The 144,179-nt window shown below is 42.0% G+C and overlaps 2 protein-coding genes across 3 annotated transcripts; one reads left to right on the forward strand and one right to left on the reverse strand.

Moving 5' to 3' along the window:
* The first annotated feature begins 20,104 nt into the window (after window positions 1–20,104).
* LOC124619441 (caseinolytic peptidase B protein homolog) lies at window positions 20,105–108,411 on the forward strand. Its single transcript, XM_047145828.1, has 10 exons — window positions 20,105–20,624; window positions 26,649–26,700; window positions 26,787–26,977; window positions 63,745–63,971; window positions 69,177–69,291; window positions 78,369–78,547; window positions 99,876–100,037; window positions 100,643–100,799; window positions 100,961–101,154; window positions 107,924–108,411. Exons 1-10 carry the CDS (start codon window positions 20,294–20,296, stop codon window positions 108,230–108,232), a joined length of 1,917 nt encoding a protein of 638 aa, XP_047001784.1. The 5' UTR covers window positions 20,105–20,293; the 3' UTR covers window positions 108,233–108,411.
* Window positions 108,412–115,098: 6,687 nt separating this feature from the next.
* LOC124619746 lies at window positions 115,099–139,138 on the reverse strand. 2 transcript variants are annotated; one of them, XR_006980119.1, is made up of 3 exons: window positions 138,665–139,138; window positions 124,519–124,946; window positions 115,099–115,135 (listed from the first exon to the last, which is right to left on the reverse strand). XR_006980119.1 is itself a non-coding variant. In XM_047146325.1 (2 exons), exons 1-2 carry the CDS (start codon window positions 139,034–139,036, stop codon window positions 124,578–124,580), a joined length of 741 nt encoding a protein of 246 aa, XP_047002281.1. In that variant the 5' UTR covers window positions 139,037–139,138; the 3' UTR covers window positions 123,679–124,577. The 2 variants fall into 2 exon arrangements, 1 of the variants encoding a protein (XP_047002281.1); XM_047146325.1 differs by lacking the exon at window positions 115,099–115,135 and having other exon boundaries at window positions 123,679–124,946.
* Window positions 139,139–144,179: the final 5,041 nt, after the last annotated feature.

The raw sequence follows: 144,179 nt of genomic DNA on the forward strand, positions 1-144,179 counted from the left end.
ATTTAGTTACAATCAAGAACTAATCTGAAATTAGGTATTTTCAGATGCTATAAAACTAGCGTTTTCGACTGTAAATTGGCGTAATTCGTGTATGCACAACTTTTATTGCCTTTATTTAATGAGGAACAAAATAGGTTTCTACCTAAAATCCGAGGTCTGTTCATCAGTCACTAACTCATACTTTCACAAAACATAGGGTAGTACAGAATTAATAGCCAGCGAAGATTCAATAAGATTACATTACTTCACATCAGACTGTACATTCACTAAAACATCGCTCATTCGGTTTTCGATTTTTTCCACGAATCTTTTTGCTACAACCGCTCTTTTAGGATGTCACACCTATATTTTCTTTTTTTGGCACCCGACGAACCATTCTACACTCTAGCATAAAACATATCACAGGCTCCAATAGCACAAGACCAAGATCACAGACTGACTTCGTACTTCATACCTGACTGAGTTGCTGAACCAAGATACCGCAAACATTAGGGCTCCCTACTCGAACGCACCCGCCCGTGGATTAGCAATGGAAATCCCAAAGCGCTTCCTCTTCTACACAGCGCACTTTGTCTAGCAGGAAAGGCGTAGCGCACCTGTCGGCGTCGTCAAACGTTTCTGGCATTTCCGGAAAGGCCGACGACTGACTGGGACAAAAATGGAAATCCCTATTTTCGTTGGTTCACTGGCAGAATGACTGCCTCAGTATTCATAGAAGCTCTCTGTTTCGGCAAAACATAGACTCAATAATGGACGTGTTCTCGACAGTAGAACTAGCGTGAATGGAGCCTGTTAGTATTCTATATTTGAAGAGTTTTGTTTTCTTTTGAAAGGAAACCAGATTTTCTCAAGTAAGAGCAAGTATTTACAGGGCTCATGGTGGGCTCGGTGCGTCCAGCGACTGCAGTTATTACTGGATATAGCTTGAGTGCTACTAAACGAGCTAGTATCTGGGTGCAGTTCACAGTGTAATTCGTTTGCGGTCTTTGCTCTCTGCTGTGTGAATTTGTTACACTTGTGTTTTAAAAAGTACTTCAGTACTTTTGCTAGTACAACGGTCCATCTCATTAAATCTTTGAACTAGATCATCTCTGCTACTTTTTTTGCAGCGCTATACCTTACCTTTTGGATCTGCATTAACACATTCATAATGATATATTGTTTTACATATCGTTTACATTACAACTTTAACTGTATGTTTCTTGCAATCGCAGTAATCCCAGCATAATATTATACTCCATTCGTCACAGAATGGTGTGGATGCTCAGCATGTGTAGTTCTCATCATGTCTTCTTTTTGATTCTTTGCTTATTTCTCTTACCTTTTTGAAACTGTAGCACAAAGAGCACAAATTGCCACAATATACATCGTTTACATTCCAACACTTTCCATCGCTCTTTTTACCTTTTATCCAGACGCATCACACTCACGATCCACATTCAGCGCCATCTTCTCATGTTCTGTGCAAATAAATTGTAATAGAAGGTTTGTCCCCGATGCAGCTTTTATCAGTGAGCCACTGCACAAGTTGTTTCATAATAGCACCAAATGGGAATAGTATTATGACTGCCACCATACATTTCATAAGTTAAAATAATGTTTGTGTGATACCAAATGTCTCATGACATGATTTGAGCAAAACGTTCCAGCTGCTGCGGATGCTTCAGACTATGACATAGGCGCCATTCAGCCATAAAGACAATATGGTTTTGAACTACGAACTGCGTTCACTTCTAAGGGTTTGACAGTGCCACAAAGAAATTACAGTCAGCTGATGATCATAACTGTGGTTGTGGTGACCGGTACAGATCTTGTATGCAACTGGCGTGATCAGCTGATCACTCGTGTCAGTAAGAGAGGTTCACGCATTTCCTGCACAGAGCGCTGTCCGAGCGCTTATTCCATGTTGCCAAAAGCGTTGCAGTGAAACTCTGTGATTTATATTGTAGTCAATTACTCCTTTTCGTCATTGGGCTTGATGATAAGTCGTTAAAGTATCAGTTCTCCACAGTAAATCAATAAATGTTTCTGTTCCCTGTATGCCATTATTTCTTGAGTAGATGGGAATAAGATTTGCCACAACGAAATAAGTTGCCAGCGCTCTCTTCTGTTATCTCACACACGCGTGACATGCATTTAATTTGTGGCTGACATGCAGCACTGAAGACTTGCCTCGGTGGTGACCCTGTTGTAATAGTGTTCAAAGGATTACGGTAATAACGAAGAATATTTCCTGCACATGTGAGAATGATGGATGACGATGCCCTTAATATTTCGAGACTCGATGTGCGACATCCGTCCTTCTAGCCGGACGAACCCCACATTATGGTTCGCGCAAATGGAGGCAAACTTCCAATGCTCTGGGGCAAACGGGGGTTCCACGAAATCTGGACTCGTAGTAAGCCAATTGGAGCACCGATTTGTAGCGAAAGTCCAAGACATTATTACATCCGCACTGGAGGTCAAATTGAAAAAGAGCTCAAGTTGAAACAGAGCTCATACGCCGTGTGTCTGCTTCACAAGAGGAAAGAGTATCCCAAGTTCAAAAATGGCTCTGAGCACTATTGGACTTAACTGCCGAGGTCATCAGTCCCCTAGAACTTAGATCTACTTAAACCTAACTAACCTAGATTAGATTAGATTAGATAAGATAAGATTAATACTAGTTCCATGGATCATGAATATGATATTTCGTAATGATGTGGAACAAGTCGAATTTTCCAATACATGACATGATTAGGTTAATTTAACAACATACTTAAGTTAATATAACAACTTTATTTTTTTGTGTTCTTTTATTTTTATTTTTTATTTTTTTTATTTTTAAAAAAAATTTTTTCTTAATTTATATCTAAAAATTCCTCTATGGAGTAGAAGGAGTTGTCATTCAGAAATTCTTTTAATTTCTTCTTAAATACTTGTTGGCTATCTGTCAGACTTTTGATACTATTTGGTAAGTGACCAAAGACTTAAGTGCCAGTATAATTCACCCCTTTCTGTGCCAAAGTTAGATTTAATCTTGAATAGTGAAGATCGTCCTTTCTCCTAGTATTGTAGTTATGCACACTGCTATTACTCTTGAATTGGGTTTGGTTGTTAATAACAAATTTCATAAGAGAGTATATATACTGAGAAGCTACTGTGAATATCCCTAGATCCTTAAATAAATGTCTGCAGGATGATCTTGGGTGGACTCCAGCTATTATTCTGATTACACGCTTCTGTGCAATAAATACTTTATTCCTCAGTGATGAATTACCCCAAAATATGATGCCATATGAAAGCAATGAGTGAAAATAGGCGTAGTAAGCTAATTTACTAAGATGTTTATCACCAAAATTTGCAATGACCCTTATTGCATAAGTAGCTGAACTCAAACGTTTCAGCAGATCATCAATGTGTTTCTTCCAATTTAATCTCTCATCAATGGACATACCTAAAAATTTGGAATATTCTACCTTAGCTATATACTTCTGATTAAGGTCTATATTTATTATTGGCGTCATACCATTCACTGTACGGAACTGTATGTACTGTGTCTTATCAAAATTCAGTGAGAGTCCGTTTACAAGGAACCACTTAGTAATTTTCTGAAAGACAGTATTGACAATTTCATCAGTTAATTCTTGTTTCTCAGGTGTGATTACTATACTTGTATCATCAGCAAAGAGAACTAACTTTGCCTCTTCATGAATATAGAATGGCAAGTCATTAATATATAATAAGAACAACAAAGGACCCAAGACTGACCCTTGTGGAACCCCATTCTTGATAGTTCCCCAGTTTGAGGAATGTGCTGATCTTTGCATGTTACGAGAACTACTTATTTCAACTTTCTGCACTCTTCCAGTTAGGTACGAATTAAACCATTTGTGCACTGTCCCACTCATGCCACAATACTTGAGCTTGTCTAGCAGAATTTCATGATTTACACAATCAAAAGCTTTTGAGAGATCACAAAAAATCCCAATGGGAGGTGTTCGGTTATTCAGATCATTCAAAATTTGACTGGTGAAAGCATATATGGCATTTTCTGTTGAAAAACCTTTCTGGAAACCAAACTGACATTTTATTAGTACTTCATTTTTACAGATATGTGAAGCTACTCTTGAATACATTACTTTCTCAAAATTTTGGATAAAGCTGTTAGAAGGGAGATTGGATGGTAATTGTTGACATCAGATCTATCCCCCTTTTTATGCAAAGGTATAACAATAGCATGTTTCAGTCTATCAGGGAAAATGCCCTGTTCCAGAGAGCTATTACACAGGTGGCTGAGAATCTTATTTATCTGTTGAGAACAAGCTTTTAGTATTTTGCTGGAAATGCCATCAATTCCATGTGAGTTTTTGCTTTTAAGCAAGTTTATTGTTTTCCTAATTTCAGAGGGAGAAGTGGGTGAGATTTCAATTGTATCAAATTGCATAGGTATGGCCTCTTCCATTAACAGCCTAGCATCTTCTAATGAACACCTGGATCCTACTATATCCACAACATTTAGAAAATGATTATTAAAAATATTTTCAACTTCTGACTTTTTGTTCGTAAAGTTTTCATTCAATTTGATGGTAATACTGTCTTCCTCTGCTCTTGGTTGACCTGTTTCTCTTTTAATAATATTCCAAATTGTTTTAATTTTATTATCAGAGTTGCTGATTTCAGACATGATACACATACTCCTGGATTTTTTAATAACTTTTCTTAATATAACACAGTAGTTTTTATAATTTTTGATAGTTTCTGGGTCACTACTCTTTCTTGCTGTCAGATACATTTCCCTTTTCCGGTTACAAGATATTTTTATACCCTTAGTAAGCCATGGTTTGTTATAAGGTTTCTTACGAGTATATTTAACTATTTTCTTGGGGAAGCAGTTTTCAAATGCATTTACAAAAATGTCATGAAATAAATTATATTTTAAATTGGCATCAGGTTCACGGTACACCTCATCCCAGTCTAACTGCTGTAGGCTTTCCCTGAAATTTGCAATTGTTAAATCATTGACTGAACGTACTACTTTGGAGGACTGTTTAGTATTGCTGAATGGAGCTATGTCATATATTGTAACTAGCTGCGTCATCATCCATGCCCAAGACAGGATTCGAACCTGCGACCACAGCAGTCGCGCGGTTCCAGAGTGTAGCGCCTAGAACCGCTCGGCCACTCCGGCCAGCAGTACCCCAAGTACTCTCGCGTGAAGGCATCGATTATAGAAAGCCTTTGCAGTACTTACGCAACCTGCGAAGTAAAGTGAATGCAGTACAGCTCCTGACACGTTGTTGCGTACATTGTGGAGCAGCAGACTGCCGGCGCAAGTCAAAACCATAATAGCAACGCAGACGGATATGTACTTGGATGACATAGCTGCCTTAGCCGACCGTATCCAAGATGCTATCGTGCCTGCCTCTGACTCCGATTCGGCCGTAATCCGATTCGGCCGTGCCTCAGTAGATGTGCGACCTGACTACGACAGACTATCCCAGAAGGTAACGGCACTGGAGCAACAACTGAATGATGGCTTATGTAACAGATATGGAGCCTTGACCAATCAACTGAGTGAGCTGCTCGCCGAACACGGTGCTGAGGACAATTACTGGCGGTGATCGCAGAGTCGCTGTGCATGCAATACTCCAAGTCAGGATGACGTGCCAATGGATAACATAAGTAGGTACCATCAGCGTTTCAGACACCAAGCCCATAAATGTAATTTACCCTGCGAGTACAGAAATATCAAACAGCAAGCAGAAGCCGGTGCTCCTACCTCTGCCTCTACCTGCCATTCCTTAACAGATCACACAAGTCGGTCCGTAAATTTTTGATAGACACTGGCTCTAATTTGAGTATTCTGACGAGTGATAGGACACACAGATATCGCCTGGCCACCGCCTTCAAGCTGCCAGCGACCAACAATTCAGACATTCTGACTTACAGTATCAGTACAGGGATTTTGATCTGGGGCTACATCGTGCAATAGTTTGAAAATTCATCTTACCAGGCATCGCGGAACCAATTATCAGTGCAGACCTGGTCGCCCTCTATCACCTGCTGCCCGACATCACTGACACATGTCTCCGAGATGCAGTCTCCGAGTTGTCAGCGACCAGTCACTGATGCCACGTCGCCAGCTCGGATGTCAAACTCATCCAGATGACGGCAGAATGCTCGACTACTTTTCTGCACTCACAAGGCCTCTGGCGGTCCCTGATCATGTACATCATGACACCATTCATCGTATTAATACCACAGCAGGTCCCCTGATCTCGTGTAGACATAGATACTTAGCTCCAGACAGATACTCTATCGCCAATGCCGAGTTTGATGCTATGCTCTCAGTAGGCCTTGTATGTCCAATTTAGCGGTCCCTGGTCATCCCCGCGCATCTCATGCCTAAGAATAACGGTGCATAGAAGCCATGTGGCGTCAGCCACCCCCTGAGTGCTGAATCATTTCCGACTGATAACCGGTTTCACACCTCAAAGATTATAATCATGCTCTAAGCGAAAAGCGAGTCTTTAGCGTCCTTGACTGCAACAGAGCATACCCACAGATTCCGGTAGTGGAAGGAAAACGTGCCAAAGTCAGTGGTAATCAGGCCCTTCGGTCTGTTTGGAAGCCTATTTATGATCTTTGGCCTCCGTAATGCAGTCCAAACCTCGCAAAGATTTATTGACTCCATCCTATGGGGCGTGCCTCACTGATTTGCATACTTGATGACATTTCCATCTACTCTGACACTCCAGATTTGCACCAGCAACACCTGACTGTGGTCCCTGAGCGCCTCAGTGTGTATGATATCGTCCTGAACGTGTCAAAATGTGTGTTCAGAAGACCGGAAGTGACATTTTTGGGCCATCGCATTTCAGCAGAAGGGTCGCCTCTGTTACCTGATAGAGGCTGTGTTAAATATTCCTCGTCTGGCGACAGCAAAAGAGCTGCACAGATTCCGTGGCATGTTGAATTTCTGCAGATGTCACCTGTCACACTCCGCCGCATTGCAGGAACCACTCACAGCTCTTCTGGCCAGTCGTAACGCGAGAGGTGAAGCTCTATGACATTGGGCCCCAACAATGACAGACGCATTTGAAACGGTCAAAAAGAGCCTCTCTGATGCTGCGCTACTCGGGCACCCGAAATCAGATGCCCCCTGGCACTTGTAGTCGACGCCAGTCAGAAAGCGAGCGGAGCGGCACTGCAGCAATATGTCAACGGGAATTGGCAACTTCTCACTTTATTTTCCCGTAAGTTAACGCCGGCGCCGGCCGGTAAGGCCGAGCGGTTCTAGGCGCTTCAGTCTGGAACTGCGCGACCGCTACGATCACAGGTTCGAGTCCTGCCACGGGCGTGAATGTGTGTGATGTCCTTAGGTTAGTTCGGTTTAAGTAGTTCTAAGTTCTAGGAGACTGACGACCTCAGATGTTAAGTCCCATAGTGCTCAGAGCCATTTGAACCATTTGAACTCTGGCGCAACAGCGATGGAGTTCATATGATCGCGAACTGTTGATCATCTATGCAGCAGTCAAATACTTCCGCGCCCAGCTAGAAGCAAGAACGTTCGCTATATTCACCCACCATAAGCCACTAACATTCGCTTATCGGCAAAACAACGATAACTCTTCTCCCAGACAATTGGTCAGCTGAATTACATTGCACAATTTACTACCGATTTACAAGACTTCTCCAGCCTCAACAGTGTAGTAGCAGACTGCTTCTTTCGCATTAGCACAGTCACTGAGACAGTTGATTTCGCTGACTTGTGCGATGCATAGCAAACATATGACGAACTGCGCAACATGCTGCACAGTACCCAGACTGGACTGCAACATGAGCTTGTTAATGTACCAAGCGCCAATTTTCAGCTATGCTGCGACACGCCAGTACGCAAAAGCAGCCCATACAAAACAATCCTGCACGCTCTTCACACCGTCTGCCACCCCGGCATTCAGAGCGTCTGTGAAACTTGTCGCCTCGCACTACGTTTTGCGAAGACTTCAAAAGAATTATCGACAGTGGGCGCGTATGTACATATCTTGCCAACGTAATAAAGTCAGTCGAAATGTTCACGCACCAATTGGCGATTTTCCAGACACTACCGAAAGGTTCGCCCACGTCCATGTTGGCGACGTGGAACTTTGCCACCATTAGATGGACTATGTTGCTTGCTGACAACTGTGGAGCGATTCAGACGCTGGACCAGGACCAATTCCGATAGAAGATACTTCCACCGAGACTCTGATGATAGCATTCTTGTCTCAGTGGGTTGCACGATTTTGGTGCCCACTTCACATCATAACAGACAAGGGACGACAATTTAAGTACGAACTCTTTGCACAGATTCGCAAAATTCTGTAGCGCCTACCACCATCCAACCACAAGCCATCACTCCGCAGGCAAAGGTACAAGTCAAACATCATAGATGTAACGAACACTGGCATTCATAACCAGTTCCAGGCGCCATGTGCTCTCCTGAGAAAAGCCATGAAGGATAATATTACTGTAATCAATAATTGGAAGTATAAATGTTTATACAAGATTTTTTCAGCTCAGGTGCGAAGAGTATTTATATTTTATAGGTGTTACAAGTAACATGCTTTAAATACAATTTTTCTGTTGTCATTTAATATATGGTCATGCCTGAGTATCATTTTTCAAGCTTGACTTATTCTGTTCCGCTTCTACCTGAAAGTAAAACAAATTTCAGGCATGTGGTGCAGTTTGTATGCCCAATGTGGAGGGTCTCTGAGATTCATGAGATGTTTTAGTTCTTCAGTTAGCCAAAGCGCAAATTTCTTTCTTATGTTATCGGTTCTTGGGGGAACATATTGGTCATACAGCTGAGTAAGTCTGTTAGTAGTCAATAAACTTTTTTGTTCATGTCCAAGATGTGAATAGAAGACGTCACCCAAACTACGTCTTGCACCTCAGTTATAAGTTCAGATAAAGTAATGTGTTTGACGTCTTGGTATGCAGGCAGTTGTGGTTTCTTTCTGGAACAATGTAGCGAGTATGTCACGAAAATTATGCTTTTGAAGGCAATATGAACCTGGAAAACTCAAACAAATTGACAGACAGGATCAAGGACATTGACATACCGGATATATCAGGCCTCATGTCATGTTGTGTCACATAAATGTACACTTGCATTCCGAGAAATGAAACAATCAACGCCACTGCGTAAGGACTAAAACAACAAGGCAACACACACACACACACACACACACACACACACACACACACACAGACAGATGAAACAGCAACCACACTCAGGATCATAATGGCACAAAATTATTTAATATTCAACAACGAGTTTTATTCCCAGGCTGAAGGACTGCCAGTGGGATCACCGATCAGAGACCTCTCAGTCAACATATTCATGAACAACGTAGAGAAGAGCTTCAGACGCACAATAAACCAAAAAATACGAAGTTATAAAACGGTGTCATTATGTCAATGACGTAATTTGCCTGATCGACAAATCATATACACGCACAAAACAGCTACACAATGAAATAAACAATTTACACCCAAAAATTCACTTCAGAATAGAAGCAGGAAAGACATTAAATTTTGTGGATCTCACCACACGAAGAATAAAACCACTCCTGACTTCACAACATTCAGGAAACCGATAACCACTAGCACAACCATTCACACAAACATTGACACACAAACAAGCAAGATTCATATTCAGGCTTCACAGATTAAACAGAACACCTATAAGCAAACTGAGCTATATACAATAAGACAATTCGCAGTGGAAAATGAATATGATACCCATATGACAGAGAAACTAACCCAACAAATATACAAACAGAAAAGAAATGAACAGGCCACATGCACACAAGACTTGTACAACAACACAGAACACAACATATAGAGAATGACCACATGCAAGACACAACAGAGCAGAAACCTACAAACGAAAAAATATGGTACATACTCGCATGCAATAATAAAATTGTTCACAGAATAGGCAACGTTTTAAAGAAACAGGGATTTTATATGTGTTACAGGACAGACAATACAACACAGAAAGAGCTGAGCATGCAGGAAACACCCAAAGATAAATTTCAACAGATCAGGCACGTATGCACTTACATGCCACACTTGACAGCCAGTATGCATAAGGCAGGACATGTAGGAACATTAAAACAAGAATTCACAACACCCTAGAGCACTAAAAAAAGTAATAGGTACGATAGCACATTTTCCAACCAACTAATAGCCCACAACCATCACCCAACTTAAATAGAAACAGATCCAAAAATGCTAATAACCCAGCCACAGCCTATACCAAACGCTTAAAGTAGAACAAAACTTCCACATACAGAATGCATTAGCACAACGGAAATAGATTATAAACGATCACTCTACACTATGTAATGGCACACCATTTAACACATTAAAGGAACTAAAAAATGACGAAACAAGCAGCTAAACCTCCTCTTCCCCCCCACCCACCCACACACACACACACACACACACACACACACACACACAGAAAGAAGAAAGTAAACGAAATTCAAATTTGGCACGAAACTCACTTGAGAACAAGTGAACGCCAACGTGGACCGGACACACAACAGTAAAATGTACACTGTATTCCATCATTTTTCGAGAGTGTATCCGGGATATTATTAAGTCTTGTACCTATGTCTTGGCTGAAAAGCTTTCAGTTACTCTCATGGAGCCTCCCTTGCAAGGTTCGTAAAGCACTTTGCACTGTGGAGTAAATGGGCATGCGTCAGAGATACTTTAACAATATTGCAAGCGATATGCCACAGGCATGTCTGTAAGGTTGTCAGCGAAATATCGATACAACAGTTACAACATCGAGTGAACAGATGTTCATTTCCTAGTGCTGTGAGCATGGAGGTAGAACAAGGGGAGATGGCGCTGCAGACTTACGCTGTACGTTGTTTTGAAGCCAGTGGGCGGGGCCTGCCGCCATCTTGGATCCCCTAAAACATTAGCATACGAGTGTTTACAATTGCTTCTTGTTCGTTATTTCTGTCGTATGCACGCGATATTTATTTTATATGGTTAATGTTACACTATTTTAGTGAACAATACAGCATAAGGAACGCAAGTTCAAATGTTTTTCTGGTCTTAAATGCGTATTCGATACAGTAATACGACACGAAAATATGACGCTTCTGGCCTCAGTACCGTAATTCCTTTTTGTTTATACACTTTGAATAACCGAGAAGAGAAGCATGTGCTATGAAAAGCGTGCTTTCGTAATCCATTTCTATGCACTTTCATTGACTTATGTTTGTGTCGATAATTGATAAAGCCAGAACTCCAAAAGCAATAATTGGTAGTTTAGAGGCACCGATTTGTATTCGTCCCAGCTAGCGCTCAAGCTTATTTCAAGATTGATATTGAGTTTAGGTTCAGTTGAAAATTCAAGATTGAAAATCAACCTGTTACACAGCTTATTTCAAGGTGGATATTGAGTTTAGGTTCAGTTGAGAATTCAAGATTGAAAAATCAACCTGTTACACAGTTTACATCAAGCTGTAAAAATTTAGCTTGAATTAAAATAATTTTCCCAAGCTTGAAATAAACTGTAATTTCTCTGGAAGGCTGTACAGCAGATGCGCGCGCAGCATAGCTTCCATAGACGTCCACGGGAAGCGCCACAAGCGTTTGTAAGCCTTGCACTGACTGTGCTATGTTTACGGCCATTTTATCTTTGTGATGCGCGTTAATGATTGTTGACTGTTGTGAAGTTTGTTTTATACTGGAAAATTGTTCGGTAAGTGTGTGGTGTCTCCTGCCTCACTGCTAAACTGGGTCTGAAGAAGAAATATAGTGTATTACAGGTACGTTGGTGCATTTTTCTCTAGTGGTACGTTAATATTACAAATGTTAAATATTATTATGTAACGTAAACAAATATCATATTCTTTTACATAGAAAAATTGAGCCTGGATGAAAGTGAAATGGATTACCAGCTAAGAATGCATATTACAAGTTGTTCAGCAAAAAGAGGTCATTTTAAACTAGTACTCTAGTAGCTGAGCACGAGATCAGTTTCAACTTTTAACATTTTTTATGTGTAGGTATGGCTAACATTTTCTTTTACCTGTTCCAGTATCATTATACCGGCAGAAGTCAGCGATATTTGATCCTGCTCTGGTCTGTGTGCTGGGGCCGGAGGGGCTTCAGAATAATTAAATTTTAAAATAAAACAATTTTAAACACTTTGAAAATAAAAAATTTTAAACCTACATGTCTTGATAATTTTTTCACACCATTTCCATTCTGATATTTATTTAATTAATTCGCTTCAATAAATTCAGATTAATAATTATATAGCATAAAACAAGCTGTAAATACCAGGCTGTATTCCATGTGTGTAGATACGGCTGGAGCCAAACTTGATAAGTCAAGCTTGAAATATAGCTTGAACTCTGCCAACTTTGATGTTTGTTTCACGCTTGAATCCAACTAACAGGTCTGAATATTCCAGCTTTGATTAAGCTAATATACTTGAACTTTACATCTGGAAACAAGTTTGAAACCGGCTTACTGTGCTATCTGGGGTTGTATTTTCAAGTCAAATTTTAAATGTTCAAGTTTGCAAGAAACTTGTTGTGTCCCATAGATGTATGCAGGGATGATATAAACAAGCCAGCTGTCATGTCAACAAAGTGAAAGATTCGTTAAATTACGAAGGAAAAAAAAGGAATTTAAGATTGTCAGGCCCATTGTAGTTTACACATCTGCTTTGTTTTTAAATTGTACCTATCAAGTGGTATTTAGTGTGGCAAACAACAGCAATTTACAGGGTACGACGACAACATAGTGGTTAAAGTAATGATCTAAATAGCCTGGACTTAGATAGGGAACTTTGCTTTAACAAAATATATGTAACCCTTTAAGTACTTATAATTTAACCACTGTAACAGGTGTTCCAGTAATTTTACTGAAGATTTAACTAACTACATGTAGTTACATTACTTTTATATTAAATTATCGCATTTTAAAACATTAGTCCCCGTTTCCAGGATATTTCTTACCAGGACTTTTCAGTTACTTGGGAATAACCAAACAATGAAAACCAAGTGTATTGCTAACCTCCAGAGAGCTCTTCACGTTGGATTGATTGGAAATCTAAAGTCAAACCACAGAAATAAAACCATACTTTAAAACTTTACAGCACATCAGAATTTCAAGTATATATAGGAAAATAGCGCTTAAATAAGTCCACTTACGAATGAAATATGATTTGTTTAAACTTTAGACTACAATCAGAACGATTAGTACACCCGTAAGTGACACAAACTGGCATTTTTTTATCAAAACAATTCACAACTACAGAGAATCAAACCACCAGAAGCGAATGTTTTGGGGTAGCTAACATGGTGGATCTTCACTTGGGTCAGCTTCAAGTTTGTGACGTCATGACAACTCCTCTTATTTTTACCTCCATGGCTGTGAGAATGAAATTGCATATGGCAGAGAGGAGAAGAAAATCAGCTGTAAAACTGGAAGAAGAACAAATGTAGATCTATATCAAAGAAAATTGCCATGGAAGATGTCTTCAAACAATAAAGACGAAATGCATTTGGAAACAAAAATTTGTTTCATTCAGTTGCAATATACTAGAGATGGGTAGATCGCGACCGAATGGGTGCAAAGGAACAGTTCACTAAGATGAACAAAAGGGCCAAGGGACGAATTCCAAGGAACAATCGGTTCATAGTTCACTTCGGTCGCTGTGGCCTACTTATAGTTCCCGGGAACGAGGAACGATCGGTTCATTGTTCACTTCGGTCGCGACGGTCTACTTACAGTTCCCGGGAACGAAGAAGATCGGTTCATAGTTCACTTCGGTCACAGTGGTCTACTTATAGTTCCTGGGAATGAGGAAAGATCAGTTCATAGTTCACTTGTTCACTTCGGTCCCGGCGGTCACTTCGGCAGTTCTCGTTCCAGCCTTGGTTGCGTGCTCGTCTCAGTCTCAGTCTCCCTCGGCCACACTCATCGTTCTTCTCAGTTCCACTGCCGACTGCTCCTAGTCAATTCAGTATCCAGTTGTTCATTTCGTTCACTGCGCTCGCCTATTTTACATGCGTTGCAAACTGTTCTTGCACTTGGTTCTGGCTATTCACTGTCCACGACCGGTAATCAAAAAGTATTTTATGGTTACATAAATGACATAAAAATTACGTTGTATGTAATAGATACGTCTTTGCAGGTAACAAAAGGGCATATCAACTCACTTCATTATATCGATGAATGGCAGAAGACATACTTATAACAAGGCACGTTTTTTTGTTATTCATATATTTTTTTGATTTCATCGACTTGATTTAGCAGCTAACTTTCAATAATATGCTCAATTTTTAGTGTAAGAAAATTCATATAAAACGATTTTCGTGTATCTTTCATATACAAAACATCACACTTAGGAAGGCTCTAATTATTTTTAAGTTTGGTTGTTTCCAATTTGCATTACCTGCTAGTTTGGTTTCTTTGAAAAAAAAAAAAGTGGGTTGTGGGTCATTTTGGCTCAGTAGGAAAAGCGGTGCCTCTCCATTTGAAAAGACATAGATTGCCATAAAATCGTATTTACTTATTATCTCAAAAACATTTGTTCAGAAGGAGCTTTCAAACCAAAAACTTTATTACTGCAAACTTAATTATTATTATTATTGCTGCTTTAACGTTAATAATGCAACATAAAAACCTAATTTTTACTAAGCGTGTGACGCAAGTATGATAAAACCACATTTTATTTTATGCTTCCATAAAGTCTCTACTTCGCATACAAACTCAAGAGACAATGTGAAGTATATATAGTGTATAAACGATTATTGTTTACAACATAGTATAGCTATGTAGTGGAAGTCGAAACGAAGAATTTTACACAAGACACTTGTGGTCTATTAATTTGGGATACAGCCATCAACAGGTTTACACGACTACATGAGCTGTAGCCCATGCGTGTCGCGTGAGATTTTCATGTTCTCTTCTCCAGGTCTCTACACATTGTCATCGATTGTTTCGAAATTGTTGCTTGCATAGCTTGTTATTTCTTCACTGCCTAATTATTACATGTTTGTCTGTTTGTTGTATCTGCTCATAGCAGGCAACACATCGCCCGTAATTGGCGAGCAGTCTGTACTCAGGGCCGGTTTTCCGAGCGCCACCCTATATTACTTCCATGCGATCAGCCACACAAGGATACGGTTGGCTAAACGAGAGGTTCTGCAGAATCACGAAAATTACTTCTACAAGTGTGTGAGAATTCTGCAATGAATAAAAACTCTGTACTCCAGGGGGGAGGCAAGAGCCCCATCTTGGTGCCCTCCAGTCACCTACACTACTAGTTTTCAGTTTTTCATAAGAACCATATACCAAACACAAATGAACGGTGAACGAGTAAAAATGAACGGTTCCCAAAAAAGAACGATCAGCAGTGAACTAGTTCCCAAGGATGAACGAGTTTGCCCATCTCTATGATATACAGATCTAAAGTAGTTATTATGAACATAATATTACAGACAACTGAGCGCAAGAGGACAACAAATATCGATGTTCTAGTATGTAAGTCATTACAATGGCACATGGATCTGTTTACATTAAATCAAACCTTTTTAATTTCTAACATGTTCTTTTAGTGTGTTCAGCGATGAAGAGCTGAACTACGTTTTATTTTACGAGTTAGCTGAAACAAATCAATGAACATTATACACTGAGCGCCAAAGAAACTGGTACAGGCATGCTTATTCAAATAATGAGATATGTAAATAGGCAGAAATGGCGCTGCGGTCGGCAAGGCCTACATAAGACAAGTGTCTGGCGCAGTTGTTAGATCGGTTACTGCTGCTACAATAGCAGGTTATCAAGATTTAAGTGAGTTTGAATGTGGTGTAATAGTCGGCACACTAGCTATGGGACCCATCATCTCTGAGGTAGCGGTGAAGTGGGAATTTTCCTGTACGATAATTTCACGAGTGTACTGTGAAAATCAGAAATCCGGTAAAACATCAAACCTCTTACATCGCTGCGGCCGGAAAAACATCCTGCAAGAACCAACAATGACGGAAGAGAATCGTTCAATATGACAGAAGAGCAACCCGTTCGCAAATTTCTGCAGATTTCAATGCTAGGCAATCAACAAGTGTCAGTGTGTGAACCATTGAACAAAACATCATCAATATGAGCTTTTGGAGCTGAAGCCCCACTTGGGTACCCATGATGACTGAATGACACAAAGATTTACACCTCGCCTGTGCCTGTCAACACAGACGTTGAACTGTTGATGACTGGAAACATGTTGGGTGGTCAGACAAGTCCTGTTTCAAATTGAACGATGGACCTTGCATGTCAGCAGGGGATGGCTCAAGCTGGTGAAGGCTCTGTAATAGTGTGGGGCATGTGCAGTTGGAGTGATAAGGGACACCTGATACTCTAGATACGACGCTGACAGGTGACACATATGTAAGCATCCTGTCTGATCACCTGCATCCATTATGTCCCTTATGCATTCCGATGGACTTGGGCAATTCCAGCAGGACAAAGCGACACCCCACACGTCCTGAATTGCTACAGAGTGGCTCCAGGAGCACTCTCCTGAGTTTAAACATTTCTGCTGGCTACCAGACTCCTCAGACATGAACATTATTGAGCCTATTTTGGGTGCCTTGCGATGTGCTGTCCAGAAGAGATCTGCACCCCTCCCCCCCCCTATGCTCTTATGGATTTATGATTTATGGACAGCTGTGCAGGATTCGTGGTGCCAATTCCCTCCAGCACTACTTCATACATTAATCAAGTCCATGCCACGTCCTGTTGCGACACTTCTGCATGCTAGCAGGGGTCCTGTATGATATTAGGCACGTGTACCAGTTTCTTTGGTTCTTTAGTGTACGATAGGGACCAACCAAATGGGGCAGTGCAGCTGTTCCGACACTGGCCTCATACTCGGGAGAATGGAGTTGCTCTGTCCACCCATCCTGATTTCGATTTTCTGTGATTTTCACTAAGGCAAATGCCAGGATGATTCCTTGATCAAGGCTATGGTCAACCACCTGTCCTAACCTGCAAGATCAGTTGTCCTATCTTCATAAAGCATCTTATATAGTCTGTGTGTTGTATATTTCGAGCTATCTATTTGTGCTGTGGGGCATGGATGTGTGTGATTGATATCCTTAGGTTAGTTTGACAGTTAAAATCAAATCAAATGCATAGTTCAAGTAACATAAAACAACTACTGAAAAAGAAAATATAGTACATTGTCCAACTTAAACAGTTGAGATGAGTTATAACAAAACACATTAAAACAAAGTTTTAAGAATGTAAATACCAATCATTTCTTTATCTGCAGGTACTCATCAAGAGTGTAGAAGGAATTGTCCATTATGTATTCTCTTAATTTACGTTTAAAAGTAGATAAGATATTAATGTGAACATTAATAATGAACACCTTTTTGCAAAACACTCAAATGTTATAGATCCCTGTGTAAATCATTTTTTGATCTAGCATCATGATCATGACATTCACTATTAGATTTACAAAGAGACTGGTTATTAGAAACAAAAATCGTCAAATAAAATATGTATTGAGAGGTGACTGTTAATATTTGTAACTTACGGAACAGATTTCTACAAGACCATCTTGGATGAACACCACTTATGATTCTCATAGCTCTCTTCTATGCAGTAAATATTGTTTTGGCTAAAGGCTGGTTACCCCAAAATATTATGCCATATGACATGATAGAATGAAAATAATCAAAGTAGGCAGCTTTGATAGCGTCCATGTCGCAGCGGGGCTGATTACACTCAGAGTAGAGTGCTGCAACGCTCAGTGTTTGACCGGTCACGGCTCGCCTGTTGACGGGGGGACCGATCCGCTCATGTCCGGCCCCACACGACTCGGCTCGGTCACGTACTCGCCCCATGTCTGTTGTCCGGATTCCGGATACGCGGATAACCGAGCATGACCGGTCACCGCTGATGTCTCACCTCGCCTCGCCCCGGCTCGCTGCACTGCACTGTACTGTACTGTACAAATCCAATGTCTCTCTCTCTCTCTTTCTCTCTCTCTCTCTCTCTCTCTCTCACACAGTGTATTTATCTCTCTCTCTCTCTCTCTGTCTCTCTCTCTCTCTCTCTCTCTCTCTCTCTTTTAATACAAAAGTAACGTTTCCAAGAACGGGTACGTGACACAACTAAATTCATAAAGCATCTGGAAAGTAAAATGATATTTCTATACAATCGCGGATAGAAGATGAGTCTCATTTCCAAACAAATGATATATTTTTCCTTTCATTTATAGGAAACATTAAATAAGTACTTTCCCTGTAATCTAGAAGACAACCATCTTCATAAAGAAAGCATACAAAGAACATTTATCATTTACAGACGTAGCTTGTAGTACTTTTCAATTGTTTGCAACATAAACAGAATTATAGTTATTGTTGATCAGCAGTAAATCACTAACGCGTTCCGGATTTAATTGGCTGCGGCAATTTGTTAGTAACATTCCGGCTTTACTAAAGCAGCTTTCACTAGATGCGCTTGTTGCTGGGATGCATAAAATAGGTCTTGCAACTGCAGCCAAATCTGGCAGATCTGTTTCATGTCTGCTCCACCACTTTAAGATGCCATCATCATCTCCGGGGTGTATTAAAATGTACAGATCTACTTCATCTGCTGTGGATGATCTGTTGTTCCCCCATTCCTTGAAACGATCTCTCTTTGTGGGTGGTGATGACACAGTACTTGAAGGATCTATGATAATAAACAAAAGAGACAAGTAATACAGAACTGATATCGAGATCATCGAAACGTTCCCGTAAGAGACCAATGACCTCGCTGTTTGGTTTCTCCCCCCAAACAACCCGACCCCCGTTCCCAAAAACACGAAGTGTTTTACGTTAATGAAATATTATACGAGTCACAACATTCCTGTTTCTCTATAATACACTTTCCACTAACTATGCAAAAACGATTATGTTAGTGATTGCATGTTGTAGCTAGGTACGTAGCACACATTTGTCGCACATTGCTAAGAATTTCCTGCTTTTCACTTATTTCAAGCATATTAAGATCACGGAAGGACGGCCAATGAAACGATCTTTGTGAGGTTTCTTGCAACTGTGTTTCTTTAAATGAGTGGTTCCCGACTGGGAAAACAATAAAGTGGAGTAGTTTATGCGCGATACGTACCCAGTAGACGCACTGTTTTCATCTACAACCAACAGAAATGTACTCCATACTTGGCGTTTTAGACCTTCCCGTTTCTTTAATGTGTAAACATTGGTTTCAATCTTATGTCTTACTACATTGGCTTCCTCGCGCTGCATGATTACAGAGAGAGACACACCACAAATGAGAAGCCCGTACTGGCTGCAGTGTCACACGGATAATAACACGTGTAAATGTGTTTGAAGTTATGTGCTACGTATTCGGTCACGGCTTCTATGCTCGGTCACAAGAACTAGTGCGGGTAGCCTATCCAGTTAGGGTGTGCTCGCCCCACCTCGTATATTGTGCTCGCTTACTCGGTCATGCAGGACTCTAACTCAGAGCATAAGTTGGCACGGTGTGCCCTATATGTAGGTCTAGAATATGCACAGACCAGTTTCCACAGCACAGCATATATCTTGACTGACTTATTTACGAGTGACTAAAATGAGTACGTTACAACTTGCATTCGACTGAAACTGGCAGTTTAAATATGGCGCGAACATAAATATTAGGCTACGCTACACATCAATTTGTTACTACAACTTTTATTTAGCATTCACATTCGTTGGCTTCACGACCATTTTATTGCCTTCCCCCAAAACTGCACCGCGGGCTACGCTAAGATCAGCTTGTCATCACAACCAAATCGACTGATTTCAGCTGATGCTTAGTTTTGGCTATAGACGTCATACACAATGGTATTTCGCCTCTGAAACTTTTCTTTGTTTCTTCGGTCGTGCAATCAAGACGTAGAGATAAAAAGTTCAAGAACTTCTGTTAAGTTTAGATACCAAACGATGAGTATTCACGGGAACTATGCGCAATTAACAAAGAAGAGAAATTTGTCTCGCCTGATGTAATATTTCTGTATCTCTCGTAACCATCGTGGTTCTTGAAATATCTTTGGCATATGATGTATCTTGCAATGAAGACGTTTGGTTAATGAACAGGCGGGAGACCAGCAAGGTGCAGACGATATTTGAAAATTGTGGAAATGACATTTGGGGTGACGTGTGTGATGTCATAAAATTTAGTCGTTATGTAAATCGTCATTTCCAATTGTTATGTGTAAATAGTGCTGTTCATGGCACTGTCGCGTGTCATAAAAGTCGATATGCTGTATTTACAGCATGTCGCGAAAAATTTGCAAGATATATTTTCTAGACACGGATTGCGTAAAGATTTTATGACCAAGAGGTGTCAATTTCAAGTCTGTAATCAACAGAGATGTGTGTGTTGTTGGTCTTTGTGTGTTCCGCAAACCCGTACGGGAATGTCAGATGTGGTGAAGAATACATCGAAGCTGAAGTTCAGTGACTTTTCAGAAAAAACTTTTCGTGGGCCATTGATTTTTCTATCTGGTAGCCTAAGCGCGATTGTTGCGCTCTGTGCTGAGCGGCATGATAACTTGCAAGGTAAACCGATTGTGTTTTAACTTACTATACGGTCTTGACAAGTCTCTCCTGTATGCTATGTTAATACTTAAACCTTTATACAATAGGATAGTTATATTCTGGGTAACAAGATTTGAAGCACGTTGTAGCTGCGAGCGCAGTAATTAAGCTTCTTGTTAAGCGTCATAAGATCCCAGGATTCCGTAAGATTATGTTGCTGTACACTGGGCTTTAATACTGTTTACGACACATAAACAAAGCAAATTTCAAACGATCCCTCAACTACACGAGCACAAAAGAAAATATAAAAATAATTTCTACGTCAACTATGCATCCTTCTTTTATAATGAGAAGTTTGTAGCTTATAGTCAACAGTTTGAAGTCTTTGTTTGTAGTCAGTTGTGGTTTCTTTCTGATACATTGCAGCGAGTACGTCACGAAAATTATGCTTTTGAAGGCAATATGAACCTGGAAAACTCAAAGGAATTGGACAGGATCAAGAACATGACATACCGGACATAGCAAGCCTTATATCATGTTGTGTCGCATAAAGGTCACTATGTAAGGACTAAAACAACAAGGCAAAATATATATATATATATATATATATATATATATATATATATATATATATATATATATATATATACACACACACACACACACACACACACACACACACACACACACACACACACTGATCAGGATCATAACAGCACAAAATTATTTTATATTCAACAATGAGTTTTATTCCCAGCCTGAAGGAATAAATGTTCACACACAGACATTAATCAGGATATTGATATTTTCATGTATATTAAGCAAAATATTGTATTAGTGACCTGCGTGAAATATTTACCGGAGTGACTACTTGATTTTTGGTTCTAAGTTCCTCAATAGCAAGGTATGAAACTATGTTCATTATAAATGTGCCAACAACTAGACAGTATATGTTAAATATTATGGTATCAATCACTGGCAGTAGTATGCTTCAGTAAGGGATAATTTATTTGTAATGAAAAAAAACAGCAGTTGTATAGAATGACCACATGAGCTGGATTTCGAAGGCAGTTGGCAAAGAAGTTGACACAGTGCGTACTCTACTGAAAAGTGAAGAGGTAATGTTACACACATTGAAGGTAATAATGTTTGTAGTAGACATCCTCAACATTCAGAAACAGAAGTAAGCCTAAAGTAGCCAATTGTAAAACAGAGAACATACTTTGACACCTTTATTCTGTGGCATTTTTTGTGCCATATTTTCATTGTAAACTTTTTATTCTATCACATTTATGATTAGGCCACTCTTTCATTCATATGTAGCTATATACAACTACACAGACAAAATGTTTTTAAAATACTTGCTTTAACCTAGATAGTAAGTATATTTGCACAAAGAGCCTGCCTATAATTAATTGTACTTATTAAAATATTTTCTGGAAGTAATACAAATGTTGAAATTTTGGCAATAGGAAGTTACATTCATTCTTGATTATCTTTTTAGATGACAATGATTGTAGTGTAGTTTGAATCATAGTAGATTTCACTAGAATAGAATATTCTGCTGCAGTCATTATATTGCTGTCCTAAATCTGACCAACAGATGAAAACACTGGCTCCTTTGTTGTTTTTAAAATTTTTATAATGACATACAAGTTTGTATAAAGAACTGATAAGGTTGTATTTTTTCTACTACAGTAAAATAAGGATCTGAGTCGTTGCTTCAGTCAACAGGTGAGCCTGCCATCCTCCAACTCTAGATCCTTAATTGTGCCATTTTGTTCCATCTGTGCAAGTACTATGTCCAGAGATTCCTTAGTTCCTCATGAATAATGGTAGAAGTGCTGTCTCTCTGTTATCAAGTGATGCTGCTGTGTATAGGATCAGTCGACATCATATGAAATGGAGATTTGGTCATCAGTGTCTGAGATTGATGTGGGCCTGGCAAATGCACAGTGGGCATGACATTTATACGAGAGTTGGAACTTAAATAGTGGCAACTATTTATTCACAACCAATACAAAAGAGTTACATGTTTGAACCTGTTACTGTCCTTCAAAGTAGTCACCAGCATTGTATAGAACCTGTTGCCTGGTTATAGTTTGCTATTCTGCTCCTTTCTGTATCTATTTTCATGTGATTGGACTGCTCTGAAGATAAAATTAGTACACTAACATAAAAAAGAATAATAACAAAGAATTGATGCCAAAGATGCTGGAATCGCTAGATTCCAATACTAGTTGATTCCTGGAGAACTGGAGATTCTGGGAATCATGCGGTTGGAATCAGTACATGACACATCCCTAATTAAAATCAACATGGATATTTTTTTTACTATAATTCCAGTTATTCTAAGTAAATATTAGTGCTATTGCTACTATTGCAAATAGTAAGCCTGGATGGAATTTTGAACGAGCGGGTGGTGATTTCAGATAATTCAAGCAATTCTGTTGGTTATTTAGTTAACTGGAATTGGCAACACTAGTCTGACAGCCCTTCAAGTCTGCCTGGTTGAATGAGAAGCAACTTAATCTCATCTTTGTGTTCGGGGGGGGGGGGGGGGGGGTGGGGGGGGGGGGGGTGAAGACAACAGTTCATAGTTTGTGGAGATATCAGTGTAGATTTCTAAAAAGATACAGACAGGAAAGATGAACAAGAATTATAATTTGGGTTTCCATCAATAGCTGCAGTTTCCCAAGAATAATTTATCCACCAATTTGGTTTCACCATGATTTGAGAGTTTTTTGTTCCTGGGAAGCGTCTTTCACTTCAATTCTCTGCACTGTTACCTGAGTTGGCCCAGAGCATAATGAAGGCACTGCAGACATTTCTTAGCTCCAGAAATGAATCTGTAGTTGGGCTACAAACCTTGCCCATTTTTTGTTTCAGTCAGTTTTCCAACTTGGGTGCAGCAAGATAGTAAGACACTGATCAATAATACTATTATAGAAAATGCTCAGACTGAAACAATTAACATGTACCCAGTTGCTAATGGACTATCTGATGGTGATGCACAGTTAATGGCAGCTTACATTCCAGAGGCTGGTTCATACAAAGCAGTTAGACTTACTGACATCAAAGCAACTAAGATTTGTTACTGGTAGGTTTGAACATCACAGGGGTGCTTTGGGATTCAATCAAACGGGAAACCCTGGAGGGAAGGTGACATTTTTTTCGAGAAGCACTACTGAGAAAATTTAGAGAAGCTGACTTCCAAACAGTTCTACTGCCACCAACATATATTGTGCGTAAGGACCATGAAGATAAGGCACAGGAAATAAGGGCTCATATGGAGGCAACAGAAAGTCTTTTTTTCCATCACTCTACTTGTGAGTGGAACAGGAAAGGAAATGTCAAGTAGTGGTACAGGGTGCCCACCGCCATGCACTATACGGTGGCTTGCGGAGTATCTATGTAGATGTATATTAATGAGAACAGGATACAGTGCTTTATGAGTAAGTTAAAAGCATTGTCATGGATCTAAATGGATTAAATTTCATGTAGGAGGAACAAGAAAATTTCTTTAAAGGGCAGAATAATTAAAGATCTGATGTTGCTGTAATATTTTAAGGAAAGTCATTAAATGTCCAGAAATATGCATATGCTGACAGAAATTAATAATGCAGATCATAAGATTAAAATTGTTTTGGATAATGTCAAATGGGAGCCAGGACAACTGGTCAGAGTACAAGGTGCTGTAACAATGAAATTAAATGACAAGGTTGTGGCTCATAATTCACAAGTCGTGAGTACTTTTAACAATCACTTTCTATATGTAGCAGCAAAAATAGGTTTAAATGGTTCAGTTTTAAAAAAAGAGAGAGAGAATATATTAAATACGTCATTCCACAAAACTTTAAGCAACTGGAAGTAGCACCAACAGCCTTCACTGAAATTGACAGAATTATAAAAATTCTAAAAAACAAAAGCTCATATGCTGCTGACAGAATTTCAGACAAAACTCAAAAAAGAATTGTAACTTAATAAGTAATGTCCTTAGTAATACATGTAAACCTTCACTGGCACAGGGAATTTTTCCAGAAAAATTAAAAAATCCCATTGTTAACCACTTTACAAGAAATGTGACCAAGAAGACTAAATAATTATCATCCAGTGTCCTTAAGACATCTTTTTCGAAAGTATTCAAAAAAGTAATGTACCCAAGAGTAGTCTCACGCATAAGTGGAAACAATATACTTAGAATGTCATAGCCTGGATTTCAGAAGGGTTGCTCATTTGCCCAATAACATAAAATGTCTGACAGGTAGCAAAGCAAGTTTCAGATATAAGCTAAAATCATTTGTCTTGGACACCTTCTTGTAATCCACTGATGAGTTTCTCTTTGAAAACTGATAGCCTGAGCGTAACGGAAAAATAGTGTTTTCATTACTGTTAACACTAAACGTTTGTACATATCCTGTAAACTAACTCATTTGACTTCATTTTGATAAAAGAAGTGTTCAAATCATAGTACAGTCATTAACATACAACATGAACTACTATGGTCCCAACACACTTTGTTGGGGCACATCGGAACTTACTTCTACGTTTGCCAATGACCCCCTCAGCCAAGGTAACAAACTGCATCCACCCTGCCGTAATCCATTAACAGATTTCACGTGATATTCCACATGGTCATGGTTTTTGTAATAAGCATTGGTGTGTTACTGAGTCAAGAAACACTACATCTACTTGACTGCCTCGATCCCTGGCATTCAGGATGTTATGCGAGAGAAAAGTGCAAGTTGGGTTTCATGAGATTAATATTTTTGGAATCCGTGCTAGTTAGCATGGGGAAGATCATTACATTTGAGCTCATAATATGTTCTAAGATTTTACAACAGAGAGATATCATACATATTTAATGATAGTTTTGTGGTTCACTTCTGATACCCTTTTTGTGGGTGGATGTGACATGAATACTTTCCTGAGATTAATGACTTCAGTTTTTTATTTGAGGGACCGACAGTAGTATATTATGGTGAGAAGAGGAGTCTGACTTGGCCACATTATCTGTATAGAATGTAATAGGGATTCCATACGGCCCTGGAGCTTTGTTCAATTTTAGAAATTTCAGCTATTTCTCAACACCAATGACACTAATATCCATTTCACTCGCCTTTTCAGTCGTGCTTGAGTTTGAGTCTTTACTTCTGTACTTTCCTTTGTAAAGGAACATTTACTCTCAATTTCAGTTCCAGTGTCATCAGTGAGTGTCTGGACATTAACTTCAGTGCCACTGACAGAATTTACATACGAAAAAAGTATACTTGGATATTGTGAGAGATCTTTTGATAAGATTCTGCTGTGGTAGTCATTGAGGGCCTTACGTGTGCCCTCATTACAACCAATTGGGCTTCATTTAGCTTCTCCTTGTCTATAACTTTATGCTTTGTTTTACACTTTTTATGCAGTAATCACCGCTTCTTTAGAAGTTTCTTTGCAGTTATTGTGTTCTGTGAAGGATACCTCACATAATGAACTGTTCTGCTTGGTTCTATCTGTTCCATTCTCAGCTATTCTTTTACATTAGAGAAACAGTTCATCTGTATGCTTTCACTGTGTTCCTCCTTGAGATATGGCCTGACTGCTTCTTTATGGAGCATACTCAACATGGAAATCTTCCTAATTTTTATACCTGCCCTTAGTACTTTTAATAATTGTTGTTGCTACAGCTGCCTCTTGGGCACTGATACCAATTTCAATATGTCTATCCTCAGAGAGGTCAGGGCTATTTGTTACAACTAAATCTAATATATTTTCGTTACAATTGTGCTTCAAATTATCTGTCCTTGGTAGTTTTCATAGAAGATATTTAGTAATGTTTGACAAGGTTTTTTTGTCATACTCATGACCTGCAAAACTGTAATTCTATAAAAGGTCAGCTGTCATGTAATTCAGACATTAGTTGTGGTGCCTTTTTGAGTGTATGCATAAATCAAAGTGTGTGTGCGGAAGGGGGGGGGGGGTTATATGTAGGGGTACTTGTTTTTATTATTTTGTTTTGTTTTATTTTCTCTTATACAAACTGATTATTTGTTTCAGAGAAGTATGCATTCAGAGCTGTTAAGTATGGTAACTTGCAGGAAGTTAAAAGGTATCACATCATGAAATATTTGTAGAATACCTATTAATTCTTTATAATTTCCAAATCTTTTATCACAGTTGAGTGTGTGTGTGCAGGCTGATATCTGAAGGCCTGGATGTGAATCGCCGACATACACTTGGATGGACATTGTTGCATACTGCTGCCATCAATGGTTGGGTAGATGTGGCACGGCTTCTCTTGCAGTCTGGTGCAGATCCCAATGCCGGAGATGAATTTTTTAGTGCCTATCGCACTGCTCTTGAGAAAGGACTTCACACAGTGGACGGTAATCAGTCTTTTTTCTTCTGTAACAGCATACTTTTATTTAACTAAACAATCGAAAATCCAGGATGGAATGTAACAATATTGTGAAAAGGAAATTTGCGACTTACCATATAATGGAGATGCTGAGTCACAGATAGGCACAACTAAAGGACTGTCACAAATAAATAAAGCTTTCAACGATTAAGGCCTTCATCAACAACACACACACTGTCCGCCGCTCGTGGTCTCGCGGTAGCGTTCTCGCTTCCCGAGCACGGGGTCCCGGGTTCGATTCCCGGCGGGGTCAGGGATTTTCACCTGCCTCGAGATGACTGGGTGTTTGTGTTGTCCTCATCATTTCATCATCATCCTGGAAAGTGGCGAAATTGGACTGAGCAAAGATTGGGTAATTGTACGGGCGCTGATAACCACGCAGTTGAGCGCCCCACAAACCAAACATCATCATCATCAACAACACACACGCGCACACACACACACACACACACACACACACACACACACACACACACACACACACACATTGTTGACAAGGCCTTAATTGCCGAAAGCTTTATTTATTTCTGACAGTCTTTTTGTTGTGCCTATCTGTGACTCAGCATCTCTGCTGTATGGCGAGTAGAAACTTTACTTTTCATAATATTGTTAATTTTATTTAAATTATTTTTCAGGCATTTAGTAACTTGTGAACCTTGTGTAACCTGTATTTGAGTAGTTTTCACAGTTTTGTAGCATATATTTGTAATTAGAACTAATTGCTATTAGTACATTGTGGCCGCATGTGCCTTGTGATATCCAGTATGGAATGTAATATGTATATGAAGGTAGATCACTTCTGGCCAAATAGGTAGATAGCACAAAAACTGTTGATATGGGGCATGTGAGTGTGTAGCACTGAAATAGGTGCCACAGCAGTTGAAATGCCAGATTTGCATTTGAGGAGAGGGCTGCAGATTCTCTTCTGCTCTCCGGATTTAGATTTTCTGTAGTTTCCAAAACTAGGAGCCCTGGGATGTGCATATTATTTGTCATATACAGAAAGAACTTGAGGACAACTAGGTCGGCACAGGAGCTCTCATACTAGTGTCTGAAGAGAACATGCTTCATGAGTAGATAAAAGTTATGGTATACAGATGCATCATCTGACCATACATTTCACCACCTGTGGGATGCATTTGTCATTACCAATGTGCCAGGACTGGTGTACATTCGAAACTATCTACCGATACAGTATTTGATAGTGATGCGCCAATTAACAGTGCCAACAATCGCTCCAGTGCTTAAATTGCCCAGATCGACATCCTCTGCATCCAACTTTTTGTAAAGAAAAGAAAATTCAGGAATTCAAAACACTTGAACACTTATCATACTCTAAAGCCCATTTGAAATAAAAATGACTTTATCTATTACCAATGTCATAGGTTTTCACAACCATTACAATAGGTATGCCCCATGCCTTGAACCAAGAACTGATTCTCAAACCCAAGTTTGTCCAAGGAAAAGGCGGTTACCTTCCTCAGACACTAATTACAGGATACCACTGGGCATTCATCTGCTGGTGCAGCTGGAGACTTAGGCTCATTAGAGGCCTAGTCATTTTCTGTCTTAGAAACATGACCTGAAAACCCCTAACGAGACTTCAAACTTTATAAATAGAAGGGGAGCAGATAGAGATAAAAAGATGTCTATATTAAAAAGTAATTATATGGTACCAATTGATGTGGTTCCCCCCCCTCTCCTCCTCCTTTTTCCTCGCAGTGGCAGACACATCCATTAATATGCCATGCCGTGTTATAGTAACATAACTTCAAGTATATGGGAACACCACAGAAGCAACACACATTGAACTATTGTCACTGGAATGTAATCAGTTGACTTTGATGATAACAACAACACACTGACAATAATGAAGATTCTAGAAGTCAGCAGATGTGCCAAAGGTTGCCTCGACTTAGAGAGAAGTGTTACAGAAATTCAGTGTAGTTCTTTGGCTTTTCTTACGTGACTTCACAACCACTCATTTCTGAAACAGAATCTCAGGTTAATTTTTAACTAACACCTCTGAACATTTCTTTCCGTCAGTGAATAGTTGAGCTCCTCCCCCCATCCCCCGACTTATTGTTATTAAGAATTCCCTGAATGTTTCAGTAATTCCTTGACCCCCTGAAGGCCCGGGGGTTAGAAAGGGCCCAAGGTATACCTGCCTGTCGTAAGAGGCAACTAAAAGGAGTCTCACATGTTTCAGCCTTAATGTGATGGTCCCCTGTAGGGTTTAACCTCAATTTTTCAAAATTTTCCTGAACAGCGAGCCAATTGGGGAAGTGTGCCATACATGGTGCATCGTGTCCATCATGCATTGAGATCTTCAGCCCACTGTCTCATCGTGACATTGCAGTCCCACTCATCCTCCACCTTTTAAGCGAGGACACCTTCCTGGGTGCATTTTCCTCCTCCCACTATGCAGTGTCGCTTTCTGCACCAACGTTGACCGTGGAATTCTTTGCACCTGATATCCAGCATGGTAGCCAGTCCATTGTGGTGGGGCTGCCATGTACTTTGTTGGTTGTAGCCCCCTGACTACACAGGGATTGATCTGCTAATGACTGCACTGGTAACTCCCCATGTATGCCAAGGGGTAGATGCCCATCACCCTGGACCATCAGGACTCCCGGCAATGGCCATCCTGTGGCTGGGTTGCGCCTGTGGGGAGGCCCCATGGTCGGAATGGGTGGCATCATGCCGGATGACACACCATGAAGCGTACTACATCTCTTGCTGGTGGTCCGCCACCAGCAGTCTCTAAGCGGGCAAAGTCTAACTTTAATGCTAAGAAATATGACCCCAAGTTGTTCCCCTCCCTGGCCACACCATGGGAGGAATGCCAGGCTAAGGATGGCAGCGAACATTATTCACCCCGGCACCTCGTATGTACGAGAACTGATGGGGACTACTTTGTTTCAATGAAGCTACAGTTTTTAGTAGATCACTTAGAGGACCAGTTCGGGGAAGTGGAGGGCTTTTCCAAAATGCGGTCAGGGTTAGACTTGATGAAAACGGCATCCTCTGCCCAGTCACAGGAGTTACTCGCTTGTGACAGGCTGGGGGATGTTTCCATTACCACCACGCCTCATAAGAGCTTAAATATGGTCCAGGGTATTATATTCCACAGGGACCTTCTTTTGCAGTCTGACGACAAGCTGCACGTCAACTTAGAGCGACGAGGGGTTCATTTTATGCAAAGCGTCCATCTGGTTCTGAGGGATAACCAGGTATAATCTTGGCCGTCGAGGGTGAAACATTACCCAAGAAGGTCAATGTGATGTTCTACCGCTGTGATGTCAAGCCATGTATCCCTCCCCCATTGCAGTGCTTTAAGTGCTGGAAGCTCAGCCATATGTCTTCCCGCTGTACTTCCAGCATCACATGTCATGATTGTGGATGTCCATCCCAATACTCCATGTGCCCCACCTCCCATCTGTGTCAACTGCAGAGACCATCATTCCCCTTGCTCACCAGACTGCAGGATTTTATAACGAGAAAGAAAAATCATTGAATACAAGACCCTGGACCGACTGACCTACACTGAAGCCAAGAGGAAGTTTGAGCACCTACATCCTGTGACTATGACCACCTCTTATGCTGCTGCTACAAGAACAATTGTAGCCCCATCAGTTCCGCGAGTTCCAGTCAGCTCTCAGAGCTGGAAGAATAAACCTGCCCTCTTGATGGTAGGGGGAACTTCCCTCCCTGTTGCTCCTGTGCCACCTACCTTGGGAGCACTGTCCCCCCAACTATTGGGGACACCAGCCCCACTTCTCAGCCGGGGAAGCGTAAGTCTTCTTCAGCTCCTCTCACTAGAAAGTGGTTCCTTAGGTCCCTGCCTTCCCAGGTTTCTGCTAGTAGGTAAGATGACACCTGCCAGTAGCTGAACCACCCAAAAGCAGCTGGTCGTAGGGCTTCACGATCATCCTCAGTCCTGGAGACTGAATCAGTGAAGCCCTCCCAGCCAGAGAAACCCAAGGCTCAGTGAGAAAAATCCAGATAGAAGACCCCCAAGACCAAAGGAATTGTGGTGGCACCCACACCACTGCTGCTTACAAGCTCTGCATCTGAGGATGAGGTGAAAAATCTGGCGCCCGCTGAGAACATAGATCCCGCCAGACCCTCAGACACAATGGATACAGCCTGTTCAGGAAATAAGTCAGTGGCAGCAGGTGACCGTGAGGCGTAGACTGCCTCATTGTTTCATGCCTTCCCAGGCTCACAATCATGTCATCCTCCAGTGGAATTGCAGTGGTTTTTTCCACCACCTGGATGAGCTATGGCAATTGTTAAGCTTTACACTTGTTTTCTGCATTGGCCTCCAGGAAACTTGGTTCATGGCAATGCGGACCTTTGCCCTTCGAGGCTACAAAGGATACTACAAGAACTGTAATGAATATAATCGAGTGTCAGGTGGAGTTTGCATTTATGTCCTGAACTCGATATGTAGTGAACCTGTGCTCCTTCAAACTCCTCTTGAAGCTGAGGCTGTCAGGATACAGACGACGCAGGAAATAACTGTCTCCCTCCAGACAGTGCAGGACCCCTGAATGCATTGGCTGCTTGATTGATCAACTCCCTAAACCTTTCTTAATTTGGGGAGATTTTAACACCCATAACCCCTTGTGGGGTAGCACCACGGTTACTGGCTGTGGCAGAGGTGTCGAAAATTTACTGTCCCATCTTGACCTCTGTCTCTTGGATACTGGGGCCACCACACATTTCAGTGTGGGCCTAGGTAGTTACTCGGCCATTGATTTATCAATTTGCAGCCCAGGACTTCTCCCATCTATCCACTGGAGAGCACATGACAACCTGTGTGGTAGTGACCACTTCCCCATCTTCCTGTCACTGCCCCGGTGTCATGCCCATGGATGCCTACCCAGATGGGCTTTAAACAAGGCAGACTGGGTAGCCTTCACCTCTTCTGTTACCATTTAATCTACCCCACATGGTGCCATCGATGTTGTGATTGAGCAGGTCACTACAACAATAATTTCTGCGGCAGAAAACACGATCCCTCGTTCTCTATGGTGCCCCTGGTGGAAGACAGTCCATTAGTGGTCGCCAGAAGTCACTGAGGAAATTAAAGAGTGTTGACCAGCTTTACAGCAAAATAAGCGGCACCCTTCCCTAGAGCACCTAATACCCTTTAAGCGGCTCCGTGCCCGCGTTCACCTCCTTATAAAACGACAGAAACAGGAGTGTTGGGAGAGGCACTTGTCAACCATTGGGTGCCATACATCACCTTCCCAAGTCTGAATGAAGATCAGAGGTCTTTTTGGGTACCAGACCCGAAAAGGTGTGCCTGGTGTTAACATAAATGGCATGCTCTCTACTGACACAAACACAGTTGCCAAGCACTTTGCTGAACATTATGCTTGAGCCTCTGCATCAGAGAACTACCCCCAAGCCTTTCACACCCCCCAGGGGGTCCACAACTCTTTTGGGGACACGTGCGTAGCGAGCACGGGACCCCGAGCTAATGTGCCCCTCCTTCCTTTCCGGGCTGCATACCTTCCTTTTCCGCATCCTTCCCTATCCCCCATCTTGCCCCACCCCCCCTCCCCTCACCTCTGGCTCTTTCCTTCCCTTTCTCTCCCTCTGGGAGTATGGTTTGTGTCTACGTCCGGAGATGGACGCTTGTAAATTTAACGCATTCTTCGCCTTCTCTGCTTGTATGTCTTCGTCCTTCCTTTGTCCTTCTCTTTTCCTTACCTCTTCTCTTTACTCTTTTCTCCGCTGCGGCATTTGAGACCTCTCTTCTTTCCTTTCCCTTTCTTTGTTTTTCCCTTTCTCTTTCTTCCTCCCTGTGTGTGTCTGAAGGCCGACCCACGCATTTTCGTGCATAGCCGGTGACAGGGTAACGCGCAATTTCCCGCCCCGGGTAGACAGGTAGGACACGTACGTACCCCCTGGTAACGGCCAGGTGCAGGGAGGGGTGATTACCCGAGCTGATACCTTCCGAAAGTGCCGATTGGTCCCTCCGTCCGTTTGTCGGGAGGTGTGACCTGAGGTGTGAACAATCATCTAAGGCGGGAGTGCCCTCAGAGAGGGCCCCCACAAGGGAGGAGCGAGCCATCGGAGACGCTGGTAATCGTGGGGGATTCTTCCGCAATGGTTTCCTCACCTTCCACTATGTCTGCTCACAAGCGTAAGTTCACTGAGTCTCAGCCACAGACAGTTCTTCCATCATTGCCACAGTTCCTTGTTGTTTCTCGGTCTGATGAAGGTCACGACTTCTCCATGGTCAACCCTTTCATTATTCAGAAAGGTGTTGACACAATTGCAGGTCCTGTAAAGTCTTGTTCCAGATTACGGAATGGCACCTTGTTGTTAGAAACAGTCAGTGCCCTCCAGGCACAAAAATTGCTGCGTACTTCACTTCTCCACACCTTCCCTGTCCGGGTGGAACCGCACCGTACTTTAAATTCCTCACATGGAGTCGTTTATACATGCTCCCTCAATGCATTGTCTGATGACGAAATTCAGCACTACCTGTCTGACCAGGGCGTAACGGCTGTTAATAGAGTTATGAAAAGGGTTGACGCGAACATCATTCCAACTTGCACTGTCTTCTTGACATTTGACAAAGTTCAACTCCCATCCAAAATCAAAGCAGGCTATGAGATAATTTCCGTTCGCCCTTATGTCCCAAACCCTACGCGTTGCTATCGGTGTCAGCAGTTCAATCACACCAGCCAGTCCTGTTCCAATCCGACCAAATGTGTTACGTGTGGCAAGGATGCCCATGAGGGTGCTTGTCCACCTCCATCCCCTCGCTGCATCAACTGTATGGGTGACCACGCTGCTTCCTCTCGAGATTGTCCCATTTTTAAAGACGAAAAGCTCATCCAGGAAATCAGAGTGAAGGAAAAGGTGTCGACCTTTGCTGCTCGAAAATTATTCGCCAGTCGACAGCCCACCATGCCTCAGACAGAAAAATACAGCACTGTCCTTGCTTCTCCTCAGCCAACAAAGAAGGCGGCCACGCAGACTTGCGACCTCACCTTTAGTGCCATGGTCGTCAGTTCGGCCAGCGCAAAGATCGCCCGTTCAACCTCACCACTTTCGCCTGCCCACTCTACGGCTCACCCTTCATCGAGTTCTGCTAAATCTCGAGCTCAAAAGTCAGACACCAAGACTTCGAAAAAAGAGCATACTCGTGAAGATTTTTAACGTACCCCAACTTCACAACCATTGGTTCCTCCTTCATCTAAACATCATATTTCCAAGAAGGCTAATAAGAAACCCAGTTCATCTCCTTTTCCACCAAGGCGTGTCTCATCTACAACACCACCTGGCGGAAATCGCCCTCGGCCGTCTTCTGTGTCGCCGAGGCGCACTGCTGGCGGCTGATCAACCGGCCGATCGCTGGTGGCAGGAGCTGCTCCTGAACAACCTATGGATCAGGATCTTCTGCCTTCGGCTGAATGCCATTCCATGCTGTCGGTCGCAAGCTCTGAGCAGTCGTTGAGTTGACGGCAACCTTGGTCACATTCCTCCATTTTCTGTTCACCCTATGTCCATTATCCACTGGAATATCCGCGGCATTCGAGCCAATCGGGATGAATTGTCGATCCTCTCACGATCCTACTCGCCGGTCATCTTCTGTCTTCAGGAAACAAAGCTGCGTCCCCATGACCGCTTTGTTCTCCCCCATTTTCAGTCCGTCCGATTTGATCTCCCCTCTGTTGAAGGCACTCCAGCCCATGGAGGACTCACGATTCTTTTCCATGATACTCTCCATTATCACCCAATCCACTTAAACACTTCCTTCCAAGCTGTCGCTGTCCGTCTTTCCCTTTCTGGATATACCTTTGCTCTTTGTACTGTATACATTCCATCGTCCACACCAATGGCATGAGCTGATCTCCTTCATCTTCTTGGTCAGCTTCCACCCCCCTATTTGCTGGTTGGGGACTTCAATGCCCACCACCCGCTTTGGGGATCTCCACATCCTTGTCCACGTGGCTCACTATTGCTAGACGTCTTCCACCAAGCGAATCTAGTTTGCCTCAACACTGGAGTCCCTACATTTTTGTCTGCCTCCATGACAAATTTCTCTCGTTTCGACCTTTCGGTCGGTACTGTGCCGCTAGCTTGGCGCTTCGAATGGTTCGCCCTTGATGATACACACTCGAGTGATCACTTTCCATGTGTCCTTAGACTGCAGCCTCAACTGCCCTATATGCGCCCGCAACGCTGAAAGTTTGCCCAAGCCGATTGGACACTTTTTTCGTCTCTAGCGACATTCGATGACCGTCACTTTCCTAGCATCGACGATGAGGTCACACATATTACCGACGTTATTTTTACAGCTGCGGAACGTTCAATACCACGCACCTCCGAATTGCCCCAGAGCCCCCCAGTTCCTTGGTGGAACGAGGCATGCCGTGACGCAATATGTGAGCGGCGATGTGGTCTTCGCGTTTTCCGCCACCATCCTACTTTGACCAACTGTATCCGCTATAAGCAGTTTCGTGCGCGGTGCCGTCGCATCATCCGCGATAGCAAGAAGGCAAGCTGGAAATTCTTTATTAGCTCATTTAACACCTTCACTCCCTCCTCGGAAGTTTGGAGTTGGATTCGGCGGTTATCAGGCGCGCCTAGTTTCTCCCCGGTCTCTGGGCTCACTGTCGCGCATGATACGTTAGTGGATCCCATCGCAATTTCTAACTCCTTGGGTGAACACTTTGCTGAGATTTCGAGCTCTTTTAATTACCCGCCAGCGTTTCTCCCGAAGAAACGTGCAGCGGAAGTGCAACCTCTTGCTTTCTTCTCTCAAAATCGCGAAAGCTATAATACTGTTTTCTCCATGCGGGAACTCCAACATGCACTCTATTCTTCTCACTCCTCCGCCCCAGAACCGGATGGTATCCACATCCAAATGTTGCTGCATTTATCAACCCATAGTCTGCGTTACCTCCTTCGCATTTATAATCGAATTTGGACCGATAGTACTTTTCCCAGACGATGGCAGGAAGCTATCGTCGTTCCTGTTCCGAAACCTGGAAAGGACAAACATCTCCCCTCTAGCTATCGCCCCATTTCTCTCACGAGTAGTGTATGTAAGGTTTTGGAGCGTATGGTGAATTGCTGTTTAGCTTGGTGGCTGGAGTCCCGCAGTCTTTTAACACCTGCCCATTGCGGTTTCCGAAAGCATCGTTCTGCAGTTGACCATCTTGTTTCTCTCTCCACTTATATCATGAATAATTTTGTCCGGAAACGCCAAACAGTAGCAATATTTTTTGATCTGGAGAGAGCATACGATACCTGTTGGAGGACAGGCATCCTCCGCACGCTGTTCTCTTGGGGCTTTCGAGGTCGGCTGCGGCTTTTTCTTCGCGAATTTATGGCAGAGCGCACATTTAGAGTGCGGGTGAACACTACTTTCTCCCGTACTTTCTCCCAAGAAAACGGGGTACCCCAGGGCTCCGTGCTAAGTGTTGTACTGTTTGCTATTGCCATAAATCCAATTATGGATTGTCTCCTTCCTGATGTCTTGGGCTCCCTCTTTGTGGACGATTTTGCGATCTACTACAGCTCTCAACGGACCAGCCTTCTTGAACGACGTCTTCAAGGATGTCTCAATCGCCTCTACTCTTGGAGCACCGAAACCGGCTTCCGTTTTTCTCCCAGTAAGACCGTTTGTGTTAATTTTTGGCAACGTAAGGAGTTTCTTCCACCCTCCTTACATCTAGGACCTGTCAACCTTCTGTTTTCGGACGTCGCTAAATTTTTGGGTCTTATGTTTGACAGAAAACTGTGCTGGTCCTCCCATGTTTCCTATCTTTCGGCTCACTGTCTGCTATCGCTCAACACCCTCCGTGTCCTGAATGGTACCTCCTGGGGAGCGGACAGAGTGGTCCTTCTCCGCCTCTATCGCCCCTTAGTGCGCTCGAAATTGGACTATGGAAGCATAGTTTACTCTTCTCTATCGCGCCTTAGTGCGCTCGAAATTGGACTATGGAAGCATAGTTTACTCCTCTGCTCGGCCGTCTATCCTTCGTCGCCTCGACTCTATCCACCACTGTGGATTACGTTTAGTGTCTGGAGCTTTTTACACCAGCCCTGTGGAAAGCCTTTATGCTGAGACTGCTGAACCTCTGCTGTCCAATCGGCGTGCAGTCCTTCTGAGTCATTATGCTAGCCATCTGTCTTCCATGCCTGCTAATCCAGCCCATGACATTTTTTTCGACGCCTCCTTTGATGTAGGGTATGCAGGCCGCCCCTCCTCCCTACTACCACCGGGACTCCATTTCCATCAACTGCTCCATTCTCTTTCCTTCCACTTTCCTAAAACCTTCTTGACAACTTGGGGTACAGCACCGCCTTGGCTCCGTCCCCGGATCTGCCTGCTCCGTGACCTTTGTCAATTTCCCAAGGATGGTACCCCTTCACTTGTTTATCGTCGGGCATTTGCTGCTCTATGTGCACAAGTGAAGGAAGCCACATTTATTTACACTGATGGCTCTAAAACATCGTTAGGTGTAGGGAGTGCCTATATTGTTGGCGACACCCCAAATCAATTTCGGCTTCCCGACCAGTGTTCGGTTTATACTGCGGAGCTTTACGCTGTTCTCCAGGCTGTCCACTACATCCGCCGCCATCAGCGGATACAGTATGTTATCTGCTCAGATTCTCTCAGCTCTCTCCTCAGTCTCCAAGCTCTTTACCCTGTGCACCCTCTGGTCCACCGGATTCAGGACTGTCTGTGCTTGCTCCACCTCGGGGGCGTCTCGGTGGCGTTCCTCTGGCTCCCGGGACACGGTATCTGTGGAAATGAGGCGGCCGATATTGCGGCCAAGGCTGCAGTCTCTCTTCTTCGGCCAGCTATTCAATCGATTCCCTTCGCCGATTCACAGAGCGTTTTATGTCGTCGTGTTGTTCTTCTATGGCACGCACATTGGTCGACACTTCCCCATAATAAATTGCGGGACGTGAAAGCTCTTCCTTGTGCTTGGACCTCTTCCTCCCGAACGCGTCGTCGGGAGGAGGTAATTTTAACTCGACTCCGGATAGGGCACTGTCTTTTTAGCCATCGACATCTTTTAAGCGGCGATCCTCCCCCACTCAGTCCCCACTGCTCTCAGCTGTGGACGGTAAGACACCTTTTAATTGAGTGCCCCTATTTTACTCCGTTACGCGCCCGTCTACAGCTGTCGCCTGATATATCATCAATTTTAGCAGATGACACGCGCTCGGCCGATCGCGTTCTCGAGTTTATTAGTGCCAGCGAAATGACGTCAGTCATTTTAAGCCTTTTTTTTGGGGAGAACCAACCCCTTTCTGTAGTGGATTTTTAAGCCTTCCTTCTGCTTTTAGTTTCTCCAATTTTTTGAGTTTCGTTCCCATTGCTGCTGGTTTCCATTTTCGGTTTTTACTGTTTCCTAACAAATTATTATTAATTTCAGTTTTCTGATTTTATTTTCTTTCCAAGTTAGTAGCAGGCAAGCATTGATCATCTTGCAGAAGAATGAAGTTATTTTTGCAAGTTTGCTAAAGAAATTCCGCTGAGGCAATCATTTTATTTGAAACGAAGTGTGTTTCATTCTACAGTATTGGCTAGTTCCAACTGTTCGATAAATTTCAAGTGCACTTTATCATCTTCTGCCATGTATGGCATTATGCCATGATAAAGAATCAAACATGAGATCGTAGAGTACTGGTACTCCAAGAAAATTTACATCCCAAAAACCACACTGGAAAGCTTAATATCAGATGGAACCTACTTCAGTGTGAATCTGGAAAAAGCCAATTAGCACTTCAAGCCGAATTATGCATTTAGTATGGTTTACGAAATTTCGATGCTCTTAGGAGTATCCTCTGATGCCCTGTTTCTTTTATGGTGTAATTTAAGCTCTCTTAGTGCTTTATACACACGAACATGCGTGCTTCCTACACCACTGCAGTTGCACACACACAATAATGCATTTTCTGGCGCTCTCTGGCAACTGGTAAATCGAACCTATTTCTAACAGTATTGCGAACGGTGGTTAGAAAAGTGTTACTTTCAAAGTAAATTTCTTTTTACGCAAGATGAATTATGTTTCGTGTGAGAAAGTGGGATGGATACCTAAATCACAGAGCGTTCGAAACTGAACAGTTTGAGGACCAGCCACTTACAAGAATTTCGAGCCGAGGCATTTATGTCATAATTTTAAATTTACTGGCACATTTGTGTGATGTATCTTAAAGTATAACACACGCAAAAGAGATCAATATTACATGTGAAAGCTTAGCTTCTATTGTAGCGTGTTAATCTTAGAGACCAGTATTATATGTGAAAGCTTAGCTTTTCTTGTAGATATACGGTACTGTGTACATTAATGTAAACTGTTAACTTTTCCTCTTGTGTGTTCGCGCTATGTAACCAGTAATCTTGCTATTGGCTGACTATAACACGTGTCCTATGCTCTGAATAGCTGCTGTCATCGGCTGGCGACATCTCGTGTCTTGAGATATGACTCGCTTACAAAAGGACATCGCAACCTCGGTTGCAACACTCCGGAAACTAACGCGCTGTGTTTGGTGCAATTTGAATTTATACTTTCGTAATACGAAATTATGCAGCGTATATGTTGCTGCAAATCAAAGGTCTTTCCAAAACTTCTCTCCTTTTTTTTATTAGAAGTCTCTCCAAAACTTCTCTGCTCCTTCAAAGGATTGATAAGTTTACAGTTCCGGGGGACAACCTACTGTCACTTAGCACAGAAGAAGTGTATTTTCGCCCGGGAAAAAACCATATTTTTTAAACGGGATATCCGGGAATAATCTGGGAATTTTTTTTTCTTGTCCCCGTATACACCCTGATCTTTTTGTTCTCCAGAGGTATGTCCCTGGGTGTGGCCAACCACACTATTGGCTGCCTTAAATTGTTCTTCTGGCCAATCAGATTATTGTTCACCATCTATGTTAAATATTTTTGTAATGCCCACAGTTTCCATGGCTATACAAGCACACACAACAACATTTTCAACTGTATAAGGTCTTTGTAAAAGTGAAAAATTTTTAAATTCCTTTATTGCACACACAGCATGTCATCAGTTAAGAATAGATATCCTGTTCGCTGTCCATTTGTCACAGTGTCGTCCTCCTCCTCCCCCTCCTGCTCCAGTGTCTCCCTGCACTTCAGCATCATTCCCACATTTCTCTTGGCAAGAGACCACATGCATGCACTAAAAAGGCTTTTATAACAGTATCCCTTGCCTGGCACAGTGCTAGCAGCTTTATCTCCAATTACACACAGTGTCTGAAACCCTACCCACTCCATTCTTTGCAACAGCACAGGAAAACATTCTGTCATATTCTCCGTCACAAGGACTTGGGCTTTACACTACTTGTAAACATTCTTTGCTCCCCTTTTTTATGCAGCAGTCTTTGACTTATGGATCTCATTCATCTGCCACTCTCATGCAGTAAACACACAACAGTCATATTAACTTATATGATACCATTAACTACAAATGTTGTGTGTTCATACACGAAATTAACCTCCCTTTCATAAATATGCTCTCATGCCACAAAATACTCCCTCATGTTTCGTACATTGAAGATGCCAGCATTTCTCATTCCCTCTCCTAACATGTAGGTGTTTGGCACAACAACATTTTCTATTGTATAAGGCCGAATCTACGAGTGATGATTGTGAAAGTGTTCTACTAACTGCTTGTTCCACTCTTCTGTAGCTTATGTTATGGGTGGACTGGGGGCGAGGTTGCTGCCTCTTCTGTCTACAACTGCCTCTACCTCCCACATGGACAGTTGTAGCCAGGTCCATATTCTCAGGTCCATTTTGGAATGCATTACAACCTATAGTGAACAGATATCACTGAATACTGATCGTGAAGCAGTAGCTGTTGGAGTCCACTGAACTACCGTGTTAAGAGTGTCGTATGTATCTTCCACCTAGTAGAAATACACAGTTCCAAAATATTAAACAGTTGATGCAACAATTACTCATGCATTTCATTATCTCAGGCTATTTTAAAGCCCACATCTTTTGTGGGCTAGTGCAAATACACACATCAGAGACAGATTATTGAAACTTCTCAAATGAACTATACATTCCGCTATTGAAAAATGGGGTGCTAACGCACTTTAGTGTTGCAGACGGTACTTTCTGTGCTTTTTATCATGCATTATGTAGCTCAAACCTAGCACAAATGATGTAACAGCATGCTTATTATGATGTGTGTGATAGTACCCATCATCTTGTTGTCCCATGTTTGTAACTTGATTGGTAGCTGCCACATAGTGCTTTGAAATGAGCCAAATGCCAAACATATGCTTCCACTGCTAAAATCATGCTGAACCAAATCAAACTGCGCAAGATGCTATGAATATCAGTCTACAAGCAGTTAAAAACTACTACACCTTAAAATGTAGAGAAGTCGAGCATGTCCACTAGCTCTGATACCACTTGTAACATAAACAATATTTTTGCTAGCAAACTTTTAGTATTTTTATATAGATGAACTTTTCTTTATTAAGCAACTATTTTCAGTCAGTTTAGGACCATCTTGAGACCACATTTTTCTTTCTTTCTTTTCTTTTTTTTTCTTTTTTGTCCAATAGTGGTTGGAAATGACAAATTTCTTTTACAAAATTGAATTTCCCTGACCCTTATTGTTTAAAGTAAAATTTAAATTTGTTTAATGACCACAGGATAAATATTCTGTATAGGAACATTTTACTTAAAGAAATATTTGACACTTAAGACTGTAAGAATATGTACACTCAAAATTCTGACCCTGCCAATAAGTATCTTAATAAGACTTTATATTTCTCATTTTAAAGACATAGTTTTTTTCCATTTGATAATGTATCCTTCACAAATGTGTCTGTAAGTTACATGTGAGTGCAAAATTTTTGTAATGTAAGCCATGCAAAAACTAAAGTATTATCATTTTGTAGTGATATTTTTTTTTCTGTCTTTAAAAGTGTATATGATTACTTGGAAAGATGTTAGTTAATACAATATTTCAGAAATAAAATTTATTTTCTAAAATATTTTGAATGGCTGTGTTACAAAATGTGGGAAAATTTATGCATCTAATAATCTCCCAATAAACATAGAACCCAGTATTAAAGCCATTTGAAAAACCCATACCTTTAATAAACAAATTTCTAAGTGTGTATAAGTTTTCGTATAGTTGCTGTCTTTTGTATCATTGTTAGAAGTTCTGTTACTCAATATCTTAAAATTTTGCAAATAATTTGTTGAAAATTTGTCAAATGAGTCTAGGCCCCATGAAAAATACAAGTCATTCGTTAGCAGCTGGTCTGTCAGTCTTCGCTACTCAGTCACTATCACACCATTTGTGTTCAGACAGCCAAAGTCAGACTCTCCCCAGTTGTAGTCATGCACTCTAAGTTGTCGCCAGGTCACCAGCAGTCATGTATTCAAAATCAAAGAGTGTCACTGGTAGTTTCCATTCATAACATGGTTAAACATTATTGATATGTATTTTTGAAGATTAATTAACCATGTGAACTGCAATCTGAGTAGATTGTGATACAAATTTATATTGACTGTAATTTAAATATTGGAAATATTGGAACAGTAACTTACAACCTCCCTCTTCTAGAACCTCTAAGTCCCAGTTTATTCCCAGGTGGTCCAAAGAAATAGCTTAGGTAATTAAATAGAGAAAATGGCCCCTTGAACACTGTAGAAGACTCCCCTTGACTATCAGCTTATGATTCAAATGGAAAAATAGTGAAAGCATAGTATCTTAAACAATAGAAAAAGTTACAAGTCTTCAATGACTGCATGTACCACAAACTACTCAATTGTGCACAGATTAAGGCACATAAATAGATAAATACTCCTCGCCAGCTAAGATCAATTAAATGACAATGATAGTCAATGAAGTCCTCTTGAGTGATCGCCATGAAGTCACTGAACTCCTAAAAATTCATTATGCAGAAATTTGTCAGATTTCATATGTCACTGAACTTTAGTAGGATGTAATAACTCTTTCTTCTGCACCTTGAATTTAGAAACATACAACACTCTTTATATTAATTCAGGATTTAACAGCACAATAGCAAAACACAGAGGGACGTTACTAGGGGCAGAATGATACAATACAAGATGCTCCCACACCTCTCTAACAATAGGAAATCAGGAATACTATCAATATTGAACAAGATATGGCAAGAATGAATTTTTCCTACTTAATGGAAGGAAAGTAAAATTATACCAGTTTTAAATCCTAGCAGAAACACTCACAGTATCGACAGCTACAATTATTGAGTGGTTAAGTTAGTGGCAGCACTGTGCAAATTATTGGACTGGGTGGTTAATAAAACCATTCCAACAACTCTAATATAGACATTTACCATCACTTCTTCGTGGCTAATTCCAGCGGGCCTGATCCACTGTTGATCACCTTCTGTAATGGGGATTTGCAGTCGAAGAGCTTTTTGTGCATCATTTACACAATACTGCATTATTTATGGGCTTACAAAAGGCTTGTGACCCTACATGGAGGCAACACATCCTTATCACTGCCCAAATCTGTCTTCCATTGGCATTGGATCAGTCCTTAACAATCTATGTGAACAAGAAAATAGAATAACCCAGTAGTCTGTTTCAAGTACTGCCCTTTTCACCATTGCAATTAACAAAATTGTGAATGGTACAGATCCTAATGTTTTATTGGTGCTGCATGTCAATGATCTGTGCATCTATTACAGCTCCACATCACTCTGTTCCTTTGAATGTCATATCCAAATGGCTTAATGTAGAACACTGCAATGGGTTAAAAATCTGAGGCACTGTATGTCATTGGTAAAGTCCCTGTTTTTGGATTTTTGTTAATCCAGGTATTTTCACCCAGAGTCAGGCTATGCTCTAACATCTGGATTTGTTTCCTGGTCTTACTGCTAGATAGAAAGCTAACTGCAGTGCCACAAATCAAGCAGCTAAAGACTACTTGTACACAGAAACTTAACTCATTATGCTCCCTATAAATACCTCCTGGGGAGCAGATAGAACTGTTCTCATTAAATTCTATAAATCACTCACCTTAACCCAACTAGATAATGGGAGCATCACACGATTTATTTGCACAATATATTTATTTGTGATTAGATTCTGCATATCACGTCAGAGCTTTCTGTGTGAGCCCGACGGACAACCCTCCTAATGTAGGTGGGTGTTCATATCTTGAAGATGTGGTGTAAACAATTCATAATTAATTATATGATTAAAATAAATAGAATGTCAGAACGACCTAGTTATTCAGTGTTCTTCTATAACCTCAACATCTGTTAATATTATAATCATCTGATATGGTATGTTTCAGTGAGGTTTGCCAACAGCTCTCTTTTACCCTGGTCTAGTGATGAACAAAAATGAGAGCTTGAAGGAATCAAACATTTTTGAGAACTAAAAGAAACCTAGTACACATTAGAATACTTCATAAAGTACAGCAGACTGACTCTTTCTCCTTTTTCTTCTTCTTTTTTATTCCATTGTCAGCTTGGACATTTGCACCTCTTTATATACGAGGGTCACTCCAAAAGAAATGCACACTATTTTTTTTTTTTTTAAACCCATCTTTTATTCTACATGTTTGATAGTTTTACAGTGTGTAGATACATCCTTTAGGAACAATATTTTCATTTCTCCACGTAATTTCCATCCCTCTCAACTGCCTTACACCATCTTGGAACGAGCGCCTGTATACCCGCACAGTAAAATTCTGGACCAACCTGTTGGAGCCAGTGTTTGGCAGCGTTCACAAGGGAGTCGTCATCTTCAAACCTTGTTCCACGAAGAGAGTCTTTCAGTTTCCCAAAGAGATGATAGTCACATGGAGTCAGGTCAGGACTGTAAAACGGGTGTTTCAGTGTTGTCCATCCGAATTTTGTGATCGCTTCCATGGTTTTTTGACTGACATGTGGCCGTACATTGTCGTGCAATAGTAAAACATACTGCTTTTGCTGATGTGGTTGAACACTACTCAGTCGAGCTTGAAGTTTCTTCAGTGTTGTCACATATGCATCAGAATTTATGGTGGTTCCACTTGGCATGATGTCCACAAGCAAGAGTCCTTTGGAATCGAAAAACACCATAGCCATAACTTTTCCAGCAGAAGGTGTGCTTTTGAATTTTTTTTTCTTGGGTGAATTTGCATGATGCCACCCCATTGATTGCCTCTTCGTCTCTGGTGAAAAATGATGGAGCCATGTTTCATCACCTGTCACACTTCTTCTAAGAAATTCATCTCCACCATTCTCGTACTGTTCCAAAAGTTTGCTGCATACCGTTTCTCTTGTTTCTTTGTGAGCCACTGTCAACATCCTGGGAATCCACCTGGCGCAAACCTTTTTTAACGCCAACACTTTCAGTATTCTGCAAACACTTCCTTCCCCAATCCCAACATAGCGTGACAATTCGTTCACTGTGATGCATCTGTCAGCAGACACCAATTCGTTAACTCTCTGCACATTGTCTGGAGTGTGTACAGTACGAGGCCTGCCACTGCGAGGACAATCCTCAATATTGGCGTGCCCGCTTTCATCACATAACCTGCTTGCCCACCGACTAAATGTACTGCAATCGACAGCAGCATCTCAATACACCTTTTCCAACCTCTTGTGGATATTTCCCATTGTCTCGTTTTCACAGCACAGGAATTCTATGACAGCATGTTGCTTCTGAAGAACGTCAAGTGTAGCAGCCATCTTGAAGACATGCTGTGATGGCAACACTCACGGTAACAGGTTGAACTAAGTTTGAAAACAAGTGGGAAGGATGTATCTACACACTAAAACTTTCACACATGCAGAATGAAAACTGTATTTTTGGAAAAATAGTGTGCATTTCTTTTGGAGTGACCTTCATAGTTAAAAGGAGGGTCCAGATGTTACAGTGCTATAAATAAGGTTGAAATTATACTAAATTAGTATTAGTGTTCAGTGAAAGAAAAATCTTAATTCTTTTGTGTGAGTGCTGTTATAATCGGTCTCCATTCTTTTCAATATGTGGTGCAATGTTATAATTTAACTCCATTGTTTTCAAGATGTTCTACAAAGCTATAATTAATAAACACATCTTCCACATTCAAAATTATGTTTTTACATTGTGATTATGTCAGCTTCACCTTGAAAATTGTGAAGTGCATTTCAGTAAATTGCAGATACTTTTCTGTAATTGATCTTACTAAACAAGTTGTATGTAATAGCTGAGGTATTTGTAGACAAGTTTAAGATACTGTGCCAAGAACTTGTATGGACTTGGTTCTAATTAATAGATTTATCTCTCTGTGTGTAAGAAGATTAATGATTTCTCAGAACATAATGAGGTGAAAAAAATGTCTTGCATTTCAGTTCCGTATAACAGATTCTAAATATTTATAGAATGTTCTATTCCACTAAAATTTGAGATAAATTTCATCAGCCATATTATCACTAGCAACCCTGAAAATTGTGTATTTGACACTAATATCAGCCATTTTCAATACATGCAAGCCTTTTCATGTTGCTACCCCTTCCCCACCACTCCCACATAAGTGTTTGAGTGCAGTCTTGTCCTCTTAGTGTTCTTGTTCAAATTGGTAAATAGTGTGCCAACTATTATTCTAAACCTAAGCAGAGTATACAGGCTGATATTTTCCACTGTGTACAAATCCTACGGACTGATCAATGAGAGGATATGGAACAAAAAAGGTCAGATTAACTTATGTCCAGAAATGCATGGTTTTCATGCTAGAGACCATTTATTCAATCATAAATTGTTACAGAGATTGCGTTGTACCGTGCGGCCACAGTTACAGTATGTATTGAAAATGGTTTCCCTGTTCCTCAGTGCATGCGTGTACTCACCGTAACATGTTCTGTCTCACATGATCACATTGGTCAGGCTGCATCTGAACAGCTTGAAAGGCAGCATGAATATGCTGCTCCAGTGTCTCCACATCTGGAATGGGCTCTGCAGACACGATACTTTCAAGATAGCCCCATAACCAGAAATTGCATGGATTGATATCCGGTGAATAAGCAGGCCATGCAACTGGACACCCTCATCCAATCCATCGACCAGGGAAGACATGATTGAGATGCGTCTAGATGTTAACGGCGAAGTGGGCTGGAGCACCATCGTGTAGCAACCACATAACCCTTGGAATCATGAATGGCACTTCTTCCAGCATGTGATGCAAAGTCATCTGCTAAAAACACCAATAGTTCCGGCATGTTAGGTGACATGGAAGGAAGACTGGTCCTAAAATATGGTTGTCAATTATCCCTACTCACACATTCTGGCTGCACCATGCTGACGATTCACTGTCGCCATACCATGGTGGCCCTGCATGATATCCCACAGGTGATCATTATAAAAGTTGAAGATACCGCTTCGCGTGAAGGTGACCTCAAAATCCCAGAATCATGATTGCCTGATGGAGAAATGAGTGATAAAAGTGCTCTGATGTGGAAAATGTGTCACTAGTAAGTCCTGCACACACTGTAAATGATAAGGGTGGTAACAGTTTTCATGGAAAATGTTCCACATGGTCATCTGGCCTACCCTGTACTGGTGGGTCAACTGCCTGGTACCGACAGGGCGGTCTCCATCAACAGTGTTAATCACATTTTCCTCCAAGGGTGGTGTCTGAACATTTTGGGTACATCCTTCATGATTTGCTGCTTCCCAAAAGAGTCCTGTCTCAGACAAACAGTGAAACAGTGTTGCAAACATTGAATGCTGTAGTAGTTTTTGGTGGGGATAATTCTCCTTATATAACCTTGCTGCCCGCCATGTGCTGCCGTTTGCTTTTCTATGAGTAAACACCATGTCAGCAATCTCTGAATTCCAATGTGGAACCATTGTGTACAATGCTTATCACATCCACTGCAAGGTGAGGCAGCAAGAGAAGTGAATTGGACATACTGCCAATTGCTATGGCAGGAGAGGCCACTAGGACGACATCTGAGGAACAGTACCACTCTCTAAGAGGAAACCATGGATATGTAACTGTGGCTGCATGGTACCGTGCATACTACCCTGCAGTCTCTGTCACAATGTCTGATTGAACAAATGGTCTGTAAGCATAGAAACCGTGCATCTGGACATAAGTTCATTAGACCTTCTTTGTTCCATATCATCTCATTGGTCAGTCCCTGCAGTTTGCACACAGTGGAAAAAATCACTCTGTATATGCATACATTCATTTGAATCTGCACTTTATTCCGAAATCCCCCATCAAATGTTATGTGTTATTTTGAGCAGAATTTATCTTGAATTGTAAATAGTGCATCAAATTGAAATCTGAGTTGATTGATACTATCATTCCAATATGTGTAAAGGAGATGTTGAGTTGCATATAGGCACAACAAAAAGACTGCTATATATGTAATCTTTTGACCAGAAGGTCTTCTTCCAAAATAGACAATGTATACACATGCATTCACATAAATGCAACTCTCACACTCATGACCACTGTCACTAGCTGCCAGGGACAGTCTGGCCTTGGCCACATCATGTTTCATAGCCATGTGTGCTACACCACTGCTTGTAGTTATGTTGAACAGTCCACCATGAAACTCCCCCTGCGGGTTCGGGGGTAAGAATAGGCCCGCGGTATTCCTGCCTGTCGTAAGAGGCGACTAAAAGGAGTCTCAAACGTTTCGGCCTGCTGTGCTGGTGCCCTCTTGGGTTTGACCTCCTTTTTTTTCCCCAAATTTCCGTTGTTAGTGCGTGCCATTTGGGGAAGGACGCCTTACATGGTGTTTTTCTATTGGTCTATCATGCACCGCCATCTTGCATGTTCCTTATTGTCGTGTGGCGGATTTACACCCAACGTCTTCTGGGTTACCTCCTTCTCGTCTTGTGCGCAATCCCCTTCTTAGCACCCACGACAACTGTGGACCCTTTCAACACCTAAAATCCAGCACGGTAGCCAGTCTGTTGTGGTGGCGTCATGTACCCTCTTGGTGGTAGCCCCCTGACCACACAGGGATCGCACTGCAGATGCCAGAGCTGTTTCCTCCCCATGCATGCCAAGGAGTATGTGCCCATCTTGTCTGGAGCACGGGGACTCTGGGCAATGGGATATCGGCCAGGTACCCGTTGTTTTGGCTGGGTGGCGCCCTTGGGGAGAGCCCTCGTTCGGAGTAAGTGGCATCTGAGCGGATGTGGCGCAATGAAGCGCAATAAATCACACCAAGCTGGTGGTCGCACGGCCACCAGCGTCTCTAAGCGAGGCAGAGTAGACTTTGATGCTGCGCAATATGACCCTCAGTCGTTCCCCTCGTTGGCTGCGCCATGGGAGGGACGTAGATCTAGTGCCAAGCGGGAGCCTTATGTACCGCAATACCTTGTCTGCAGCAGGACTGATGGTGACTCCTTTCTTAAGACGAAGCCTCTGTTTTTTGTGGAACACCTGGAGGATAAGTTTGGGGAAGTGGCGGGGTTGTCTAAAATGAGGAATGGGTCCATCCTCCTCAAGACGTCTTCCCCAGCCCAGTCACGAGCGTTGCTCTTTTGTGATAAGCTGGGTGACGTCCCTGTTACCGTCACTCCCCACAGTAGCTTAAATATGGTCCAGGGGATTATTTACCATCGTGACCTCTTGTTACAATCCGATGACGAGCTGAGAGCCGACTTAGAACGACGTGGAGTGCATTTTGTCCGTCGTGTACATCGAGGACCCAAGAATAACAGGATGGCCACCGGTGCCTTTATCTTGGCCTTCGAGGGTGATGTCTTGCCCGAGAAGGTCAAGGTAATGGTTTACCGTTGTGACGTCAAGCCCTACGTCCCTCCCCCGATGCAGTGCTTCCAGTGCTGGAAGTTTGGGCACATGTCCTCCCGTTGCCCATCCAGCGCCACATGTCGAGATTGCGGATGCCCCTCTCATCCCGATTCTCCATGTGCGCCTCCGCCTGTCTGTGTCAACTGTGGGGAACACCACTCTCCATGCTCGCCAGATTGCCCCGTTCTTCATAAGGAGCGGAAGATAATGGAATTTAAGACCCTGGACCGGCTTACTTATCGAGAGGCAAAACTGAAATTTGAAAGGTTGTATCCTGCTTCCCTTCGAACATCTTATAATGCAGCCACGTCATCGTCGCCCTCGCGAGTGGCGGTTGTCGCCTCCTCTGTGCCGCCTTCAGTGGGCCCTCGGGGCCATGCCTCTCTGTCTGCCCCCCTCATGTCTGGGGGCACGCCTTCCTCTGTTGCCCCTTAGCCATTGGGGGCAAACCCTCTTCTGTTGCTCCCCCCACGCTTACTTTGGGAGTGACGTCTGCTCAAAAACTGAGGGGCTCGATCCCTCCCCCTCCTTCTCCACCGGCGTTGCCTCTGCCGGTTCCTCTCTCGCAGAAGGGGTCCCTCGGGGCTCTCCCTTCCTCCGTTTCTTCTCCTACCCAGCCGGATGTTAGCCAGTGGCTGAAGGTTCCGCCACCTGCTGGTCGTAGGGCTTCTGCGTTGTCGTCAGCCTCCGACGCTCCTTCAGAGAAGCTCTCCCAGCCCTCTCACCCTAAGGGCAGACGCGAGAAGAAGGAACGAAATGTGTCCAAAAAGAAGGACGTTCCGGTGGTTTCAGCGCCGCCTGCTGTACATAGTCCTGGCTCCGGGGATGAGGTGGAGATCCTCGCCTCTGCCGCGGATCTCGCCCTCACAGAACCCTCGGGGGCCTTTCCTATGGCCTCAGCTGACTCTCCCCCGGTGGCAGCAGTTGTCTCTGAGGCGCCGCCTGCCCCTTAGTCGCCTTCACGCCCTCCCAGTCCCTTACTGCTTCCATTCTCCAGTGGAATTGCGGCGGTTATTTCCGCCACCTGCCTGAGCTCTGGATGCTTCTGAGTGTTTCCCCTGTCCTCTGCATTGCTCTGCAGGAAACATGGTTTCCAGCAATGCGGACCCCCGCCCTTCGTGGTTATCAGGGATACTATAAGAACCGTGTTGCCTGTCAACAAGCATCAGGTGGGGTTTGCCTCGTTGTTCACCACGCTGTCTGTAGCTCGCCAGTATCCCTTCTGACGCCTTTAGAGGCCGTCGCTGTCAGGGTTGAGCTCTCACCAGCCATTACTGTTTGCTCTGTTTACATTCCTCCGGATGGGGAGCTCCCCCGACATGTCTTGGCTGCGCTGCTGGCTCAGCTCCCGCCACCATTGCTGCTTCTGGGCGATTTCAATGCCCACAACGCTCTATGGGGTGGGACTGTCTCCAATGACTGCGGTCGTGCCGTGGAGCATGTGTTGGCTCAGCTTGACCTTAGCCTCTTGAACACCGGTGATCCCACGCATTTCAGTGTGGCCCATGGCTAGTTCTCGGCCATCGATCTCTCTCTTTGCAGCCCCGGGCTTGTCCCATCCCTCCACTGGAGGGTGCATCCTGACCTGTGTGGTAGTGACCATTTTCCCATCTATTTGTCACTGCCCCAGTGTCATTCTTCTGGGCGCCTGCCCCGCTGGGCTCTCCACAGGGCTGACTGGCCGGCTTTTACTTCCGCTGCAACCATTGAGTCTCCCCCACAGGGTGACATTGACGAGGTGGTCCGTGTCTTAACCACGTCAATCATTTCGGCAGCCGAGGCTGCCATCCCCCGCTCTTCTGGACTCCCTCGGAGGAAGACTGTCCCCTGGTGGTCGCCGGAGATTGCTGAGGCTATTCGCGACCATAGGCGGGCTCTCCAGCGTCATAGGCGGCAACCGTCTCTAGAGACCCTCATCGCCTTTAAGAGGCTCCGTGCCTTGGCCCGTCGCCTTATCGCACGGCATAAGCAGGAGTGCTGGGAGAGGTATGTCTCATCCTTGGTCTCCCGTGTCTCCCCCTCGCTCGTGTGGTCCCGGATCTGGCGGATTTATGGATACCAGACCCCTATGGGTGTCCCTGGGACGCTGCCGCCATTGCTGAACACCTTGCTGCGCACTTTGCTCAGAACTCTGTGATGGCCACTTATCCCCCCGCCTTTCGCTCTCTAAAGGAGCGATCCGAGCAGACGCCGTTATCATTCCACACGCGTCATTCTGAAAAATACAATACTCCTTTCAACGAGAGGGAAGTCCTCGCTGCTCTCGCCGACTGCCCTGATACGGCACCAGGACCAGACTGCATCCAAGCGCAGATGCTGAAGCATCTCTCCCGGGACTGCCACACACACATCCTCACCATCTTCAACCGCATTTGGAGCGAGGGCGTGTTCCCGTCGCAATGGCGAGAGGGTCTTATTGTCCCCATCTTGAAGCCCGGTGCGGACCCACTGGTGGTGGACAGCTATCGTCCCATTACCCTCACCAACATTTTGTCCAAATTGCTCGAACATATGGTGGGGCGGCGTTTGTGTTGGGTCCTTGAGTCGCGCGGTCCCCTCGCTCCATCCCAGGGTGGCTTCCGTCGGGGCCGGTCTGCTGCGGACAATTTGGTGCGGCTGAAATCTGCTATCCGTATGGCCTTGGCCCGACGTCAGCATCTTGTTGCTGTATTTTTTGATCTGCGGAAGGCGTATGACACCACATGGAGGCATCACATCCTTGCTACGTTGCATGAGTGGGGTCTTCGTGGTCAGCTCCCGGCTTTTCTTCAAACCTTTTTATTGCGCCGCTCTGTCTGGGTGCAAGTGGGTGCCGCCTCTAATTCGTCTTATATACAGGAAAATGGGGTCCTGCAGGGCTCGGTGTTGAGCGTCTCCTCATTTCTAGTGGCCATTAATGGTCTGGCTGCAGCCGTGGGGTCGTCGGTGTCTCCTTCTTTGTATGCCGATGACTTCTGCATCTCCTTTAGCTCCACGACTACAGGAGTTGCCAAACGCAGGCTGCAAGTTGCCGTTCGCGAGGCAGCATCATGGGCTCTGACTCATGGTTTTCAGTTCTCTGCAGCCAAGACTCGAGTTATGCACTTCTGCAGGCGTCGGACGGTCCACCCTCATCCTGAACTTTACCTCGACGGCCACCTGCTTGGAATGGTGGACACTTGCCGCTTCTTGGGACTCGTGATTGATGCCCGGCTCACATGGGTTCCTCATATTACTCAGCTGAAGCAAAAATGCTGGCGGCACCTCAACGCCCTCCGCTGCCTTAGCCACACGTCTTGAGGTGCAGATCGCTGCACGCTGCTGTGATTGTACAGAGCCCTTGTGCAGTCCCGGCTTGATTATGGGAGCCTGGCCTATGGGTCTGCATCACCCTTATACACCACTGTGGGGTTCGGCTTGCCACTGGCGCTTTTCATACGAGCCCCGTGGATAGTCTACTGGTGGAGGCCGGGGTTCCCCCACTGCGTATTCGCTGCCATCGACTGCTCGCCGACTATGCTGTCCACGTGCATTGCTCACCGGGCCATCCCAATCATCGCCTGCTATTCCCTGCCATGGTCCTCCATCTGCCCGAATGGCGACCTAGGTCTGGGCTTTCCATAGCTGTCCGCGTCCAGTCCCTGCTGTCTGAACTGGGGTCATTCCCTCTTCTGCCTCCCTTCCGGGTCTGTGCACCTACGCCTCCCTGGTGTTTGCCCCAGCTGTCCGTCCGTCTGGACTTGGCACAGGGACCCAAGGACTCGGTTCCGCCTGTGGCCCTCCATTGTCGTTTTCTTGCGCTCCTCGGGCTGTGAGACTGTCTTCACTGATGGTTTCCTGGTTGATGGTCGCACTGCCTACACTTTTGCTCATGCTGCCCATGTTGAACAGCGCTCCTTGCCGGCTGGCTGCAGTATTTTTACTGCAGAGCTGGTGGCCATATTGCCCGCGCTCTTGAGCATATGCGTTCCTGCTCAGATACGTCCATCGTCATCTGCAGTGACTCCCTGAGCAGCCTCCAGGCCATCGACCGCTGCTATACCTCTTCTCCTCTGGTGTCGTCTATTCAGGAGTCTGTTTCCGCCATTACCCGCTCTGGTCGTTCGGTGGTCTTTATTTGGACGCCAGGTCACGTTGGCATCCCGGGGAGCGAACTTGTCGACAGGCTGGCCAAAGGGGCGATCGACGCCCCAGCTTTGGAAATCGGCCTCACGGCTCTCGATCAGCAGCTGGTGTTGCGCCATAAGGTGCTTGGGATGTGGACTGCTGAGTGGCGTGGCATGACATCCCTGAAGAAACTGCGGGCTGTCAAGGAGACGACCGATGTGTGGCGCTCCTCCCTGCGGGCTTCTCGCAGGGACTCTGTAATCCTGTGTCGGCTCCGCATCGGCCATACCTACCTGACGCACGGCCATCTTTTGCGTCAGGAGGATACGCCCCTGTGTCGGTGTGGGTTCCGGCTGACGGTCGCCCACATTTTGCTGGAGTGTCCCCGACTGCGCACCCTCCGGCAGTCTTTTAATCTCCCAGGCACTTTGCCTTTGGTTTTATGTGACGATGCCTCCATGGCTGACAACGTTTTAAATTTTATCCATGGCAGTACTTTTTATGGTTCAATTTAGGGCGGTCCTGCACCTTTCCCTTTCTGTGTCTTTTGTCCTCACGTCTCTCCATATTTGTTGCGTTTTTGGTGTGTCGTCGGATGGTTGACTCTTTCCCTTTTTTTTGTTCTTGTGGTCAGTCAACCAGTCTCCGGCCGTCTTATTTTCTTCTGTTCCTTTCTGTCTGGTGTTCCTCTGTACTCTTCTTGTCTGTAGTGTTTGTTGCTGCATTTGTGTTCTTTTAGCGCCTGGGGGGCGTCTCCTCCCCCCTTTGGTTTTTACCTGCTTCGCCGATTTTCTGCTCGCCTGTTTTTGGAATGGGGGACTGATGACCTTTGCTGTTTAGTCCCCCTTAAACATCCCAACAACCACCACCACCACCGCCACCACCACCACCACCACCACCACCACCACCACCACCACCTTGAAACACCAACAAATCCAGTAACGTCACACACTGTAAGGCCATAGGCATGGCCAAACACGGTTGCCCCTTGTTACTGCTCTGTCACATCCTTGCTTTTACGCATGTTTACACACAGAGTTCACTTGATACACAGATGTCTTGCTGATCACCACTGCCTTATGATCATGTAGTGCAGTGAGTGCACGGTTGAGCACCTGACTTGATTTTTGCATCATCTGCAAAGGCTCAATAACGATTCATCTGTGTGTGGACAAAGGGTGACTAATACTTTGTGTGGTGAGCTTAGCTCTGTTAGAACCTTCATATAAATCAAAATTAGCTCCATTCAAGAAGCTCTTGTATGCAGTGATTCTCTCAACAGCCACCAGATAATTAAGGATATAACTGTGATTCTGCCTTCTGCATAGGTGGAGGGGAAATATAAAATATATCTCTCTTTTGTGTCTCCCAAGAATAGATACTTCACTTTCTGTTTCCTGATGATCGTAATTTGGGTGTCTCTCTCATCGCTTCAGATATCTCCACCTGTAAGAAAGTGTTAAGCTCTCTGTAAGATTAGGATTGAAACATCAGTTAACGAATTCTAATAAATGATGTATCTGAAACTAAAATGAGCTTAATAACTTATTTATTTGTTCTACAAAGATGACATAAGATTGGCTCTACAAAATCTGAGACAATACTAGCTATGTCAGGGCTACTGCCCTGGTCCGTGTGTATAGTTTAACAGTCAGAATATAAAAGCATTAATTGTTTCAGATAGTAATTTTACAGTTTACAATTACAAGTTGAAATGTGTTTCAGAAGTAACAGAATTTGAACTTATAATTTGTTCTGATGTTTTCAGTATAATTAACATACCAACATATCATAGTTATCTTTATCAAAATACATGAAATATATTTTCATAATAATGTTTGATTTTGAAATGTTTATAACTTTTTAAATGTGGGTTTAATTTTGATACTAACATAAATCCTGGATCTTTACACATAGTTGAACAATAATTAAAAGCAGATTTCTGTGTACGACTTTTGTAAATACAAGTTTTAACATTTGTAACATATATTTTCAGATGAAAACAATATTTCATCATAATTTTTACTGTATTTGATTAATATTTAGTTCCAGGTATCTCAGGTTTCATTAATTCCATTGACTAATATTGTTACAATGTGTGCCTATTCAGTTGTGAAAGTTTGTGTTTACATCAGGACTTAGTATCGGTTGCTACAGTATGGCCTGTATCACACTCTTCATTTTGTGTTATTCCATTTTATTACTCTACAAGTGGCAAATTAACTACCCCCTCCCCCCAATAACAAACTCAAGAAAATAACATAAATTCCACCACACTTCCTGAAGTTAGTTGTAGGTTGCTGTAGTTTTCCAGAGGTGAAGTGGCTTGCACAGGATAGCCTAGCCCCCCTATGGGCCCGGGGTAAGAATAGGCCCGAGGTATTCCTGCCTGTCGTAAGAGGCGACTAAAAGGAGTCCCTCCCCCTCAAGGGGTAGTTTGCGCCTGCATCCGGAGATGGGTGGTTCAACGACTTACATTTGTGGTCATTTTGGTTTTTCACTTATTCTTGTTTCTTCCTTCCTTTGTTTGTTTCCTTTCTTTGTCCTTCTCCCTCTCTCACTGTCTTCCTTACTTTTTGCCTTGCCTTCTTCCCCTTGCCTTCTTCCCCTTGCCTTCTTCCCCTTGCCTTCTTCCCCTTGCCTTCTTCCCCTTGCCTTCTTCCCCTTGCCTTCTTGTCCACCCTATGGTCTCTGCCTTGGCGTTTGAGACAGTCTATCCTTTCTCTCCCTCTCTCCCTGTCTCCCTTTTTTTTCCCCTATTCTTCTTTCATCCCTGTGCGTGCCTGAAGGCCGACCCATATGTTCGCACGTGTAGCCAGTGATGGGGTAAAGCGTAATTCCCCGCTCTGGGTAGACAAGTAGGGCCCATGTGTACCCCCTGTAAAGGCCAGGCCCGGGGAGAGGTGATTGCCCGAGCTGGCTGACATCTTCTGACCATGCCGATTGGTCCCTCTGTCCATTTCTCGGGAGGTGTGACCTGCGGTGTAAACATTCACCTAAGGTGGGAGCGCCTTCTGAGAGGCTCCCCACAAGAAAGGAGCGCGCCATCAGAGACGCTGCCAATCATGGGGAATTCCTCTGCAATGGATTTCTCTTCTTCTTTTTCTTCTTCTTCTTCTTCATCTCTCTCGACTTCTGCCCAAAAACGGAAACTTGACCAGCCAGTAGTGACAAAAGTACTACTGCCTGCCCCAAAGTTCCTTGTAGTTTCTAGATCTGAGGATGGAAAAGATTTTTCATCTGTCAACCCTTTTGTTATTCAGTTATTCAGAAGGGCGTAGATGCCATAGCCGGACCTGTCAAGTCTTGTACCAGGATGCGTAACAGTACCTTGTTGTTGGAAACTGAAAGCGCCTTTCAGGCACAAAAACTCCTTCGGGCCACACTCCTGTTCACGTTCCCTGTCTGGGTGGAGGCTCACCGCACTTTGAATTCGTCGCGTGGTGTGGTATCTACTAGATCACTCGACGGATTGACTGACGAGGAGATTCAGCCTTTTCTCGCTAAGCAGGGCATGATGGCTGTCCTTAGGGTCATGGAAAATGTCGACAATGACCTTGTACCGACCCGGACACTTTTCTTGACCTTTAATAGTGTTCAGCTGCTGTCGCGCATCAAAGCGGGCTATGAGGTTATTTCTGTTCGCCGCTATGTCCCGACACCTACGTGCTGCTACCAGTGTCAGCATTTTAACCACACCCACCAGTCTTGTTCTAATGCGTCTAAATGCGTCACTTGTGACAGGGACGCCCATGAGGGTGCCTTTCCACCTCCGTCTCCTCGTTGCGTGAACTGTCAGGGTGACCATGCAGCGTCCTCTCGCAACTGTCCCATCTACAAGGATGAACGCTGTATACAGGAAATTCGGCTCAAAGAGAGAGTGTCCACCTCAGCTGCTCGCAAGCTTTTTGCTAGTAGGAAGCCCACGCTGCTCCCAGCGGGGAAATACAGTACCGTCCTCGCCTCTCCTCGGCCTACCAGGGAGGTATCGATGCAGACATGCGATCTGACCTTTAGCGCTACGTTCGTCCATTCGGCCAGTGCTAAGATCGCCCGGTCAACATCTCCTCTTCCTCCCATCACCCCTAAGACACAAGCACCTTCATCAGCTTCTGCCAAGACTAAGACCCAGAAGTCAGATGCACTGGCCTTCAAGGAGGAACCGTCTCGTGAAGACTTCGTACATACCCCAAGCTCCTAGCCATTGACCAGTACTTTAACTAAATGACCTTCCAAGAAGGCTCATAGGAAGAAAAGTTCTCCTTCTCCACCACGGCGTGTTTCTTCACCTGCGCCACCCAGCAGTTGCCGCCCCAGGCCGTCATCCATTTCGCCTGGCCACACCACTGGTCGCCAAACATCTGGCTGTTCACCGGCGGAGGAAGCTCCCCCTCCCGACCATCTTAACATGGTGGCCGACGAACCTATTGAGAAAATGGACGATGACTCTCCGCCTATTGATAGCAGCAGCAGTGCTCGTTCGAAGCCAGGCCCCCAGCGGCCTTCGAGGTGACCCCTTCTTGCTTCTCCTGTTTCTTTTTCTTCGCATGATGGCACTTCTTCATTGGAATATTCACGACATTCGCTCCAACTGAGAGGACTTAAAGTTGCTGCCATGCTTGCACTGGCCGCTCCTAGTAGCTCTCCAGGAAACGAAGCTACACCCATGCGATCATATTGACTTGGCACACTATACCTCTGTGTGTTTTGACCTACCCCTTGTGGCAGGTATTCCGGCTCATGGAGGGGTTATGTTGCTGGTCCGGGATGATATCTACTATGATCCCATCACATTGCACACCGATATCCAGGCAGTTACCGTTCGAATTACTCTCCCCACTTTCACATTTTCCATTTGTACTGTTTACACTCCATCGTCGTCTGCCATTACTAGGGCAGACATGATGCATATTATTGCTCAGCTACCTGCACCATTTTTGTTGACTGGAGACTTCAATGCCCACCATCCCCTTTGGGGCTCTCCAGCATCCTGCCCGAGAGGCTCCCTGTTAGCAGACCTTTTCAACCACCTCAATCTTGTCTGCCTCAATACTGGCGCCTCTACTTTTCTTTCAGACACAACTCACACCTATTCCCATTTAGACCTCTCTATATGTACTACCCAACTTGCACGTCGGTTTGAGTGGTACACTCTTTCTGATACGTATTCGAGCGACCACTTCCCTTGTGTTATCCATCTCCTGCATCATACTCCATCTCCATGCTCAACTAGTTGCAACATCTCCAAAGCAGACTGGGGACTCTTCTATTCCAGGGCGACATTTCAGGATCAAAACTTCACAAGCTGCAATAGTCAGGTCGCACACCTCACGGAAGTCATTCTCACTGCTGCTGAATATTCCATCCCTCATACTACTTCTTCTCCACGTCGCGTACCAGTCCCCTGGTGGACCGCAGCATGTAGAGATGCTATACGTGCTCAATGACGTGCTTTACGCACCTTTAAATGCCACCATACGATGGCAAATTGTATTAATTATAAACGATCACGTGCGCAGTGTCATCGTGTTATTAAAGAAAGCAAGAAAGCCAGCTGGGCTTCTTTCAAAAGCTCCTTCAACACTTTTACTCCTTCTGTTGTCTGGGGTACCCTGCGCCGGCTATCTGGTACTAAGGTCCACTCACCAGTTTCTGGCTTGATGGTCGCAAATGACGTCCTTGTGGCCCCTGAGAATGTCTCCCATGCCTTCGGCTGATTTTTCGCAGAGGTTTCAAGCTCTGCTCATTACCACCTTGCCTTCCTTCCCCGAAAACAGGTAGAGGAGGCAAGGCCACCTAACTTCCGCTCCTCGAATCGTGAAAGTTATAATGTCCCTTTCACCATGCGGGAACTCGAAAATGCACTTGCCCGGTCACGGTCCTCCGCTCCAGGGCCTGATTCTGTTCATATTCAGATGCTGAAGAACCATTCTCCTGCGGATAAAGGTTTCCTTCTTCGTACTTACAATCGCATCTGGATTGAAGGTCATGTTCCCATATGCTGGCGCAAATCTATTGACCCGTCTGTAAAGTGCTGGAACGAATAGTTAACTCTCATTTGGTTTGGCTGCTCGAATCTTGACGCCTCCTTACCAATGTACAATGTGGATTTAGCATGCGCCGCTCTGCTGTTGACCATCTGGTTACCTTGTCGACCTTCATTATGAATAACTTCTTGCGGAAGTGCCAGACAGTGGCTGTGTTCTTTGATTTGGAGAAGGCTTACGACACCTGTTGGAGTGCTGGCATTCTCCGCACCATGCATACATGGGGCCGTCATGGTCACCTCCCTCTTTTCATTTGTGCATTTTTAATGGATCGAAAGTTCAGGGTACATGTAGGTTCTGTCCTGTCCGACACCTTTCGCCAGGAGAATGGGGTGCCACAGGGCTCAGTTTTGAGCGTCACTCTCTTCACCATAGCGATCAATCCAATAGTGGATTGCCTCCCAGCTGATGTATCAGGCTCCCTTTCCATGGACTCTTTTACCATCTACTGCAGCGTGCAGCGTACATGTTTCCTGGAGCGCTGTCTTCAGCGTTGTCTTAACAGTCTTTACTCCTGGAGTGTCACAAATTTCTTCCGTTTTTGTGCCGAGAAGACGGTCTGTATTAACTTCTGGCGCTACAAAGAGTTTCTCCCACCGTCCTTACATCTCGGTCCCGTTGCTCTCGTATTCGTGGAGACAACAAAATTTTTAGGTCTTACATTTGACAGGAAACTTAGCTGGTCTCCACATGTGTCATATTTGGCTGCCCGTTGTACCCATTCCCTAAATGTCCTCCGTGTTCTCAGCGGTATGTCGTGGGGAGCGGATTGAACCGTCCTACTTCGCCTGTATCGGTCGATCGTCCGCTCAAAGCTGGCTTATGGGAGCTTTGTATACTCCTCTGCACGGCCATCCATCTTACGCCGCCTCAACTCTATACAACATCGGGTGTTACGTCTTGCAATCAGAGCGCTCTATACTAGTCCCGTCAAGAGTCTTCATCCTGAAGCCGGTGAATTGCCACTAACCTACCAGTGCGATATACTGCTTTGTCGGTATGCCTGTCGGCTATTATCAATGACCGACCACCCATCTTATCGTTCCTTTTTTGACAACTCTCTCAACTGTCAATACGGGTTGTATGTATCTGCCCTGATACCCCCTGGAGTTCACTTTCGTCACCTCCTTCAGCAACTTGATTTTCCCCTCCCTGCAACCTTTAGAGTGGGCGAGAGCCAAACGCCACCTTGGCTCATGGCTCAGGTTCACGTTCACCTTGACCTCAGCTCGCTCCCAAAGGAGGTTACCCCAGCTTCGGTATACCGCTCATGGTTTATCGAACTTCGTTCGAAGTTCATTAATATGATCTTCATTTATACGGATGGCGTTAAGACCGATGACGGTGTCGGGTGTTCTTTTATTGTCAAGGCACACAGTTTCAAATACCAACTCCATGGCCATTTTTCGGTCTTCACAGCTGAGCTATTTGCCCTCTATCAGGTTGTTCTTTACATCCGCCGCCACCGATGTTCTTCTTATGTCATCTGCTCGGATTCAGTGAGCGCCATCCAGTTCCTCAGTGATCCGTATCCGGTTCACCGTTTCGTGCCCAAGGCTGCGGTTCTCCAGCCTCGGCCAGCTTCTTGTTGTGTGCCTTCATCTGATTTTAGCAGGGTCATTTGTCAGTGCATTTTATCGCTGTGGCATGCCAATTGGTGTACATTTACTGAAAACAAGCTTTGGGCCTTGAAACTCTCCCCACGGCTTGGACGACCTCTTCACGCCCTTCTCGGCGGGAGGAGATCATTTTGGCCCGGTTACGGATTGGACACTGCCGGTTCAGCCACCGCGATCTGCTTACGGCTGCGCCGGCGCCGTTCTGTCCATGTGGGCAATTGCTGACGGTACGCCACATTTTAACGTGGTGTCCGAATTTTAATACACTGCGCATTGATCTTGGCCTGCCATGTACTCTGGATGAAATTTTAGCAGGTGACCCAGGAGCAGCTCCTCGCGTTCTTCGTTTTATCCACTTGATGAACCTGTCTAAGGAAATTTTATTATGCTGTTTCCCTTTAATCCCTTGCTTGTTAATGTGCCTTTTATAGTGTTGTCCTTTTTAGTTGCTGTTTTAACATTGTGCCTCGCAGTGCATTCATAATTTAGTCTGGGTGCTAATAACCACTGTAGTTGTGCGCCCTGAAAAAAAAAAAAAAAGAAAAAAAGACAAAATATAGCCTAGCATGGACCGCTGCATCAAACCAATCTTCTTACAGAGGCCCACTCAAAAACAGCAATAAGTACAACAACAACATTAAAATATGCAGCAATAAAACAACTTGACAAGAAATGGGCAAGGAAGATATTGGTAATTATCACCGTATCTTTCTTCCTGTCTTGTCAAAAGTATGTGAGAAGATAGATGCTACCCAGATATCAGATTTTTGTGTAGAAAATTATTTTGGAATACCAGTTTGGTTTCCAGTAAGGAAAAAACATGAGTAATAAAATCATTGAGAAAAATAGTGCATCACTATACAAGGATAACAAAGTAGCAGAAATCCAGAAATCTTCTCCATCCTCACACAAGATTTTGCCCCAGTAATCCACACTCTGCTGATCCATAAAACTGATAAGTATGGGTTAGGGACAGTGTGGTATAGTATACCAGTATACTAGACAGGTGAGTAAATTATCCTTCAAAATTAAGTACAGTAACACAAGGTGTTCCTCAGTGCGCTAGTCTTGGTCCTACCCTCTTTGTCTTATTTTAATACGTCAACTCTTAATGTGTTCTGTTAGCAAATGATACATCTACAGTAACTGAAAATTGTCAAGCAGAAAAAAAACTGACTGCATCATTAATACACTTAGAAACAGGATTCCAGATAAACAGGTTGACTTGAAACACTTCAGAAATGCAAATGGAACAGTTCAAGACATGAAAGTGGAACTGTAAGAAGATTAACTTAAGCTGTAAAGATAATGATATAGCAGAAGTGGGATTTACCAGATTTCCAGGACTATTAGATAAGAAGCCAACTGATACTGATTACCTACCTCATGAATATGTAGGTTTACTTTTGCAGTGCAAGTATTATCCAATGCCACTGGAATGGACTCATGGGAAATTGCACATGATTGTTACTTTTCATCATTGGCATTGTTTTTTGAGGACACTTACCTATACTCTAGAAAACAATCAGAAAAGTTGTGTGTGCTATACATCCAAAAGAATCCCGATTTTCATTATCTAAAAACCTGGAACTTTCAATAATACTCTACCATACATCTGTGAAATAATCCTTTTATACAGCATATCAAAACTATTCACAAAAATCATGTTGATTGTTCAATTAAGGTAATTGCGTGCTCCCTCTTGATAATCGTCTACTGAAAAAGAAACTGCCTAAGACTCCACCATAGAAATGATACACTTTTCAATGCAGTGTTCCAATTTGTTTAGCAAATGATCAAAATGATGCTTGAATTTGTGTAATAAGAGGCAGCAGGCACTTATTATGGAATGTTCATGAAGGTCAAATTCTTCATTTAAGAAGAATGTCATTGATCATTACTCATAGTATATAAATATAAATGTTCGTTCTCATCAATAAAACTATTAATTTTAAACCACTACTCAATCTCTTTAGCCTAAAGTTTTATATGAGTGAGTGATGTTACTAATTTTTGTTGTATCTCATTTACCATAATCAGATTATTAGTAAGTGTATGTTATGAAACAAATAATTACTATTTTTTGTCTTTTCACTTAAAATATAAAGCTGTACCTTGCAATTGATAAAATTCTTTCAGTTCTTCATTTTATGAATAATGTTGAACAACAGTTGCTTACTATTAATTGAATTCCATATCTGTGCCTAGTGCTTGCAAAGCGAGAGGATGAATTCAATGACATGCTGAGTAACCGAGCCTCATTCCGTGGCTTCACTGCATTGCATTATGCCGTCTTGGCTGATAGTCAGGAGCTTGTGGAGCTACTGCTGCAGCATGGTGCCGACCCCACGCAGGAGAATGACCGAGGACACCCACCAGCTGCCTATGCTCGTACACAGCAGATGCGCAATGTCCTCGAGACACATGCTGCCAAGGTTAGTGAATACAAGTTAATAGCTTTCATGCCGTGTGCCTGGTGTCCCAGCCTGATGCATTTGAAGGCCCAATGGATGACGTGGAAATTGCTGACGACAGTCGCCAGGCGGCAAGACTGTATCTGCAAGTGTTGATTCACTGCTACAAGTGACACCTTCTAGACGTGGCCCATGTGCCCGCCCATCTGCACGCATGGCTTCCCTTGAAAGCCAGCAATGCAGCAGCCCCACAATCAATGTGATTTCCCAGCACTTGTATTGGTCTCACTATGCATCGTTGTGATGGTTCTGAATTGACAGCATCATAGTTTTTGATCTTGGTTTGTCCACTGGACTTTTTATTTTGTCATGCCGTCTCCATTGTCTCACATTGTCCACCTGTTACCCTTTGGTGGCTTGTGGTGTCCAGTCTCCACTGGTTCTTGAATTGTTTGTGGTTTTGTTTGATTCCGGTCACTATACGGTGTCACAGAGAATCATCCTGCAGAAATTGCTTTCCGGCTGTCAGTAATTTAGTTTGTGTTGATCTGTTCTACAGTCAAGACAAGTACTTGGGTGCCTTTCAGATGAATTTAAGGTTGTAATGAAGGCGAAGCAATGTTGAGTTAAAACAACTTGGCAGAACAAAGTAAAAGAAATTGAAGGTGTGTGTTTTACCACAAATATGATTATTCATGAAATAATTGCATAGCATTAAAATGGCACGAATGAAATGTATGTATCCTATAAAAGACAATACTTGAATTCTCTCTCTCTCTCTCTCTCTCTCTCTCTCTCTCTCTCTCTCTCTCTCTGTCTTCACTTCCTGTTCAACCGATCCGACGTTCTAAGGATTCCAGGTCATGAAATAACACTCCAGAATTGCTCAAATAAAACTTATAATCTATAATCTACCTCAGTCAGGTGTGAACTACACTTAGGATTCTTCCGATATATCTGAGTGGGGTATCTGCTGGCATAACAGCTGGATTTATCTGGATTTTCCTACTTGAATCACAATGGCAAGATAGTCTTCTATAGTTGATGGCTGTGATTGATTTCCGATCATGTTGTGAGACATTACCAGGTCTTTGTACATCTTTACACACATTTTATTACTTTTATTTATGTTCAGACTAATTTACATATTTGCACCATGTGCTAGTCACCTTAAAGTCTCCTTGCAGTTCATAACAATTTTCTATTGATGTTACATCCCTGTAAGTAATGAAATCTGTGGTTTGCCTCTGTGAGCTATCCATCTTACCTGGTGGTTGATTTATATGTATTATGCACAATAGCAGTCCTGTCACACTAACCTTAGGTATTTGACACTACTTTCATTTGAAACTGTCTCTCAGTTAAGAACAATTTACGTGTTTCTGTTTGCTCAGTAAGAAGTCTTCAATCGAAATCTTTCTGGAAGCCAAGAAATATAGCATCAATCTGAGTTGAATTACCTTCTGTGTTCTGAATGTTGTGAACAAGCAGAACATGTTTAGTGCTTGCAAAAATTTATTAATTTCTACAGTTGAGTTGTTCAGTCTGCAGTAATATCATGCACACAAAATAACTTGTGTAATTCCACAACTTAATGATATCAGTGAAATAGATCTGTAGTTCTGTGCTGCTTTTCCGCCACACTTCTGGATTGGAAAGATGTGTACTTTTTTCCAGTTACATGGCACATTTTGTCACTGTAGTGATACACAGTTGAAGTGAAAAAATTTCTTGTACATGCAGTATTCGATACACAATCTTTCATGCACCCCACAAGATCCAGCACCCTTTCCTCTGTTGAGTTAGTTATGCTCATATTCAGTACTATGTTCATTTTTTTTCTCTAACTGATGGTTTCATATCTGTGTAACTGACCAAAGTAGGAGCTGCAATGTGATCTTCTTTGTTGGAGCAGCTTTTGAGAGGCTGAATTTAGTATTTCAGCCTTGATTTTATCATCTTCTGTTTGGGTGCCGCCACAACCAACAAGTATCTAGACAGATGACTGTTGCACTAGCCAGTTATACACAGGATTAATGCTTTTTATGACTTTGCCTTGACAACTCATCAAGTAAGATATTACTTTCGCATTCATTGAATGCATCTTGCATAGTTGGTATTATGCTGGTTTTGAATTTGTTCTGCATTTGTCTGTCATTATGGATGGTGTGCCATTTAAATCTGCCATTCAGCTCTCTGTTTTCGTAGCTGATATCAGGCCTCCATGCCTGGTTGCCTTGGGATCAGGACTGATACAACGCGACACCGAACATCATTCATGACCCAACTAATTTTTAATTGCATTTAATAAACTTTTATCCTGGCAGGTTAATGCAGAACAGTGATTTTTCCTTTGAAAAAATTATAAAAGACAATAACTCTGTTTGGGATCAAATGTTAGTGTATCACCCAAAAGCCTGCTTTACAGTAAATTATAAAAATATTTTATATGAAGATAGTAACTGTTCTCGAAAGAACAGGTACCATTGATGACCATGCAGCTTCTCTAGAATAAATAATTAATTGAAACCCTCAGCTGCTCAGATGGATAGAGCATCTGCCATGTAAGCAGGAGATCCCTGGTTCGAGTCCCGGTCAGGGCACACATTATCAGCTCTCCCCATCGAGGTATATCAACAACACCTGTTGGCAGCTGAGGGTTTCAATTAATTGTCATTTATAAAAATATTAATCCTTGTTTGGAACTAAATATTAAAGTGTCTCCCAAATGCCTACTTTACAGTAAACAACAATAATATTAATCCTTGTTGTTTGAACAAATAAACAAATTTCAGTGCTAGCTTTAAGAAAAGTTACTAGAAATCATTAACTCTGGTTTCAGAACAGGTTATTCAGACATATCAGTACTTATCTAAACGAATTATTGTTGTAGTTGTTGTTGTTATGGTCTTCAGTCCTGAGAATGGTTTGATGCACTAAACGAATTAGGAAACATAAATGTTTGGGTTAGAGGAAATTACTAATAAAGGGGCATCTTAACAGGCAGGAAAGCATACAACAAACACTGCTTCTAAACGAACCACCCAGTGGCTGACAATGCGCCCCTATCTCTCAAGAAAATTCAAGGCTCCTCACAAATGGTCACCCCAAGTACAAAGGCTGTGCCCCTCCAGAACATAGACACAAACAGATTTTCACACACATGAATGTTTACTGAAATTGGAGGTCCTGTCACAAGATCCAGTTTCCTTTAAGTGATGAAAGACCGCACAATGTCAAAACACTGGCAACTTTGTTCAGATTTCAGATCAGAATAAACAGTTAAGCTGGTGTGCATCCAAATGTATCACAGAGCCATGCAATAAGCCTTCTGTTGGAAAGGCCCCTGATATTGCAGGGAAAGCAGCAATTATTTCACTGACAAATTAAGCGCATTACAGGAGAGCTACTGTGATAAATCGCTATGGAAACCCGCAGTTACAGGGTTAATATCATGCTGTTTCACACAACAAGACAACACAGTGTAATAATTATCTTAAGACACCAGAAGGGTACATTAACCTTTCGTAAACTAAACAAGGCAAAACATACTAAGTAAAGGCAGGTATTAAACAAAGATGAATGCCCCTCCCGTAAAAAATGGGCACCATTTTGTAGCCAGGTAACAATACCATAAAAATGATTATAATTTATAGAAAGGACTAGCCCAGTACTCTTGGCGAACTTAAGCATACCTGGAAATAATCTAGAGAAAAGAGGTGATAATTAATTTGTAATGAAACTTACAAACATGAATGCTGGCAAAACAGCTGGTTAATCGACAAGGCAATAAAGTGTAATGGTTCACTCAAAGACCTTAAAAGAACTCAATAAATACTATGTACAGAACTGTCTAAAGGCAGTAAACATAACAAACAGGTGGTGACAATAATTTGCGGCTCCAGTATGATTAAATACAGCTTGTGCAGCCACATGATACACACAGTCACTATCCAAGTGTGTTTATGAAGCTCGTTACCTAAGGAATAAACTTACACAAAATTCCTTAAATATCTAAAGCGTTAAGGAGAAACACATTGAAATTAGCAGTCAGAAGATACACAGTCTTCTCAGCAACAGTCTAAAACACACTTCAGAAACATACATGTTTTGACGCTTCAAGCTAGGGAGGCTGAGCAGTGATCACGATCTGCTTGTTAATACTTCTACTACCAAATCCTAAGTGAGATGAAATCAATAGTTCCAAGCACATACTGAAATGAAGTGGAGTGATCGCGGGAAAGGAGATAGGTAGAGGAGGGGAAGAAGACTAACTGATGCATTGGTGGAATAGAAGGCTGTGTGTTGCTGGAGTGGGAGGAGCGTAGGTAGAGGAAGGACAGGGAATAGTGAAGGTTGAGGCCAGGGAGGTTATGGGAACATAGGATGTATTGCAGGGATAGTTCCCTACCTGTGCAGCTGAGAAAAGTTGGTGTCGATAGGAAGGAACCAGATGGTGCAGGCTGTGAAGTAGTCATTGCACACTGGGTTAGGCACCATATTCAGTGACTGGGTAGTCCAGCTGTCTCTTGGCCATAGTTTATTGGTGTCCATACATGCGTTCTGACAGCTTCTTAGTTGTCACACCCACATAGAAAGCAGAAAAGTGGGTTGCAGTTTACTTTGTGATATTGTCATTATTCCATCCTGGATTTTCCATTCTTTAATGTAAATTCTTGAAGTTTTAAAAGCAGTGTTGCATGCTTTTGAGCATATCCATAGTGTTGTCTCTTGAGTCATTCTAATATTGTGTTAATCTTAGCAGACATGCCATTCATCATGGAAATATTGGTTAAGGAACAAGAGTTCCTCATCAAGATTAATAGGATTTTCATTTCAGTTTGATATTTGTTGGTTTTATGAGAGTACCCTTGTCATGGCATGAAAAGCATTCCTAGAGCTTTGTGGGACTTCTATCGTGTTTAGTTGCTACACAATCATAATGGTAACTGCTGTTGTAGCCATCAGCTATTCATGTCCTTAAATAATATTGATACAAACAAGAAAGACATATAAAAAGATGAATAGGTCAATAAAATTATTTTTTAACCTGGTCCACTTCTTCTTTTGTCTTTAGCTTGAAAAATAGATATCTTCCTGACTTAAACATGCAGTTGAGTTCTCACTTTAAAATACATTTGGTTATTTTTAGCTGTAACTGTACCTTGATTCCTTGCTTTGCAAGACTAACACAGTACATGTATTCAAACTGATTTTTCTTTTTAGTGGGAGGAGATACAGAGGAAGAAAGAGGCTGAGGAACGCCGTAAGTTCCCTTTAGAGCAGCGTCTAAAGGAACATATAGTTGGCCAAGAAGGTGCTATTACCACAACTGCATCAGGTATGGTATTTTCCCCCCAGGGTCTCACCACTTTTTGGTGGGTTCATGCTTGGCTACCACGGGGTCTTTGTAGCATCTTTTCTCTTCCGTGCTGCATGTCTATCCTCTTGCTATTCTTTTTCTCCTCCCTTGGGGAACATGTCTGGGATGTTGTTGGTGATGTGTTCTGCATATTCAGTCACCAATATCAGAACAGTCTCTCCACTGTCTTTCATTCCTTCTTTCTTTTCTTCATTCCCTTTCTCCTATCCTTCCTCCACTTCGGTGTTTGAGGTTCCTCTTTTTCTTCTTCTTCCCTGTGCGCTCCTGGAGGCAAGCCCACACATCTGACACATGACAGGTGACTGAGTAACTTGTAATTCCCGGCCCTGGGTTGACAGTTAGGGTTTACACTTACCCACTGGTAGACCAGACCCAGGGAGGGGTGACTGCCTCAGCTGCTACCTTCCTACATTGCCGATTGGTCCCTCTGTCAAATGTTCGGGAGGTGTGACCTGAGGTGTGAATAATCACGTAAGGTGGGTGCACCCCTTTCTGAGGGGGACCTCCAGTTGGACAGTTGGAAGGAGCATGCCATCGGAGATGCTGGCAATTGAGGGGGATTTACTCGCAATGAGCCAATCATGTTCAGTCAACGTATACCAAACATAAACAGAATGAGTCTAACAATTTAAAGACCTTCCCTGCTGCACCACGGTTCCTTGTGGTTTCACATACTGGAGACGGTCAGTCCTGTGCTACGGTAAATCTGTTTATTACTCAGAAAGGTGTTGATGCAATTGCTGGTCCTATGAAATCCTGCTCTCAGTTACGAAATAGTGCTTTGCTTTTGGAGACAACTTCTGATTCTCAAGCACAACAATTGCTTGCAGCTTCACTCCTCCACAGCTGTCCCGCTTGTGTCGAGGCCCATCGAACCCTTAATTCTTACCAAGATGTTATTTACATTAGGCTGCTCAATGAGCTGACTGAGGCAGAAATCGAAACATACCTCTGTGATCGGGGTCATTGCATGCTTGGGTGATGAAAAAAGTCGACGCATGCTTAGCGCCCACATGCACTCTTATTTTGATAGATTGGTGCTTCTGTCAAAGCAGGCCATGATGATATCACAGGACAACCGTACATTCTGAGCCCGATGTTCTGCTACCAGTATCATCGTTACAACCACACTATAGAGTCCTGTCAACACCTGCCAAAACTGTAACCTGTGGCAGGGATGCTCCCGAGGGTGTTTGTCTGCCTCCTTCTCCCCGCTGTATCAAATGCAACAGTGACCATGCCATCTCCTCCCAAGACTGTCCTGTGTATCTCAATGACAGGGCTGTCTGTGAGATCTGGGTGAAGGAAAAAATGCCTTACCCGGTCACTTTTAATTGTTGGCTAGTAGGAAAACCTCCATGATACCATTTGACACCTACAGTACTGTTCTAGCTACATTTTGCTCCATGAAGGACATGGCCATGCAGACATGTGACCTTAAATTTAGCACCATGGTTGTGAAATCATCCAGCAGTGCAACAAGCCACCAAACTTTCACCTCATGGGGTGAAGTCACCTGCTACCAAACAGGCTGGCAGAATGTACAAAAGGAAAACTCCCATGAAGACTTCCTACATCCCTCCAGCCAACAAACATCTGAGTCTTCCTTAGCAAACCAGAAAGGCTCCACGAAGTTAAACAAAGGTAAACAGTCTTCTCCTTCGCCAACCCAGAGATCCTCCTCGACTGTGTCGATACAATACCCTCGCCCAGCTGACCTCCGTGTCGCTGGAGCGCATCACCAACCGTTTTTCTGCCCTGGACTCCGCAAACTGACAGAAGTAGTCTGCCGATGCTTCTGCAGACCTCATGCAGCAGGATCCTCCTGCCTCTGTGCCCTGTAGCAGTGAGTCTGCGAAGGCTGGCACTTGACAGCTGCCAGGGTGACAACCTTTCATTTTTTCTTTGTCATGACTCTCCTCCAATGGAATGCTCGCCGCCTTCAAGCCAACAAAGAAGACTTAAGTCTGCTCTTAGAATCACAGCATCCACCTGTACTCTGCCTCTAGGAAACAAAATTGCGTCCTCACGACTGCTTTGAGCTCTCACATTTCTTCCCAGTCCGCTTTGTCCTTCCTCCAGAGGAAGGCATTCCATCTCATGCGGGTGTCATGCTGCTCATCCGGGATGACGTCCATTGTCACCCCATCTCCCTGACTACCCAGCTCCACGCTGCTGCAGTCTGCATTTTTCCTCCTCACTTGACCTTTTGCCTTTGTACCGTTTACATCCCTCCGTCATTCAGTGTCACCAGGGCAGACTTACTCCATCTTACTGGGCCGCTCCCTCACCCCTCTACTGCTTGGTGACCTTAATGCACACTATACCCTTTGGCACTCGCCCAGAACTGGTCAGTGAGGTGCCCTCTTGGTGGCTGACCTTCTCAATCAACTTAATGTCATTTGCCTCAACACGGGAGCACACATGTTCCTTTCAGACTCCATTCACAGCTATTCCCATGTGGACCTATCCTTCTGCAATGCCCAGCTTGCCCATCATCTCAAGTGGTCCATTCTCTCTGACACATATGGTACTCGAGCGACCATTTCCCTCTTGCCATCCAATTGCTGACTCCTACCCCACCTACATGCTCACCCAAATGGCAGCTTTCTAAAGCCAACTGGAGGCTTTGCTCTTTCCTATAGCGAATAAGCTAACTGGATTTCACTCACTAGTTCTTTTAGCAGTTCCACTTCCTCTTCCATCATGTGGGCCAACCTGCGATGGCTCTCTGGGATCAATGTCCATTTCCCAATTTCCATCCTGACAGTAGCAGATGATGTCGTAGTGGATCCTATTGCTATCTCCAATGCCTTGGGCTGCCATTTCATAGAGGTTTTGAGCTCCTCTCATTATCACCCTGCCGACCTCCATCAGAAATGAGCGGAGGTGGCTCAGGTGATACCCTTCTCTTCCCAGAATAGTAAGTGCTACAATGCCGCCTTTACTATGAGGGAGCTAGATCATGCTCTCGCTTCATCTCGATGCTCCGCACCAGGGTGAGATGATTTTCACATTCAGATGTTGCAGCACCTTTCTCTTGTGGGCAAGCACGTTCCCCCTCATATGTACAGCAGCATCTGGGTGGAGGGCATGTTTCCCAGACACTGGCCTGAGGCCACTGTCATACCCATAACAAAGCCCAGTAAGGACAAATGCCTTCCTTCTAGCTACCACCCCATCTCTTTCAGCAGCTGTGTTTGCAAGGTGATGGAACGTATGATTCATACCTGGCTGGTATGGTGGCTCGCGTGTCGCAATTTACTAACTGTTACACAGTGTGGATTTAGAGCGCGCTTTTCTGCGGAAAACTGAGACTTTGGCCATGTTTATCAATTTGGAGAAAGCTTACAACACCTGCTGGAGGACTGGTATCCTCCGAACTGTCTACACGTGGGGCTTCCCTGGCTGGATGCCCTGTTTCCTTCACCAATTTTTAAAAGGCTTTTTTTCAGGGTATATGTAGATACTGCCTTGTTAGACACCTTTATCCAGGAGAACAGTGTGCCTCAGGGCTCCATCATGAGTGTCGTCCTCTTTGCTATTGCCATTAATCCTATAATGGCCTGTCTCCAGCCGGGCATCTCTGGCTCTCTTTCTGTTGACAATTTGCCATCTATTGCAGTTCTCCAGGGACCTGTCTCATTGAGCAGCGTCTTTAGCGGTCTCAATCCTCTTTATTCATGGAGCATCAACAATGGCTTTCGTTTTTCCACTAACAAAACCGTTTGTATGAATTTCTGGCGGCACAATTGGTTTCTCCCACCATCTGTATGTCTTTGACCTGTTGTGCTTCCATTTGTTGAAACTACAAAATTCCTGGGGCTCATGCTCAATAGGAAACTTTCTGGATACTCCCATGTGTCTTACCTAGCAGATCCGTTCAAAACATGAGTATAGGTAATTCATTTATGCATCAGCACGTCGTCCGTCCATGTTACACCATCTCAATACTATCCACCATTTAAGAACCTTCAACATCGCAGCACGTCAGCAATTGTTGGTTAATATATTAAAAAACTAAAAACCCGCCTCGATTGCGAAAAAAGCACCTAGTGTTAACCCAGGTTTCGGCGTAGATAACTACACCTTCTTCAGAACAACAATAAAACCCACAAGTGCCTAAGAAGACCTTTGTCAATGATTAAAAGAACACCATAGGTATACATTTATAAACGAAAATGAAAAGGAAAACACAAATAGTACATATGTACAAAGTCAAAACCACTACTTAACTTAATAGTGTACGCTCCACCACACACCGGCCTATGTTCGATGGACCATGACCCGCCATAAACTGCAGCTACAAATGGTCACTCACTTACAAGCCCAACCCGCTACCTATGCACATGCGCAAGACAAGGGAAGTTACTCAAATGCGCATGTGCATATGAATACGAGAAAGTTTATACATGGGTCGGGGCTAAATAGCCCATATACTCCCAACCGTGGATCAATGTATATCAAAAATTGGAATGGACAGAATAAATGATGAGCTAAATAGGAGATGAAACCTAAAAATAACCGCACACAGTTGCTTATGCTAGGAAAGAAACATATATGGAGCTACCTATGACAACAGGAGGAACTCTTAAAAACTATACCTAAAGCCAGTAGTTAGCCTGGGGGGGGTGGGGGGGGGGGGTGGGAGGTGCGCTGAGGGGACGTAATCTAAAGACATCATGGTAATAAAGATATAGGGATAAAACGTAATGTGTTCAAGGGGTTAAAATCACCTTTGTCGTAATAGGAAAATGAGGATAAAAAGAAAGAAGATGATCAGCTTGACCAACCGTGCTTGCCAGTCAGCGCACGCATGTAAAAATTCCCAGATCATCAGATTTACAAGTATGAAGAACAAATTAAAGGTGCGAAACATTCAAAAAAATTTTCTGTTTCTTAGTAGGATTTGGTCATTAAGGATATTATCTTTAACATGTTGCAGATGCTTAAAGATCTGCATTTCTTCCAAAACATCCAGTTTTAAGCCCTTAACCTATTAAGTCTTCACCCTAGGGAATACATTAGATGACAAACAAGTGGCAACGATATCTATCCCTTACATAGGCAATATAAGCTACAAATTGGGGCGTTTACTCAGAGCCCATAATTTCAGTTGCCTATTCTACTAACAATAGTTTACATAGGAATTTAATCCACTCCTTGCAGAATAAGAGCAATAAACTTTGCCAATCAGGAGTATATAAAATTACATGTGGGGATTGTCCAAAATTTTACATCGGGCAAACAGGATGAGCTCTGGGTCTCAGGTATAAAGAGCATATTCCTACTAGAAGCGGTGACGGTACTAAGGGCTCTACTTAGGCGGAACACCTTGTGCAAATGGCTCATGCGCCGAGCCCTCCAGTTAATAACGAGTTACTTCATGCCGAGGTTAAGGGCTTAAAACTGGATGTTTTGGAAGAAATGCAGATCTTTAAACATCTGCAACGTGCTAAAGACAATATCCTTAACGACCAACTCCTACTAAGAAACAGAAAATTTTTTGAAGGTTTCGCACCTTTAATTTGTTCTTCATACTTGTAAATCTGATGATCTGTGGATTTTCACTTGCGTGCGCTGACTGGCAAGCACGGTTGGTCAAGCTGTTCATCTTCTTTCTTTTTATCCTAATTTTCCTTTTACGATGAAGGTGATTTTAACCCCTTGAAGAACGCCTTACGTTTTATCTGTATATCTTTATTACCACGATGTCTTTTAGATTATGTCCCCTCAGCCACCCCCCCCTCCCCCCCACCCCCACCCCGGCTAACTACTGGCTTTAGGTATAGTTTGTAAGAGTTCCTCCTGTTGTCATAGGTAGCTCCATATATGTTTCTTTCCTAGCATAAGCAACTGTGTGCGGTTATTTTTAGGTTTCATCTCCTATTTAGCTTGTCACTTATTCTATCCATTCCAATTTTTGATATACATTGATCCACAGTTGGGAATATATGGGCTATTTAGGCCCGATCCATGTATAAACTTTCTCGGATTCGTATGCACATGCGCATTCGAGTAACTTCCCTTGTCTTGCACATGTGCATAGGTAGCGGGTTGGGCTTGTAAGTGAGTGACCATTTGTAGCTGAAGTTTATGGCAGGTCTTGGTCCATCGAACATAGGCCGGTGTGAGGTGGAGCGTACACTACTAAGTTAAGTAGTGGTTTTGACTTTGTACATATGTACTATTTGTGTTTTCCTTTTCATTTTCGTTTATAAATGTATACCTATGGTGTTCTTTTAATCATTGACAAAGGTCTTCTTAGGCACTTGTGGGTTTTATTGTTGTTCTGAAGAAGGTGTAGTTATCTACGCCGAAACCTGGGTTAACGCTAGGTGCTTTTTTCGCAATCGAGGCGGATTTTTAGTTTTTTAATCTATCCACCATTGTGGCATCCATTTGACCACTGCTGCCTTTCACACTAGCCCAGTTGAGAGTCTGTATGCAGAAGCTGGTGAACTACTGCTGTCCTACTGCTGTGACTCTCTCCTCAGCAGATATGCATGCCATTTGTCTGCCATGCATGGCCACTCATCCTATGCCTCCCTCCTCGATGACTTATTCGATTGCCAGTATTGGGCACATCTCTCTTCTCTGTTACCTTCTGGACTTCGCTTTTAGCTCTTGCTCCGGCAGCTTAACTTTTTGCCACCTTTGGTGTTAACCCTTCACCACCTTAGCTTCATGCGGCGAGCCATGTTCACCTTGGCCTTCATTCACTTTTTGGGAACACTATTTCAGTCTCACTCTATCACCTTCAGTTTCACAGACTTCACACGGAACTTCGCGATAATACCTTCTTGTACACTGATTGCTCTCGGATTGACTGTGGTGTTGGGTGTGCCTTCATCATTGGTACTGACACTTTTCGGTATCGGCTGCTGGAACACTGCTCAGTATTTACAGCTGAGCTCTTCGCCCTGTATTAGGCCATGCAGTACATAACGCAACATAGGCTTTTCCATTGTGTCAACTGCTCCGACTCTCTCTGTGCCCATCAAAGCTTCTGTGTACTGTACGCTGTACATCTCTTACAGTAACATGCCCAGGAAAGCTGTCACTTGCTCACTCTTGGGGAGCCACTGTGATGTTTATGTGGGTTCCTGGTTATGTAGGTCTGACAGGAAACGAGGCCGCTGATGCTGCTGCCAAAGCTGCAGCCCTTGTACCTCAGCCCACTAGTTCTTACATTCCCTCTGATCATCTCTGTGCTGCTGTCTGTCAGCAGACAGTGTCACTTTGGCATCACCATTGGTCCTCCCTTCATGGGAACAAGGTCCAGGTTATTAAGCCTCTCCCAGCAGCTTGGAAACCACCTCTCGTTCCTCTTGCCACAAGGAGATCATTTTAGCTAGGGTGCTTATCAGGCAGTGTCTTTTTAGTCATCACCATCTGTTAAGTGGTCCTCCCCCAACACTTTGTGCTCATTGCCCTCAGCCTTTGACGGTCCACATTTCCTGATGGAATGCCCTTTTTCTTTTAACTGCTTATGTTCCCATTTGTATTTGCTGTCTGAGTTATCAGCCGTTTTAGCAAACAATGCGACAGCTGTTTCCCTTTTTATCCATCGTAGCAATATGGCAAAGGACATTTAATCTCTAGTTCTTGACCTCCATTTCTCTATGGCATGTTTTATAGACCTTTCTCCACATCCATATTTTTAGCTGTCTTCTCTTCTGTTGATGTAGATTAACGTGTAGACATTTTTAACTCCTTTCTTTGTCTTCTACAGTTCTGACACATGCGCATATGACCCTAGTTTTTGCACCCTAAAACAAAACAAAACAAACAAGGTAAGTTTTTTTGTAACTTACATCATGTATTTGTACGTGATTGTTCAAATGGCTGTTTTTATTGGCGTATCTCCCTAAGAAAAGCACATGTCTTACATTCATAGTGAAAGAAACTAAGAGCTCTGTTTGTGTGTGCGGCTCTGTCACAGCTTCATTGAAATAGCTTTCAAATATCATAATAGCTACTGCTTATCTTACAGTAAATGAAATTTCTGTGTTTCATTGCAGGAAATGGGGGTATTAACTTTCAGAAAACTTTAAAATGTATATTTTGAACTTTTTGTGCCTAAGTAAGGTAAAGCTGCAATCAGGCCAAAGTGCTATACTAGGCATGGTTCTGTTGAAGATGGTATGCCATTGCCTTCCAAACATTTGAAGTCATCTACAAGAAGAAGGAAGGAAGGAAGATTGGGTTTAACATCCCATCGACATCGATGTCATTGGAGATGGAGCACAAGCCCAGATTGTGTCAAGGATCAGAAAGGAAATCGACGATGCCCTTGTAAGGGAACCATCCCAGCATTTGCCTGGAGCAATGTCGGGAAATCACAGAAAACCTAAATGTGGATGTCCGGACACAGGTTTTAACTGTCATCCTCTTGAACATGGGTCCAGTGAGTAGGAGATTCTACAGTTTAATAGCATATACCCCCAAACCAAAACACAATTAAGTTTGGTACCTGTGTTGGAATGACACTTAGCCAGCAATCCACACATTAGAACTAGGAAGAAGAAAATAAACAGTTAATGTTTAGCAACATGCAATGACTTAAATCAGCAAAGCAGATTTATAGTGAAAGCAGGAGAATTTATAGGGTTGTAAACATTTATTGTATCTTTATTGATCTGCATTACCAAGTTCTCAATATAATGGACAAAAATGGATAAGATGTCTACAGGCTGTCACAATGAGAAATATATGATGATCTGATGGACTAACATGTTAATTGATGACATACATGTAAAACACTCAAGAATATTTTTGTTGATTTCAGCTCACTGTCTTCATTGTAACTTTCTGTAGAATAATTTATCCATTAATCCTTTGTGTTCACTTTTTCTGTGCAGTAGGAAAACAATAGTCATACCATTGTCAAGTACAACTGGGTGTACTCCATGTGCAGTGGTGCAGACTTAAATATTTCCAGATCAGATTCATTCACATATGACAAAAGTGTGTACATGTGTGTGGGGGTTCCAGGTGCAGACTTCTTAAATTTTGTACTATTGTCATTGCAGCTATTCGCCGGAAAGAGAATGGTTGGGCTGATGAAGAACATCCACTAGTGTTTCTCTTTCTTGGCTCCTCTGGAATTGGCAAAACTGAATTAGCCAAGCAGCTTGCAACATACCTGCATCGTGGGAAACCAGGAGGGTTTATTCGTCTAGATATGTCAGAGTATCAAGAAAAACATGAGGTTTGTACTTGCCCGAACATTTTGAAATCAAGCTTGTGCTTTTAGAAACTCATTTTATCATACTGTTGATTTTTACTTTTGGTTCTATAAAGTATACGTATGCAGAACTAAAATAGTTTTTAACTGATTGTTATCCATAGGGAAGAAGTATCAGAGAAAGATTAACCTACAAAATAAATAGCACATTACACCTGTTTTTTAACTGTATTATAAACTATAAATCTGATTTGAACAATGGGAAATCCAGTATGGAGTGGAACAATATTGTGAAAAGAAAAGTGGCTACTCACGATATAGGAGAGTTGCTGAGTCTCAGATAGGCACAACAAAAAGACTGTCATAAATAATAGCTTTCGGCCAGTAAGGCCTTCATCAGAATTAGACGCCAGACACACACCTACACACTCATGCAAACGCAACTCACAAGCTCATGACTGCAGTCTCAGGCAACCGAGGCTACACTGTGAGCAGCAGCACCGGTGCATGATGGGATTGGCTACTTGGCATGGGTAAGGAGGAGGCTGGGGTTGGGAGGGGGTGGCATAGTAGGGTAGACATGGCAGACAGACGTGCTGTTGGGGAGCGCGGAGGGACGAGTTGGAAAAAAGAGGGTAGGGCAGCTATGTGCAGTCAGGAGGTTAGATGGAGGGAATGGAGAGGTGTGGAGGGGAAGGGGAGGATAGCGGAAAAGGAGAGAAGTAAAAAGACTCTGTGTGATGGAGGAATGAGGGCTGCATAGTGCTGGAATGGGAACAGAGAAGAGGCTGGATGGGAGAGGACAATGACTAACGAAGGTTGAGGCCAGGAGGGTTATGGGAACATAGGATATATTGCAGGGAAAGTTCCCACCTGCGTAGTTCAGAAAAGCTCATGTTGGTGGGAAGGATCCATATGGCACAGGCTGCGAAGCTGTCATTGAAATGAAGGATGTCATGTTTGGCAGTGTGCTCAGCAACAGGGTGGTCCTCTTGTTTTGTGGCCACTATTTGTCGATGGTTGTTCATGCAAACAGACAGGTTGTTGGTTGTCATGCCCACATAGAATGCAGCACAGTGGTTGCATCTTAGCTTGTAGATCACATGACTGGTTTCACAGGTAGCCCTGCCTTTGATGGGATAGGTGATGTTTGTGACCAGGCCAGAGTAGGTGATGGTGGTGGTGGTGGTGGTGGTGGTGGTGGTGGTGGTGGTGGTGGGACAACAGGTCTTGGATCTAGATCTATTACAGGGGTATGAGCCATGAGGTAAGGGGTTGGGAGCAGGGGTTGTGTAGGGATGGACGAGTATATTGTGTAGGTTTGGTGGACAGTGGATTACCACTGTGGGAGGGGTATGGCAAGTCTCCCCTGACCTGCCATTCTGGGTGACTTTCCCAAAATCTACCCATTTTCCTAGACCTCTCCAGCCCTTTTCCTTCACCCTTCTTCCTTCCCATTCAACTTTTATGCCTGAAGAAGGAGCCGCTGGCTCCAAAAGCGTGCCAGTCACAACAGTCTTTTATTTGTGTTCTGCTGCCGCTGGTTGGTAGATTTTGTATCTACCCAATTAAATAATTTCATCAGTAATTGATTGTTTTAGGTATCATTTTCTGATCATCTTGATCCTCACTTGATGTCAATCGCCTCAGCATCCACCCAGATGGGCTCTCAGCAGAGCTGATTAGGATGCCTTTACGTCTGCCATTGCCCTTAGCACCCCACCACATGAAGGTATAAGTGGGGCTGTTCAGAGAGCAACTACAGCCATTCTATCAGCAGCTGACTTAGCAATCTGCTATTTGTCAGGACTTTCCCATCAGGAGATGGTATCTTGGTGGTCCCCCGAAATCACTGTGGCCATTACAGATCGCAGACAGGTGCTAAAATGCCATAAGTGACATATGTCGATGGAGCAACTCATTGTCTTTTAAATGGCTCTGTGCCTTGGTCTGCCACCTCATAAAATGTCAAGAACTAAAATACTGAGAACAGTATGTTGCTACTGTTGGATGGTGTAGCCTTCTGTCCCGGGTTTGAGCAAATGTTCATTGCCTCTGTGGACACCAGTCCCTCGCAGGTGTACCTGGTATCTGTCTGAATGGTGTTGTCTACACTGACCCAGGCCCGGTCACCGAACATTTTGCTCTGCATTATGTTCGAGCCACTGAGCCTCCGTGTTTTATTGGTGAGAAACTGTAGTTGTCCTGGTACTGAAACTGGGTAAACCCCCCACCCCCCACCACCACCACCTCTCTCCTTGAGATGGACAGCTATCACCCAATTAGTCTCACTGGTGTTCTCTGCAAGCTGCTCAATGGTGTGGTGAGCTGGCAGCCTTTTCGATACACTGATTCCATGAACACGTTGCTGATTTACCAGCACATCCTGTAATTGTTTGATAAACTAATCCCAGGAACTGATCACTCTGCCCCATTAGAACTCATGACTATGCTCCCTTCACCTTCACTTTGGGCTAATGTCTCTTTTTCACTTCCCCTCTAGGACAGTTCATCACTAACTGAGTTAGCATTGAAATGTACTGGCTTGATAGGGTTACCCTGAAGCTACCTTCAGTAAACAATCAATGACAGTCTTAAAAATACTGCATGTTCACCAATTAATAAAACTGGAAATATGCTAACCCTCCTGTATTGCGTACCTATTTCACTCCTTACTATCTTTTCAAAAAAATTTGTGAAAGTGACCTGTGATGGAATAGAGACTCATTAATCTGAGCAGGACTTGACTGCCTCTCAGTTTGGCTTTCATAAAGACTTATCCACAGAGAAAGCAATGAAAGACCTCACAAACAAGTCCTGGCAGAACTAAGCAAGAAAAATTACCCTGTTGATTTATACTATGACCTTGCCAAGTCTTTGACCATTTGGATCACAAAATTGTACTTGAGAGACTAAAGTGTTACGACATTAATGGCGTCCGTTTTACAAGGATGGAATCTTACCTCTATAGCAGAAACCAAAGGTCACACTCACAAACTGTGTTACACACATGGACTCATCTCAAAATAGAGGAATGTAACATGTAGAGACCCACAAGGTTTAGTAATGGGTCCGCTGTTGGTCTTATCTGATGTAAAGTTCACTTATCCCCCTCCCTGCATGTCCGAGAATTAGAATAGGCCTGAGGTATCCTGCCTGTCGTACGAGGCGACTACAAGAAGTTTCACGTGTTTCAGCCTTTATGTGATGGTCCTCTGTAGGGTTTGACCTCCATTCTTCAAAATTTTCCTGGAGACTGAGCCAATACCTTACAAGGTGCATCATATCCATCGTGCATTGAGATCTTTAGCCCATGTTCTCATTGTCGCATTGCAGTCCTGCCCATTCTCCATCTCTTAAGCGAGAACTCCTTCCTGCGTGCGTTTTCCATCATGCACTATGCATGTGTCGACGATGGTCATGGACTTCTTTGCACCTGATATCCAGCACAGTAGCCAGTCCGTTGTGGTGGGGCCGCCATGTACCCTGTTCATTGTAGCCCCCTGACCACACAGGGGTCGCTCTGCTGATGCCTGTGCTGTTAACTCCCCACGTATGCCAAGGGGTAGATGCCCATCCCCCTGGAGCATCGGGACTCCCGGCAATGGCCTTCCTGCCAGTGACCTTTGCTGCGGCTGGGTGGCGCCCGTGGGGAGGGCCCCTGGTCGGAGTGGGTGACATCAGGGCGGATGACACATGACGAAGCGTAGTCCATCTCTTGCTGGTGGTGAAACACCAGCAGTCTCTAAGCGATCACGAGCTCAATTCAACGCACAGAAGTGTGACCCCAAATCGTTCCCCTCCATGGCCACACCATGGGAGGAACATCAGGCCAAGGATGGCAGCGGATCTTATGCGCGCTGTTATCTTGTATGTTCAAGAGCTGATGGGGAATTATTCATGACAATGAAGCCTCACTTTTTTGTTGAGCATTTAGAGGACAAGTTCGGGGAGGTGGAGACCTTGCTCAAAATGAGATCTGGGTCAGTCTTGATCAAAACAGCATCCTCTGCCCAGTCACGGGAGTTACTCGCTTGTGACCATCTGGGGGATGTGTCTGTAATCATCACGCCTGATAAGAGCTTAAAAATGGTCCAGGGTATCATATTTCACAGAGACCGTCTTTAGCAGTCCAACGATGAGCTGCACGCCAATTTAGAGCAGCAAGGTGTACATTTCATCTGGTGTGTCCACCGGGGTCCAAAGGATAATCAGATTGCCACCGATGCCTTCATCTTGGCCTTTGAGTGTGATACATTGCTCGAGAAGGTCAAGGTGATGGTCTACCATTGTGATGTAAAGCCCTACATCCCTCCCCCCGGTGCGGTGCTGGAAGTTCGGCCATACATCTTCCCACTGTACTTCCAGCATCACATGCCGAGATTGTGGACACTAATCACATCCCAATACTCCATGTGCCCCACCTCCCATCTTAGTCAACTGCGGAGACCTCCATTTTGCTGGCTGCAGGATTCTCCAGAAAGAAAGGAAAATCATGGAGTACAAGACCCTGGACAGACTGACCTACACTGATGCTAAGAGAAAATTTGAACGCCTGCATCCTGTGCGTAAGACATCTTATGCCGCTGCTACAACAGTTCTGGCACCATCATCTCTGCCAACCCATGTCACTTCTCAGAGCCACAAGACTACACCTGCCCCCCTGATGGTGGGGGGGGGGGGGGCATTTCCCTCCCTGTTGCTGCTGCATCACCTACTTCGGGAGCAAACACCCCCCTCCCCCCTCCCCCAACCATCGGGGGCTTCTCTTGCTAGGAAGGGGTCCCTTGGGTTGCTCCCTTCCCAGGTTTCTTCTAGTGGTACAGACGACACCTGCCAGTGGCTGAAGAGCCCAAAAGCAGCTGGTCGTAGGGCTTCAGCTCATCCTCAGTCCCGGAGACTGAGCCAGTGAAGTCCTCCCAGCCCGGGAAACCCAAGGAGCAGCAAGATAAATCCAAAAAGAAAACCCCCATTACAAAGGAAATTGTGGTGGCACCCACACCACCGCTACCTACTAGCTCTGCGGCTGAGGATGGGGTAGCGTTTTTGACGTCCGCAGAGGACCTAGATCTCGCCAGACCCTCAGACACAATGTATATAGACTGCTCAGGCAATAAATCAGTGGCAGCAGGTGACTCTGAGGCATAAACTGCCTCATTGAATGTTCCATGCCTTCCCAGTCTCACGATGTCATCCTCCAGTGGAATTATGGCAGTTTTTTCCATCGCCTGTCTGAGCTACGGCAACTGTTTAGCTTTACACCTGCTATCTGCATTGCCCTCCAGGAAACCTGGTTCCCAGCAACGCAGACCCCTGCCCTCCGCAGCTATAAGGGATATTACAGGAACCGTAGTGACTATAATCGAGTGTCAGGTGGAGTTTGCTTTTATGTCCTAAACTCGGTCTGTAGTGAACATGTGCCCCTTCAAACCCCTCTTGAAGATGTGGCTGTCAGAATATGGACGACTCAGGAAATAACTGTGTGAAATGTATATGTTCCTCCAGATGGTGTAGTACCCCTGAATGTCTTAGCCGCACTGATTGATCAACTCCCTAAACCTTTCCTACTTCTGGGAAATATTAATGCCCATAACCCCTTGTGGGGTGGTACCATGCTTACTGGCTGAAGCAGAGATGCCGAAGCTTTACTGTCGCAATTTGACCTCTGCCTCTTAAATACTGGGGCTGCCACACATTTCAGTGTGGCACATGGTAGTTACTCGTCCATTGATTTATCAATTTGCAGCCCAGGACTTCTCCCATTTATCCACTGGAGAGCACATGGCGACCTGTGTTTTAGTGACCATTTCCCCATCTTCCTGTCACTGCCTTGGCATCTGGCCCATGGACGCCTGCCCAAATGGGCTTTAAACAATGCGGACTGGGGAACTTTTACCTTTCACCTCTGCTGTGACTGCTGAATTCCCCCCCCCCCCCCCCCCCCCCCCGCCCCCTCCCCCCAGTGTAAAATCGATGTGATGGTTGAGCGGGTGACTGGCACAATTGCTTCTGTGGCAGAAAATGCGATCCCTCGCTCTTCAGGGTGCCCAAGGCATAAGGCAGTCCCTTGGTGGTCGTCGGAAGTTGCTGAACCAATTAAGGAGCGTCGGTGAGCTCTACAGCGGCATAAGCAGCACCCTTCCCTGGAGCAACTCATAGCCTTTAAATGGCTCTGTGCCCATGTTCACTCCCTTATCAAACAATGGAAGAAGAAGTGTTGCGAGAGATGAGTCTCCACCATTGGGTGCCACACGGCACCTTCTCAAGTCTGGGCAAAGATCAGACGTCTTTTCAGGTACCGTGCCCCAACAGCTGTCCCCGGTGTTACCATAAATGGCGAGTTATGTACAGACGTAAACGCAATTGCCGAGCAATTTGCTGAGCACTTTGCTCGAGCCTCTGTGTTGGAGAATTACCTCCCAGCCTTTTGCACACTCAAATGGAGGCTGGAAGGGAACGTCCTCTCATTCACTACACGCTGCAGTGAATCCTATAATGCCCCATTTACAGAGTGGGAGCTCCTCAGTGCTCTTGCACATTGCCCCGACACAGCTCCTGGGCCTCATCGCATCCACAGCAGATGACTAAACATCTCTCATCTGACTACAAGCAACATCTTCTCGTCATCTTCAACTGGCTCTGGTGTGATGGCATCTTTCCATCGCAATGGCGGGAGAGCAGCATCGTTCCGGTGCTCAAACCCAGTAAAAACCCGCTTGATGTGGATAGCTATCGGCCCATCAGCCTCACCAACATTCTTTGTAAGCTGCTGGAACGTATGGTATGTCGGCAGTTGGGTTGGGTCCTGGAGTCACGTGGCTTGCTGGCTCCATGTCAGGGCGGCTTCCACCACGGTCGCTCTACCACTGATAATCTTGTGTCGATCAAGTTTGCCTTCCAAACAGCCTTTTCCAGGTGGCAACACCTGATTGCAGTCTTTTTTGACTTACATAAAGCATACAACACGACTTGGCGACATCATATCCTTGCCACATTGTATGAGTGGGGTCTCCAGGGATCACTCCCGATTTTTATCCAAACCTTCCTGTCACTACGTACTTTCTGTGTCCAAGTTGGTGACTCCCAAAGTTCCATCTATATCCAGGAGAATGGAGTCCTGCAGGGCTATGTAATGAGTGTCTGTATTTTTAGTGGCCATTAACAGTCTAGCAGCAGCTGTCAGGCTCTCTCACCTTCCCTGTATGCATACAACTTCTGCATTTCATACTGCTGCTCCAGTACTGTTGTTGCTGAGCGGCGCCTCCAGGGAGCCATCCACAAGGTGCAGTCATGGGCTCTAGCCCACGGCTTCCAGTTTTCAACCGCAAAGTCGTGTGTCATGCACTTCTGTCGGCACCGTACCATTCATCCAGAACCCACACTTTATCTTAATGATGATCCACTCACTGTAGTGGAGACATATCAGTTCCTAGGACTGGTTTTCAATGCTAAATTGACTTGGGTCCCTCATCTTCGTCAGCTTAAGCAGAAGTGCTGGCAGCACCTCAATGCCCTCCATTGCGTAAGCAACACCAATTGGGGTGCAGGTCACTGTACGGTGCTGCAGCTCTACAGAGCCCTTGTCCAATCCTGAATTGACTATAGGAGTGTGGTTTATGGCTCGGTAGCACCTTCAGCATTGCATTTACTCGACCCTGTGCACAACTGTGGAGTTCGATTAGCAACAGGGGGTTTTAGGACGAGTCTGGTGATCAGCATACTGTTGGAGACTGGTGTCACTCCACTGCAATAAGACATGCACAACTCCTCGCCAGTTATGCAGCACACATTCAAAGTTCCCCTGAGCATCCGAATTACCGTCTCCTTTTCCCGCCCGCAGCAGTCCATCTCCCGCATCGGTGACCCAGATCGGGGCCAACAATTGCAGTTCGCATGCGGTCCCTTCTCTCCAAACGGGAATCCTTCCCTTTACCACCTCTACTTGTGGTCCATTCACGTACGCCTCCATGGTGTACGCCTTGGCTCCAGCTTTTTCTGGACCTTTTGCATGGCACTAAGGACTCCATTAACCCCGCTGCTCTCCGCTGTCACTTCCTCTCAATTCTTGGCATGTTCTGGGGCCCTGAAGTGGTTAAGTCGATGGCTCAATGGCTGATGGTCATGTAGGCTTCGCATATGTTCATGGAGGACATGTTGAGCATCACTCCTTGCCAGGTGGCTGCAGTGTTTTCACTGCAGAGCTGGCGGCCATATCTCGTGCTCTTGAGCACTTCCGCTTATGCCCTGGCGAGTTGTTTCTCCTGTGTACTGACTCATTGTGCAGCCTACAAGCTATCGACCGGTGCTACCCTGGTAGCATCCATTCAGGAGTCCATCTATGCCCTGGAACAATCCAGCTGTTCCATGGTGTTTGTGTGGACCCCAGGACATGTCGGAATCCCCGGCAACGAACTTGCCGACAGGCTGGCCAAACAGGCAATGTGGAAACCGCTTCTGGAAATAGGCCTTTCTGAAGCTGACCTGCATTCTGTCTTACACTGCAAGGTTTTCTGACTTTGGGAGACGGAATGGCATAACAGCACGCACAACAAACTGTGTGTCATTAAGGAAACTATGAATGTGTGGAAGTCTTCCACCCATGCCTCTTGTGGGGAATCAGTTGTCCTCTGCCGGCTCCACAGTTTCCATACGTGGCTAACGCTCGGTTACCTACTCCGTCGTGAGGACCCACCTCAGTGTTGCTGTGGCTCCCAAATGTCAGTCACTCACCTCTTGCTGGACTGCCCACTTTCAACCACTCTGTGGCTGACTTTTAACTTTCCCAGTACCCTGCCTTCGGTGGAGGGCCACAATGCCTCCACAGCAGCTTTATTTTTACGTTTTATCCATGAGAGTGGGTTGTATACTTCTATGTTGGTCCCTTCTCATGCCTTTAAACCAAACAGTTGTGTAATTCGATAGAATTTTATAGTTTTCTAAAGCATGTTTGCCTTTCAGTTGGTTGTTGTGTAAAGTAGTAGGTTGGTGTGTAAGTTCATAGAGTTTTTCCTTGGCATGTTGGTATTCCAGTTTCTGTGGATTTATTTATCTATTGTCATTTACACAATCCCAGTACAAGGCACAAAAATAACGCCCACATAGACTTTGCCTCCTTCTTCAACATACCCATTGGATTTATCTGCTCTACATAAAGCAAGAGACAGGAAATCCAAATATTTCAGAAGTTACCTTATTAGCCATTCTTTTTACAAATTGAATATCCAGATTAAAGAATTGAAAAGTTTTGTTACTGCATCGCAAGCAGCAGTATTAAGTGTAAAGCTGTGTGCCAAGTGCCAATGTATTGTTAACAGAGCTCTGTACTTACAAATGAAGATAACTAATTTATATATCTAAAAACAAAGATGATGTAACTTACCAAATGAAAGCGTTGGCATGTTGATAGACACACAAACACACACACAGAATTCAAGCTTTTGCAACCAACGGTTGCTTCATCAGGAAAGAGGGAAGGAGAGGGAAAGACAAAAGGATGTGGGTTTTAAGGGAGATGGTAAGGAGTCATTCCAATCCCGGGAGCGGAAAGACTTACCTTAGGGGGAGAAAAGGACAGGTATACACTCTCTCGCGTGCGCTCGCGCGCGCGCTCGCGCGCACACACACACACACACACACACACACACACACACACACACACACATCCGTCCGCACATATACAGACACAAGCAGACATTTGTAAAGGCAAAGAGTTTGGGCACAGATGTCAGTTGAGGCAGAAGTACAGAGGCAAAGATGTTGTTGAAAGACAGGTGAGGTATGAGCGGCAGCAACTTGAGATTAGCGGAGGTTGAGGCCTGGTGGGTAACGAGAAGAGAGGGCAAACTGAAGGGCAAGTTCCCATCTCCGGAGTTCTGACAGGTTGGTGGTGTTAGTGGGAAGTTTCCAGATAACCTGGACGGTGTAACACTGTGCCAAGATGTGCTGGCCGTGCACCAAGGCATGTTTAGCCACAAGGTGATCCTCATTACCAACAAACACTGTCTGCCTCTGTCCATTCATGCGAATGGACAGTTTGTTGCTGGTCATTCCCACATAGAAAGCTTCACAGTGTAGGCAGGTCAGTTGGTAAATCATGTGGATGCTTTCACATGTGGCTCTGCCTTTGATCGTGTACACCTTCCGGGTTACAGGACTGGAGTAGGTGGTGGTGGTGGTGGTGGTGGTGGTGGTGGTGGTGGGAGGGTGCATGGGACAGGTTTTACACCGGGGGCAGTTACAAGGGTAGGAGCCAGAGGGTAGGGAAGGTGGTTTGGGGATTTCATAGGGATGAACCAAGAGGTTACGAAGGTTAGGTGGAAGGCGGAAAGACAGTCTTGGTGGAGTGGGGGGGATTTCATGAAGGATGGATGTCATTTCAGGGCACGATTTGAGGAAGTCGTATCCCTGCTGGAGAGCCACATTCCGAGTCTGATCCGGTCCCGGAAAGTATCCTGTCACAAGTGGGGCACTTTTGGGGTTCTTCTGTGGGAGGTTCTGGGTTTAAGGGGATTAGGAAGTAGCTCTGGTAATTTGCTTCTGTACCTGGTCGGGAGGGTAGTTGCGGGATGCGATAGCTGTTTTCAGGTTGTTAGTGTAATAGTTCAGGGATTCCGGACTGGAGCAGATTCGTTTGTCACGAAGACCTAGGCTGTACGGAAGGGACCGTTTGATGTGGGATGGGTGGCAGTTGTCATAGTGGAGGTACTATTGTTTGTTGGTGGTCCACATCAAACCCACCAGCAGCACCAGTGCATGATGGGAGCGGCGACTGGGTAGGGTTAAGGAGGAGGCTGGGGGAGGGAGGGGGAGGGATAGTATGGTGGGAGTGGTGGACAGTGAAGTGTTGCAGTTTAAACGGAGGGCAGGAGAGAAGGTGCAGAGGGGGTAGGAGGTAAGTAGTGGAAAGGAGAGAAATAAAACAAAATTAAAAGAAATTAAAAGACTGGGTGTGGCGGTGAAATGATGGCTGTGTAGTGCTGGAATGGGAACAGTGTGGGGACTGGATGGGTCAGGACAGTGACTAATGAAAGTTGAGGCCAGGAGGGTTACGGGAATGTAGGATGTACTGCAGGGAAAGTTCCCACCCACACAATTCAGAAAAGCTCATGTTGGGGGAAAGGATCCATATCGCACAGGCTGTGAAGCAGTTATTGAGGTGAGGGATTTCATGTTTGGCAGCGTGTTCAGCAACAGGGTGGTCCACTTGTTTTTTGGCCACATTTTGTCGGTGGCCGTTCATGTGAACAGACAGCTAAGCCTTTGTGAAACAAGGTTTTTTCCCTCAAGAATATGAATTTGGCGTCCCCTTTTCCCAGTAGCATCTAGCTGCTTGCTGCAACTGCTTGCACAGCCAACAGCCACATTCCTGTAGCTAGAATCTACTACTCAAATGTGACTCAACTGCACATTTACTCGCTCGTGACTGCTAAAATGAACGTAATGTAAATTGTTTGGTGTAGTTCTGAGTGCATAATCTCGGAGCTAACTGAAGCCGAACTTGGGCAAATTGTTGGTGCTTGTATGGTGGGGGCTTCCATAACTAAGGTAGGTGGGATGTACATGTTTCTAGATGCAACATATCAGAGATTTATACCGGGAAAGTGGAAAAACATCATCCACTAAGTCATAAAGTGGATGAAAGTGTGTTTTTACTACTCATGACATGCAGTCATTTAAGAACATTGTGATCAAAAATAGCACGATGACAGCTGTAAAAGTCACCGCAGAAATGAATGTTGTACTTGCGAAAATGGTCAGTCCCACAACAACACAAAGGGAGCTCTATAAGCTGAGGATTGCATGGCGATCTGGAATTCTGAAACCATGAATCAGTGATGCAAGTGCCCGTGATAGGGCAATTCGTGCCAAGACCTTAAAACCTGGAATAAGGAGCAGTGGAAGAAAGTCATTTGGGTGGATGAGTCTTGTTTCACACTGTTTCCAACTGTGGCTGAGTTTACATCTGATTTACACTGTTCCACAGCTTATGAAGCAAACTGCTTACTGCGAACAGTGAAACAAGCTGGGGGGCTGGTTGATGATTGGGCAGCCGTATCAAGGTATTCCATGGGACCGTGGTTACTCCGCAAGATCAGATAACTTGGGGCTGGGGCTGGCTGTCAAACCAGCTGACTGGGAGCAGGAGAGGCACCACAGGACATTTCAATTACCACTGTCCTGAATATAGTTTGAAGGCATCCATTACAAAATATATACGTTTCAATGCCACAGAGCGAAATACAGTGACATGTGATAGAAGAATGCTGTATGACGAGGCGTGGCAATGCACTTTGGCACACTTAAGACCAAACAAAATGTCTTACATTTCCTCGGACATACATGTTTTATGTTTCAGTCTTTTTAGAAATATGTGTGCCAGAAGATGAACATATTTTTGGAAATTCGATTTTTTTTTAGTATTGACCCAGTTAGCAAATATCGTAGACCCGGAGCTGATGCACACAGCAGTCTGAGCTATGGTGGGTAGTCTCTACATGACCCGTGTTTACATTCAGTGATTTTGCTGTTTCTCCTTCGTTTACTCTCACGTCAAATGAAAATGTGGCCAGGATCTATCAAGTGAATTAAAATACACTCAAATAATTACGGAAGGCTAAAATATGTTATTACTTTCAGATTTTATTTTATTGCTACCTTTCTGACAGTTAAGCATTAATCGCCTTGCAGAACAATGAAGTTATTTTTGTCTGTTTGTTAAATAAATTTGACTTTTACTAACCTTTTCCGCAGAGGCAGTCAACATATTTGAAACAAAATGTTTAATTCCACATTACTGGCTAGTTCCAACTGTTCGCTGCATTTCAGGTGCATGTTTTCATCTTCTAGCACATATGGCATTATGCCATAATAAAGGACCAAACATGATATAATACAGTACTGGTGCTCCAAGAAAATTTACATCCTGAAAACCACACTGAAAAGCTTAATATCAGGTCAAGGTCTACTTCATTGGGAATCTGGACATAGGAATGTGCACTTTTTAAGTATGCATTTTAAATGTGCACATTTTAGTATGGTTCACAAAATTCCGATGCTCTTGAAATATCCTCTGATGTCTTGTTTCTTTTATGACATAATGTGTGATCTTTCAATGTTTCACACGTATGTACATACGGGCTTCCTACATCATGGTAGCTGTGCAAGTGCAGTGTCACCTGTTATCTGCGCTCTCTGGCAACTGCTGAAACAAACCTATTTCTAACAGGTCGCGGGAAAATATTGCAAATGGTGGTTTGAAAAGCGTTAATTTCAAAGTAAGTATCCTTTTACGTAAGTTGAACTATGTGCGAGAATGTACCATGACTTTCTTAAATCACAAAGCGTTTGACTCTCATTTAAAAATCAACTCTTTGATGATGAACCATTTAGAGAAATTTTGAACCCTGAAGATCTGACATGTATGTCATTATTAAAAAATTTACTGGTACATATGTGTGATATATCTTAAAGTGTAACATGCACAAAAAAGATCAACGTTATATGCGAAAGCTTAGCTTCTCTTACAGCTTACGAACCTTAGAGACCAATATTATATGTGATATCTTTGCTTTTCTTGTAGCAACATTATGTATATTAATTTAAATTATTAACTTTCCCTGTTTGTGTGTTCGTGCTACTCAACAGTGATGTTGCTGTTGGCTGACTACATCACGTGTCCTGTGCTCTGAATATCCGCTGTCATCGGCTGGCGAGATCACGTGGCATGAACTATGACTGGCTTACAAAAGCGCGTCGCGATCTCGATTTCAATGATTTGGAAAGTAACATGCGGTGTTTGGTGGAATTACAATGTATAATTTCGTAATACAAAAATACGCAGCGTACATGTTGCTGCACATCAAAGATATTTCCAAAACGTGTCTTTTTGCCTGAGTTTCATTTTCTAAAGTGCCAGGAAATTCAACACCTGTGTATAAAACCACAACCATTCAAAGAATTGATAAGTTTTGCAGTTCCAAGGAAAAATATTCTGTCATTTAACATGGAAAAAGTGTGTTTTCACCTGGGAGAAAGTGTATTTTTAACCGGGGAAAAATCCGGGAATTTTTTTTCCTTGTGCACGTATACACCCTGCAACTGTCGCAATGATGATACGCGATGGTGTCATGCTTTATTACGCAACCGCTTTACAAGCATTACATCAGTACTGCATGTACCTGGTTGTTGCATAATGTACTCCAGGAAGACCTCGGCAGCTTCGGCACCAGCAGTGTGAGAAATCTTCATGCTCTCCTCCTCCTGTGTCCTGTTCTTCACCACTTTCATCGTTACTTTCTTGCATGCTTTTAATTATTTCTTCATCTGTTGTAGTTTGGTCCGTATCACAGTTTTCCTCATTCAGCCACTTAGTATCATCATCATCATCATCATCATCATCATCAATTTCTTTTCCTCCTTGAAGGTTGTGTAATGTGTCAGTGTACAAAGTAATTGATAATTTTGAATTGACTGGCTCATCGCTGTCACTCAGTACTGGATCCAACTTGGCATCAATGGATGGTCACAATTTTCTCCAGCTCTTCATTATAGTAGCACTCTCCAGTTTATCTCATGCTTCGGCTGCTTGGAATATGATACATATGTAAATTGCTTTCCATGCCTTCAGCATACTCTCAATAGTCATTTTCACTTTCGTTCACCAAGGAGACGAGAAGTGGATGTCGTTTATGACGTCTAATTGATTCCAAAATTCCCTGGTCCATGGGCTGAATTAGGGCTGTCACATTGGGTGGAAGAAAAAATGCTTGTATACCATTGGACTTCAGAAAAACATCTGAAGTTTGACTGGGAGCATTTTCAGTTATAAGGATAGCTTTCAGTGGAAGCTGTTTCTTCTTTAGCTCTTTTCTCACTGCAGGTACAAATGTTTCATGGAACCACTGAGAGAATATTTGTCTGTCCATCCACACTTTCTTCTGAGTGTAATACTGCACTGGTTGAGTACTTATGTCATTGTGTTGAAAACAACATGGATGTTGGGATTTTCCAATCACCATAAGCAGTAGTTTATGACTCCCATTTGCATTACAACACGTCATTAATGTTACGCACTGTTTCTGTTGCTTGTAGCCACTAGCTTCCTTCTCGTTCTTGGCAGCTAATGTTGTCGAAGGAACCATCTTGTAAAAGAATGCTGTTTCATCAACATTATACAAGGCATTAGCAGTTAAATCTTCTTCCTATATTATCTTCCATATCTTGCTTACAAACTCATCAGCATCCTTATCGTTAGCTTAGCGGCTTGCCCTGGTAACCTGTCAGCTGTCAAATGCCATGTTGTTTTTTTTCCAGTTTGATAGCCAGCCTTCGCTCGCTGCAAACAAATTACTATTGACAAGTTGTTTGTTAAATGCAGCTGCTTTTTCCTTTATAATCATGCCACTGACTGGAATTCCTTTACTGCGTTGTTGATTGCACAATCTGTAAACAGCTACATCCAGTTCTTCATTCTCACTCTTTCACATAACCTTTCATTTTCCCAACTGACTATCCATTTGTCTGGAGTGCTGTCGAATAACATCTTCTTTCTTTTTGATGTCATAAATAGTAGCATGTCCAACATTGAACTCAGCAGCAATGGCTACCTGCGAAGAACCTCAATTTAACTTATATAAAATTTTGAGTTTCTGCTTGAGGTCTAGTGTAATGTGTTTCCTTTCAGAAGACATGATTCAAAACTGTAAAGAAAGCTAAAATACAGTATATAAAGCATTGCTTAACTAAGCATTGTTCCACACGATAATTGATTGTGCATGTGTGTTTGGATGTGCGCCGGGTTACTGAGAGGCCAGACTACTGAGGGCCGGATTAGCGAGAGTCTAGTGTAACTGAATTTAGTCGTTTGAAGAGCTCAGTAGTAGTCTTCTTCCAGTTCATTTTCATCACCATGTACACCCAGAAATGTGGAGCATTCTGCTCTGCTTACTGACTTCTGTTCATATGGTACATAAGTTGTCAGTATGATTCTATTTGTTGTACAAAACTGAGTATAGTTTTTTCTCAAAATTTAGGATCAGTCCATTTTCAGAGAACACGTAATAATTCTTTGAAAAACACCATGTACAAATCTGATGATTACTGAATATTTATTTTCCTCTTTGTAGAAGTGCATTTATAGAAACTTTTTAAAAATGTGTTGAATGTTAATCCATTCTGAATTATAGAATGAAACAGACTTACCAGTGCTTCTCAAACTTCTTTGTTGGTGGCTACATTTGTACCGGAGTATTTCTTTGTGCCCCATCCCCCACTAAATGTTACATATTTAATGAGTGCCAACAGCACATGAAAACCACCAATGTACTACTTGCCACTCGTATTTTTGTGCTGAAATCCCAGTTGAGTGAATTCTGATGTGCATAAAATATTTGAGAAAAAGTGTTTGATCTAGGTAAAGATGTCATTAATTTTAATTTTGGGGCCGCAAACATATGTTGGCAAATGGCAGAGGTAGGGTCCTGTTTAAATATGACAGTACCATAAATTCTGTCTAAACAGCAAGCCAAAAACTTCAAAAGTTTTTTACTCAGTAACTCAATTTAGTTATCTGATTCACAAGACAGTTTTATATATTCTTCCTGAGATTTTAGAAAGAAATGTTTCACATGTTTCAAATCGAAATCAAACTTACTATCAACAGTGTCTGTATGTGAAAAAATTTCAGACGAGATAGTTTTCACCTCTCCTTCTAAATGTTTAATTTCTTTATGAAAGCCTGTATTTTATGTTTCGCTGTAAAGATATTCGTGTTCTTCCCTGGGGAAACATATTTAGCTTGTATTTTCAAATATATCTAACAGCATAAGTTGAGTGTCCAATTTGCTTTGCAGAAGATAGAGCTGTTTCACGGTTTGTACACATATCAGCCATGACACTTCTCTATGCAGGAAAAGTGTGCTGAAACTCAATTCCATTTTACTGCATAAATTTGTAAAGAGATAACTCAATTGTGTGACTTTTAATCAGACTGGTGGCTTATATTTTATAATACAAATTCAGATCTGCAGAAATTTCCTTAGCCACTATACTTTCATGATGATGAATCATACAATGGTTAAGATTAGTGGGACCATTGTTTGCAGATTTAACCTCAACATGAAATCCAGCTATTCTTCGTATTATTGATGCTGCTCAATTGGTACATACTCCAATGATTTTATTCCATTCCAGGCACGTTTCACGTGAGAACTCATTCACTTTTCGAAAAACCTAATCAGCTTTAACATATCCTATTAATACATGACAAAAAGAAAATCAAAGTTGCTCACACTGGTCATTGTTAGTTTCCAAAATATTTCTGTCATTTGACAGCCACTTTTTTGTTTGCGTGCAAATTTTTGGCCCAGAATAATTCATTAATTCATTTTTTGTAACTAACGGTGACACACGATCTTTGCCTACAGTATACGATTGCTTTGCCTCTTGTGGTTCTTATAGCCTAAAGTGTGTGATTCAGCAGACTTTTTAAATTTTCCATTATTTCAATATTCCATTATTTCAATAGTCATTCAAAAAACTTAACAGATTTATTGGAAGAGCAACCATGTTGTGAAAGTTAATGTCATTTCTGTTGTGCAGATTTCAAGATTCCGCTCACTAGGCATTCATCACAAATGCGGATTTGTCTTCAGTATCTGCAGAAATAAAAGTAAATCCAAGTTACACCAATATTTCACAATATTTTCACATTTTTGTGTGCAAAAGAACAGTGTCCATGGTTTTAAACATTCCCTTTCCATTGACATAGTCAAAAATTACACTCATGTTCAGAAGAAAACAGAACACCTTGAATGACTAGCGATAGAACAGTCATATTCACAGGACATGTACATTAGTATGTTCCACAGAAATGATTAGCATTTGTCACCTTGGTTCAGCATGTGTCCTATTGCCTAGTAGGCGCAGTATCCATTATGGGCTCTTGACACCTTGTTCTGTGCATGATGTCATCGATGTGTGAAGGTATGAATGGCATCCTGTGGTATAGCAATCCATGCTGCATTCACATGGTTCCAAAGTTCATCTGTGGTGGTTGGCTTTGGGTCACAGTGCTGCACCCATCATTTCACCATACCCCACACATTTTCAATTGGTGACAAGTCTGATGATCAGGCAGGCCAGGGCAAAAGACTGGCATCCTGTGACACCAAGAAGGCACATGTTTGTGCATCAGCATGTGATTGTACATTGCCCTGCTGAAAAATGGCATCTGGAGTGTTGTGCAGAAAGGGTATGGCTACGATACCCAGGACATCATTCATGTAGGTTGCACTGGTCGCAGTGCACCAGATGCATACCAACTGTGATTTGTGGTTGTACCTAATAACATCCCACACCATAAGGCCTTGAGTTGGTGCTGCAAGTCTTGTACCAATGCTGTCAGTGTGATGCCACTCACCCTGTCTGTGACAAACCAAACTGTGGCCATCATTTCCAAACAAGCAGAACCTGGATTCAGCCGAAAACACTATCTAATGCTATTCCTAGTCCCAGTGACACTGTTTCATCCACTATTGTTGTCTAGCACATTTCTGCAGATTTGTCAAAGGTAGGCAGAGAAGTGGACAATGTGCACATAACCCATGCCATAATTAATGGCGATGGTCGGTCCCTTGTAATAGTGTATGATGTGTTAAACTGTTCCATCGTTGCACCAGAGCTGAAGAGAAGGCAGATCTGTCCTGCAGTGCCATTCAGATGAGGTGTCGATGTCACTCGGGGTGGTCTGGGTGTTGTGCCCTAACCCATGTTATCGTGTTCTCTGGCCTTCCAAGAATGGTACTGCACATACCCATTGCACATCCCACATGGGCAGAAATTTCCCGGATGGATGCATCACATTCTTTCATGCCAACAATGCGCCCTCTTTCAAACTCACTGATTTGATGTTATGGTTCGCTCATATAGCTGCGAGGTATCCTGCACATCTGCTCAAGTCACACTGTTTGGTTTATAGTGACAACAAGAGCCACAGGCACATATTACCAGTAGGTGCTGTTGCACCATGACATCGATGAACTTGAACCCACTGGCCAACATGTTCCAGATGTTAATAATTTCTGCAGAATATACTAATGTACGAGGGCTATCCACAAAGTACATTACGTTTTGGAATTAAAAATAAATAAAGTATTGGAAATTTTTTTAATTATATACAGATGAAAGCCACACTTAAATACTACTTTTCTACATAGTTGCCATTTAAATTAAGGCACTTATCGTAGCGATGGACGAGCTTGAAAATTCCTTCATCGTAAAATTCGGCTGCCTGCGCCTTCAACCACGTGGTTACCTCTTCTTGAAGCTGTGCGTTGTCATCAAAACGCTGCATAGCCAACCACTTCTTCATTGCTGGGAATAAGTGGAAGTCGCTCGGTGCCAGGTCGAGACTGTACGGCGGATGAGGAAACAACTCCCACGTAAAAGATTCGAGAACTTCACGAGTGGCATTTGCCATGTGGGCCCGAGCGTTGTCGTGAATCAGCAAGATCTTTGAGCCCAACTTTCCCCTGCGCTTGTTTTGTATTGCTCTTCTGAGGTTGTGCAGAGTCTGGCAATACCTTTGAGAGTTTATTGTAGTGCCTCTTTCCAGGAAATCCACAAAAATCGTATTTCTACCGGGTTACTGATTAACCACGTGGTTGAAGGTGCAGGCGGCCGAATTTTACGACGAAGGAATTTCCGAGCTCGTCCATCGCTACGATAAGTGCCTTAATTTAAATGGCAACTATGTAGAAAAGTAGTATTTAACTGTGGCTTTCATCTCTATATAATATAAAACAAATTTCCAATACTTTATTTATTTTCAATTCCAAAACGTAATGTACTTTGTGGGTAGCCCTTCTACATGTCCTGTTAGTATGGACATCCTGTCTCTAGTTGGTCTAGGTGTTCTAATTTTCCTGAGTGTGAATATATTAATATTCTAATGTCAAACTAAACCTAAACTGCAGTTGCATTATATGTGATTAAAACTGATAGAAGAACACCATGCACTGTTGATAAGAAACGGATATTAAACACTTGTAGTTCTAAGTCAAAAGAAATACTTATCCTTTTTTTACATTATCAACAGGTCCAAAGTCTCGGGTCAAGTTATCAAGGCATTAATTTTATCTATCCCTCAAGACCTGGAAGGCTAGAAGGCATTAGATACATTTCAATAGTGCAGCCTAATGAACAAAATAAGAGCATATGGAAAAATGAGACAGCTGTGTGATTGGGTTGAATAGTTACTAACAAACAGAACACAGCATCTCATTCTCAATGGAGAGATGTCTTCAGACATAAACATAACTTTGGGGTACCCCAAAGAAATCTTTTAAGATCATTACTTACAAATAAATCTTATATTATTGTATACTCAAAGATTAAAAATGTTGTACAAGTGAAGGCTGAATGTGATGAACAGCCTGCAAAATGGAGAGGGCAGAGGGGAAAATGGAGTCTATCAAATGTGGGTATGGAACTGGAGTAACAAGCATATTATCTAATGAGGATAAAAATATTAACTGGCTGTTGCTACTTTAGTAAGAGTGGATAATGAAAATGTGTTGGGTCATAAATGATGAGGTCACAATTCTTTGAAGAGTATTTATTAATAGCCAGATTTTGAGTAGTGTTAGTTTTTTGTCTTTAGTTTCAACTAAGGTGAAGTCTTTATCGTTCAGTCTCGAATTCCTTTCATGCTTAGCCAGTGTAATAGTTATATCCCTTTCTAATTGATATACATGTAATTTGTTACACAGATTGCAGGAAATCCTATAAATTCCACTCTGTTCTAAAGTTGGAATCCTGTATTTACTGCTGAACAGAATGTAGGCAGCAGTATTCTTACTATAAAAAGCTGGAGTATATTTCCAGATGATATACTTTGTGCCATTACTTACTTTTAGAACACTTTTACCTTATACATTCCTATACCTTTTTTCTTTGAGTATAAAGTAATATAACATTTATTTGTTCAGAGTGTCTTTGGGAATCATGTTATTCTTGTGTTTTCCATCAATATATAGTTGTAAAATGTCACAAATCTTTGAAAAACAAACTCTGTACAGCTGTGAACACTTACTGATGTTGTGTGGATTTTCTAACAATGATTATCTTACAGTGGGAAGCCAAAGCCTGTTCATAATGAACCGTTAAATAAATATTATTGTGGAAGATAAATACGGCATATTCAAGTTTTTTAATGCTTCTCATGTCCCTCCAAGTACTGACAAAATATTCCATAAATGTTAGCAATCTTGAATGTTTTATAAAGTCTGTGCTACTATATCTGCCGAACAAAGAGCTGACATGATGTTTAGTGATACTATACTTTCATTTCTAGGTTGCAAAGCTAATTGGTGCTCCACCAGGTTATATTGGTCATGATGATGGAGGTCAGCTTACAAAAAGACTTAAACAGTGTCCAAATGCTGTTGTCCTTTTTGATGAAGTAGATAAAGCTCATCCCGATGTCCTCACTGTTCTTCTGCAGTTGTTTGATGAGGTATGTAAAGAACATGTGATAATCTTGTTAGTGTGTTATGTTTTGGAAATAACCAAACAAATTTTAAAAAAGGAAAAAAACCAGTACCATCACAAGTGCAAATAAGGTAAGTAAAGGGAGGGTGCAAAGAAGTAGTTGTATGTCATGAATTAAGCAAACAATTAATCAATTAATTACTCTTATATATATTTATATGACAACATTGTGAAACTCACCACATGGAGGAGGCAGTGAGCAGCAGGAAGTCACATTGAAAAAAGGCTGCTGAATATTACGGTGGAATCTCGATTTTACATTCTCACTGTAAAGGTGACTCGTTGAGTTGCAGATAGATACAAGGAAAAGACTGGTTGGAGCTGCCAGTGGTGGCGACTGAGTGTGCGTGAGGTGTGCTTGCTTGTGTGAATGTGTGTATGTTATCTTTGCTAAGGAAGGCTTTGGCCAATAGCTGCATGTCTAACAGTCTTTTCATTGTGCCTGTCTGCAACTCACTGAGTCATCTTTATGGTGAGGAGCAGTCTATCCTTTTCCTTGTTATATAAATTTTGCTTATAATTTACTTTACATAAAATGCTAACTTTAATACAGTGGAACTGTTTCTGCAGGGTAGATTGACAGATGGGAAAGGAAAAACAATTGAATGTAAAAATGCAGTATTTGTGATGACATCAAATCTTGCCAGTGATGAAATAGCACAACATGCACTGCAGCTGCGCAGGGAAGCAGAGGATGTTATGCATCAGAGACTGGAGGGAAAACTTGGTAAGTTCCTAACAGCTCTGTAAGGTAAAGAAAGCCATAGGTGTATGACATGACAAACTTATCTCATTTGTAAGGTTTTATGTTATAGAATCTCACTGATTGGATCGATTTCTTCTGTGCATTGCTGAAAATGGGAAAATGATTGCTTTCTTCTGTTATAGATGAGAAGGAAGTTCAGGAAACAATAACGATTTCCCGTGGTTTTAAGGAAAATGTTGTGCAACCAATTTTAAAAAGACATTTTCGGAGAGATGAATTCCTTGGTCGTATCAATGAAATAGTCTATTTTCTACCATTTTCTCGGACAGAACTGCTGAAATTAGTTTCTAAGGAGCTCTCCATCTGGGCAAAACGGGTAAGCACAAACTACACAATATGTAGCATTTATAACATTGCTGTGGAAGAATGTCACATATGTGGAGCAGATAATGATGATCTTCTCAGTTTTTTACAGAAACCTTGATAAAATTTAAATTATGTTTGAATGACGTAACTATGCCGACTTTTTGAACAGATCTTTGTTAGTGTTAATTGACTATCCATTTTAAGAAAGTAAAGGGTCAAATGATCAGCATGTCAAGGTACTTGACCGGTCTTGCCTGGTTTGTTCAGCGAAACAGGTTCTGATTTGGAGGGTTGGTCATTACCACCAGTTTCCACAGTAACAGTAAATATGACAGTTATCGCTGTCACATTGAGAAGTGAATAATCATGTGTTGCATGGAATGGGAATCTTGGCTAAACTGATTGGATTCCAAGGATAATAAAAAGATCTGTAACTTTCATTATAAGTATCAAAAATATTTCTAGTTGAGACCGTTCCATCTTGAAAGATCTCAGATTTGTCCATCCACATTTTCTGTGGTCTTCCTCTACTATGTTTTCCTGTTGTTTTGTAACTACACATTACCTGTGGGTATATGTTTCCACCAATTCTTCCCAGTAGGATTATACATGTGCTTCAGTTTCTTCCAGTATACTCTTTGACAACTAGTCTGAGACTTATATCTTCATTTCAAATGCTATTAGCACTTTTATTTCATCAAATCAATACCTTATCTATGCTGACTAGATTCTTCTCTTTTGTTTCCACTCCATAAAGGTTTGTTGGGGCAATAATTGTTCCATAAAATTTTATCACTTATTCAGTAGTGGCTTTGCCCTATAAGCTACTGTGGTTTGTGTCATATAATTTATAAAATTATTTAATTTAGGAGTCAATATCACTGGAAATGTCTGAACTTAAAAACTCGCAGTGGTCTGCATTATTATTCACAATTATCAAGACACACCCACATTTTGATTTAGTTTGATTAAATGTATTTGTTTTCACGTAATACAAGATAAAAAAACTTGTGGGTCATCTCAGTAATATTTGTTAATGCCCAATATTTGAATAATATTGAATACCAACAGTGAGTTAATGTGAAAACATCAAGAAAACTGTAAATATTTTTCATTGGAAAAAGATGAAAATGAATATTCCAAGTGGTCATGTTGCAGCAGCTCACCAGTCACTCAGTGTCACCTGTCAGTGTTTTTATAAAAGCCTAGTGGTTGTCTCATGAATAATTTGTAAATTATAAACTGCTAACAATGCTTTTTCAACAAAATGAACAAAAACTAAATTATTGGTTATTGCTGCTGTACATTACAAACATATCAAGCAGTCAGTAATACTTCATTATTCAGTTTTTAGGACGTGAAGGCACTACGGAGCACAAAATACTTGCCATATACAAGAGTTATACATTAAAAACAGGCAGGTATTTGAAAAACTTTAATACAAAACAATGGCAAATGTGTTTTAACTTTTCAGTATTGATTTTCACCTTCCTTGACGAAAAGATGCAGCTGTTGTTACTTTGATCTTCCAGTTACAGAATATTATCTTTCATTAGGTGGTGAATGTTTATTACTCTGGGACTGTGATGAGTGTACACCATGCAACAGCAACAAAAAAGTTATCAAATAACTGTTTGCCAATTTCTCAATGCTGCCATGGCTCTTTGGCAGTGAGAGTTGTCACCATCATGTGCCCTTCATCTGGATACTCTTTTTCGTAGTTGTAAGTGTTCACCCCCCTTTTGCCTTAATGGGAGTCAGCAGTACTGTAATGCTACAACCACATGCTTCCTCTTTTGAAAACTGGTTTTCCCTAAAGGTATCTCGAATCAGGCAGAAGTCTAAAAGTAAACCATGGATTTCCAAGGAATGAAGATATCATGTGGGACAAAAAGGAGACTGTATCTACCACCTAGCTCTGATCTTAGCATAGTAAAGCAAGACAAAGTATACTTCAAATCTAAGCAGCTTTATTATGAAAAAAAAGATAATTACATCAGGCAACAAAATAAAAACTACATGAGATATAGTGAAGATAGAGACAGGTGGGGCAAAAAAAGAAGAGGAACAGATAGCTCTAAAAATAAATGAGACATTGGCAACAAGTGCATGAAGTGTTGCAAACCTGCTAAACAAATACTTTGTTTTTGTTACTTACGGTTTGGGGTTATCAGATTCGGTAAACAGTGCAATGAAGTATCTGAGACCAGTCTTTACAAATAACTTCAATAAATTGAAAATAACTTACATCTCTCAAAGAAGTAGCATCCATCATAAAATCCTTAAAATCAAAGTATTCTATGGGTTATGATAACATATCAACAAAATTAATCAAACAGTGCTCATGTGAGTTGAGTTCTATCTTAAGTTTTGCATAATCAATCTTGTACCAGTGGAACATTTCCAGTCTGGCTAAAATATGTTGAAGTTACACCTCTTTACAAAAAGGGGGGTAAAGAGATAGCATCAAACTATCAAGCAATTTCACTTTCGCTGGCTTTTTCAAAAATACTCAAAAAAGTTACGTTCAAGCAGTTTCCTTACGCATCTGACTGCAAATAATTTATTGTCCAACTCACGATTTGGGTTTCTTAAGGGTTCTGATATAGAGACATCACATTTACACGTATAGTGAGAATGTACTTAATTCATTAGATAACAAATTAAGGACTACTGGCATTATCTGTGACCTGTCAAAAGCCTTTGACTATGTGAATCACAGCATTCTCTATTAGAATATTCTGGTGTTGCCAGCAGTGCTGCGAAATTATTTGAGTCTTCTGTAACTAACAGGAAACAAAGGGTATTGTTGCAAAACAACTGTGCAGTAAGCAGTCAGTCTTCATCTGAGTGGGAATTAATTACACATGGTGTTCCTCAAGGTTCCACATGGGGCCATTGTTTTTTCTTGTGTACTTTTATGATCTCTCATCTGTTACATTACCAGATGGTAAGTTTGTTTTGTTTGCAGATGATATGAACATTGCAATAAGTAACAAGATGAGTGCAGATTTAAAAATGGCTGCTAAGCAAATTTTCACTGACATTGATAAATGTTTTAAAGCTAATTCAGTGTCATTAAACTTTGAAACGATCCACTGTATGCAGTTCAAAACCTGTAAGAGATTTCCTTCCAGCATGTGTATAACATATGAAGACATGCAGATCGAAGAGGTTGATAGTGTTAAATTTCAGGGATTACAACTCTACAATAAATTCAGTTGGGAAGGGCATACTACACAACTGCTAGAGTGCCTAAACAAGCCTGTATTTGCAGTGAGAATGATGTCAGACGTAGGAGATAGCAAAAAAAAAAAAAAACAACTTTCATACTTTGCTTACTTTCATTCTATTATATCATATGGTATCATGTTCTGGAGTAGCTCGTCAAACTAAGCAAAAGTTTTTAGCATGCAAAAGTATGTAATAAGACTCATTTGTGGTGTAAATTCCAGATCATCATGTAGAAACCTGTTCAAGGAACTTTGTATTCTAACCACTGCCTCTAAGTATATTTATTCCTTAATGAAATTTGTTCCAAGGAATATATCTCTTTGTCTGACCAACAGCTCAATACATGGTATAGATACCAGGAATAACAATCTACATAAATACTTAAAATCAATTACCTTGTTCCAAAAAGGGATTCAATATTCATGAACACACATTTTCAATAAATTGCCAGCAACCATTAAAAACTTGGTTTCAGATAAAGCACTGTTTAAAAAGATTTTCAAAGGCTTTATGATAGGCAGCTCCTTCTACTCTGTAGATGAACATCTTAACAGGGACTGTTAGACCAGCTTCAATAAAAATGTCTGTTACATTTCAGTTTTGACAGCACTTGGCCACAATAGTCAAGATTTGGTATTTTGTGTATGATAAATTTATTAAAAGTGTGTTATTATGTTTCATTCTGAAAGCTTTTTAATTCTGTAAATACTGTTAGTGGTTTCAGTTTGCTGTAATGTATTCGTGTATTTTGAAAATCTCCTGAGAAACGATCAGGGTAGTGAGTATTATATTCAAATGTTTTACGTATTTTGTGTTATACTTCATGACTTGTTCCACATCCATGAGAATCGTCTCATTTTTGGGTCTGTGGAATGTAAACTGAATCTAATGTAATCTAACATACTCACAACATGTTCAAATGGTACTTTAATATGAGCACTTTCCTCTGACGGAATCATGCAGATTTCTGTGTTCTGTTTGTTGTTGTTCTGGGGCATGATTACACGACTGCGATCTTGGTAAGTATGATGGTGTGGGCTCTTTCCCCTCCTTGTACAAGTAATTCAGAGCTCTCTTTTTCCACCTTAAAAGTCTTTGTGCCAACAACAGCATTCAGTCAAATTGTAGACTCAAGATAAACTCTACAAATATCTTAATTTGTTTCTGAAGCACTTTTCCTCAAGTGGATAATTTACTTGATTTTTTAATGTTTTTCTCACGCTTCTGGACTGTAAACTTTGTAATTTATTTATTTATTTTAATTTGACACTTTCTCAATCAAAGATGATACATGTTCAGAGGACTGCAATTTGTTTGGGGCAAAGTGTGGAGAGAGAATTTCATAAATGCAATTTTGTCAAATAAACACATGGTTGGAGACTGTGGCTATTATATGAAATAAATTGTTGATGGTGTACAGCAACTAGCCACAAATTGACTTTAGGGTACTTTATTTAGAAAGTATCATTATAGTTTTTGAACTGTTCACAGTTCATCATCAGACAGTTTTTCATGCTTTCAACAAAACAAATGATAGAATGGTTTCCTGTGAGTTGTCCTTGAATAAACAATTATATCATTTGTTTTGATGAAAGCATGAAAAAAGCTGCTGATGAATTGTGAAAAATTCGAAACTGGTAATGGTACTTTTTGAATAAAGTAATCTAAATCCCATTTGTGGCTGGTTGCTGTACAGCATCAACAAGTTGATTTCATAAATAGTTTTCCAGTGACAGAGATGCAGAATGTAGTTCAGTACATATGTGTGGGAATTAGACAACTGAAAAACGTTGCAAGAAATGCGGCAGTAGCAGATGTTAATAAAAAAATTCCATTATCACCTTTTTAATATGTTGTTTAAACATAAATAATAATTGTCACCCATTTTCATTTAGTGGGAATTCTACTGATAAGCCAAGGTATTAGCACCATCCCTCCTGTGTGAAGTGAGCTTTTGTGATGGTTGTCCTATTCATTTGTCACCATCATTAATACGTGCTGAATGTGAGTTGATTACAGTGAAATCAGTAATAGATAATGTGGCATAAGGATGCTAATATTTCGCATAACCTGACTGTTAGAAGCTGGCTTGTTATGTAAATTGGTAGTAGGTGGTAAGTATATGCTGAAGAAACTTCAAATATTTGAGAATGAACTGTTCCTCATTATTTTTCAATGGGGCCAATTTGAATCCAGTAACTTTCGTACCATAATGATTGGTTGCTGAAAAAAATGCAAACTTGTTCTTCAGTTAGATGAATTGTTCTTCCTGCTAAATTCACCAGCTGTGGTATCTAGGTACACCTCCATCCAGAAAAATGCAATCTTGTCATGTGGATTATGAAACATATGCAGGCCAGTTCTTGTATATTGTTTTGTATAAAATTTGAAATTTATTAAATGAATTTCATGTTAAATGTGAAGGCCATTTGATGTTGTTGTGACCATGGCTTTTGAAATTACAAGATATGAGAACAATTTGCGTTCTCCACAACCTTCTGAAATTCAGCTAATTCTGAAAATCTGAGTGCATAAGCAGGGCCTCTTAAATAATAATGAGGAAGCTTCATTTAATTTTCTTTACAGCATTGTTGATTGCCAACATGCATTCACGTATGCTACTTTTATGTGCTAAATACGTTAGAATCCTCAATAATATTAATCATATTATGCTTCCACAAAATGTTGGCTGAGCTTATTACAAGGAGTGTCAGCCTGGTACAAATAACCAGTCCTAATCTCTGATATGTCCATGCCTTCGCAGATAGGAAGACAGACCATTGCTCATTAGTATCAAAAAAAAAATTGCTCATCAATGCCTTGTTAATGATTGCAGAGTGCAGCATATTAAAATATATTATAATAAAATTACTTTTCCTGCATTGGAATTTATAAAATAAACGAGATTTGACACAGTGGTGGCAGTTTTTGTTAAGGAAGCCTTGCCTCAGCTCTCTGGGATCTTGATTGTTTTGGAAATAATGATGAAGGCTAACTACTAAATCTGTCTTGTTGATTAGGAACTAGACTGTTGTGTCCACTTTTGCCAGTTAATTGAAGATAGTTCCTTGGATCACCACTAGAGTCAACACCAGGGTATCCAAACAATGTTTATTACTTTAGAGAAAGGCTTAAACAAAGTATCAGAATTACTATTGACCACTTCATAGCTTATAATGCTCCTCATTGAACATGACATTCTTATTCATAACACTTATCCCTGTCACTGATCTGGATTTTCATTACACTGGTTTAAGAAGTTTCCTAGACACAAAGTCAAAAAAAGGGTACTATGAAAAGTACCTGATATGAAGTGGTGTGTAGGCCACAGTTTGCAAACCTCATTGTAATGTAAACGAACTATGTAATGTGAATTTGTAGAGTCTGCATTTTAGTAAATTAGAGCTGTTTCAATGAAAAAGTGAACAAACGTGATGCTAATGAGTGGTGGTAATATTACGGCTGGCGAATGTTTGTTGTTAGACAGTAAATATACTTATTGTTTTTAACAGCAAATAAACACAATAGTCTTATAATTGTTTCAGGCTAAGGATAAGCATGCAATAAAGTTGACATGGGATCGTGAGGTGGAATCTCTGCTTGCTGATGGATATGATGTGCACTATGGTGCACGGTCTATAAAGTATGAAGTTGAACGTCGTGTGGTCAACCAGCTGGCAGCAGCCCATGAAAAAGGTTACATTGGACGTGGTTTTGAAGTCCATCTAGTTGCACTGTGGCCTGATACCGCTGAGAGTGGGGTTATACGATTACGTGTAAAGGCACCTGGAGCTCGTACCTATGCAGACGTAGTAAACAACCCTGGTTCTGGTCTAGGAGAGTTTTGGAAATGAAGATTTGGTTTTGTGATTATACTTTTGAAATAATTACTCTGGCGTATATTAATTTTTATGTAAAACACTGATTTAGTTATAAAACCTCTCGAACTATGTCCGGTACTTTAAATGAAAGTCATTGTTGTAAACAGTATTAGTTTGTTAAATTAAAAGATTTATGCTTGTGACAAAAGTAATTGCTGGCTATTTCATCTGTATATGTAACCTGTCCTGCAATATAACCCCACCACATATTTCCTATCTTAACAGCAGGTTTTACTTGTAGTAATCCCAAGACCACTGCAGAAGTGTGCATTGTGGATATGAAGATAACTTAATAATTGGAAAATTTTGAAAAAGTATGTCAACAAATATGGGAAATGTGAGAGGCAAAGTGATAACCTATAAAAATACATTGTTGAAAACATTGCACAATCTAGCTGTGGGGATAACCCTGTTGTTCTTATGAAATAAACACTGTAATAGGCCTGTAAGCCTATTAAGTGAAGAAAATATGTGGACATTCCCTGTCATCAATCAGAAATTCACAATGATTTTGTAATGCACACACCATATAGTAGCTTGTGGAAAATAATTTAGGCATTTTCATCATCATCATCATAGTTGTAATCTTGACTGGAATTTGTGAAATTATAATCATCCACACATTAACATCCAATGACATAATTGTATGAGGCAACATGAAATGCTGAAGTAATTAATTACTCTAACATGTGGATTTAGAATAATAATATGCAGCATTCACATCTTTTAGGTGCCTCTTCAAGGAGTTAGGCATTCTTTTTACACTTGCACAATACAGTGTGACAGTTAAGAGGCTTTGTATACTGTTTTACATATTAGCTGGATATTTTTCAAAGAGCTCTTGGCAGAGTGGGGGAGTGATTGTGTACATGGAAAACAGTATTCCATTTGAATATTAACATATCAAAATGCTTCACTGAACAGTTCACTGAATGTTGGGCAGGAGCAGTTGAATTTAGAGAAATTAAAATTTTAATTGTCTGTTGGCCCAATGTGGCCTGAGCTCCCAGTTTGTGCACATCGACAGTGCAGAAAGATACGTATATACACTCCTGGAAATGGAAAAAAGAACACATTGACACCGGTGTGTCAGACCCACCATACTTGCTCCGGACACTGCGAGAGGGCTGTACAAGCAATGATCACACGCACGGCACAGCGGACACACCAGGAACCGCGGTGTTGGCCGTCGAATGGCGCTAGCTGGGCAGCATTTGTGCACCGCCGCCGTCAGTGTCAGCCAGTTTGCCGTGGTATACGGAGCTCCATCGCAGTCTTTAACACTGGTAGCATTCCGCGACAGCGTGGACGTGAACCGTATGTGCAGTTGACGGACTTTGAGCGAGGGCGTATAGTGGGCATGCGGGAGGCCGGGTGGACGTACCGCCGAATTGCTCAACACGTGGGGCGTGAGGTCTCCACAGTACATTGATGTTGTCGCCAGTGGTCGGCGGAAGGTGCACGTGCCCGTCGACCTGGGTCCGGACCGCAACGACGCACGGATGCACGCCAAGACCGTAGGATCCTACGCAGTGCCGTAGGGGACCGCACCTCCACTTCCCAGCAAATTAGGGACACTGTTCCTCCTGGGGTATCGGCGAGGACCATTCGCAACCGTCTCCATGAAGCTGGGCTACGGTCCCGCACACCGTTAGGCCGTCTTCCGCTCACGCCCCAACATCGTGCAGCCCGCCTCCAGTGGTGTCGCGACAGGCGTGAATGGAGGGACGAATGGAGACGTGTCGTCTTCAGCGATGAGAGTCGCTTCTGCCTTGGTGCCAATGATGGTCGTATGCGTGTTTGGCGCCGTGCAGGTGAGCGCCACAATCAGGACTGCATACGACCGAGGCGCACAGGGCCAACACCCGGCATCATGGTGTGGGGAGCGATCTCCTACACTGGCCGTACACCACTGGTGATCGTCGAGGGGACACTGAATAGTGCACGGTACATCCAAACCGTCATCGAACCCATCATTCTACCATTCCTAGACCGGCTAGGGAACTTGCTGTTCCAACAGGACAACGCACGTCCGCATGTATCCCGTGCCACCCAACGTGCTCTAGAAGGTGTAAGTCAACTACCCTGGCCAGCAAGATCTCCGGATCTGTCCGCCATTGAGCATGTTTGGGACTGGATGAAGCGGCGTCTCACGCGGTCTGCACGTCCAGCACGAACGCTGGTCCAACTGAGGTGCCAGGTGGAAATGGCATGGCAAGCCGTTGCACAGGACTACATCCAGCATCTCTACGATCGTCTCCATGGGAGAATAGCAGCCTGCATTGCTGCGAAAGGTGGATATACACTGTACTAGTGCCGACATTGTGCATGCTCTGTTGCCTGTGTCTATGTGCCTGTGGTTCTGTCAGTGTGATCATGTGATGTATCTGACCCCAGGAATGTGTCAATAACGTTTCCTCTTCCTGGGACAATGAATTCACGGTGTTCTTATTTCAATTTCCAGGAGTGTAGCTTCTTTTGTGTGTTTACTTCGTAGATTCTTACTTAAATTGCATGTCAGTTTCGTATAGGAGGTGTAATTTCAAGTTTTAGTTACTGTAATCGTAAATTCAGGCAGATTGTAGCGCAGTCGTTAGGCATTTGTACAGGTTAGTTCATACATTCTTTGCGTGTTTCCCTTGCGTTATCTATGCACGGACTCGTGTTTCAGTAACTGTTGTTCAACATCAATTAGAATGGACAGGGACTGTGATTGCTGTGTTCGGATGAGGGCTGAGTTGGCATCCCTTCACTCACAGCTGCAGGCGGCGCTGACTTCGGTCGCGCAGCTTGAGGCTGTTGCCAATGGGCACCACTGTGGGGAGCCGGACTTGGGTATCACGGGGATGTCGACCTCGTCCTGTCTGTCTCCAGATCGGTCTGCCTCTATGGTTACCCCGGTTGCTGCCCACAGTGGGTTGTGGTTGTGGTTGATTGGGAGGTCATTCGAAGGCATGGCACGCAGCGAAAGACGTCCCCGGACGCTGATCAGAAAGCCTCCCCGGTGCGTCTGACAAACAGGTTTCAGTCACTGTCTCTGGCTGAGCCAGATGCAGCTGCCTGCCCTGTTTCAGAGGATGATTCTCAGCCTTCAAGGTCCGGGCAATTGCAGAGGGTGGGCTTATTGGTAGTTGGGACCTCCAATGTCAGGCGCATAATGGGGCCCCTTAGGAATATGGAGGCTAAGGAGGGGAAGAAATCCAGTGTGCACTCTGTGTGCATTCTGTGTGGAGTCATTCCTGATGTGGAAAGGGTTCTTCCAGATGCCATGAAGAGCACAGGCTGCAGCCAGCTGCAGGTGGTGGCACATGTCGGCACTAATGACGTGTGTCACTTTGGATCTGAGGAAATTCTCTCTGGATTCCAGCGGCTATCTGATTTGGTGAAGGCTGCCGGTTTTGCTTACGAGATGAAGGCAGAGCTCACCATCTGCAGCATTGTTGACAGAACCAACTGCGGACCTTTGGTGCAGAGCCGGGTGGAGGGTCTGAATCAGAGGCTCAGATGGTTTTGCGACCGTGTTGGCTGCAGATTCCTTGACTTGCACCATAGGGTGGTGGGGTTTCGGGTTCCGCTGAATAGGTCAGGAGTTCACTACACTCAGCTGGCGGCTACATGGGTAGCGGAGGCTGTGTGGCATGGACTGGGCAGTTTTTTAGGTTAGAAGGCCTCAGAAAAGTACAGGGTGGGCTGCAATCTCAAAGGGTGCATGACAAATACAGGACGTGCTTGGATCAAGGAACAGTCGGAATTGTAGTTGTAAATTGTTGTAGTTGTGCTGGGAAAGTCCCTGAGCTTCAAGCACTAATAGAAAGCACAGAAGCTGAAATCGTTATATGTACAGAAAGCTGGCTAAAGCCTGAAATAAGTTCTGCAGAAACTTTTACAAAGTCTCAGACGGTGTTCAGGAAAGATAGATTAGGCAGAATTGGTGGTGGAGTGTTTGTGTCTGTCAGTAGTGGTTTGAAGTCGAAGTTGATACTCTGTGCGAATTGGTATGGGTGGAGGTTATACTTAACAGCCGAACTAAGTTAATAATTGGCTCCTTCTACCGACCCCCAGGCTCCGGTGATATAGTTGCTGAACAGTTCAGAGAAAATTTGAGTCTAATACCAAATAAATACCCCACTCATACGGTTATAGTTGGTGGGGACTTCAACCTTCCCTCGATATGTTGGCAAAAATACTTGTTCAAAACCAGTGGTAGGCAGAAAACATCTTCCGAGATTGTCCTAAATGCTTTCTCCGAAAATTATTTCGAGCAGTTAGTCCACGAACCCATGCGAATTGTAAATGGTTGCGAAAACATGCTTGACCTCTTAGCCACAAACAATCCAGAGCTAATAGAGAGCATCATGACTGATACAGGGATTAGTGATTACAAGGTCGTTGTAGCTAGGCTCAATACCGTTTCTTCCATATCCACCTGAAACAAACGCAAAATAATTTTATTTAAAAAAGCGGATAAAGTGTCACTAGAAGCCTTCCTAAGAGACAATCTCCATTCCTTCCGAACTGACTATTCAAATGTAGACGAGATGTGGCTCAAATTCAACGATATAGTAGCAACAGCAATTGAGAGATTCATACCTCATAAATTGGTAAGAGATGGAACTGATCCCCCATGGTACACAAAACAGGTCCGAACACTGTTGCAGAGGCAACGGAAAAAGCATGCGAAGTTCAGAAGAACGTGAAATCCCAAAGATTGGCTAAAATTTACAGACGCGCGAAATTTGGCACAGACTTCAATGTGAGATGCCTTTAATAGGTTCCACAACGAAACATTGTCTCAAAATTTGGTAGACAATCCAAAGAAATTCTGGTCGTATGTAAAGAACACAAGCGGCAAGACGCAGTCAATACCTTCGCTGCGCAGTGCCGATGGTACTGTTACCAATGACTGCCGCTAAAGCGGAGTTATTGAATGCAGTTTTCCGAAATTCCTTCACCAGGGAAGACGAATGGAATATTCCAGAATTTGAAACACGAACAGCTGCTAGCATGAGTTTCTTAGAAGTACATACCTTAGGGGTTGCGAAGCAACTCAAATCGCTTGATACGGGCAAGTCTTCAGGTCCAGATTGTATACCAATTAGGTTCCTTTCAGATTGCGCTGATACAATAGCTCCCTACTTAGCAATCATATACAACCGCTCGCTCACCGATAGATCTGTACCTACAGATTGGAAAATTGCGCAGGTCGCACCAGTGTTTAAGAAGGGTAGTAGGAGTAATCCATCTAACTACAGACCTATATGATTGACGTCGGTTTGCAGTAGGGTTTTGGAGCATATACTGTAATCAAACATTATGAATCACCTCGAAGGGAACGATCTATTGATACGTAATCAGCATGGTTTCAGAAAACATCGTTCTTGTGCAACGCAGCAAGCTCTTTATTCGCAGGAAGTAATGGCCGCTATCGACAGGGGATCTCAAGTTGATTCCGTATTTCTAGATTTCCGGAAAGCTTTTGACACTGTTCCTCACAAGCGACTTCTAATCAAGCTGCGGGCCTATGGGGTATCGTCTCAGTTGTGCGACTGGATTCGTGATTTCCTGTCAGGAAGGTCACAGTAAAACTGAAGTGATATCAGATGTTCCCCAGGGAAGCGTCCTGGGACCTCTGCTGTTCCTGATCTATGTAAATGACCTGGGTGACAATCTGAGCAGTTCTCTTAGGTTGTTCGCAGATGATGCTGTAATTTACCGTCTAGTAAGGTCATCCGAAGACCAGTATCAGTTGCAAAGTGATTTAGAAAAGATTGTTGTATGGTGTGGCAGGTGGCAGTTGACGCCAAATAATGAAAAGTGTGAGGTGATCCACATGAGTTCCAAAAGAAATCCGTTGGAATTCGATTACTCGATAAATAGTACAATTCACAAGGCTGTAAATTCAACTAAGTACCTGGGTGTTAAAATTACGAACAACTTCAGTTGGAAAGACCACATAGATCATATTGTGGGGAAGGCGAGCCAAAGGTTGTGTTTCATTGGCAGGACACTTAGAAGATGCAACAAGTGCACTAAGAGACAGCTTACACTACACTCGTTCGTCCTCTGTTAGAATATTGCTGCGCGGTGTGCAATCCTTACCAGGTGGGATTGACGGAGGACATCGAAAGGGTGCAAACAAGGGAAGCTCGTTTTGTATTATCACGTAATAGGGGAGAGAGTGTGGCAGATATGATATGCGAGTTGGGATGGAAGTCATTAAAGCAAAGACGTTTTCCATCGCGGCGAGATCTATTTACGAAATTTCAGTCACCAACTTTCTCTTCCGAATGCGAAAATATTTTGTTGAGCCCAACCTACATAGGTAGGAATGATCATCAAAATAAAATAAGAGAAATCAGAGCTCGAACAGAAAGGTTTAGGTGTTCATTTTTCCCGCGCGCTGTTCGGGAGTGGAATGGTAGAGAGATAGTATGATTGTGGTTCGATGAACCCTCTGCCAAGCACTTAAATGTGAATTGCAGAGTAATCATGTAGATGTAGATACCTATTATTTTTTAGTTCACTCCTTAAAGTTTCAAAAATTAGCTGTGTGTCTTGACTAAAATATTAATCTTATAAGTAATTGTGCAAAGAAAAGAATGTTGGAAGATCATCTAAATTCATATCATCAAATGCAGACTGTATTCCTTCTGACCAGAGTACGGGGCAACAGTAACACAACTACAGACAACATTTTCGTTCGTTCATTACTGGAGATGTATTCCATTAGTAAAAGGGTAAATAGCCTTTCAGATCATGATGCACAAATTTTAACACTAACAGGCATTTGAAATCGAGCCCCCCCCCCCCCCCCCCTCGCGCATGTACACACACACACACACACACACACACACACACACACACACACACACACACTCTCTCTCTCTCTCTCTCTCTCTCTCTCTCTCTCTCTCTCTGCAAATATAATTTCAAAATATTTTGAAATGTTTATTCTGTGGTAACAGAGGATTTATTAAACCTCATGAAAGAACAAGAGTGGCAGGATGTTTACAGCACTGATAACGTAGAGGACAAATATAATGCTTTCCTCACCAAGTTTCTCATGCTCTTTGAAATTTTCTTTCCATTAGTATGTTTAAAACTGCATACTGACATTAATAGGTGGTCGGGATTGGCGATTAATGGGGTAAGGATATCATGTAGAACAAAGTGGGTATTGTATCAAAATGTTAGAAATATTCACAATCAAGTTGCAGTAGCCCGTTACAAATGTAATGTGAGGTGCTTAAAAATATTATTAGGAAGTCACTTGCTCAGTTGTAAAGGACATATCTTGGGCAACAGCACAACATGAAGGATATAAAATCAGCACATACTTAAAATGTTTGTGTTACTAATAAATCATTAGAGGTGGATTAAATAAAAACTTAGTTTCTACAGGAAATCATATAACACTCTTCAAAATTGACTTTACAAGACTGCTGTGTGAAATACAAGACTGCTTTTTGAAATACTCCTTTTTGATACAGACAAGGGGAGATTGAATCAATAATTAAACTGCTGAGAACTCTCATGAATATGATGGGCCACCTCGCAGGATACTAAAACACTGTTCTGCATATTTCAGCCTGATACTTAGCCACATTTGAAATTTTTTGCTTTTGAAATGGTCAGTTTCCTGAACAATTAAAGTACTTAATAGCAAAACGGCATTATGCAAAAAAAAAAAAGAAGAAGAAGAAGAAGAAGTGGATGAACAGACAATTCTAGACCTTTTTCTATGCCATTGGTGCTTGCAAAAGTTATTGAAAAAGGCTGTATGTGGAAATTGTTCATTTCAGTTCATGTGATTTCCTGTCAAACATAGGTGGTTTTAGATTTGATTTAACAACTGGAAATGCTATATTCTCTTTCCTTTTTAAGAACACTGGTTGGATAAAACAAATTTGTGAACATGAAGCATCATCATTGATTTAAATAATGCATTTGATTGTATTTTCATTTGTTTATGATATGCATCTTTATATTTTGGGGTAACCCTTCCCATTAACGAACAACATTTTTTGCTCAGAAATGAACAGTTTGAGCAATATATGGCGTAAGTTCACAAACCTCAAGTCAATCCCTGTTCGTGAGTCCGGGAATTCTGACTCTGACCTTATATTTCTATATACTGTTTTTAATGTCACTTGTTATTAGCAATATGATTTTGTTGTTGTGGTATTCTGTCTGAAGACTGGTTTGATGCAGATCTCCATGCTACCCTTTCATCCCTCCATACTAAATTGGTGATACCTTGATGTTTCAGAATGTGTCCTGTCAAGTGATCCCTTCTTTTAGTCAAGTTGTGCTTCAAATTTCTCTTCTCCTCAATTCTATTCAGTACCTCCTCATTAGTTATGCGATATACCCACCTAATCGTCAGCATTATCTGTAGCACCAGATTTAAAAAGCTTCTATTCTCTTCTTGTCTGAACTGCTTATCATCTCTGTTTCACTTACATACGTGACTACATTCCAGACTAATACCTTCATAAAAGACTTCCTGACACTTAAATTTATGTTCTATGTTAACAAATTGCTCTTCTTCAGAGAAGCGCTTTTCTTGCCATTACCAGTCTACATTTTATATTGTGTGTCCTTCAACCATCATCAGTTATTTTGCTGAAAACTCATCTACTACTTTAAATGTCTCATTTCCTAATCTAATTCCCTCAATATCACCTGATTTAATTCAACTGCATTCCATTATCCTTCTTTTGCTTTTGTTGATATTCATCTTATATCCTCCTTTCAAGACATTGTCCATTCTGTTCAATTGCTCTTCCAGGTCCTTTGCTGTCTCTGACATAATTACAGTCATTGGCAGACCTTGAAAATTTTGTTTCTTCTCCCTGAACTTTTATTCCTACTCAAAATCTTTCTTTGGTTTCCTTTACTTCTTGCTCAGTGTACAGTCTGAATAACATCTGGGGTAGGCTACGACCTTGTCTCACTCCCTTCTGAGGTACACTTCCCTTTCATACCCCTCGACTCATAACTTCCGTCTGTTGCCTGTACAAGTTGTAAATAGGCATTCATTTCCTGCATTTCATCTCTGTGACCTCCAAAATTTTAAAAAGAGTATTCCAGTCAGCATTTTCTAAGAGAAGTTGTAGGATCAATATTGCTTCTCATGTTTCTACATTTCTTTCAGGACCCAGCTGACCTTCACTGATGACAGCTTCTACTAGTTTTCCATTCTTCTGTAAGGAACTCGTGTTAGTATTTTACAACCAACACTTACTAAATTGATAGTTTGGCAATATTCACATCTGTCAGCTCCTACTTACTTTGGAATTGGAATTATAATATTCTCCTTGAAGTCTGAGGGTATTTCACGTGTATCATACATCTAGCACACCAGATGGAAGAGTTGTGCTATGGCTGACTCTCCCAGTGCAATCAGTAGCTCTGAGCTGCTACCTTTACAAATTGCCATTGGTCCCTCTGTCAGGTGTTTAGATGTGTGGGAGGTGTGAACCATCACCTAAGGTGGGTGCGCCCCCTTCTGAAGGGGGCCCCCAGTTGGAAGGAGCATGCCATCAGAGACATGCTGGCATTCATGGGGGATTTTCCTGCAATAAGCCAGTCATCTTCACAATTAACGTCTATGAAATGTAAATGGAATGAGGCTAACAATTCAAAGAGCCTTCCAGTGGCACAACGGTTCCTCATGGTTTCACATACTGAGGATGGTCAGACCTTCACAACAGCAGATCCGTTTATTATTCAGAAAGGTGTCGATGCAATTGCCAGCCCTGTGAAATCCTCTCATTTACAGAATGCCACTTTGCTTTTGGAGACTACTTCCGATTCTTAGACACAACTACTGCTTGCCGCTTTGTTTCTCCATTGGATATCCTGTTCATATCAAGGCCTATACAACTCTTCCTGTGGTGTTATTTACAGCAGGCTGCTCGACGCTCTGACTGAGGGCAAAATCGAAACATACCTCTCTGATTAGGGTGTCATTACCATCCATCGAGTGATGAAAAATATAGATGCCTCCTTAGTGCCCACACGCACTCTTTTTCTCATCTTTGATAGAATGGGGCTGCTGTCCAAGATCACAGCAGGTTACGAAGTAATCACAGTCTGACCATACATTCCGAACCTGATGCTCTGCTACCAGTGTCATCGTTTCAACCACACTCGAATGCCTTGTCGACACCTGGCCAAATGTGTAACCTGTGGTAGGGTTGCACACGAGGACGACTGTCTGCCTCCCTCCTCCACGGTCTATCAACTGCATTGGTGATCATCCTGCCTCCTCTCGTCGAGATTGTCTCATGTATCTCGATGAGTGGGCTATCCAAGAGATCCGGTTAAAGGAATAGTTCCTTACCTGGTCACTCGTGGTGGCCGGAGTGGCCGTGCGGTTCTAGGCGCTACAGTCTGGAACCGAGCGACCGCTACGGTCGCAGGTTCGAATCCTGCCACGGGCATGGATGTGTGTGATGTCCTTAGGTTAGTTAGGTTTAATTAGTTCTAAGTTCTAGGCGACTGATGACCTCAGAAGTTAAGTTGCATAGTGTTCAGAGCCATTTGGTCACTCGCAAGATATTGGCTACTTGCAAACCCTGTGTTCTACCATCTGGTACTTATAGTACTGTTCTTGCTTCATCTCACTCCATGAAGAACACGGCCACTGTAGTGCCTCGAGAATTTCGGGAGAAATTCTACAGACACTCGTATTTCACCATCTTGAACACATGATGTTTTAAGGAGGACTGTGTGAGAGTGGAAATGTGTCTACTGTGCCACGGTTTATGTGTGTGCGGGATGGGCGTGTGTTACGAGAAGACTAAAGTTGTGACGGTATATCGGCGCTGACAAGTGGTGCCCACGCACACCTTGGAAGCCATATGTCCAGTACAAGGAGTAATCAAGGGCTACTCTTCGGCAGTGAAATAAATAGTAGTGACTGTTGGGAACAAATGAAATATGTATTATCTCATGACTCTTATACTCTGTTGTTTGACTTGCTAGCAGCTAGAACTGTTTTGACAAGGGTTATTAAAACCAAAAGAGACTGTAATGATATATGTCAAGTACTAAGGTTTTCCAGACGGGGTTGATTTCAGAGACTTGAAAGCACATGTGAAACTTGTGTAGTTGTTTTATTGTGAAGAAGAAAATGTAGCGAAGTTGATATGAAAGTATTCTGAGAGTAAGAAATCATTTCAAAAGTAGAGTAGTAGTTCAGCATAATTTCCCTAACCAGCACGAAATCTTCAGAGAAGCAGCACTGTGAAGATCAATGGAGCCGTCTGTCCTGAGAAGAAGATTGGCTGCACACAATACATAAATCACCTGCGACAGACGCGTAAGTCTTGCACCTCAGTACCACACACTCTCCAGTCATTAGGAAAACGTTATAACATGGTGACCGTGACGGGACCCGAAGAAAGTGGGAATTTTATGACAGAAATCGAGATCAGAAGATATTGAGTTGCCATAGCAACTGAGAGGAACAAGGCAAAGAAACTGTTATGCAGAGTTGGATTCTGCCTAAAAGAAGAAAAGGGTGAAATAGTTAATAAGCACGAAACAGAGAAAGACGCAGAGAATAGTTCGACTGAGAAGAATTGGTGTGGGGAAGTAAGAGTCCTCAAATATTTGTCGATCCAGCCTACGCAGTTTCCTGCCAGTGCCGACGCAGTAACCAGCCGTCGTCGCCGACTGCAACTGCCATTCACTGTTGCTTCCATTGTGTGGGCTAACCTCCGACGGCTCTCTGAGACCAAGATCCATTCCCCAGTTTCTGACCTGACAGTAGCAGACAATGTCATGGCGGATGCTGTTGCTATCTCCAATACCTTTTGCCGCTATTTTGCAGAAATTTTGAGCTCTTCCCACCATCACCTTGTCTTCCTCCATCAGAAATGAGCGGAGGAGGCTAGGGAAATTAATTATCTTCTCAGAATCGTGAGTGCTACAATGCCGCCTTTACTACGAGCAAGCTAGATCATGCTCTCACTTCATCCTGATCCTCCACCCCAGGGCCAGATGCTGTTCACATTCAGATGTTGCAGCATCTTTCTCTTGCAGGCAAGCACTTTCTGCTTAATATGTACAACTGCATCTGGGTAGAGGGCACATTTCCCAGACAATGGTGTGAAACCACTGTGATACCCATACCTAAACCTGGTAAGAACAACCACCTTCCTTCTGGCTACCAACCCATCTCTCTCACCAGCTGTGTTTGCAAGGTACTGGAATGTATGATTCATGCCCGGCTGGTGTGGTGGCTCGAGTCTCACAATTTACAAAGTACTGCACACCGTGGATTTTGAGCTCACCTTTGTGCAGTTGACCATCTCGTCACTTTGTGCACCCATGTCATGAATAGTTTCCTGTGGAAATCCCAGACCGTGGCCATGTTTTTTGATTTGGAGAAAGCCTACGACACCTGTTGGAGTACCGGTATCCTTTGTACACTCTGCACATGGGGCTTCCGTGGCTTCCTGCACCCATTTACTTGAGGAATTTTTAAAAGACTGAGTTTTCAAGTTCTGTGTAGATTCTGCCTTGTCAGACACCTTTATCCAGGAGAACAGTGTGCCTCAGGGTTCTGTACTGAACATCATCCTCTTTGCTATTGCCATTAACCCTACAATGGCCTGTCTCCTGCCGGGAATTTCTGGCTCCCTTTTTGTTGAAGATTTTGTCAACTATTGCAGTTCTCCATGGGCCTGTCTCATTGAGCAGTGTCTTCAGTGATGTCTCGATTGTCTTTACTCATGGAACATTGACAATGGCTTTTGTTTTTCCACTGACAAAACCGTCTGTATGAATTTGTGCTGGTGCAATTGGTTTCTCTCACCATCTTTACATCTTGGGCCTGTTGCACTTCTGTTCACTGGAACTATGAAATTCCTGGGGCTCATGCTTGATAGGACACACTCTTGGTTCTTGCACATGTCTTACCTGGCAGCCCACTGTATGCGGTCCCTCAATTTCCTCCATGTCCTCAAAGATACCTCCCAGGCTACAGATCGAACCACCCTCATCTGTTTGTACCGGTCCCTTGTCCATTTGAAACTAGACTATGGGTGTTTTGTTTATGATCTACACATATGTCCCTCTTATGCCGTCTCAATACTGCCCACCATCGTGGCATCCATTCAGCCACTGGTGCCTTTTACACCAGCCCAGTTGAGAGTCTGTATGCAGAAGCTGCTGAACTACTACTTGACTTTCTCCTTAGCAGTTATGCATGCCATTTCTCTGCCATGTGTGGCCACACATCCAATGCCTCCTTCTTTGATTACTCCTTTGTTTTCCAGTATGGAGTGCATCCCTCTTCTCTGTTACCTCCTGGAGTTCACTTTCAGCTTTTGTTCCTGTAGCTTAACTTCACACTACCTGCAACTTTGCCGGTGGGTGTGAACCCTTCGCCACCTTGGGTTTGTGTGGCAGCCCATGTTCACCTTGGCCTTCATTTGAACCTAAGGACACTACTCCAGCTTCATTGTATTGCCTTCAGTTTCATGACCTTTGCATGGAACTCCGTGATAGTACCTTTGTGTACACTGATTGCTCTCGGACTGACCATGGTGTAGGGTGTGCCTTTATCATTGGCGCCAATGTTTTTTGGTATCGGCTTCCGGCTCATTGCTCAGTATATACAGCAGAGCCTTTCTCCCTGTATCAGGCCACAGAGTACATCCGACAACACAGGTTTTTCAATTGTTTCCTCTGCTGAGATTCTCTCAGCACTCTTCAAAGCCTCTGTGTGATGTGCACTGCCCTTCCCTTAGTGCGATGGGTCGAGGAAAACTGTCACTTGCTCGCTCTTGATGGGACCTCTGTGATGATTATCTGGGTTTGTCGTCATGTTGACCTGCCAGGAAATGAGTCTGTTGACACTGCTGCCAAGACCTTGGCATCCCCACTGGTCCTCCCTTCGTGGTAATAAGCTCCAGGTTATTAAGCCTCTCCCAGTGGCTTGGATGACCCCCTATCAGCCCTCCCACTGTGAGGAGGTCATTTTAACTAGGTTACGTATTGGGCACTGTCTTTTTAGCCATCACTATTTGTTAAGTGGTGCTCCCCCACCACTCTGTGCACATTGCGTCCACGTTTTAACTGGCCACTATTTCCTGATGGAATGTCCATTTTTTAACAGTTTATGTTCCCGCTTGGGTTTGCAGTCAGTTATCGGCCATTTTAGTGAATGATGCACGGTCTGTCAACCACCTTTTACTTTTTATCTGTCTTAGTAATATGGTGAAGGCCATTTAATTTTTAGTTCTGGACCTCTGTTTCTCTATGGTGTATTTTATAGACCTTTCTCCACCCCCCCTGTTTTTAGCTGTTTTGTCTTATGTCTATTGAGATTGAAGTGGAGCAATTTTTTAACTCCTCTCTGTCTTTGTGTTCTATAGTTTTGACATGATCGCATATGACCCTAGCTGGTCCCCCTGCTGCCTACACCTGTGCATATTTGTGTGTTCCGAGGAAGGACTTTAACCAAAATTTTGGCATACTCATCTTCAGCTTGATGAGTTAACCTATTCTTATACACATACTAAAGTGATCTTAAATTGTGATATGAATTTGTGGTCACTACATATCTTCATGAGGTGAAATGTTTAGTATTGTGAAAAGAGACTTTAAAAGTGACATACTGTTTTTCAGATTTAACCGTTCCTTCCTGATTCTGAGAGACCTACCCTTCCTTTTTTTTTAATGTTACCCCAACATGTCTCTCTCTCCTCCCTGAAGGAGGAACTATTTGTTCCAAAAGCTGTAAGCTGTGCCTTCATGTGTAGTATCTATTGACAGTACTACACATATTCCTCCTGAAGGTAAACTAGTGGCCAACAATTCTGTCCCACAATTTATTAGTTTTCTCAGTTGAATTTGACTCTGACACAATGAAAGTAGTTTTATTATTTGATGGGAAACACTTAACGTCACCATCATTGTTTTGTGAGAACCTGCAACATTTAACACTTCTTAAACTGATGAATCCTTCATAAGAATGAGTGAATCAATTAATTTAAGTATCAGAAATTAGCTGTTGCATTTTCAAGTTTTCAGTTGTCTGATATGTTATACTGTTACCAATCACAGTTTTATCTCTAGAATTAAATAACTTCTGTTTTATCCTTTGCAAACAACTTAACCACCTCAATGCTAAGCTTATATTTTATGAAGGAGCAGTTTGTATTGAAGGTCAATGCTTCAAACTGAGAAAAAATAAGATTAAAATACTAAATTTAATAAATTGTTGTGATTCTTTAAAATTGTACCAAATGCTGAACTATGTGCAATACTCAATATTAAATTCTTAAATATTATGACAACAGTGCCGCTGGAAGTATTGTTGTGATGAAATAATCACTTAATCATTAGTGTAGGGTATATTAGCAGATTACAGTATGTGATAAACAGATTCTAGTCCAAAATTATTAACAACAAGCAGAAATTACCTTTATTTCCTGAAGAGAGACTTCAATAAACAGCTTTTTTTCAAGCATATGTGTTGCCACTTACTGGGAACATGCAGAAATGAAAACAAGTGATGCACTGAAAGCATATTGGCTTCAGTACATGCTACAATCAGGTACCACAAAGAAGTAGAAAAAATATAATTTGGGTGTAGCATTTATGTTTCATAAAGACCGACTAGGTTAAATGGTGCTTTATAACTGGCTTTTACTCCTTATGTTTCAGAAAAAATTATGAAGTACACTTAACTCCAAATAGAATTCCACTTATATAAAAATTTCTTCAGCATTGTAGTCCATGAACTTCAGTTCTCAGTAAAAAATGCATTAATGGGTTAGTGAACTGAGAGAGTGCTTTCATTGTTTATTGAAAAAGTGTATAAATGTTACGTGCTTGTGTTTTATCTGAAACTTAGGGAACCCCCTTGTAATTTATTACTTTGGCAGAAATTTTTACAAGCTGCAAAGTGAAATATTACTCTGAACTTATGTAGCTTACAATGATACAAATTTGTCAGTTTAATACAAATTACCAATGTTATTTTATCTAGTCACACTTGTTTGCTGAAAATTCAAATACATCATTCATACACCATTGTCACACAAGTTGGCGTCATGCACTGAATCATACTGTTTAATACATTTTCATTTGCACCATTACTTATGAGAACATAGCAACATTTCCAAAAACCTTACTGACCATGACACAAAGATTTCCAGTACAGTGCTCACACTGACAAAAAAAAAAAAAAAAAAAAAAAAAAAAAAAAAAAAAAAAAAAAAAAAAAAAAAAAAAAAACACACACTTTCTCTGCTACTTTGTTTCTGAAAGACCATTACAGTTTATGTTCTGCTCATCAAGGTATGTATTTGCCCATATATTTCACTGATGGTGTGGTCATCCCTGGGAAGACAACTTTTCCATCTACCTTGTAATCATTATATACCATTTCAGTCAACAACTCATAGCCTGCACGCTGTGCTTGTTTTTGAGAGGCCATGGCAGTGAAAGCTGTTGCTGTTGCCTTCAGTCCAACACCTTTCACAAGTTGAAATCGAGCACGTAAAATCTCAAGTCCCACATTTTGTCCTCTGTATTTTGGTAATACAGTTAGTCCCACAGCACTCATGTAGTGGTCCACCCCATAATGCTCAAATACATCAAGTTGCTTTGGTAGATCTTCCATCAACATACGCCAAATTTTTCTCATTGCCTCGCCTTTCACCTATAAAAGTAAATGTTCGTTAATTTTCATTCCCTTGGTATTGGCCAATGTTGCATATACTTAGTTTGATGTCAAATTCCTTGTGATTTATAAGTTTGAAACCATTAGCTATTGCCTGTATTTGTCACATAAATGTGGGATATTACAGAAGTGTTAGTTTCATTCATGATAACTGTGATAGGGAGACAAAAAAGGAGGATTTTCTGCTATTAGTTACAACATCTGCATGCATAAAATTGAATGAAATATTTAATTAAAGTGTTTGCACATGTATTTTACAACTGGTTTGGTGATTCCAGAAAAAAATAACGTATGGCAATAAAACAGTGCTCTGTATTTTTTCCTATTGTAATTTTAATTTCCTTTTGGAGTCCCTTTCCTTTGTAGGAGACCACCCCTTGGTGCAGACATTGAGTCTTACAATTGTGGTGGTATCTGATCTGAGTTAATTGTTTTAAAATTTGGAAGTAGAAGAAATTTTCTTTGAGATATTTGGCCAGCAAGGAGGGGAAGGGGTTGGTGTAAAGTTCCTGATTAGCAGGTCTTGCAGCAATGTCATGGATTCAATTTCAAAATTTGCCATAATGTGTTGTGTGCAATTTCTAGGTGACGTGTCCAGCAAAAAGGGGTATTGAGAGATTAGGTTGCATGCCAACACTGGGTTTTACCTTTTCTCTTCCATTCTTGATGAAAACCAAAACGCAATATTACACTGCACAAGCCCGAATCAGCTGTCACTTAATACATACACACAACTGTATTCCACAACATATCAGGAGAAGGCAAGCACAAATCCCCTCCAGAATATGGCATTTATGGGTCTGCCTTGATGGAAAACTTTGTTTGTTATCCCCAGACTTTTTCAGTGATAATTTTGTCATGATCAGTGGATTACCCCCCCTCCCCCCCCCCCCTCCCACCACCCCGGCCCCCTCATGAACCATGGACCTTGCTGTTGGTGGGGAGGCTTGCGTGCCTCAGCGATAGAGATAGCCGTACCGTAGGTGCAACCACAACGGAGGGGTATCTGTTGAGAGGCCAGACAAACGTGTGGTTCCTGAAGAGGGGCAGCAGCCTTTGCAGTAGTTGCAGGGGCAACAGTATGGATGATTGACTGATCTGGTCTTGTAAAGTAACCAAAACGGCCTTGCTGTGCTGGTACTAAGAACGGTTGAAAGCAAGGGGAAACTACAGCTGTAACTTTTCCCGAGGGCATGCAGCTTTACTGTATGGTAAAATGATGATGGCATCCTCTTGGGTAAAATATTCCAGAGGTAAAATAGTCCCACATTCGGATCTCCAGGCGGGGACTACTCAAGAGGACGTCATTATCAGGAGAAAGAAAACTGACGTTCTACGGACCGAAGCGTGGAATGTCACCCTTAATCAGGCAGGTAGGCTAGAAAATTTAAAAAGAGAAATGGATAGGTTAAAGTTAGATATAGTGGGAATTAGTGAAGTTCGGTGGCGGGAGGAACAAGACTCTTGGTGAGGTGAATACAGGGTTATAAATACAGAATCAAATAGGGGTAATGCAGGAGTTGGTTTAAAAAATGGCTCTGAGCACTATGGGCCTTAACATCTAAGGTCATCAGTCCCCTAGAACTTAGAACTACCTATACCTAACTAACCTAAGGACATCACACACATCCATGCCCGAGGCAGGATTCGAACCTGCGACCGTAGCAGTCGCGGGGTTCCGGACTGAAGCGCCTAGCACCGCAAGACCACCGCGGCCAGCTAGTTGGTTTAATAATGAATAAAAAAATAGGAGTGTGGGTAAGCATAGTGAAAGCATTATTGTGGCCAAGATAGACACGAAGCCCATGCCTACTACAGTAGTACAAGTTTATATGCCAACTAGCTCTGCCGATGACGAAGAAATTGAAGAAATTTATGATGAAATAAAAGAAATTATTCAGATAGAGAAGGTAGTCGAAAATTTTATAGTCATGGGTGACTGGAATTCGGTAGTAGGAAAAGGGAGAGAAGGAAACGTAATAGGTGACTATGGATTGGGGGTAAGAAATGAAAGAGGAAGCCGCCTGGTAGAATTTTGCACAGAGCATAACTTAATCATAGCTAACACTTGGTTCAAGAATCATAAAAGAAGGTTGTATGGAAGAAGCCTGTAAATACTGACAGGTTTTAGATAGATTATATAATGGTAAGACAGAGAAGTTTTAAGTTGTAAGACATTTCCAGGGGCAGATGTGGACTCTGACCACAATCTATTAGTTATGAACTGTACATTAAAACTGAAGAAACTGCAAAAAGGTGGGAATTTAAGGAGATGGGACCTGGATAAACTGAAAGAACCAGAGGTTGTACAGAGTTTCAGGGAGAGCATAAGGGAACAATTGACAGGAATGGGGGAAAGAAATACAGTTGAAGAAGAATGGGTAGCTTTGAGAAATGAAATAGTGAAGGCAGCAGAGGATCAAGTAGGTAAAAAGACGAGGGCTAGTAGAAATCCTTGGATAACAGAAGAGATTCTGAATTTAAGTGATGAAAGGAGAAAATACAAAAATGCAGTAAGTGAAGCAGGCAAAAAGGGATACAAACGTCTCAAAAATGAGATCGACAGGAAGTGCAAAATGGCTAAGCAGGGATGGCTAGAGGACAAATGTAAGGATGTAGAGGCTTATCTCACTAGGGGTGAGATAGATACTGCCTACAGGAAAATTAAGGAGCTCTTTGGAGGAAGGAGAACCACTTGCATGAATATCAAGAGCTTTGATGGAAACCCAATTCTAAGTAAAGAAGGGAAAGCAGAAAGGTGGAAGGAGTATATAGAGGGTCTATACAGGGGCGATGTTCTTGAGGACAATATTATGGAAATGGAATAGGAGGTAGATGAAGATGAAATGGGAGATACGATACTGCTTGAAGAGTTTGACAGAGCACTGAAAGATCTAAGTCGAAACAAGGCCCTGGAAGTAGACAACATTCCATTAGAATTACTGACAGCCTTGGGGGAGCCAGGCCTAACAAAACTCTACCATCTGGTGAGCAAGATGTATGAGACAGGCGAAATTCCCTTAGACTTCAAGAAGAATATAATAATTCCAATCCCAAAGAAAGCAGGTGTTGACAGATGTGAAAATTACTGAACTATCAGTTTAATAAGTCACAGCTGCAAAATACTAATGTGAATTCTTTACAGACGAATTGAATAACTGGTAGAAGCTGACCTCGGGGAAGATCAGCTTGGATTCTGTAGAAATGTTGGAACACGTGAGGCAATACTGACCCTACGATTTATCTTAGAAGAATGATTAAGGAAAGCCAAACCTACGTTTCTAGCATTAGAGAAAGCTTATGACAATGTGGACTGGAATACTCTCTTTCCAATTCTGTAGATGGCAGGGGTAAAATACAGGGAGCGAAAGGCTATTTATAATTTGTACAGAAACCAGATGGCAGTTATAACAGTCGAGGGCCATGAAAGGGAAGCAGTGGTTGTAGCCTCTTCCCGAAGTTATTCAATCTGTATATTGAGCAAGCAGTGAAGGAAACAAAAGAAAAATTCGGAGTAGGAATTAAAATCCATGGAGAAGAAATAAAAGCTTTGAGGTTCGCCGATGACATTGTAATTCTGTCAGAGACAGCAAAGGACTTGGAGGAGCAGTTGAGTGGAATGGATAGTGTCTTGAAGGGAGGATATAAGATGAACATCAACAAAATCAAAACAAGCATAATGGAATGTAGTCGAATTAAGTCGGGTGATGCTGAGGTTATTAGATTAGGAAATGAGACACTTAAAGTAGTAAAGGAGTTTTGCTATTTGGGGAGCAAAATAACTGATGATGGTTGAAGTAGAGAGTATATAAAATGTAGACTGGCAATGGCAAAGAAAGCCTTTCTGAAGAAGAGAAATTTGTTAACATCGAGTATTGATTTAAGTGTCAGGAAGTCATTTCCGAAAGTATTTGTATGGAGTGTAGCCATGTATGGAAGTGAAACATGGACGACAAATAGTTTAGACAAGAAGAGAATAGAAGGTTTCGAAATGTTGTGCTACAGAAGAATGCTGAAGATTAGATGGGTAGATCACATAACTAATGAGGAGGTATTGAATAGGATTGGGGAGAAGAGAAGTTTGTGGCACAACTTGACTAGAAGAAGGGATTGGTTAGTAGGATATGTTCTGAGCCATCGAGGGATCACCAATTTAGTATTGGAGGGCAGCGTGGAGGGTAAAAATTGTAGAGGGAGACCAAGAGATGAATATACCAAGCAGATTCAGAAGGATGTAGGTTGCTGTAGGTACTAGGAGATGAAGAAACTTGCACAGGATAGAGTAGCATGGAGAGCTGCATCAAACAGGCTCAGGAGTGAAGACCACCACCACCACCACAACAACAACAACAACAGTGGGTTTACACCCGTTTTCATTTTTTTTCGTTTTCTGACCCCCCCTCCCCTCCCATGTCACTGCATTAACAGGTTGTTCCTCATACAATCTATCACATGATAACCTTTATGTTCCAGGTTACTTCTCTGGAAGCTTTATCTTTGAGCATAACAAATGCAGGTAATCAGTCCCCTGTAATGGTATGATTGTGTAACTGTTAGTTTGGCATCCACATCTGTTAGTATAGGGCAGTTCCCGTGAATGTATCACTTAGAGCCATATTTGTTGTTAACTGGATTCAGCTGTTACAAAAAATTTACACTGCTAGTTTCGAAAGCAATCAGAAAAGGTTACTTCTAAGCTATTAATTTATTCTGCACATTTATTTTTATATTGAAACTTGAAACTTTATGTGATTTAATTAATTTTGTTGTTACTTAACTTCTGTAAATAGTCAGCATTCAGCCCTTTATATAGACATATAACACCATGGAAACATGCTATATAATTAAAAGCAAGCTACAGTCAGAGGTGGATTTTCTATTTTTTCTAAAGTGTTTTGCAATCTATTAACAATCTTACAATACTTGGCAAGAAAGCAATCACATTTGTAGCAGCTGGCCGCGGTGGTCTCGCGGTTCTAGGCGCGCAGTCCGGAACTGTGCGACTGCTATGGTCGCAGGTTTGAATCCTGCCTCGGGCATGGATGTGTGTGATGTCCTTAGGTTAGTTAGGTTTAAGTAGTTCTAAGTTCTAGGGGACTGATGACCACAGCAGTTGAGTCCCATAGTGATCAGAGCCATTTTTTGAACATTTGTAGCAATGAACTCACAACATTCAAATTTTTGTAAAAGCAGGGAATGACAGAATGAGGCTTACTGAGCTAAGGAAAATCTTTCCTGTGAAATAAAGATAAAACAATAATCAAAATATAGGCAGTCAATTTGCAAGTACATATTTGTGAAGTGAAATTACGCTGCTGGGTAACATATCAATACCATGTTGCTCCACTCTGTGCACTGTTACCTGAATGGATCCGTCATGGCATACTGTGCACAAAGTATTGTTCAAGCTTGTCACACACTATGGTAGCAGTCCTTCTGAGGTAATACAGTGTGTGAGAATGATTTCTGCTATGATGCATTGCATTTTTCATCTAGTTCCAAGCATACTCAATTTGGATTCAGATCAGTAGAGCAGATAACACATGCTGTTCCATTCAGTTGATTCCTGCCTCCTGGAGGAAGAGGAAGATGTTTACAAGGTGGTTGCAGTGTGCCCTGGCATGATTGCCTTGAGAGGTAAAACCCATGACTGAAAAGTTGACTGTAGGACTGGATAGTAGAGTAGAGAAGCCTGTGCAGATACAGCAAAGAGCTAAGTTAACACTTGACAGTGATAAATTACGGTATAACAGTCCAAAATATGACTGGCCGACATTTTTGCTGAAAACATTGGACTATTAGCTTGAAATATGCATTGAGATCTTAAATGATTATCATCAGGCATCAAACATGTCCTGAACTTATCGGTGAACAGATCCTGATCTCATTGTGCCACTGATCAGTGTTTCTTTCCAGGTGCTGTTGTGCGGCCACCGAACCTTATCATCATCATCAACATCATTTTCAGATTTCAATTTCTTAACATGTGGCAGTTCTGTGTAGGTGGGATTTGTACTGTCGCAATACCTGACAAAAATAGCGAAGCACCCAGAAGACATGGTCATACGTTAATGTCACTTTGTACTCGTGCATACCAACAACAGGCATGTAAATAATTGGAGACAGAAAGGCCACCAGAGTGCATTAGCTTTTTCATGTTTGTTGTTGTTACTGAGCCTTGTAGGGTATATAAGGGTGGTGTGAACAATATCAAATGCTGAGTGATTACTGTGAAGGACAATGAGATGATTCATACCCATGTGAGGCAGTGTTGTCACCATCTGACAGATTTTGAAAGGGGTCTCCTGCACTTCGTCATTTGGCTGGCTAGTCAAATTGTGCAATATCAAATTGTTTGGGGGCATTTGGAGGTGTAGGTGGCCTGATGTTGGACTGCATGGGAATGTGAGGCAAGGCATACTCCTTGTTGAGGTATTGTGGATCAAGCCCATTGGGACCCCTTCACGTACGTGCCTGCTATCCAAAATCTCCCTGCACCATTGGTTGGAGTGCATCAGCAGCCAGAATAGAGAATTAATGCCCCACGTATCAGCTGTCATTAACACGACAACACAAATATCTATATTTCAAGTGGTGCCTGCAAGCATAGACAGCTGATAAATGGCATCATTTGGTGTTCAGTGATGAATAATGGTTCTTCGCTACCCCAGATGATGATTATTTTAGAGTATGGTGGTGACTTAGGGAGAAGTCCCATTTGCCCAATGCTTTGGAGAGGCATAGCAGTATTATTCCACTTTCAACAAAGCAGTGTGTATGTGTTGGGGGGGGGGGGGGGGGGGCTGAGGGATGTGCACGTATGAACTGTCTGCATTATGTTGAGGTACTCCCACTCCCGTGGCCAGCAAGATCCCCAAGAACATGTGTGGCGCCAGCTCAGATCCCAACTGCATCCCAGTGCCATTATCTAGGATCCAAGATATCAAGGACTAGTTACAACAACTGAGGGCCAGGTTGCCTGAAGGGAGAATATAATGGCTTTATGACACACTTAAATAAGTGTGTGCATCCATAAAAGTCTGGGGTTAACAAACAAATTTTTCCATCAAGGCAGACCCATAAATGCCACATTCTGGAGGGGATTTGTGACTGCCTTCTCCTGATATGTTGTGGAATGTCAGTTGTGTGTATGTTATTAAGTGACAGCTGATTCGGGCTTGTGCAGTGTAATATTGTGTTTTGGTTTTCATCAAGAATGGAAGAGAAAAGGTAAACCCCAGTGTCGGCATGCAATCTAATCTCTCAATACCCCTTTTTGCTGGACATGTCACCTAGAAATTACACACAACACATTATGGCAAATTTTGAAACTGAATCCGTGACATTGCTGCAAGACCTGCTAATCAGGAACTTTACATCAACCCCTTCCCCTCCTTGCTAGCCAAATATCTCAAAGAAAATTTCTTCTACTCCAAATTCTAAAACAATTACCTCAGATCAGATACTACCACAATTGTAAGACTCAATGTCTGCACTGCCAGGTTATTTGTAAATTTGACTCTATTTTGTAACTGGTGAAAAAAATTCACTTTTTTTGTTGGGCAGTGTAATTGTAACAGATGCTAAAGAGGCAAAATTGATCATGTGGAGATGGTTGTGTACTGTTTGGGTCTATACAGCCCTCCCAGTTGCCTCCAAAGAAGCTGTGTTCAGTACTGTTGCATTTTCCTCAGGTTACCTAAGAGCCATAATTTGTAGGTACCAATCATCAACTTATAGCATTATTTCTGAGTAACCACAACAAAGCAAATTGTCAGTAATTTGTTCCATATGACAGAGACAGAATGTTCAAATGACACCGCTATGGGAATGCCAATTCAGCAGGTGGCTAAGTGTGCTGAGAAGTCTTCTTGTTGTAAAGTAGGAAAAAGTGTGCAGTCTAAACTCAAATTCAGATTCAGATTCAGATTCTTTATTAGTCATTCAGCATTGTTACATGCAATAGACTTTGTCAGTTCACTTAACCTATTAATTTTACAAAAAAAATTTTTACATATTTAAGTTGATATTGGGCATCTCTAAAAATTCTTCTAATGAATAGAATGGATTAGTTAACAAGAAGTTATGAACATTGTCTTTAAATAATTTGTCAGGCTTGATTGACCCATTTTTAGACAATTTGTTATATATTTTAATTGCCATATACTTATGACTATTGTTAGTTTTAGCTAATCTATTTTGTGGCAACAGCAGAGAAGTACACTTTCTTGTATAGTAGCCATGTCTTTCATTTGTTACACTTAAATTAGGTAGTTCAGCAAGTATGTAGTTAACACTGTCAAGAATATATAAATTAATTACTGTTAAAATTCTGTATTTAGTGAACAATGGTTTGCAATGTGTTCTATTATCTACCTTAGCCATCACTCTGATTGCTTTCTTCTGGATCACCATAATTTCATTTATTTTTCTGCTGTTTCCCCAGAGTATTAACCCATATCTTAAAACAGATTGAAAAAAGGCAAAGTACGCTGTCCTTACGTACTCAAATGTCACACAACACATCAGCCTCTTCAACAAATATATAACTCTTGACAACCTAACCACTATGTGATCAACATGAGAGTTCCATGTTAGACTGTTGTCAAGTACAATACCTAAAAACTTTGCCTTTTGTTTTTCTATTTTTGTAGTCTTTGATAGACTGAACCACATATTCTGAGTCTTTTCCTCATTTAATAGCAGACCATTGGCATTAAACCATGATGTTGCATTTTCTTTTGCCAATTTCATATCACTTACAAGGTTATCAAGTACATGGTTTACAGATAGAAAAGTTGTGTCATCTGCATACATGTATGTCTTTACCTCTATATTTCCTGGTAAGTCATTTATGTGTACAAGGAAAAGAAGTGGTCCCAATTTAGATCCCTGTGGCAGTCCATGTTGAACCTCAAGTATGTTTGACAGATGACTTCCTGAACTCACCACCTGATTCCTTTTATTGAGGTATGACCATCTGAGGCACTCTTGACAGAGTTAAAGTCTGCAACAGGTGTGCTGTCATTTTCTTCTTGTAGTGTTATAATTATGGAAACTCCTGATCTACAAATTAAATTTTATTGCAGAAACTGTAACATATATAGTGACATACTTCAAGTATTTGACAAAAACATTTTCCACTTGAGTATGTCCCCATTACTGGACAGATGGGTGGCAACTCTTTAGTACATAACTTCCTGAAAAAGTTTGGAAAACTGTGCGAGGAGAACGTGTCACGGATACAGTGAACCATCTTTTAATCTGTCCAGAAAAATGTCCAAATTAATGACACATCTAACCAAAATATTGCAGCCTATATGGCCTTGGACTTTTAATTGTATTATTAGAAATGTGATTAACACTATGTTTGTATTTACTTTTAATGTCCTGATTTTTCTTACTTGTCATGAGAACGTATTAGAAATTTTTATTTTGCTAGAGCTCCTTCTTTGGGGCAGTTTTCTGCTTTCTCTTCGGCACTACTTGCAACAGCTTTCTCAGCTGCTTTTAAAAATTAGTGTTTAAAATATATTCCATATATAAATTGCCCTTTCTCCCATCCTGTTCAACAGAAATAGGATCATCTTCTGTAGCTCCTTTCCTCATCTCTCATTTAATGATATTTCACATTTGGTTTGATTTTGTCTGAGCTGTAAATATCACACAAGATGTACATATTCCTGTATTTCATTTTCTAACTTCATTTAATATTCTGCTGTATATAATATCAAAGTTTTTCCAAGTTAATAATGATACTGATTATTTTGTAAGTACTAATTTTTCATTTGAAGATGCTGTGATACCTGTAATGATCCAGTTTCTTCTATAGCATCCTGGTACTGAATTATGTTTCTGGGATAATTGATTTGAAGAATGGATGCAGACTTATGTAGAAACATTACAGCTGACATTGGGCACAATGTAAGCTGCACCCCAGTCAATACCTTTTAAGTGTTCTTTAAAACCATCCATAGTGTTTTCATTTAATGGTCACATTGTTTTTTTAAATGTTTGTGAACTGTACATGCAGGTAAGTTACAGAATGTGAATAACTGTATAGTTATCTGACTGTCCATTTACCACAGGGTAGGCATGTCTTTGTTGGACTACCATTGCTGTCTCCAGCTAATTGAGTAGGGAAACTAGGAATGGCTAACAGAATATTTAAATTGTTTTGTTGTCAGATTTCCCTCAGAAACATACAATGACATTGCCACAGATTAGTAATATTTTCCTTCTGTATGAGAGGCAGCATAACATAATTTTGCCACTTACACTTTACTATAAATTAAAAGTGCTTATTTTTGCACTCTTAGCTTACAGTTCATCCTCATCAGCTCTATTATTGTGTTCAACAATATGTCTCTATGCTGGTCCCATGTTTTACAATGCCATGTACCTGCCTTCATTTAGGCCTTCCCCTCAGTCTTTTCTCTACCCTTAAAATCCAACCAAGGACTTACTGTATTTACTCGAATCTAAGCCGCACTTTTTTCCGGTTTTTGTAATCCAAAAAACCGCCTGCGGCTTAGAATCGAGTGCAAAGCAAGCAGAAGTTCTGAAAAATGTTGGTACTTGGTAGGTGCCACCACAACTAACTTCTGCCGTTGAATATATGTAGCGCTACACAGGCATGCTTTGTAGGCACAGAGATAAATACTGGCGCCAAAACCTCTGCGTCAGTTAATAAATTTAAAAAAAAAGAGCAAGACGAGCTTTTTTTCTCCGCCCCGAGTTTCGACCACTGCATTTTCATACATTACCCAACGAAGTAAATACAAATTCCGTATTGTTCATCTTCGAAAGTAGCAGAATTTCAATGTACTACGAAAATCCGACTGGCAAGACTGTTGCTAATAGGATCCTGATGAAATGTGAATCACATGCAGTTTTCTCTTCACCATAAGAACAATACGAATATAAACATTTTGCCATGTATTCTTTCGTGTTTGCTGCTATCTCATTTAAATCCTGTCTGCCTAATAAACTACGAAACTACAGTGAGACAACAGCAAACGCGGAAGAATATACGTATCGTGTCATGTTTATATTCGTATTATTCTTATGCCTAATAGTGATACAGTCAGAAATGAAGCACGGCAACTGACTGGATTTTTAAATCTAAAATGACTAATTTCTGTGCAGAATTTGATGTACTAAAGAAGCGGCCGCAAAGATTTTCAAACGGAGAAAAATTTTCGCCTAACTCTCGTTCAGAACATGTTCTATCAAACGCAGTCTATTATTTGGTTCTTGTTGATCATTATCAAAGAAAGCAGCAGTGTAAGTAACAACAAGTAGCAGTCACTTGCCATTGTTTCGCTAATGAGACAATTCCTCTCTTTTTTTAATTGTAAGCGGCGGTAGCGCGCACAAAAGCAAGCCATGCCGCGGGCGGCGACAGGCCGTAAACACTCACTATCAGAATGCGACAAACAATGCATGACGCAGTACAGTAATGCATTTTCAGCTTAGAGTGACGTAAACGCCTATAACAAAGAAAACGGCACTTATCAGATCAAAGCAAAATAAGCAATCGATTCAAACCACACGAAGCACGTGAAAAAGGGAGGGTACCCGTATAAATACGGACGCAGCGCCTGACGCATAGCAATGGCTACCTGGTAAAGCTTAACTGCTAAGCTTACGACTCGAACCAAACTATTGTAGCTGTATCGTCTTTCATTCGACCTAAATTGTGTCTCATATTACAATGGACCAACTTTGTTGCGATTTGAAGGTGCGGCCTAAAACTTTTCTCTCCCCTTGAATTTCGAGTCTCAAATTTCAGGTGTGGCTTAGATTCAGGAATTTTTTTTTTCCTTGATTTCGAGTCTCATTTTTCAGGTGCGGCTTAGATTCGAGTGCGGCTTAGATTCGAGTAAATACGGTACTTGCTCCAGTATTAAAATTACAAAAGAGAGCCACACCATGCATTGCAAGTGTATCACCTAGAGAATCCTGCAGAAATAAATTCAGGGAGCTAAAAATTTTAACAGTAGCATCAGAGAGAGAGAGAGAGAGAGAGAGAGAGAAAGTGTGTGTGTGTGTGTGTGTGTGTGTGTGTGTGTGTGTGTGTGTGTTTTTGCCCTTACAGTGTTAATATTATATTGAAATAAAAAATTAAATAGTGTGTCAGTATAAATTCTGTATAACCTACTATTATGACATTTCCTGTGAAAATTCTATAAAATATATGTATGTGTACTATTTTTTTGTAACTAGCTATGTATATGTGAGATTTATGTAAACATGAAGTGTCCAATATCATTGTAAGAAATTATCCACGGGCAAATAAAGAACGAAGAATAAAGCTCCCACTCACCTGGCCACATGTGTTGCCCTCCTCCACCTCTATTTCATTTTCATTTTGATCACAACTACACCTTCCACTACAGTCTGTGCCCTGGTCTATTTATTTATGTCTCAGTCTTCCAGTAATTCTCACCTTACATCTCGCGACTGCTGTCACTGAACAGCATAGAGTTTCTGAATGGTTTTTGCATTAAATATGCAGTTTGGAAAACCACACATCATTTAACAAGAGCTCTCCAAACTGATTTTGCTCTTCTACTTAAGCTGTGTTTAGTTTTTGTCTTCAGTAGTTCTAAATACTCATAAATCAATACAGTGACTTCATTGTTTTAATGTATATGATTCTCTTTTCAATGTGTTTTATCCTATTTTGATCATAACATAATTTGTTTTCCTCACCTATCATTTTTAATTATTTTAATTACACTGTTTACAGATGCTGACGGTTCAATCCCGTCTCCGGCCATCCTGATTTAGGTTTTCCGTGATTTCCCTAAATCGTTTCAGGCAAATGCCGGGATGGTTCCTTTGAAAGGGCACGGCTGATTTCCTTCCCAATCCTTCCCTAACCCGAGCTTGCGCTCCGTCTCTAATGACCTCGTTGTCGACGGGACGTTAAAACACTAACCACCACCACTACAGATGCTGAAAGCTGCTCTCTATTCATATTGGACTACCATGAATAGCCAGCTAATTTGTGATCACTTACATTATGTTTCTTTATCCGTGTGTTCTCCTGTCATCATAAAGATAAATTTCATCAGTTCCTTTCTAGCTTTAATGTTGTTCAAAAGGAACAGACAATTAATTTAATTTAATTCTACAACCTATTCCTTCCCTGCTCCCACTACTCTCATCCCTGTGTAAACTTACATGTTTTACATGAATTACTTAACTGATGATTTTATGTAGGGACATGACAATCTTCAATGAGCAGCCCACTATAATTCCAGCAATAGAGAAGTCCATGATGTATAAGTTTAGTAATGTTAATGTTTTGCTAGTAATGGATATTAGCTGCCTGAATGAAAAGGGGGAAGGCAGACCTACTGTAAGTGGAATGTGAACAATGTTATGATTTGACATTTTTTGCTAAGACAAACCACTGTGATTAATGTAAATCATTTCAACAGCCAGAGAAGTTCCTAATGTTAACTAGCGACTGGATTTAGCACCTATGAATTACTGAAAATTCACTTTCATTTAAACATTAAGCCTAATTATTACATAGTTATGTTTATTGAAATATTTTGCAAGAACCCAAGTATGATCTTTGTCATAATAAGATTACAATCAATGGAGATGAAAAATGGAAATTATTCAGTAACTGTAAATTCCAATATGTTTACAAAATGCTCTTGTTTACAAAATGCTCTTACCTCATCAGGATTTGATTTCTCTCCTTTGGTGACAACACATGTTATATTGGTCCCAATGATTTCTTCTTGACCATCTGGATATTCTCTTATAGCTACAAGACCAACATTCTGCCTTAGTGATTCCTTCCACATTATTCTAGTGTCTTCCATAGATGTTTTATCTGCCATTAAATTAATTGTCTTGCAAATATCCTCATCTCGGACAAAGTATACCATCATGAGTCTGTCAACAATTTCTTCATGCATTTCAGGAGTGGCATCCTGTATTCTGTAGACGAGCTTAGAACCATCTGCTAAAGTTGTTTTGCCTTCACACCTAGCCCAAACTTGAGGAAATGCAACATCAGCTGGCCTCTTCCAGTTTGATGGCATTTTGTTTATTTTGATTCAGTGAACATAAAATGCTGAAACCAAGGGATTTCTGTGGCCTTCTTATATGGTGTCGTTGACTGAACTGTGCCACATGAGAGGTCATTATCATGGTTATGAAATGAAGTAAGATCTTATCTAGAATTTCTGGCACTTTGGCTTGAATAACATGATAAAAGGCAGGGATTGTTTAGAAGGTCATAAGTCATCTTATCTCTAGAAAAGAACTTATTTTGTTATCAGACACTCCCACCTCTTAAGATGTTTTTTTTTTTCCTTCCTGCCTTATGTAATTGTGTATTTCTTATAAGTCATCTCCAAAGACAGAGAGCCAGGGAATGTCAAGAGGCAGTACATTTGTGTTAGTGAAAGTAAAGAAACAAATTGTTTAAATGATGGATGTACAGCTTTATCTTGCCTTAACTTACTACTTAATTACTTACTTACTAACTTACTTAAGTCATAGATAAATCTGCCTCAATTTTTGTAAAAGAAGAGAGAAACACAAAATATTAAACACTAAAATGTAATGTATGAAATAAATGATTCCATATGTTAAAGATAAACTGAAACAAAAAAATCACCCATTGTAGGAATATTGCGAAAATAACAAGACTGATGGAGAGAAAGACATAAAATAAGATTACTGAAATGATTTAAAAACATATTCTTCATTTTTCACCGTCCATCAAGAAGGAGAGTATATATATGGAATGAACCGCAAAACAAAAACAATTTTTTAAAATCTTTTATGTGGTGTACTGCATACAAAAGTGTCACTTTGCTACACATCAGTTACTATACATCTGTTGAAGCCTAGAGAAAACTGTGACTATTGTATTTCATGCTGCTGTCATTTAAGTTTCTTCTTTACCTGGGTAGGAGTGAAAGGCAGACGCATTGTACAATGCCAGTTACATAAAAGCTTCAATTCTTATATGCATAAAGTAATTAGTATACAAACTGCTGATGATATGGGTTCCAGTTACTTTCTGGATGCACCTATACAAACTTAATCCTTTGATTGTGCTGTTACTTTAAGTCTTAAATTATACACAGACTTAAATGAATATCTTATATTTGTATTGACATAAATTAGATTAGGAAAGGAGTAAGTTTTGTTGTTTGGGCAGAAAAATAACTGATGGTGACAAAAGTAGAGAGAATATAAAATGCAGCTGGCAGCAGCTACAACAGCATATCTGTAAAAAGAAATCTTTTCACATTTAACACAAATTTAAGAGTTAGTAAATCTTTACTGAAGGTATTTATCTGGATTGTAGCCCTCCACAGAACAGAAATATGTGAATAATCAGTACAGTCAAGAAGAGATTAGAAGCTTTTGAAATATGCTGGTACAGAAGATTGCTGAAGATTTGATGGGTGGATTAGACAACTAATGAAGAGGCTCAGAATGAAACTGCACAGAACAGAAATGTATGGTATAACTACATTAAAAGAAGGAGTCGCACGATGGGACACATCCAAAAGCTTCAAGGAATCATTGGTATGCTAATGGAGATTTGATTGATTGATCCATTTTCATCTACAGCTGCACAATGTGCAAGAGATATTTGGATTTTTTTGTCAATATTAACAGTTTTACATATACTATACCTTTGTACATAATAACACACATTAATATATCAATTAATGAAGAATACTTAAATAAATGTTGTTACGCTATATACAGAGAGACAAAATACAAATGTTCTTCTGAATGAGACTACGTTGGGTAAACACACAAAAATTTAGTTTTGTAGGTATTCATTTACTGTGTAAAAACAGTGATCAACCATGTATGACTTCAGTTTAGATTTGAAGTGACCAATGTTTTGTATGTGTTTAATGGTATCTGGTAAGGCATTGTATAGTTTGATACTAAGATGCATAAGGCTGTTTTGAAATAACTTTGTGTTGGTGCTTTGAACATGTACATCCAATTTTTGTCTTGTATCATAGCTGTGTATTGTGTGATTTTGAGTGATTAGTGAGTAAAAGACATTTAGTACCACTAACTATATTTGCACTTCCAGGTAAAATACACTGAGCACAAAAACCAAGGAACACTATATTACTCACATAAAACTCAGAGCATACAATAGCATCAGAGAGGTCTATTATATTTCACATGGTGGACTTTGCCGCCTTCTCACACAAAATATGTTGTTCACACCATTCCAACACCCCCCTTGGAACATATATTTTGTGGTTTGCCTTTACAAGATAAACCAAATAGCCCCACAGTCTTTTCAGATTTTTCCTTGTCGAAGGGCTATGGTAGAAAGTCAGCCAACATGTCTTCTGTGTGCAGGTAGTCCACGGTGATGTCCTGTCACTCTATGTGGTCCTGAATAAAATGGTGTCTTACATCAATATGTTTTGTCCTAGCACTAGTGACATCATTTTTAGCTAGCTTAATGGATCCTTTATTGTCACAGAAGATCATTATAGGTTCCATGATTAAATTGGGTTTTATTTGACATATTAATGTTCTTAGCCACAATACTTTCTGTTTGGTGTAAGATAGCGCCATATAGTTGGCCTCTACAGTACTCAATGCTACAGTTTTTTGCTTTTGACAGGACCATGAAATGAGGCTCCCCATTAATTTAAAGCAGCAGCCAGTAGTGGAGTGCCTATCTCCCAATTCACTTCCCATTGCTTCTTTCCATTCTTGAGAGTTCAGGCTACTCATTGCTTCATCTACTGTTGCTGGCTCATCATTAAAAGATTGGGCTGAATACATCTCAAAATCTGGATATTCTTTCAGTTTTGGTATGCGAGAAGAATGCCTTACGTTGTTCTCATCATTTTTTTCATACTCAAACTCATTGTCATGATAAATAGTCTCCATTTGCCTTTGACTGTCCTCTTCCTGTTCTTCAAATTCTCCTTCTTCACATAATGTTTCCTTCTCGGAACTAGGTCAGTTAACTTAGAAGTCTTGCCCTCTTCAGAGCCCTTTGCATTTTCAAAGAGTACTACATCTCTGCTTGTAACTATCCTTTTAGTCAATGGATCCATTAATCGGTAGCCCTTTGAATTCCCACAATAGCCTACAAAAATATACTTTTTAGCTTTTGGGTCCTATTTTCCTCTCAGCTGTTTTGGAATGTGCGCCATTGCATCACACCCAAAAACCCTTCTATTGCTTAGGTCAGGTTTCCTTCCTGTCCATATCTCTTAGGGGGTTCTATACCCTAATGCTTTTGTAAGTGATCTATTGTCCAAGTTAACAGCTGTTGATACCGCCTCTGCCCAAAATTCTTTTGATAATCCAGCATCAGTTATCATGCTCCTTACTTTTTCGACAATGGTCCTATTAGCCCTCTCAGCAACCCCATTTTGGGGTGGGCTGTACCTTATGGTAGTTTCATGCCTGATTCTGATTTTTGCCAGAAGTGTCTTCAATTTCTGGTTAATATATTCTCTCCTGTTATCAGACCTGATGATCTTAATTTTCTTTTCCATCCACATTTTGACCATATTATGATATTCCTCAAAAGTGTCACTCTCTTGGTCTTTGGAACTAAGAAAATAAACATGAATATATCGTGAATAGTCATCAATAAGTGTAAGAAAATAACAACTCCCACCTATGGATTCGCACTCCATTGGGCCATATGGATTAACTGCAAGGCCTCCATCCTCAAATGCACTTCATAATTTGTCCCAGACATCTTTCATTGTCACAGCTTTTTCAATGTGAACATAATTCACTGAATCAACCAGTAATATCAACTTTGATTTTGCTTTCCTCTCCTTTCTTGAATAATTCTGATGTGTGGATTTCATTGTCCTATCCACCAGCTCCCATAGGTCATGCAAATGTAAATACACTTCTACTGCAAATTTCCACGTTACATAGTTTTTGTGACTCATAAGTCTTTTAATCTGGGGAATTTGTGCCATGCCCATTTTAACGGCAACTTTGATCTTTCTTAACGTAAAGAATAGTACAGAAGAATAATGCAAAAGAGTTGCATTCATCTTGTAAGGATAAGTCATACTTCTTACAAGTTCACTTTTCCAATACTTTCTCATGGCTATATTATGGATGTATTTATTCCAAATGCATCGCTAGGCCCATAACTTATTAGAGTCAACACAGATGAATAAGTAATAGTGAGTAAAAGACATTTAGTACCAGTAACTATATTAGCACTTCCAGGTGAAATACATTGAACACAACAACCAAGGAACACTATATTACACACATAAAACTCAGAGCGTACAATAGCACCAGAGAGGTCTATTACATTTCACATGATGCACTTTGCCGCCATCTCACACGAAATATATTGTTCACACAGTTCCAACAGTTTAAGAGTAGGGACATAAAAAGTCTTCACCACAGTTAGCACATTAAAATGGATTTAGGTTGCACATGTTACACAGAGATGAAGAGGTTTCAATAGGACAGAGCTGTGTCGAATCAGTCTTTGGATTGAAGACCATAGCCACAACTGCAATCAGCCAGCGTATGTTTACGCTTGCAAAACTCAAACAGTAGTTGATCAATTGACTTACAATTTTTACACAACATTTCAGTTGAGTACACACATTTTATATACTTATTTTTAAGTACATATAATATATTAATAAATACTTATTACATATAAAAGGTAAACATTATTACTAAAAATCTTGAAATGTCTACGGTCGCAGGTTCGAATCCTGCCTCGGGCATGGATGTTTGTGATGCCCTTAGGTTAGTTAGGTTTAACTAGTTCTAAGTTCTAGGGGACTAATGACCTCAGCAGTTGAGTCCCATAGTGCTCAGAGCCATTGAACCATTTTGTTCTTGATGAATTTATTTCAAATTTTCACATGGTACACTAATGAAGATTCAGATAGACATAGGCTATATGTTTTAATATAGATAAATTATAAATGTATATAAAGGAAAAACATTGTTAACAAATATTTCAAAAAGTGTTTGACTGATTTACTTAAAATATTTATACATTTCTCTAATAAATTTTTATACTCTTAATTTGCAATAATAATAAAAAAGGCTCAAGGTCAGTGGGGGGGGGGGGGGGGGGGGGAGGAGGAGATGGACAGAGAGGTGGGGAGAAATTAACATATAGAGTGTGGGAAGGAGAAGATGGACAGATGGGGCAGGACGAGATGGAAAGAG

This window comes from Schistocerca americana, chromosome 6 (assembly GCF_021461395.2).
Source record: "Schistocerca americana isolate TAMUIC-IGC-003095 chromosome 6, iqSchAmer2.1, whole genome shotgun sequence".
Classification (NCBI taxonomy): Eukaryota; Metazoa; Arthropoda; class Insecta; order Orthoptera; family Acrididae; genus Schistocerca; species Schistocerca americana.

Coding starts and splice junctions, on each gene's coding strand:
- LOC124619441 (XM_047145828.1), top strand. CDS start 20,294: ATGGCACTGTCGCGTGTCATAAAAGTCGATATGCTGTATTTACAGCAT. Junction 26,701..26,786: donor AACTTGCAGGAAGTTAAAAG/GTATCACATCAT, acceptor GTGTGTGTGCAG/GCTGATATCTGAAGGCCTGG. Junction 101,155..107,923: donor TCTCCATCTGGGCAAAACGG/GTAAGCACAAAC, acceptor TAATTGTTTCAG/GCTAAGGATAAGCATGCAAT.
- LOC124619746 (XM_047146325.1), bottom strand. CDS start 139,036: ATGCCATCAAACTGGAAGAGGCCAGCTGATGTTGCATTTCCTCAAGTT. Junction 124,947..138,664: donor AGAAATCAAATCCTGATGAG/GTAAGAGCATTT, acceptor TTACTTTTATAG/GTGAAAGGCGAGGCAATGAG.